General features: G+C 44.6%; 4 protein-coding genes and 1 long non-coding RNA gene across 15 annotated transcripts; 2 read left to right on the forward strand and 3 right to left on the reverse strand.

The window, feature by feature from the left end:
• Positions 1–5,248: 5,248 nt before the first annotated feature.
• Positions 5,249–12,600, reverse strand: CSTL1 (cystatin like 1). Of its 5 annotated transcripts, none has more exons than XM_033185323.1 (4): positions 12,442–12,600; positions 10,059–10,395; positions 6,137–6,247; positions 5,249–5,419 (listed from the first exon to the last, which is right to left on the reverse strand). In XM_033185323.1, the coding sequence occupies exons 2-4, from the start codon at positions 10,275–10,277 to the stop codon at positions 5,336–5,338; spliced, it is 414 nt and encodes a 137-aa protein (XP_033041214.1). In that variant the 5' UTR covers positions 10,278–10,395; positions 12,442–12,600; the 3' UTR covers positions 5,249–5,335. The 5 variants fall into 5 exon arrangements, with proteins under 5 accessions (XP_033041214.1, XP_033041213.1, XP_033041212.1 ...); XM_033185322.1 differs by lacking the exon at positions 12,442–12,600 and adding an exon at positions 10,806–10,956; XM_033185321.1 differs by lacking the exon at positions 12,442–12,600 and adding an exon at positions 10,752–10,956.
• Positions 12,601–23,769: 11,169 nt separating this feature from the next.
• Positions 23,770–76,283, forward strand: NAPB (NSF attachment protein beta). 5 transcript variants are annotated; one of them, XM_033185439.1, is made up of 11 exons: positions 23,770–23,984; positions 42,543–42,622; positions 48,358–48,474; positions 50,330–50,376; positions 50,515–50,592; positions 59,615–59,670; positions 59,852–59,936; positions 69,509–69,613; positions 70,905–70,973; positions 71,340–71,390; positions 73,338–76,283. In XM_033185439.1, the coding sequence occupies exons 1-11, from the start codon at positions 23,887–23,889 to the stop codon at positions 73,446–73,448; spliced, it is 897 nt and encodes a 298-aa protein (XP_033041330.1). In that variant the 5' UTR covers positions 23,770–23,886; the 3' UTR covers positions 73,449–76,283. The 5 variants fall into 5 exon arrangements, with proteins under 5 accessions (XP_033041330.1, XP_033041333.1, XP_033041329.1 ...); XM_033185438.1 differs by having other exon boundaries at positions 23,792–23,984; positions 50,252–50,376; XM_033185440.1 differs by lacking the exon at positions 23,770–23,984 and adding an exon at positions 24,101–24,689 and having other exon boundaries at positions 50,252–50,376.
• A 1,469-nt stretch (positions 76,284–77,752) lies between these two features.
• Positions 77,753–89,162, reverse strand: GZF1 (GDNF inducible zinc finger protein 1). Of its 3 annotated transcripts, none has more exons than XM_033185436.1 (6): positions 88,772–89,162; positions 85,046–86,436; positions 83,688–83,782; positions 81,857–82,024; positions 81,061–81,218; positions 77,753–80,718 (listed from the first exon to the last, which is right to left on the reverse strand). In XM_033185436.1, exons 2-6 carry the CDS (start codon positions 86,413–86,415, stop codon positions 80,368–80,370), a joined length of 2,142 nt encoding a protein of 713 aa, XP_033041327.1. In that variant the 5' UTR covers positions 86,416–86,436; positions 88,772–89,162; the 3' UTR covers positions 77,753–80,367. The 3 variants fall into 3 exon arrangements, with proteins under 3 accessions (XP_033041327.1, XP_033041328.1, XP_033041325.1); XM_033185437.1 differs by lacking the exon at positions 88,772–89,162 and adding an exon at positions 88,560–88,764 and having other exon boundaries at positions 77,753–80,672; XM_033185434.1 differs by lacking the exon at positions 88,772–89,162 and adding an exon at positions 88,560–88,764.
• A 3,868-nt stretch (positions 89,163–93,030) lies between these two features.
• Positions 93,031–94,551, forward strand: LOC117068370. The gene is made up of 3 exons (XR_004431090.1): positions 93,031–93,204; positions 94,019–94,108; positions 94,357–94,551. It is a non-coding gene; the product is annotated as an uncharacterized LOC117068370 (long non-coding RNA).
• A 1,830-nt stretch (positions 94,552–96,381) lies between these two features.
• On the reverse strand, positions 96,382–100,588 carry NXT1 (nuclear transport factor 2 like export factor 1). The gene is made up of 2 exons (XM_033185443.1): positions 100,249–100,588; positions 96,382–97,171 (listed from the first exon to the last, which is right to left on the reverse strand). The coding sequence occupies exon 2, from the start codon at positions 97,108–97,110 to the stop codon at positions 96,688–96,690; it is 423 nt and encodes a 140-aa protein (XP_033041334.1). The 5' UTR covers positions 97,111–97,171; positions 100,249–100,588; the 3' UTR covers positions 96,382–96,687.
• Between the last annotated feature and the right edge of the window lie 41,492 nt (positions 100,589–142,080).

The following is a 142,080-nucleotide window of genomic DNA, read 5'->3' on the forward strand; positions in this document are numbered from 1 at the left end:
AGTAAGAAAGAGAGGAAGATCTTGTTCCCAAAAGCTCAAGCAAAAGCCCTGGGTTTAATACCACAGGCGAGGTCTAGGGACACCATAGCGTGCACACGTGCACGCTCACACACGCACACACACACAAACACACACGGCATTCATCTCCTTGTGGGGAGAGGGAGTTGAGGTATTTATCCAACAGTTCAGTTCCCGTCAGTATTGGCTCCTAGGGGGACATGAATTCCCTAGTACCTGTGGCCTGCGGCAGCTCCAGGGCAGAGTAAGCAGCAGAGACAGTGCACAGATAAAGGGGCACAGGGTCTGGCATCCGGAAGTCGAGCTGATACACGCAGAAAGTGGGAGATTTGAGAGATTATAGACAGAGCACCGATAGGAGAGCTCTTGCATGTGTGAACTGTCAGCTGAGATGCACGTCAGCAACACCAAGTCTCACCACGATGGGGTTGGCTTTGAAAGAACGAATCATTTTTTTTGGCTTTTACTCTCACTATTGAAGTGCTGGAATGCCCAGGACCCTGTTTCAGTGGGGAGCCTAGGTGGGCTTTCCCTCCACTAGCTGCCTGGGATGATGCTAACCTACAACGTCTTCATCTTTAACTGGGAACAACAGCACCTACTCCTTGAGGCAGTTGCAAAGATCGATGATGATATTGCATATACATTGCTTAACACAGTGCCTACCACGAAGCAGACATTCAAATACATATTAACCATTAGTAGGAACGCTGGCAGTGGCAGGTGGCAGTGGTAGTAATTTAATACTAGTCAACATTCAACACTTTTCTGACATGTTTGGCTATGGTGTCCCCAAAGCAGGCATTATTATTCCTGGGGAGATTAAAAAGAGAAGGTGGAACATTTGTGCCCACTAATCTCTTGGATTTCTCAGCCAATGTTGTGGGGCTTTCTTTGAAGTTTTTCAAAAAATTAGTGTATATTTCCAGGAGGTTACAAAGGTAGTACAGAGAAGTCCCCTGTGTCCTTCTTGTAGTTTCCCCTAATGGTTATCTCTTATCACATCATAGAAAAATATCACAATTAAGAAGCCATCATTGGTACTGTGTGTGTGCCCTTGAGTCACATGTGTACATTTGTGTAACCAGCACCACGCTCAAGACACGGCACTGCTCCATCACCAGAGAGCTCTGCTGTGCCGCCTCCCTGTACTCAGCCAGGGCCTGGGTGCCCACTCCTGTCTCGATGCTGGCTCAGGCCCACCCTTCCTGTTTGCCAGTTATGAAAGCAAGGTGGGCAGGGGGTGGTGGTGGGAGAGTTCACTTTAGAAAATTCAAAATAATGCCACAAAGTTTGATAAAACATTATAAAAAGAATAGTGTCCATACGAAATTGTATTTAAAGAGTTAGAAATACACATTGGGTACAGTGTGCACGGCTCAGGTGAGAGGTATGCCAAAATCTCAGAAATCACCACGAAAGAAGTTATCCATGTAACCAAACAGCACCTGTTCCCCAAAAACCTATTGAAATAAAATAATAAATAATAACAATAACAATAATAAGAGATGACTAAAGTTGGAAAGCAAAAAAATAAAAAAAAGATAGAAATAGTACAATTAGACCATATAAATAAAAGGTGTTCAAAAAGTAAGAACTTAGAGATTGAACAAAATTTAAATTGATAAGTAAGCAACATTAGAAAAACAAATTAGGTAAAAAACAAAAACTGTTTAAAAGTCTTGAGCAAAAAATAGCTAAAGGCTAAACATAAGCACATCCTATTACCCACTAACTCTTAGGCATATATCCAATAGAAACACATGCATGTGACCAGGCACGGTAACTCACGTCTGTAATCCCAGCACTTTGGGAGGCCGAGGTGGGTGGCCTGAGGCCAGGTGTTCAAGACCAACCTGGCCAACATGGTGAAACCCCATCTCTACTAAAAATACAAAAAAAAAATTAGCTGGGCATGGCAGCGGGCACCTGTAATCCTAGCTACTTGGGAGGCTGAGGCAGGAGAATCACTTGAACCCAGGAGGCAGAGGTTGCAGTGAGCCAAGATCATGCCACTGCACTCCAGCCTGGGCAACAAGAGTGAAACTCTGTCTCACAAAAAAAGAAAAAAAAAAAAAAAAGAAAGAGAAAAGAAAAGAAGCACATGTAATGTGTCTAGCATTAGACAGGTACACGCATGCTTGTTAATAGCTATTGTTCTTAGAAGCTGAAAACGACCCAAAAGTACATTATCAGTACAATAAATTGTGGTATATTTACACAATGGAATTCTATACAATAATGAAAGTGAACTATAACTACACAAGACAACACAGATGTATTGAATTCAAGAAGCTAGAAATAAAAGAATATACATTGTGTGACTCCATTTCTAAAAATGCAACCAACAAGCTGTGTTAAGCTAGGATGTTAGAATCTGGACAGAGGCTGCCTTTGGAGGCTCTTCATCTATCAAGTGGAGGAAAAGTTGCCATTTCATAGGGTGGTCATGATGATCAAATGGGACAATGTGGGCAGCAGACCAGTGTTGGTCACCTCGTCAGCCCTCAATTAGCTTAGATTTGCAGGACTGGGTGCTTTCTGGCCTTTTTGTTTTTGTGATGTTTGTGGGGAGGTTGTTTTTGCACAGGAATTTCACCTCCTTTAATTCTCTTCCTCCGTCCTCTCTTCTCCCTCAGGTCTTGCTGTCAAGTTTGAGGTTCTTGCTCTGTGTTTATTCTTTCTCTTTAGCAATACTCCCTCAAGTTGCCATTATGACCAGCTGGTGGCACTGGTGCCTGGGAAGAGGCTGAATGGTCAAGTGGTACAATAGGCACACTGTCAGCCATTGTCTGTGGCTGTGAGACCATTTCTGGTCTAACATGCACCTTCTCTAATCAACTGTCAGCCAGAGAAGGGGAGAAAACATAGGTCTTGTTTTAGCAGCCACAAGAATATGGGAGGCTCAATGACTCAGTGTGCAGAAAAGAGTTTGCACAGCTCACCTGAACTGCTGTCTTTAGAAAGGCTGCTTGCAGGCTGGGCGCGGTGGCTCACACCTGTAATCCTAGCACATTGGGAGCCTGAGGCAGGCAGATCACAAGGTCAGGAGATCAAGACCATCCTGGCCAACATGGTGAAACCCCGTCTCTACTAAAAATACAAAAAAATTAGCTGGGCGTGGCAGCATGCACCTGTAGTCCCAGCTACTAGGGAGGCTGAGCCAGGAGAATTGCTGGAACCTGGGAGGCAGAAACTGCAATGAGCCAAGATCATGCCACTGCACTCCAGCCTGGCAGCAGAGAGACTCCATAAAAAAAAAAAAAAGGAAAGAAGGAAGGAAGGAAAGAAGGAAGGAAGGAAGGAAGGAAGGAAGGAAGGAAGGAAGGAAGGAAGGAAGGAAGGAAGGCAGGCTGCTTATAAGGCTGGCCTTGGCTGGAGTTTGAGAATTTGGAGGGTCAACAGTTCCATGGAAAACTTTTCCTACATGATAAGAGGGCCTCAGTGTGTCTACACTCTCTGTACAGCAGTGAGGTTGATGTTGAACCCCTGCTCTCCTCTAGGAGTCTGGAATTTCGGCATGTGCCAGGCAGAGGCTGCCTTCATGACCAGCCCCCAATAAAAACCCTGGCTGCTGTGTTTTAAGGAACTTCCTTGTGACACATACTGTCACAGCTCACTTCTGGGGGAATTGAGCGTGCTCTGTGTAATGGCACTGGGAGAGGACTCTAGAAGCTCCCACCTGGTTTTCTCCGGACCTTTTGCTTTTGCTGGTTTCGCCCTGTGTCCCATTGTTGTCATATCACAGCTGTGAGAATGACACTAGGCTGAGTCCTGTGAGTCTTCTCGTGAGTCACTTAATGTGATTTTGGTCTTGGGAATCTCAGACACACTCACAAAACTGTGTGTGAGTCACAGTGTCGTGTGTGTGCTGGGAAGAAATAGGGCTCCCCACACTAGGGTCAGAACTCAGGGACATGCTACATTCCGAAAAGCCATAGAGAGGTGGGGTGGTGTAGAAAGAATGGTGAGGTTTCAGGCCGGGCATGGTGGCTCACGCCTGTAATCCCAGCACTTTGGAAGGCAGAGGTGGGCGGATCACAAGGTCAGGAGATCGAGACCATCCTGGCTAACACGGTGAAACCCCATCTCTAATAAAAATACAAAAAATTAGCTGGGCGGGCTAATGGTGGTGAGTGCCTGTAGTCCCAGCTACTAGGAAGGCTGAGGCAGGAGAATGGCGTGAACCCAGGAGGCGCAGCTTGCAGTGAGCAGATATCACACCACTGCACTCCAGCCTGGGCAAAAGAGGGAGACTCCATCTCTTTGAAAAAGGAAGAATGATGAGGTTTCCCCAATAATTATGAACATTCTGTTCTAATTACACAAGCTGGGTGGGCACAGTGGCTCACGCCTGTAATCCCAACACTTTGGGAGACTGAGACAGGAGGATCACTTGAGCCCAGAAGTTCATGACCAGCCTAGGCAACAAAGGGAGATATTGTCTCTACAAAAAGAAGTGTTTTAAAAAGTTAGCTGGATGGCCAGGCGTGGTGGCTCATGCCTGTAATCCCAGCACTTTGGGAGGCTGAGGAGGGCAAATCACAAGGTCAGGAGATGGAGACCATGCTGGCTAACACAGTGAAACCCTGTCTCTACTAAAAATACAAAATATTAGCCAAGCATGGCGGTGGGCACCTGTAGTCCCAGCTACTTGGGAGACAGGCAGGAGAATGGCGTCAACCCAGGAGGCGGAGGTTGCGGTGAGCCGAGATCGCGCCACTGCACCCCAGCCTAGGCAACAGAGCGAGACTCCATCTCAAAAAAAAAAAAAAAAAAATTAGCTGGACATAGCGGTGTGCTACTGTAGTCTCAGCTACTTGGGAGGCTAAGGTGAAAGGATCACTTGAGCCTGGGGAAGTCGAGGCTTCAGTGAATTGTGATTGTGCCACTTCTCTCCAGCCTGGACAACAGAGCAAGACTGTGTCTCAAAAAGAAAAAAAAAAGAAAGAAAGAAAGAAAAGATTGTACCAACCCCTGAAGACCACTGAAAGTGTGTGTGAGTGAGTGTGCATGTGTTTGACATGTATGAGTGAGTGGGTGGGTGGGTGGGTGGATGAGTGTGTGAGGCTGTTAAAGTGGGTGTGCCTGTATGTGAGTGGTGAGAGTGTGAGGGTGTCGTGAGTGTGTGCATTGTGTATGGGGGTTGTGAAGGTGTGTGCATGTGTGTGTGCGTGTACAATCATGTGTGCGTGCATGTGTGTGTGTGCATGTGTAATGAGACCCCAATGAGGGAGACATGATCCTTTACAGTTTAATAACAGCCAGTGCACAACTCAATCGTCTGAGCCCTCATCCAAGGTTTCTGCTCACATGCTCAGGCCTCCAGACAGGAATTGTTCCAGAGGTGGAAATAGTTTATCCAGGGCACGGTGTATATCAAAGACTCACAAATTAAACTCTGTGGAAGAAGAAAGAAAACAGACTTTGGGGGAAGTATTTTTCAAAGGCGAGCAACAGGTCCCTGTTCCCCAGGTCTGTCCCTGTGGCTGCTCATGAACCCCATCGGCAGAGAGGGGAGCTGTCCACAGTCAAGGTTAGAAACAGAAATGAGGGCCAGTCTGCAACGGGAATGTCACCCTGTCTTCCCCCTACCCAGCCACTTGGGACCCACAGCAGGTGCAGCTGGAGCCTGCGGCCTGGCAGGACCCTATGATATGGACCAGGCAGGCCAGCAAGGAGCAATAGCATCGTCCCCTCCTCCTGCACCTCCTTAGGCATGGGGGAGCCACTTGTATCTGCCAGCTTTCAAGGGGTGCCACTGACAGACCAGGAAAAATAGGAGGGAACAAGGAGGAAATTGGGCAATGCTTAGAGACCTGGAGAGGGAGAGAGAAGACAGAAGAAGGACCCCAAGGAAAGGGAAACACTTTCACACAGAGGCTCTGAGAAGCGGGCCAGGTTGGAGAAGGGTCCAGGCGACTAGAGGCCTGGATGCAGGGCTGTACCAGCCCAAATACAAAACCTCCCTCCTTCCCCCTTAGGAGGTGCCAGGCAGCTCCAGGGCTGGGCCCCAGCTGGCCTCAATCCACATAAGTGGAAAAACTGCCAACTTCTTGCTGTTGCTTTTTAAAATGTTCACTTCACAAGTCCCTTTGGGATGACTCCTACTACACACCTTTCTCAGCTTCTTGCTTTGCAGGGGACAGGAAGAATTGCTCGTGTCATTCCTCTTGCATTTGGTCCGGCCAATCTTCACGGTGACTATATACTCCACTCCTGTTGTCAGCTGCACAGAATCAGTTGTGCTGTTAGTGTGGACTCCAAGCACCCAGTGGCTGAACCTCTCCTGGAGAAGCTAGGACTGAGAGTAAAGCCCCCAGAGCCATAGTCCTTGTTCCCGGAGCTTACCCACCAAAAGCAGGGCTCCCTTCTCCCTACTTCTGGCTGGAGGGAGGGCAATGGCAGCCAGAGCTCCTGGTCACAGGTTGGTTTGCTGCAGCAGCCACAGAAAGCTTCTCACCTGCCTCCTTTCCATCCTCAGGACAGAAGAGGTAACATCAAGCTGGGTTGCCTGGCCACCACAAGCCACTCCCAGGCTGGCTCATGTGGCCTTCATAATGTAACAGAGTCAGCATCTTGTCCCCACCCTCCCAGTCCCTTCTGCCACTTCCTGTCTCCCTACTATCCTTCCTGACCAACCTAGCGGAAGGCAGCTTAGCAATACAGTTAAAAACAGTTTTGAAATCAAATTGATTTGGGGCACGCTTTTCCATTTACTGACTGACCTTGAGCAAGCTACTTAGCATCCTCAGCTTTTCCACTTACAAAGTACAAATCACATTTGTGCCTGCTCATGGAGTTGTTATGTGGGCTAAATGGAAGCATGCATTTCCCTTAATGTATAAAATACATTTTAAATATTTTCATAATTATAAATTATAAAATGTTTTAGCAAAGTGTCTGCAGCGTTACTTTGAAGCAGATTCGGTGTTAGGAGAGTGACAGAACACAAAATCTGGCTTTATCCCCTGCAGACTCTGTCACCATAGGGGAGTCCCTCCATTTTCCTGAGCCTCAGTTTCCTCATCTAGGAAACAAGGAGAGTAATGCCAGTTTCCTATTAGCGTGTACAGAAATGAAGGAAGGAGGCGTGGTGGGTACACGAGCCACGGGACAACGCATGCCAGGGATTTCCCCATGGCTCTTTCACTTGTGATCAAGTGTGAGGCCGTGAACCCTACAGGGGTTGGAGCCTGGAAAAGCTCTTGTGGGCAGGGAGGTCCTACGCCCAGCATGGAGACTCTAACAGAGAGCTTGGGGGTTACAAGTCCGGTTCTGAGCTGGATTCCCTGAGTAGATGTGTGGATTAGTAGATCTTCACCAGTGCAGGAGAAGCTCTGGGAGGCTCCCTGCTGCCTTGCCTTATCACTGTTGGTCAAGCCCATCGAGAGGGCTTGGTCGTCTCTGGGGTGGTGACTGACGCAGAGAGTGCCCACACTGCTCCTGGGAGGAAGACACCCTTAGCAAATACTGGGACAGGGCAGCGGAGGGGGGTGGGGGGGTGGCTAGGCCTGAGGGCAGTACCTGGCTCCCAGCACCCAAGCATGCAGGGGCCAGCCACGCATGGGCATTTGCAGGGCTGTACCAGGCATGGTCACACTGACTTTCAGCACGCTCGGAATGTAAGAAAAAACTAAACCACCAGTCATCACTGTAACTGACGTTCCAGTGTGCAAAGAGTTATTCGTTATTAGACTTATTTGTTTGATAATGACAGGAGTAGTAGTAATAACGGCAAAGATTTTTACAAGTGCTATTAGATGTTGGCACTGTGATAAGTACTTCCCTCCTATTCTGAGCCACTTTGCAGGTGAAGAAACTGAGGCCTGGAGAGTCTGGATGTCACTTGACCAAGAGCCTCAATCAGAAGGAGCTGGGCGTGAAGCCCCAGAGGCACCTGACAGCCCTCCATGCCGGCCCTTGTCCCCTCTGTGAGGTGTAAGGACAGACACAATCGTCTGGGTGTGGGGGTGCCCAGAGGCCCATGCCAAGATCCACCCAGCTACCAGGAGGCACGCCTGCTCTGTCTCCTTATCAATATGAATGACATCAAATGCTTATCATTATTCTTTAACAGCTAACTTAATGGTAATTGATTGATTTCACAAGACAAGCCTCCTTGGGGTCTCAACCAATCGGGAAGAACCAAGAACCAAATGGACAACATCGCCATCTTGTGGTAGTAGTTCCTCACTGAGCTAGTCCGCGGGACAGTCTGCACTGGGATAAGGATTTGACCTACACTGAGTGGTCCTGCCCACCCTGCCCTCCCGCCTTGCGGGTTCTCTCAGTTTCAGCTGCCTTACTCTCTGGCCAAAGAGCTTTCCCATAGCCAATTGTGTTTTCCCAAATCCAGCTAATTGAAGTAGGACATAGCATTGTTGCTGCCCCAACTTCTACAGTCGGCCCTCTGTACTTATGAGCTCCACATCTATGGATGCAAATAACTGTGCATCAAAATATTCAGGAAAGGCCGGGCGCGGTGGCTCAAGCCTGTAATCCCAGTACTGTGGGGGGCCGAGACGGGCGGATCACGAGGTCAGGAGATCGAGACCATCCTGGTTAACACGGTGAAACCCCGTCTCTACTAAAAATACTAAAAATTAGCTGGGCGTGGTGGCGGACGCCTGTAGTCCCAGCTACTTGGGAGGCTGAGGCAGGAGAATGGCGTAAACCCGGGAGGCGGAGCTTGCAGTGAGCGGAGATCCGGCCACTGCACTCCAGCCTGGGCGACAGAGCGATACTCCATCTCAAAAAAAGAATTAAAAAAAAAAATTTTTCAGGAAAAAAAATGTATGGTTGCCTCTATACTGAACATTTTTGTCTTGTAATTATTTGCTAAACAGTACAGTATAATTATCTACACAGCATTTACACTGTACCAATTATTATAATTAATCTAGAAATGATTTACCGTATGTGGGAAGATGTGCATAGGTTATGTGGAAATGCTATTCCATTTTACACAAGAGACCTGAGAATCCGTGGATGTGGGCATCCTGAGGGGTCCTGGAACCAGTTCCTCATGGACACCAAGGGTGACTGTATAATTTATTATCTGACCTTGAGGAAATGTTGGACCAATAAAAATGGTTCCCAAACAACTTTTCTTTCTTCTATTATCCTTCAATTAATATATTTCAGAGAAATTTTATATGTAAAACAGAAGGTGAGGTGATCTGGCTGAACCCTACTTCTCACATCCCCTCCACTTCCAGAATAAACCCTCTGTGTAATTTGAAGTTTGTATAACACAGAAAACCCAGTTTTGAATTTTACAACCCTGGACATTGAAAAAATATTGGGGGCTACAGGCCTACAGAGAATATTTGTATTTTGCGAAATGAGAACTTTAAATGGAGCAAAATCATCCTTGCTGTCACTCTGGCAGGGTCAAATATCAGAATGGAAGGCAATTCTTCCCAAGGAAAAAGAGTTGGCCGGGCGTGGTGGCTCATGCCTGTAACCCCAGCACTTTGGGAGGCCAAAGTGGGCAGATCACCTGAGGTCAGGAGTTCGAGATCAGCCTGGCTGACATGGTGAAACACTGTTTCTACTAAAAATACAAAAAATTAGCTAAGTGTGGTGGCGCACACCTGTAATCCCAGCTACTCGGGAGGCTGAGGCAGGACAATCGCTTGAACTCGGGAGGTGGAGGTTGCCATGAGCCGAGATTATGCCATTGCACTCCAGCTTGGGCAACAAGAGTGAAACTCCATCTCAAAAAAAGAAAGAAAGAGAGAGAGAGAAAGAAAGAAAGGAAGGAAGAGTTTAATCCTCAGTGAACATTTTTGTTTCTAAGTGTAATGGAGTTAGAGTTCATGCCAGTCCTTAGAAAAGCATTTTAGAAGCATGGCTGAGGACATTCTGGGATCTGAACAACTCTACAATGGACCCACTACAAGTGAAAATGCTCCCCACTCGGGACCTCACGGAGAACCACTGCTTGGTTGTTTCGGGAGCCACCCCAGAATCCTCACATGTCTGAAAGGGCAAGAACGGGGCCTGCTGATGTCTGGGAAGAGCAAGGTACAAACCTGCATCTGACTTCGAATTAGCTTCTGAACTCGATATAAGTAGGTGTCGTTGCTGGCATTGTTGTAGGATTGAATGAAGAAGTTAAGCGTTGAATTCATGTTCTTCTTGCTCATGGGCTTCTCCTGGAAGCCCTCCCACCTTTGGAAGTGACCCAGCTTGGCCAACAGGACCAGGGCAATCAGCAGCAGCAGGGGGTTTCTCCAGCATCTGATCCCCATGTCTACAGCCTCGGAAACCTTCTTCCCAACTGCACCTTCCAGGGTGTGGTGGTGCCAGGCTCACTCGTTCTCCCACGGTGACCCTCACCAACATAGGCTTTCCTAGGGGATGGCCTGCCTGCATTTAAACAGAGATTCAAACTGAACCTTGTCACTCACTTTCCAGTCAGTTCATTTTCTACTTATTTACATCACCCATTCAGTTCTTTGGTGATCCAGGCAAGCAAAATTTTTAAACAGCTGCCAAGGTGTGCAAGCCCCTCTCCCTGCCTTCACAGGTCTCAGGGAAGAAAGCCCTCAGAACAGCCCCTCCAGTGCTCTGCAATAGGATCTGGGTCATAGAGAAGCATCACTTACGGGAAGGGAGGAGGCCTTATGGAGAAGGTAATATCTGAGCTGAGATATAAGGAAGCAGTCATATGGAGCAAGAGGTGGTACATTCTTCTTACCTACCTTGGGGTCCAACTGTCTTACCAAGCCACCACCTGTTCCCTGTGCTTCCTTTAGAGACACGTTCTCCTTGCTCACCTGCCACCCGCCCACCACAGATTTCTGCCTGTGGGATCCCCCTGTACCTGCAGGCCCTGCCCTGGCTTTTGCTACCTTGTTGTGACCCTAGTGGAGCTTTGTGAGGTAATTGCAGCCTCCCTATGAGGGAGGAATAAGCTGTGAGCCCCATTTAGAAATTATCCTGCAGACCCCTGAAGATTAGGTGTCACTTACCCCCAAAAGTCCATGAGTGCCCTATTTTAAAAACATTTACTGGCTGGGCACAGTGGCTCACGCCTGTAATCCCAGCACTTTGGGAGGCTGAGGTAGGTGAATCACCAGAGGTCACTAGTTCGAGACCAGCCTGGCCAACGTGGTAAAAATCCCGTCTCTACTAAAAATACAAAATTAGCTGAGTGTGGTGGCATGCTCCTATAGTCCCAGTTACTCGGGAGGCTGAGGCAGGAGAATCGCTTGAACCCAGGAGGTGGAGGCTGAAGTGAGCTGGGATGGCTCCGCTGCAGTCCAGCCTGGGTGACAGAGCGAGACTCTGTCTCAAAAAAAAAAAAAAGAAAAAGAAAAAAAGAAAAAGAAAAAAGGAAAAACAAAAAGCAGCAGAAAAAACACCCTAAATGGAATCCCACCAGAACAAAACATTAGTGGAATAGTTGATGAAATGTGAATAAAATCTGCAGATTGCTTAATAGTGTTGTGTGAATATTGATATTCTAGTTTTCACTGTTGTACTGTGATTGTATAATACGTTAAAATTTGGGGCAGCGAAATGAAGGGTATATGAGAATGCTTTGCGCTATTTTTGCAACCTTTGTTTAAGTCTGAAATTATTCCAAAATAAAGGTTAAAATGTTGAAAACGAAATAAAGCATTGTTCTGTGAAGAGTAGCGTGCTGAGGCGGGGGAAGCAGGAGCCTTGGGATCCAACTGTCCTGGCTCAAGTCTTTTGCTGGGGACTCTGGGAGAGTTACCTCATCTCCCTACACTGGGTTTCTTCATCTGTAATATGAGAATGGGGAGAAAGACTCCTCTTGCATTGTGGTAGAGACTAACTGGATATAGGCAAAGAACCTGCTCCCAAGTCAGGTGTCGGGTGCATAAGAACATCTTCTTCGTGATTCTTCTGTGACTCTGAACCCACACTTAACCTTTGGCCTGGTCAGGTCCCTCCTGTCCCGGAAGCCAGGCCACCTTCCATCATGACAATGTTGCTAGCACCTGTCACAACATCCTCCCTTGGCCCCAGAGCCTGTCTCGAGAGGACTTGTCCGGCCGGTGGAGGTGATACGTTTGAAATTCCCTGAGCCTGAGCTGCCGAGGGCCACTTGCTGTAGAATAGATAATGAAGGATTCTGAGTAATCGGGGAGGCCACTCAGACCTGGGTCATCTCAGCACCCCCTGGACACCTGGAATACTCCTGTCAGACTGAGGCCTGTAGAGAGGAAAAATAACATTGAGTGGGCTGTATTAGAAACCCCATGGACGTGGGGCTCAAAGCATAAACAATAAATCTGTTTAAGAAACATGGGAGTTGGTTGTGTCTGTAAAGAGAAAAATGAGTCACTGGCAATTTTATTTGAAGAAAAGGAAAACACAGACCCTGGCTATGCTGCAGAAGGAGATGCAAGGGGCCTAACAGGTCACACTGGCATTCCTTACCTTGTGGCAGTAGAACGCTGATCTCTGACTCTGTGGACATGGAATCAGGAAAAAATATGATTCTGGTAAGGTGCATGTGTAAAGGGAGACAGGGAGCTCAGTTACAGCATGGAATACTGGCAGAGCATAGTGGCTGATGCTTGGGGGCTGAGGCTGGAGGATTGCTTCAGCCCAGGAGTTCCAGACCAGCCTGGGCAACATGATGAAACCCTGTCTCTACAGAAAATACAAAAATTAGCTAGGCATGGTGGCATATACCTCTAGTCCCAGCTACTTGGGAAGCTGAGGTGGGAGGATCGCCTGAGCCCAAGAGAAGTCGAGGCTGCAATGTGCTGAGATCGCACCAAGCACTCCAGCCTGAGTGACAAAACAAAGGGAAATAGAGGACTTAGTTGTCTGGTTACTGCCATGAAATAATGGAAAAGTAGGGGCCTGAGTATTTCCATGGAACAAGAGTAAATTAGGAGTGCTGGCTATAACAAATAGGAGCCCTGTTCTTGCCAATAAAAGAAGGGAAAAATACGAGCTCTGGTTAGACAATGGAATAACAGGAAATGTGGGGTCTGCTCATGTCCGTGGAATGAGGGGCATAGGAAAGAAGGATTGCAAAAGGGCATGAGAAATCTTCAGGTGATAGACATGTCTGTTGTATGAATTGTAGTGATGATTCCACAGATGCATATGTATGACAAATCTCATCAAATTGTACACTTTAAATATGTGCAACTTGGCCTGGTGCAGTGGCTCACACCTGTAATCCCAACACTTTGGGGAGGCCAAGGTGGGCAGATCACATGAGGCCAGGAGTTCAAGATCTGCCTGGCCAACATGGTGAAACCCCATCTCTACTAAAAAACACAAAAATTAGCCGGGGAGCACACCTGTATAGTCTCAGCAACTCTGGAGGTGAGAAGAAAGGATCGCTTGAGCCTTGGAGGTCTAGAATGCAGTGAGCTGTGATTGTGCCACTGCACTCTAGCCTATCCTATAGAGTAAGACCCTGTCTGAAAAGAAAGAAAGAAAGAAAGAAGAAAGAAAGAAAAAGAAAGAAAGAAAGAAAGAAAGAAAGAAAGAAAGAAAGAAAGAAAGAAAGAAAGAAAGAAAGGAAGGAAGGAAGGAAGGAAGGAAGGAAGGGAAAGAAAGAAAGAAAGAAAGAGAGAGAGAGAGAAAGGAAGGAAGGAAGGAAGGAAGGAAGGAAGGAAGGAAGGAAAGAAGGAACGAAGGAAGGAATCTTTCCCAGGAGTCCAGCAAACCAGGCCTCCATCTCATGAGCTGAACCTGGTAACAGGCCACTGCTGGACCAGGCATGATGGCAAGTGTGGGATTCCTGTTGGATCAACCCGTGGCTTGGTGCTGTGTGGATGAGATGGTGCGTGTCCCACAGGGGCCCTCTATGAGTTGCAGAACTTCCTGGTTCTCTCTGTTGACGACCAAGCTCAGGATTTCTTTATCAGTCAAGCTCCTAGGAGAAGCAGGAAATAAACAAGAACATGGTGATGTGTTTTATCCCAGCAGGCTCTGCTTGCATAGGCTGAGGAACCTGCAGACAGGGAGTTTCCTGGCTGTAGCTTTTCATCACTCCTTCACCAGTAGATATGGCATTGGTGCTGGGAAAGGGTCACACTGTGACACTCTCTCCATCAGCTTACATCTGCTATCTGAAATTTTCCCATCACTCTAGGGAAACAAATAATCCTCTGTAAACAACATGGCTGATCTCAGTTGGTTTCTTCTCTCCACTCTCTCTTTTCTGTTTTTTTTTTTTTTGCATGTAGCACTGTTTGACAAGCTCTGCTTTTTCCCCTAAATAATCCTGTTCTAGGCTCACTGCTGACCTGGATATAACCCAGGCAGAAAGCAAATCTATTTGCGACCCATCTGCTGCCGGGCACCCTCCAAACATGGCCCAGGAAGGAATGGTTAGCAGTCTGTGCCTGCTTGAGGACTCTCCCAGCCATGGCTGCAGGGCGGGGGTAGGGGAGCAGAGTCCACACTGCCAGCAGCAGCTCCCGCTGCAGCCCTGAGCCCTCGCCTCCAGGGCAGTGGCAGAAGAACATGGCTGACCTTGGCTGGAAATGCCTTCTGATTCTGGGGAGCAGGCCAGCGGCAGGCGCACAGAATGTCAGCAAACAAGGTGGTGCTACAGATGGCTCCAAACTGGCATCGCTCCAAAGGTCCCAGGGTACATTTTCTCTTTCCAGACACAGAAACCTGAGAAATCACAAGGCTTAAAAAGTCAGAGCATGTCACAAGAGGCCAAGGATGCCCAGGGTGGAGGGGCTTATGGGGAGGTCATTGTCCTCACCCAGCCTTTGGTCTCCTTTCTGCAGACATTTTCCACAACACAATATCTGTTTACCAGCTCTTAAATAGTCATCAGGTTCCATTTTGAAAGCAAAGAAAAAGCAGGTGGATTCTGCAGGCTGCGACACTCCTGCTTCCACCTTCTCCTGAGATCTTTCTGGTTTTCTATAATCAGTTGCTCTTCCCACTGAAGTAATGAGCAGCAAAAGCAGAAGAGGGCCAAGAGTTTGTTGAAATCTGTAATTAAGACTTCAGGTTCAACTCTTTTTTTTGCCCATTTTTCTTTTTGGTTGTCTTCAATTGATTGGTAGGATTTCTTTATCCTTCTTGCAAATGTCATCCTCTGGGTTGTGGTTGTCTTTTCATTTTATTTATGGCATGTTGATGAAAAAATATTCTTGGCCGGGCGTGGTGGCTCAAGCCTGTAATCCCAGCACTTTGGGAGGCCGAGACGGGCAGATCACGAGGTCAGGAGATCGAGACCATCCTGGCTAACACGGTGAAACCCCGTCTCTACTAAAAAATACAAAAAACTAGCCGGGCGAGGTGGCGGGCGCCTATAGTCCCAGCTACTCGGGAGGTTGAGGCAGGAGAATGGCGTAAACCCGGGAGGCGGAGCTTGTAGTGAGCTGAGATCCGGCCACTGCACTCCAGCCTGGGCGTCAGAGCGAGACTCCGTCTCAAAAAAAAAAAAAAAAAAAAAAATTCTTAATCTTAATGGAAAGAATGTATTGATTTTTCTCTCATGGTTTGCATTTTTATGTCCTATTTAGGAAATCAAGGTCATAAAGCTACTTTTAAATAATTTTTTTCTGAAATTTTTAAAGTTTAGCATTTCCCATTTATGTCCATAATCCATCCAGATATTTGTGCATGGTATGTTTACTAATGTTTTCTTCAGAATTTTTGTATCTATCTTCATGAGTTAAACTGGCCGATGATTGTTTTTTCTCATATTGTGCTTTCCTGGTTTGGGTTTCAAGGTTATACTGGCCTCATCCAATGAGTTGGGGAGCATGTCAGTCTGGGTCTCCACAGTCAGCACAGGCACACTTGCAACAGGAGAGTTCAGAGAAGTTTCCATATAGGGCACTGTGCAATGGTGCAGGTGCACAGAAATCCCAGGGCACAGGGCAAGTGTCTGCAGCTAGCAGCAGCCATGCCAGCAACCCTAAGCCTGAAAGATGAGGTAAACAATCTAGAAAGAATTGGAGTGCCAGCTGGCCACCTTGTGGAGGGAGAAGGGGACAAACACCGTGATCTCAATCCCCTCTGTCCTCTACCTCATGCCTTGGCATCTTGTTGTCAAATACAAACAGAAGTTATAGGGCACAAGAGCCCTACTGATGGAGTCCACAGCAGCCTGTGTTGTGGAGCAGAGAGCAGCATGGAGAAAGTGCATTAGTCAGGGTTCTCCAGAGAAACACATAGATATGAAGATATTTATTATAAAGGATTGGCTTGTACAATTATGGAGGCCTTGAAGTCCACCATCTGCTATTTGCAAGCTGGAAACCAAAGACAACCAATGGTATAGTTTGAAGGCCTGAGAGTTGGAGAGCCACGGGTGTAGATTCCAACCCGAGTCTGAAGGCTTAATAACCAGGAGCGCTGAGGGCAGGAGAAGATTGATGTCACAGTCCAAACAGCCAGGCAGAGCTAATTCAACCATCTGCCACTCGGGCACTCAGTGGATTGGATTGGATGGTGTCACTCACATTGGAAACCATTTGCTTTTACTCAGTCCACTGATTCAAATGCTGACCTTTTCCAGAAACATCCTCACAGACCCATTCAGAAATAACATTTAACAGATATTGGGCATTCTGTGGCCCAGTCAAGCTGACACACAAAATTAACCATAACAGAGGGGTAGCAAGTGGGGCTAGGGGGCAAACAGAAATTAGCCAGCGCCGGACGATTTCCCTCTGTCTTAATTCTCTTGAAGAGCTGCTAGTTTTTACCTTTTTACCCATTCCTTTTAAGGATTGGGAAAGGGAGATTCTATGATCTGACTTCATTTCATTTCTTTGTCCAGATACTCTCCTAATGTGCAGCCGATTTTCATCATTTGCAGAAGTTATCTCTATAAAATCTCTGCAAACACAGAAGTAGTAAATGCTAAACCGTTGTGCCCAGGAAAAATACAAGGCTTGGTTTCCTTGAGTCTCTGGTTACAACACTTTCTTTCAATTGATCAATATATAACCTCGTTTTATGTGTGTCTCTAGTTAGAGGTGTCTTTTAAAATATATATTGTTGACTCGTTATCATCAAGCTCATCACCAACAGCTCTGTAAATGCCTGAATGAAGCTTATTTTTTTTTAAATTTTTATTTTTTATTTTTATTTTTTTGAGACGGAGTCTCGCTCTGTCACCCAAGCTGGAGTGCACTGGCCAGGTCTCATCTCACTGCAAGCTCCGCCTCCCGGGTTCATGCCATTCTCCTGCCTCAGCCTTCCGAGTAGCTGGGACTACAGGTGCCCGCCACCTCGCCCGGCTAGTTTTTTGTATTTTTTAGTAGAGACAGGGTTTCACCGTGTTAGCCAGGATGGTCTCGATCTCCTGACCTTGTGATCCGCCCGCCTCGGCCTCCCAAAGTACTGGGATTACAGGCTTGAGCCACCGCGCTCGGCCATGAAGCTTATTTAAGACACATTTTCTCCATAAGGCAGCTCACAGCCTTCCTGTGCTTAGGAACTAGATAGCACTGCAGCACTATGCCTGGGGCCATTTTAAACGGCAAAAGCGCCAACCAAAAAAGCACAAAACTGAAACCACATGTGGTGGCTCGTACGTGTAATCCCAGCACTTTGGAAGGCTAAGGCTGAAGGCACTTGAGCTCAGGAGTTCGAGATCAACCTGGGTAACACAGCAAGACCCCACCTCTTAAAAAAAAAAAAAAACAAACCACAAAATTGCAAAATGTGGCAGTAAACAGGCTGTGAAAAAGAACACTTGCTAACAACATAAGAGCTGGAACAAGGCTGGGAGTGGTGGCTCAAGGCCAAGGTGAATTACCTGAAGTCAGGAGTTCGAGACCAGCCTGATCAACATGGGGAAACCCCATCTCTACTGAAAATACAAAACTTAGCTGGGTATGGTGGCATGTGTCTGTATTCCCAGCTACTTGGGAGGCTGAGGCAGGAGAATTGCTTGAATCCAGGAGGTGTAGGTTACAGTGAGCTGAGATCGAGACACTGCACTCCAGCCTGGTAGACAGAGTGAGACTCCATCTCAAAAAACAAACAAACAAACAAAAAACAACAACAGCTGGAACAAGAAGGCAGAGTGTTGCTGTGTTTGACCTCAGCTTGGAACATATGTGTCAGGCCACCCACATTTTTTCCCACTCTGAGTGTCTGTGAATGACTGCAAGAGTGCCACAAGTGTTGATTTTAGGATTGTAACTTAATTTCAGCAAGTAGGTGAGTTTGCAAATATGAAATCCATGAAAAATAAGGGTTGACTGTGTTTTTAAAGCCAGTTACTACCATGCTAAGAGTAGATTTGTGAAGACCCGGTTCTTCCCACCTGATTATGAAGAAATGCTAGCACTGTACCCTAAAGAAGCCTGGGACAGTGTAATTTAGTGATGGGAAAATTATTTAACTTTCCAAGACAGTCTTAGATGTTTCTATAAGAGCCAGATGTGATGCAAACCAAATATACCACAGTGGAAAAAGGTTTTGTGAAATTTGATTCATTCAACTATTGGCCATTAACAATCAATTACAAACACTTACAGCAACAGAGAAAATATATGTTTCATAAACAAACAAAAAATACAAACTACAAGCATACTCCTAATAATACTTACATGTGTATAAGTTTCATGAATAAAAATGAGATAGCACTATATACGTATAAAAAATTAAAAATGTTTCATTGGGTAGGTAGAATTATGAGCATCTTTTTTCCTAAAATTTCTCCTAATGTAATATTAAATAATGATGTGAAAGGAATTCAAAGAGTATGTGGAAAATAAACCATTTTTCCCTTTAAGCAATTGTGTCTGTGGCTCATAACCATAACTTATATTAAGCATAGATAAGAAAGGTCTCAGAACATATAATATAAATAAAAATTGTCAAAATGATCGTATGCCCATTTGCCATAAATAAAGGCATCAAGTTAATTTCAAAACTTGTCTGTAGACTTTTATATCAGCTAATAAAAAGAAGAATATTTGGTTGGGCACAGTGGCTCATGCCTGTAATCCCAGCACTTTGGGAGGCAGAGATGGAAAGATTGCTTGAGCTCAGCAGTTTGAGACCAGCCTGGGCAAGACAGCAAGACCTCATCTCTACTAAAAATAAAAATTAAAAAAACAGCTGGGTTTGGTGGTACATGCCTGTAGTCCCAGCTACTCAGGAGGCTGAGGTAGGAGGATCACTTACTCCTGGGAGATATAGGCTGCAGTGAGCTGTGATTGTGCACTTCAGCCTGGGCAGCAGAGCAAGACCCTGTCTCAAAAAAAAAAAAAAAAAAAAAGAACACTTACTAATGACAATAATACGTATTTTCTCATAAGCATTTATTTTAACTTAATTTACCATTTTTTGTTTTCCCTAACAGATATTTGTGTATATTTAATTTTACCTTTTCTAACTTTTTGGTCTGAATTTTGTAAAGTAATTTTTTAAGGAAAGGTTAAGTAAGATTAACAAAGTTACACTTGGGGAAACTTATAACAATTTTGACAGGGTGTGAAATGTCACCCCACACACATAACACACAAACACATAAACTGATGTTGTTTCAAAAAGTTTGAGATTAACAAAAGCTGTTTAATTATTTCTCTGAAATGTGCCATTCAAATGTTCTTGGGTCTCTTGTTCTATGGGTCTATGTCTATGAGAAAAATGAAAAGAATCCCTGTAAATAGAACAATTAAATTCTATCCTTAGATTTGCACAACCTCATCCACATAGATGGAAGATTTATTTTCATTAATGCATTCCTTTAACGATTTTGGGTGAAGAGCCTCCTGAAATGGACTTCCTTCTTCCCTGCCTTCTGAAGCAGAACACTCTGCTTTAGATGGTTTGACCTTGTCTGATGACTCTGAGCCATGCTTAGCATTTCAGGCAGAAGCAAGGCTGAGATGTCATCAGAGGAGGCCACTGTAGACCTGGGCAGGGACCCTTGGGCCATGCCATGCAGGGCCATGTGAGCTGAGGGCTGTCCCCCAACCCCAGCGTAGGGGCTCCAGCTTCCCAACTTTGTCAATGCAACCAGAGTGGACCAGGGTGAGCAGTGACACCCTCTAACCTAGCTGTTGTGCTGTGAAAACGTCTGCAAATCCTCGGAGGCCCTCCCATCAGGAAATGGAGTCTCATTGCCCTCCCTTTAATGTGGGTGAGCCTTCTTGCTTTGCTTCAGTGAAGCAGCAGTGATGTCCTGTAACTTTCCATACTGGATCTTTGCCTGGTGCTTTCTCTCCTTCTGTGAACACATGCAGATGACTACACCCTTTTTCCATACCGATTCTGTTCTTTTCTGACTCTGGCTTTCTTAGTGTTGGGGTTCTCAAGTAGCTTCAGCCCTGTCTTGATAAATCATATTTCGGGGTGTGTGTTGATTCAGTCTGAGCGTCCAGGTGTCCACCTCCATCTGCTCACAGGGAAAAGCCAGCAGTACTGTTGGCTCTGCCTTGTTCAGGCTACAGGCTCCTTTCCTGCTCTGACTTCTCAGAAACTCCCTGAAGCCTTTTTATTTTCTTTTCTTACACGTGTCTAAAGTTTCTGAAAAGCAAGGCACATAGAGGCTAGTGCAATCCACTAGGACTTGTGCAACGATAAAATTGTTCTCTGTGCAGTCCAATATAGTAGTGTAGGGAGGCATCTCACGCTCCATCCACCTGGGCTCCTGGTGGAGTCTGAAAATTAAACTTATGTAAGACAAGTTAATAGCAGAAAAGCACACAGATGTATTTGATACACGTTTTACATGGCATGGGAGGCCTCATAAGGAAATAAAAACCCAAAGAAGCAGTTATAGTGTGTTACTTATTTACTGAATTGGACAAAGAATAGTAAACTGAAAACGTGATGAGGCAGAGGAGCTTGGGCTAGGGTAGTTAATTAGATAGAAAAGTGACTAGGAAGATAAGGGTTAGTTTAACAGGGTTTGTACAGAATTCTCTTGGACTCAACTTCCTGCCTTTGATGATAAAAATGTTGCTTTATTGCTAGTGTAAGAAGGACATCTTTCATATGGGAGTTTCATCTCTTGCTTTAAAGAAACAAGAGGTTGGGGCCAGGCGCAGTGGCTCACGCCGTAATCCCAGCACTTTGGGAGACCGAGGGGGGCGGATCACGAGGTCAGGTGATCGAGACCATCCTGGCTAACACGGTGAAACCCCGTCTCTACTAAAAATACAAAAAATTAGCCAGGTGTGGTGGCGGGCGTCTGTAGTCCCAGTCACTTGGGAGGCTGAGGCAGGGGAATGGCGTGAACCCAGGAGGCGGAGCTTGCAGTGAGCGGAGATTGCACCACTGTGCTCCAGCCTGGGCAACAGAGCGAAACTCTGTCTCAAAAAAAAAAAAAAAAGAAAAGAAAAAGAAACAAGAGGTCAAAGCATCCAGTGTGTATTCTGCATGCAAAAAGAAAAGAAAAAGGTCAAAGTAATCTTCTTGCACCTGTCATTTTTCAGGTGTCTTTTTTTTTTTTTTTTTTTGAGACAGAGTCTCACTCACTCTGTCGCCCAGGCTGGAGTATAATGGCACAATCTCAGCTCACTGCAACCTCTGTTCCACCTCTCAGGTTCAAGTGATTCTCCTGCCTTAGCCTCCTGAGTAACTGGGATTACAGGCATGCACCACCACACCCAGCTAATTTTTGTATTTTTTGTAAATTTTGTATTTTTAGTGGAGATGGGGTTTCATTGTGTTGGCTAGGCTGGTCTTGAACTAGTCACCTCAAGTGATCCGCTTGCCTCAGCCTCCCAAAGTTTTCGGATTACAGGTGTGAGCCACCGCCCTCAGGCGTCTAACTTAGTCAATCCACCAGGTGTCTAACTTAGTCAATCCACTAGGGTTATATATTTTTAACTTTTTCAGTAGCCACTGGCTATGTGTGGCTATTGAGCACTTGAAATGTGGCTAGTACAGCCCTGAAATGGAATTTTACATTTTATTTAATATTATTTAATGTGAATGTAAATGGCCACCAGTGGTGCGCAGTTCCATCCTGGGCAGCGCAGGTGTGGGCAGTGGGTCCTTTGGCTCTTCTCCAAGGTGACTTCTACTCTTCTCCTGATCCACACCAGGGGTGCTTCTCCTTTTCTTTTCCTTCTTGTTTCAAGGATTCCTCAACTGTCTCTCTAGTCAGGTCTTATTCTGTGATGTTCATCTCTCTGCCCTGCCTCCTTTCCTCCCCTAGCCTCTGGGAGAAGAAAGCACTTGCTCTACACAGTAATTAAGTTTTGAAGGTTTTCTCCCGCTTTGGTGTGGACTGGCGGAATGGTGGGAGTGCCCACAAATTTCCAGTGACAAAGAAGAGAATGAAGGAAATTACCAGAAACCACCAAAAATGTCTCTCTTAATTGCAAGTACTAGCTTCGAGGAGGCAGTCTGTTCCGGCTCCTTTTCAACTGACTACAGATTTGAGAATCTAGAACTGTGTGCTTTAGAATAGGGGTGGATTTCAAAATGTGCATTTTCTAGACCCCAGCTGCAAGGGACCTTGATACCAAAACCCAGTGGCCTAGCAATCAGTATTTCTTAAATATCCGTTAGAGCTTCTGCATCAGACCACGTTTGGGAACTAATTTAATCAACACACTGATTTACTTAGGAGTTTTTGATTTAGCCTCACTCCATTAAACGCCCATAGACTGCTCTGCTTTCCAAATGCTTATGTTCACTTTTTACGGTTTTTCTCTGATCTCCCCTGCATTTACGGTCACCTCCAACTTCCTGCCTCCTTCTCTCTCCAAAAGCACACAGATCAGCTTTTCAAAGTTAAAATAATGCATGTAGTAATCGTAAATAAACTGCATGAAGAGCTGAGATTTCTTTCTATCTCTACAGAGGCCTGAAATGTATGAACTCTGTGACATGTGCTTTAGTCAACTTTCTTTCTAGGAGTTTGGCCCCTCTTGCCTTGCTCTCTACAGACAGTCTTCATTTTTTAAAATTTTGCATGCCAGTGCCCAGAGTGTATTTATTAATAGTTTGAAACTGTCATAAATCTCACTTGGCGGTGATTTTCTTATTAGCTTCAGCATCTCTGCCTTAGCACTGCCAAGCTTGAATGGTCTAGACATTGTATTCAAAAATAACTCCCTCTGGGACAGGCCTGAAAGTCTCTGGCACAGGATTCCATCTATCTATGGATACTTCTCCTAGGAGATTAGAAGTCTTCCTGGCAGGCACAAATTTTGTCCCTGGAGATCCATCCACTATGGCCAGTATTATGTAAAGGATAAGAGTTCAGTGGCTGATATCTCCTGAATATAACTCAGTCAACAAAAGAGTGGATTGTGCATATATTGCATATATGCAACTCGTTTATAACCAAGGAAGAGAGGACCAACAGAAAGTTACAGTTTGGGGAGATTTAAAAATAACTGAACTTATATTGGGGAAGTCTTGCTCTTGGAGATAAAAATGGCTCTTATTGCCAGCTGTTGCTCGTTTTTTGGTAGGCGGTATCAAGCATGTGATGCTTTGGTGGCTACACCAGATTCTCTTTTGCAGAACTTGCAAGTAGGGTGTGGGTTCCATCCAATCTGTTATCCCCCTGTTCCTTCATCCATCCCATTGCCATGCGAGTTTTACTGAGTAGGTGATATTTACTAGAGGCCACGGATCATTTACCATGTCCTCATACCTAAAAGATTAAAGTTCACCTTGGCCCAGGACCCCTCTGGGTGGTCACGCCCCCTGCGCCGATGTCCCGAGAGTAAGCTGTGCGCAAGCTCGGCTCACACACACCCCGCCCCGGGGCCTCCTGGGAACTGTAGTAGGCGGCTCGAGCATCCCCGCCCCCATGACAGGACCTGGACTACAGCTCCCGAAAGGCCTCGCGCGTCGCGCCTGCGCCTGCGCCCCTGCGGCCGCCAGAGGGAAAGCTAAGGCGCCTGGGCGCGCAGCGAGCCGGCTGAGGGGGCTGTGGCGGCCGCGGCTGGCGACATGGACAACGCGGGGAAGGAGCGTGAGGCGGTACAGCTGATGGCGGAGGCCGAGAAGCGAGTCAAGGCCTCCCACTCCTTCCTCCGAGGGCTGTTTGGGTGAGCGCCAGACCGTGCGTGCCCTAGGGGGTCTCAGTACTTGGTCCCCTTCCTTTCACGCTGACCCCCCGAGTCCCCCCCGCAACCTCTGGGACCCTCAGACCACGCCTAGGGGCCCTCAGCCTGCAAGGCGTCCTCTAGAAATCCTGTAGGGCCCCCCAGCGCCCCCTGGAGCCCCCAGGACGCCCCGGGGCCCTCCATCCGCACGCGCCCTCCAGAGACCCCACAGGGCCCCCCAGGGTCCCTGGAAACCCCGCATCCTCCCAGGGGCTCTCAGCCCCCACGCGCACTTTCGACACCCCCTAGGGCCGGCAGAACCCCCCAGGGTTCCTCAGCCCCCACACGCCCTCCAGATCCCCTAACACGCCCCCTTGGAATCCCCAGAGTCTCACAGGGACCCTCAGCCCCCACGCGCCTTTCAGAGGACCCCTAGGACCCCCAGAGCCCCCCAAGCGCCCCACGAAGCCCCTAGAACACTCTGAGGGGGCTGTCAGCCCCACGCGCCCTCTGGACACCCCGGATCTCCCCCGTCGCCCTGGCCCGGGTTGGTGCGGGGGGTCCCACTATCTAGCAGGTCAGCAGCTCCCTGAGGGCCGCGGGCGGGGTAGCTCGGGGCGCGCATGGGGCCCCCTTCTCCGTGCGTGGCGAGTCGTATTGGTGCATTTCGCCACGTTGAAGCCCGTATCACTCCGGAGACCGGTCCGGGTGAGGCGCGCCCGGGAGGAGCCGGAGGGGTCAGTGCAGGGGCCGCCCCGGCGCCTGGCAAGCGCTTCTGGGGGCGTCCTGCCTGCTGGTGGGCCCCGCGGGGGAGGGGGTGGCCCGGCGCCGGATCCAGAGCTGGTGTGCTTGTTGGCCTCCCGCCAGGGGCCTTGCGCTGAGTACACGTTTAGTAAATACTTGAATAATGAACGAATATATTTTCTCAGCATAGTATTTTTCCTTCTCCAGAGATTGATTGATAGCCAGGGCCTCCTGTTTGATTAACGGTGACGCTGCTCCTGTTTAAGTCAGCGCCCTTTGGGAATCCCGTTAATTTCCTGTAATTCTTCCTTGCTCTCCTAAGGAGGATTTTGAATTCCAACTTCTCAAAAAGCAGAGCCCGCACTGACAGCCCAGAAGAATTCTGGGCTGTTGAATATGTGAATGATTCAGCTGTTTAGGATGAGAAAGGCAGAAATTTTGTGTGTGCCTGTTTTCGTTTTTTTCTTTTGAAAGTGAAAGATCCTTTGCTGTTACCAAGAGCAGATACTTAACCCATTGCATGACTAGACACGATTTTATTTCTGTACACATTCAGTTCAGACTCTTATTTCCGAAGACATACATAATGGACTCTTAGCTTGTTTTGCCAACTTCATTCTTTTAGCTATAAATTATAGTACTTTACGGCTGTTGATATATCTTTAGGAAATGCTTAAGGACAAGTTTCGTGCAGTACGCATAACTGCGGAAATGCATAAAGGGCTGCAAAAATGCATGAAGATCAGGGTCCCTGTCCTCAAGAACCTCTAAGAGGACATTTATCACAGCTGGTTTCTAAATTTCTCATGTGATGTGTGGGAGATACAGCTATGAATTATGTTTTGTTTTGTATTTAAAAGATATAACAGTACCATGAAGTGCTAGCGCCACACTAACTCCTTTTAAATGTTTTGATTCACAAAACATTTAAAATTCACTCTGATAAAATTTAATGTCATAGTACCTCACGCCAGGAGGTTATTTTAATGTTACAACGTATTTCAAGTCAGGAAGTGCTTCCCTGTGGGAGAGTCTGTAACTGGCAGAGGAAAAAGCATGACAGCACTTGGTGCTTGTCTCAGGAGAACACTCCTTTTGGGAAAGAGGTGTTCGATGTTTTTAGGAAATTAGGCCAAATCTTGAGCTTATAATCCTTAAAGGATTTTGAAAAGCCTTTGTTTTTAAAGAAACATCTCCCTTTTAACTGTTGCTACCTATGTTATTGACAGAACATATGTGAAGACCAGTCTTCACCATTCACACTCAGTTTACACAAAAGTTAGTGCATCTTAGTTCTTACCCAGGTACAACAGGTCAGTTTATTATCTAGCTTTGGGACCTAGGGCAAGTTACTTAGCCTCTCTGTGCTTCAGTTTCCAGTGTATAAAATGGAGACAATAATAGTATATCTCCAAATTTATGCGGGTTCAATGAGGTTATGTTTGTAAAACGTTTGGAACCATGGATGTTGGAGACAGTGACTATTAGATATTAATTAACATATTAATCAAAATTGTCAGCTCCAGTTATTTATCAAAGAAGCAGTAGACCAAACAGATGACTTTTCCAGAATTTCAGAGCCAAAGACCTTTTAGAGTACATCATTGATTTTTTTTTTTTTTTTTGAGACAGAGTCTCACACTGTCGCCCGGGCTGGAGTGCAGTGGCACGATCTCGGCTCACTGCACCCACTGCCTCCCAGGTTCAAGCGATTCTCCTGCCTCAGTCTCCTGAGTAGCTGGGATTACAGCTGCCCGTCACCACACCCAGCTAGTTTTGTGTGTGTGTGTGTGTGTTTTTAGTAGAGACAGGGTTTCACTATGTTGGCCAGGCTGGTCTCGAACGCCAGACCTCATGATCCACTTGCCTTGGCCTCCCAAAGGCTGGGATTGCAGGCATGAGTCACTGCGCCCAGCCTCATTGATCTTTTAATGAAATAAAATATCTGAAAGAGCTTTAACCATTAATGCAAGTGTGATTTATACTTTGAAGACTGTTATTTCCAGTAATACTTGCTCCAGGAAAGCTTGCAGGAAGAAGAGTACTTAAAATTTTAGGAGTTTAGTAATATTATATAATTACTGAAGCCAGAAAACAGACGTAGTGTCTCTGTGACAGTCGGACTGTATCAATGTTAGAGGTTTAGAATCCTACCTTATAGATGGCACGTATCATCACCTTTCTAGACTGGAATACATGTTACTCCACCCTGCCCCTGCCTTCTTAGCTATAGAATGTCCCCATATTCATTCCTAAAGGTCTACATGTAATCCTTTATTTAAAACGCAGGGTAGTCCATCTCTATGTCAGACTCCTGAATTAACGTAACACGAAATTAATAAAACACACAGACTGACTTGAATATCATCAGAGCTCATGAGCTGACTAGCTGGTGCTTTAAAGAGGACAGGCGATCTGTTTTGAGGTTGTGGCAGTCATTAAAAGGTGCTTGGCATATTGCAGATATTTCACATCACAGACATTCTGAACGTTCTGTCTGCAGATTAAAGCCTGTCATGAGTTTTCCTCTAGCGTTTACCACTCACTGGTTTTGTGGCAATACTGTATTCTTAGTAGTATTCTACAGTTTTTTTTTGTTGTTGTTGTTGCTTTCAGTAAAAGTAGATGAAAATATGCTTATGTATTTATGAGAATGTGTCAGTCAAATATTTCTTCTCTGTGTAAGGCACAAATCTTCTGCCTTATCTGCTTGATAGGTAAGGTATCAGTATTTCTTCCCCACCCCCACCTTCCTCCTCAGGAAAAGAGCTGACAAGGGATGCAAACATTGCAGGAAACCATTGTTGTGATGGTTTTTGTTTCTGCTGAATTACCAGTTAAACAGTGATGTGCTTTTGTAGTTCTGGAGTTAAAATTTTTTCTCAAGTTTGTAGTATAGTACATTTAGTAGAACTACTTCCAAAGGAGTTATATTGTCCTTTAGTTTGTTGCCAGGAATGAGCTATGGAATTTTGTAGTTAATTTCAAATTCCAACATATAATGTTAATGAGCTACTGGTATGATTTTAAATCGGCCTGAGGCTGACATTAAGATAGTTTTCAATTGGAAAAGCCTCTTTTAATACTATCCCCTCCATCTTGTTGCTGTAAGACCCGACTGGGAATAACCTGCACAATGCACATACAAGAAAGTGTTTAAGAATGACAATGGAGACCAGATGCAGTGGCTCACGCCTGTAATCCCAGCACTCTGGGAGGCCAAGGTGGGAGGATCACTTGAAGTCAGGAGTTTGAGACCAGCCTAGCCAACATGGTGAAACCCTGTCTCTACTAAAAATACAAAAATTAGCCTGGTGTGGTGGCAGGCACCTGTAATACCAGCTACTTGGTAGGCTGAGGCAGGAGAATCACTTGAACCTGACAGGTGGAGGTTGTAGTGAGCTGAGATTGTGCCACTGCACTCCAGCCTGGGCCCCCGAGAGAGACTCCGTCTCAAAAAAAAAAAAAAAATGCCAATGGAAAGATGTTCTTTATGGTTAACGCTGTCTTCTTTTGCCTTTCAGTGTTTAGTCTCAGAGTTTACACAAGAGCTATCAATCTGGCAATGTCAATGTAAATTTAATGAAAGGCCCCATTGGGTTATCTTGAAATAATTATGAATCTATACTTTATTAGCTGTTTGTGAAAATTGTGAATATTAAGCATTGCAGACTATAAATTATCAGTATTCTTCACTTGTGTTTATTTCAACAAAGATTGCTTTTAAGTTTTGCCAAAATATAGTGGGGCCATGTGATAACATAGGTGAAGCATTTAGGTTTTCCTCAGTTACAATTGTTGTTCAAATGCAGATTGAACTTTTAAAAAAATTATTAGGCTCAGGTTTACTTATAGAGACAGGTGATACAGTATAAGAAATAGATACGTATATTTGTGTATCTTTCTCAAAAGAAATAGATTATAAATTGAACAATTATTTTTATGAATTATATAATACACATAAGAAATATAATTATATTATTATTCATGGGGAGACCAGGTGGAGGCTCAAATTCTCTCATTTACTATTTTGGTGACCATAGTCAAGTAAATCATACTTAGAACTTGTTTTTTTAGTTTTCAAATGGGCAGAGGGACAGAATCTGTTTTTCGCGGTTGTTAAGGATTGAATGAGGTCAGAATGCTTATTCAGTTGCATAGAGCTATGTAACTTTATTATAATTGTTTGATTTTCTGATTTTTTTTTTTTTTTGAGACGGAGTCTCGCTCTGTTGCCCAGGCTGGAGTGCAGTGGCGCGATCTCAGCTCACTGCAAGCTCCGCCTCCCGGGTTCACTACATTCTCCTGCCTCAGGCTCCGGAGTAGCTGGGACTACAGGCGCCCGCCACCACGCCCGGCTAATTTTTTTGTATTTTTAGTAGAGCCGGGGTTTCACCGTGTTAGCCAGGATGGGCTCGATCTCCTGACCTCGTGATCCGCCCGCCTCGGCCTCCCAAAGTGCTGGGATTACAGGTGTGAGCCACCGCGCCTGGCCGGTTTTCTGATTTTAGGTTGTTACAGCTTGGTATCAAATGATAAGCTGTTACCAGACTGGCCTTTTTCTTGTTGGATTTTTGCAGTTTTCTCCACATATTCTTTCATTCTTGTGAGCTCTGTGAAGTGCAGTTACTCTAGAGAGAGAGGGAGGGCCAGTGGTCATGTGTGGCTCCTTGGAAGTCTGCCTGTTTTTTTGCTGTGGCTAACGCGTCACCCAGCCTGAGGCATGTGGTGGGCACGTGGTAAATATTGGTGGAGAGAATGAATGTATTAATGCTAATATAAATGCTGATATTTTTTCTTTTATTCTTACCTAGTTTTCAAGAGTAAAGCTATACCAAGTAAAGGAGACTTTAAGTCACTTTCTTCCGTTTTATGTATGTATTAATTTTTTTGAGACAAGCTCTCACTCTGTTGCCTAGGCTGGAAGGCAGTGAGGAGATATCTGCTCACTTCAACCTTGACCTCCTGAGCTCAAGAGATCCTCCCACCTCAGCCTCCCAAGTAGCTAGGACTGCAAGGATGCACTACCATGCCTAATTTTGTATTTTTTGTAGAGACAGGGTCTTGCTATGTTGCCCAGGCTTGTCTGCAACTCAGGGACTCAAATGCTCTGCTCTGCTGACCTCAACATCCCAAACTGCTGCTGTTACAGGGGTTAGCCCCCGTACCAGGCCTTTTATTTAAATATTGTTTATTATAAACATTGTAACTGTACACGGTAGAAAAGTACAAGGAATACAGAGAGTTTTCTTCTTCTTTTTTTTTTTTTTTTTTTGATGGAGTCTTGCTCTGTTGCCCAGGCTGGAGTGCAGTGGCGTGATCTTGGCTCACTGCAACCTCCGCCTGCTGGACTCAAGCAATTCTTCTGCCTTAGTCTCCTGAGTAGCTGGGATTACAGACATGTGCCACCACGCCCAGCTAATTTTTGTATGTTTAGTAGAGATAGGGTTTCACCATGTTGGCCAGGCTGGTCTTGAATTTCTGGCCTCGTGATCCGCCTGCCTTGGCCTCCCAAAGTGTTGGAATTACAGGCGTGAGCCACCGTGCCCAGCACAGAGAGTTTTCAGTTGAAAAGAAAAGTTCTCTGAGCCTTTTCCATAATCTCACTCCTAAGAAGCAACCATTTTTAACTTTCTCATTAGTTTTTCTGATGGTTACCACCACATTTCTAAATAATTTTAGAGCACTTCTACTTCCTGATTTCTTGATTTTAGACAGTATGATGAAGAATTTATTATAACTTTCATGGTCTTAGATTTTCCCCTTTGCCCCCTCATTTTACTTAGTTATATCTCAATCTCTATTACCTTGTGTATATAAACAGCAGATTTAAATCTTAATTAATCATATGGATTAATGCTGAATAAGTATTTAAGCTAATCAAAATATTTTACTTAAAAATTTTTAAATATATTTTTCTATTTTTGTGAGTTATGGAGTCAAAGAGAATATATTGTCCAAATTGCGATATTTTTGAGATAATAAGGAAATGGGTACAAGTCAAGCATGTCTATGCAGTGAGGACACACAATCACCCTAGTTACAGACTTCATATACTCTTCTTAGATTTTTACATTGTGTTTATTTGATTGGATGATAAAATCAGTAAAGCTTTTGTACCTTCAAAGAATTTTCAGTGACTAATAAAGTTCACAGTAAGGAAACTTAGAAGTAGAGTTTCAGAATGTTAACTATTTTTGTGTTTAAGTAGAACTTATAAGTAATAACAAAATTGAATAAGTCAGTACTTTCTTGAATTAAGGTATCTTTTTTCATGGTAAGGACATGTCTCTCAATTCCAGTTTTAGTCCGTGTTTTCATTAGGCATTAGTGTTGTATTTTGAAGGCCTTTTTGAATATCTGTGGAGATAAACATTTTTCTTCTTAGAGTCATTATATGTTAATTAGTAAATACGAGGCCTCGTATTGTACTGTCCTTGCACTCCTGGAGTAAATCTCTCAGGATTGTAATATATTTTTAAATTTAGATTCTATTTTTATTTTTATTTATTTATTTATTTATTTATTTTTTTGCGACAGGGTATCACTTTGTCGCCCAGGCTGGTGTGCTCATTACTCACTGCAACCTCTGCCTCCCAGGCTTAAGTGATCCTTCCACCTTAGCCTCCTGAGCAGCTGGGATTATAGGCACAGGCCACCATGCCCAGCTAATGTTTGTATTTTTATTAGATATGGGGTTTCACCATGTTGGCTAGGCTGGTTTCAAACTCCTGGGCTCGAATGGTCTGCCTGGTTCGTCTCCCACAGGGCTGGGATTATAGGCTTGAGCCACTGTGCCCGGCCTAGATTGTATTTTTACATATATGATTTAGGATTGTTTTATCTACAGTTCATTTGTATGTAGTCTTTATCAGCTTGAAGTATTGCTGTTGCAGGTGCCTCCCAAAAATAATTTGGATTTTTTCTTTTTTTTTTTTTTGGACTCTGGTCTTTGAAGGTTTAAGAATACACCACAGTGAAACCATTGGGGCTTTTGATGGGTATTTCTTTGATAACTTTCTTGTTTTTGTCTCTGGAGTTTGTAATTAAATTTTCTTTCTCTACTGATGTCAATTTTGGTAAATTGTGTTTTCCTAGGAAATAATTCATTTTATCTAAGTTTTAAAAAATATATTTGCATTGTGCATAGTAGTCTTTTCTGACTTTTAAAAATGTTCTGTTTTAGTAATTTTCTTCTGTCACTTTATTTTTGTATTTGTGTTTATTCCCTTTTTTCCTTGATTCTTTTGATTCTTTTTCCCTAAACAACGAATATTTTGATTGATTTGTTCTACTGGTTTTGTGTTTTCTGTCTTACTGACTTCTACTTTTATCTTTATTGCTTTCTTTGGCTTCTTTTGTTTTTTCCTCTGGTTCATTTTTCTAGGGAGGTGTTTTTTCACTGTTTTCATTATTTTTGTATGGATTCAAATATTCATGGCTATACTTTTGTTCTTAAAACTGCTTCAGTTGTATTTTATAGATCCTGTTATATAATATTTTTATCTTAGTTTGTTTCCCCTTTGTTCCAAGAGGTTTTTTTTTAAGGGTTTTATTCCAGGTAGAAAGAATGGCCTTTCTTTGTATATTATTACTTAAACTTTTTTTTTGTTGTTATGATCAGAGATTTTCTTTGCCACTTAATATATTGTTGGTGTTCATGAATGGTCCAGGTACACAAATTGTTTTTAGACACGGAGTCTTGCTGTGTTTCCCAAGATGGTCTTGAACTCGTGGCCTCAAACAATCCTCCTGCTTTGGCCTCGCAGAGAGTGCTGGGATCATGGGCATGAGCCACCTGCACCCAGCCCCAACGTACACTTTATTTTCTTGGAGACAGAGTCACGCTGTCGCCCAGGCTGGAGTACAGTGGTGCAACTCACTGCAATCTCCGCCACCCAGGTTCAAGCGATTCTCCTGCTTCAGCCTCCCCAGTAGCTAGGAATATAGGCATGTGCCACCCCACCTGGCTAAGTTTTGTATACTTAGTAGAAACAAGGTTTCACCGTGTTGGCCAGGCTGGTCTCAAACTCCTGACCTCAAATGATCCAATTGCCTCGGCCTCCCGAAGTGCTGGGATTGTAATCCCCTGTGTATACTTTAGAAGGTGGATATTTTGTTGTCAAATTTTGATAGAGATCCCTCATGTCTAGTTATTGATTATATTGTCTGTGTCTTTCATGTCTGTATTTTTTGTTCACTTGATCTGTTTTGGACTTAGAGGGGCATATTAATATCTGCTTTCTTATAAGTGTATTTCTGTCTTTTTTAACTTTTGCAATTTCTGCTTTATAAAGGGGGCTACTGCGTTTTTGGTGCATAGATTTTCCCAACTAATATTATTATGAATTATATGTTTAGCATTATGAAGTGAGCTTCCTGAAGGCCTTTGAGCCCAAATTTTGTCTCATTACAGGGTAGCAATCTCTTTTTTCTTATTACTTGTATTTGCATTCCTTAGGACTGTATTATGTAAGAGGATCATACATGCCGTCTGTTACCGTGTGCCCTCTGCTGCCAGTTGTGGCCATGTGACTGACTTCGACTGATAAAGTATGAGTGGAAGGCACTTCTGCCATGGCTTTTTCCCTTCTGTAAGAAATTAAGAAGAGTATATATACCGGATAAGTGGTACTTTCCACAGTAGAGAATGATGACACTTGGAGAAAGAGCCAGCAGTCACAGCCAATCTGCAGTAACAAGTCAAGTGACTGAGAGAAGCCTTTGGGAGACATCAGGGTTATTTGCTGTTACGACAGCTCTAACAAGAGCTGCTTGATTTGTTTGGTATACTTTTGACCATCTCTTTATTTTAAGCCTTTCGGAATTGGTATTTTAGTTGTGTTTCTTGTATTGAGCACAAAGTTGGGTTTTATTTTGTGAGCAGATCTGAAAATGACAAGTATATGATTGGTTCTTAACTGTCATACTACTATATGTACTGTATATTATATTTTCATTGTTAGTTGTCTTCATGTCGTCTCTTTTCTCTTTTTAGGAAGGTTTGTAATTTTGTTCTACTGGTTACCTTTATGCTATAAATATTTTTAAATATCCTTAGCTCCTTTTCCTTACTTAGGTGCCTATTATTTTGTTTACTCTGGAAAACTCCTATTACCTATGTGCCTCTCAGTAAGCATGTTCCACATCTCTTGTTCTCTAATGTGCTTTTTTTTTTTTTTAAGCTGTTTGTACTTTATCAGACATAGAAGTGTTTCCCTATTATTTTTCTACCCTTGTCCTCACATTTTGTCTTAGATATACAATACAACATATGCAGTGACACCACCAGTCATTTCAACTATGTTTCCTAGTCATCTCTTAGTTATCCCTTGGGTCCTGGCTTACACTGGGGGGTGCTTGATGGATGGCCTGGTTGTATAATCCTTGGCTCACACATTTTTCCCCCTTGAGTTTCCAGTAAAGGATTGTTCCACTGTTCTTTTGCTCTATATATTGCTGTTGAAGTCTTAGCCTGATTTTCTTAGTTTTAGAAGTAACTTTGCCGTTTTATGTGGAAGCCCAGAAATGTTCTTCATTTATAAAATCTAGTCATCTTACTAGGATATGTTTCATAGTAGACTATTCTGGGTCCGTTTTCCAAGTACGTGTCGGCCTGTTCAGTATTTAGATTCATGCCTTTTGTTTCCAGAAAATTTTCTCAGATTGTGAAAGTGGGTTTTTTTCCTCCCTTCTTCAGGGACTCTAATTACATGGATATTGGCTCTTTGCCCATCCTGTATCACTTTTACTTAGATCCTTTTTCTCTTCATTTTTGTTCTCTTGGCTGTTTGCATAGTTTTCCTTATTGTCAGTAGAATCTGCTCTCCCCTTAGGCATGTTATAACAGAGATTTTATTTCCGAGATCATTTTGTCTTTTTATTTCTGTCCTTCTAGAATTTGAAACAAGAGTTCATCATCTTACTTTTTTTGTGTGTATTTCCATGATGAGTTTTTAAATTTCTAACTTATGATATACTTTCATATCTGTTCAATAATATTTCAGTTATATGGAATTGTTTTCCTGTGCCTTGTGATTGTTTTAGGGAACATATTTTAATTCTTGTTTCTTTTTTGTTTTGGAGTTGTTTTGGTATGACTCAATTTTATTTTAATATTTATTACTTTTTTACAACTTTTATTTTAGATTCGGGGGAACATGTGCAGGTTTGTTAACTGGGTAGGTATATTGTGTGATACTGAGGTTTAGGGTACAAATGATCCTGTCACCCAGATACTGAGCATAGTACCCAATAGTTTTTCAACTGTTTCTCCCTCCATGCCCCTCTAGAGTCCCCAGTGTCTACTGTTGCCATTTGTATGCCCATGGGTATCCAGTGTTTAGCTGCCACTTATAAGTGAAAACATGCGGTATTTGGTTTTCTATTCCTGCATTAATTCACTTAGGATCTTCTTTCTTATATAGTAGCTTCATATGGATGCTGTTTCTCCTTTCTGTTTAGTGTAGAGAGTCACAGAGATTCTTGGGCACACAATAGCATGTGTTTCTGTGACAGGAGATGAGGGGTTTGTGTGACTTCATGGGTTTCTTAGTTTAAATGCTGCCTTGTGTAGGTACAGTTAAATGCGGTTTCTTTAATGAATGGTGCTGTAGAGGGGTAGATAGAGGGTTGGTGTGACTTCTAATTCTGTGATACTCTTTTGTTTCAAGAATGTATTTCCATCACTTGCCTTCTTTCCTTTCACTGCCAAGCCTCCATAGAGTTGCCCCCACCTTCTAAGTTGCCTTCTCCCAGAAGCAGTGTCTTCTGGAAACTGCTGCCTGTGGCAAAGCCCCTCTATTTGTTCCCAACTGCAGTGCTCTAACCTACCAGGTCTTCCACCTGGTCTGGGGTGTTTGCCTACCCTGGTAGGGCACTTCCTTGCTGAGAGTTCTTCCCTGGACAGCGATTGCCAGGTTAAACTCCCCTCTCCTGTCCACAGATTCCCCTCTGACTGGCAGCAGAGGCAATGTTGCTAGCTCTGGTAGTTTTGGATTTTTTTATTTCCTTAATTATATTTAATGGAGGCTTGCTGAATACTGCCTCCTTTTGCTGTGGGCACGGATTATGGGTGGTTGTGTTTGCTTTTTGTTGATCTGTAAGGTTTTTGGAGGATGTGTAGATATATTTATCTATAAGCAACCACCATGATTTTTTGGGAATCACATGTCTCATCAATATTTTCTGAAGACTGAAATTCAGCTTAAATTTTTATAAAGACTGAAATTCAATTTAAAAACTGCTCTTGGTAAATTAGGTTGTGTAACAGTCATTTCTGAATTAATCTAGCAGTTACCATTATCTTAAGTATTTAAATATCTCTGTTTTGTTTTATTAATAGGTCCAGTCTATGCCTATTTCTTCTCTATAAAGATGACTACTCCCCATATAAAGTTGAGGCTTTAGAAAACTATTGTCAAAATAAAGTCTAACTAGCTTTCTTTGTTATACTTGTTCTCATAAGCTTTATTTCAGGAAATTGTGCTTAAACAGAAATACTTTGGTCACAGTCCTTAAATGTCTCTGATTATTTTCTCTGTTTGAGAATCTATGATTTTAGTCCTTAATTAAGCAGAAGCAAAGTGAAAAGTTCTTAGAAAATTGATTCCAAAAGTCCAAGGCCACTGAGACAGCGCTCCCCTTAGTGGTACAGTGCTAGCTGGCTTGGTGGAATTTCTCTTTCTCTCCAAGGCCAAGACAGGCCTGGCTGCTCCAGGGAACTGAAGGCTCGTAAATAAATGACAGTGTTCATTTGTAGGTAGTCTGACTCAAGCCCATGCCCTGGACCTTTCCACCATACCTTGGGCTTCTGCATTACCGATTTATAAAAGAACAGTGAAACATTTAGATGCTGCCTTTTGATGTAAGAATTCAAATTAGCATTCTGGAGAGTATCTCCCTCCTACCTTTTTTTAAAAAATAGTTTTTAATTGACACATTGTATTGCACATGTTGATGGGGTACAATTTGTTTTTTTGATATACGTCTGTGTTGTATAATGATCAAATGAAGATAGTTAGCATACTCATCACCTCATGCATTTATCATTTCTTTTTGTTGAGAACATGTGAAAATATCTCTTCCAGTTGTTTTGTGTCCTCCTGGGGCCTCTGCATCTCCCCCACTGAAGAAATCTCTACTTTTGCATCACATAAAAGATTTGTACTCTTTTAAAATATATTAAGACCTGAAATAGAATAATCTTGGAAGGGTTAAGTTTATCTAAGAAAGCCCCAAGTTTTTAGAATCCATGGAGATTCCAGAAGTGAAGCATCAGGTAGAAATAAAGTGTTTATAGAGCCTATAATATCACAGAGTAGTTCTATATGGCAGAGGCACTTTTAGACAGATTTTGAATTTTCCTCTTTTCTGGATTCTTTCTACATTTGCTTATTATTTTGAGGCATACATGGGAAACCTTAAAACATTAATGTGGACAGTTTGTTCCATCCAGACACTAAGCAGTCAGCCTTGTTATTGTGGCAGGCCCTGTGCTGCTTCCTTTCCCCAGAGCATCAGTCTAGTGGCTAAGGAGATACTGCTGGTAAATAATGAGAAAAAAGCTACACTGCTTTGTGGGGATCCCCCCAGGATCCCCACACTGGGCAAGTCCCTTTTCAGTCTTTTGGGGTGGCTTGAAACACCCCTTCATGGCATCCTGATGTTAGAGCTGAATTTTGCCTCTGGTTCTACATGCTTATCTTCATAGTACTGTCACTGTCACTTTTTGTGGTATTTCTACTCTAATATCTTGTGATTTTAGAGGCAGCTTTATTTCTACCTCAGGAGTTGTCAGCCTTTTTCTTTGAGGTACATCTCATGATGTGTGTGTCATTAGTTCTCACAATTCTACGATGTCTCCTTCCTCCCACCCACAGTTTTAAAATAGTACGGACTATTGTTGTCATAGTTTTATAATGCTCTGAAATAGTTATTATTCAGGATGGGGGAAATCAAGATTTTAGATTATTTGAAGATGAATTGGTTTTTACAGCTCTAATGTTCACTGGCTTCTGGTGGGACATTTGTGGTTTTGACCATGTTTCCTCAAGGGAATATGGGAATTGATAGGCTTTTTCTCAGACCCTTCTAGCCGTGAAGCTTGATATTCTTTCCTCAATGTTGTGACCTCTTTATGGGCAAGAAGTTTATTTCCTTAGTGTTTTCTGGCACATGTAGATCTCAGTAAATGTTTCCTGAGTCAGTATGGTCAAGAAGAAGAGAGTCTGCCTTGCCTCTGGAATGCAGGGGTGGTTCAGCTGCATGAACCACCAGGCAGCCAGGTGGCAGTGGTTTTGTGCTAGCTGGGCAGTGTTTTCTTTCACGGTGGGGAATATGTCTTCTTCTTCCAAGTCAGATTCCTGTAATACAAAACAAGAGTTAATTTAGCTCAGTTTAGCTTCTTAATGTCAATTGAGTGTCGTGTATTTAACTTATGTCACTGTGTAATATGGATTCCTCACAGAATATTGTTTCCAAGGATCTTCTGCCTCACTGTGAGACCTCTGGATAACAGTTGTTACTTTGAATGCAAATTCTGAATACTTGTCCATAAAATTTACAAAAAATTAATTTTCATATAAAACAAAATATGCATCGGGGTAATTTCAAAAGTACATTTTTTCATGAAATTTTAAAGTTATGGTCGGTTTATGACAAATGGATTTTTAAGGTGAGGCTACCTCTGGTGATTCTGTTTCAGGAGACATGAGGATCTCATGGTTTTGCAAGGTTCAAAGATCACTGAACTTTAAGTCAAGTGTCAGGTACACTACTGACCTTGGCTTAAATTGAATCCCTTGGATAAGCCATTGACCTCTATATACCATTTTCTCTTTGGTAAAATGGAGATAGTGTCTTCCATGGTTGTAATAATGAAAATGACATGACATATATGGAAGTATCTAGCATAAAACCTAGAATAATGTAGGAACTCTGTTAATTCTAGCTGTATCTGTCTCTGAAAATAAGTGGATAAAATACATTTTAATTAAGCTAGTTTTATTTAGAAACCTTTAATAAGAGTGATTGAACTATAATTACAGTTCAAGATTCCCAGTACTCTTTAGAAAAACAAGACCCAGGAAAGTAGCAAGACTTTACGTCAAGGGAGGTATGGCTAAGGTTGAGAACGTTTTCATGTCAGGAATTTCCCATTTAGGAAACTTATTAGGTATTTTTCTTTTCTTTTCTTTTCTTTTTAATGTGTAGATTTGAAGTGGAGGGAAAGGGACATGAAGGTGTGAGAGAAAGCTGTAGCTTACTCTGATACTTCAGGTTTGGTATGGCTTGTTGCCATTCCATCTTTCACTGTGTAACATAGTCCCCAAAGGTTTTTGTTTGTTTTTTGATTTTTTTTGGTGTGTGTTAGGGAAGAGGCTTTATTGAGATTTAATACACATGCCATACAATTCACTGATTTGAAATGTACAATTCAGAGGTTTTTAGCATATTCACAGGGCTATGCAACCACCGCAGTTTTAGAACATCTTCATCACCCCAGAAAGAAACCCTGTACCATTTAGCTGTCATTTTCTCTCACCTCCCTGTTTTTCCCCAACACTCCCACCTCTAGATGTCTTTGCCTGTTTTGCCCTGCTGTAACACAATAACCTTGGCCTGGGTAATTTATAAAGAACAGAAATGTATTTCTCACAGTTTTGGAGGCTGGAAAGTCTAAGATCAAGGCACCAGTGTCTGGTATCTGGTGAGGGCCTTCTTATTTTGTCTTCACACGGTAGAAGAGAGAACCAGGGAAAATGGAACCTCCCTTTCACAAGCTCTTTTATTAGTGGCCTTAATAAATTCATGAGAGCAGAGCGCTCATGACCTGAACACCTCCCAGTAGGCCCTACCTCCCAACACTGTTGCATTGGGGATTAAATTTTAACTTAGTTTTGGAGGGGACAAAAACATTCAAAACATAGCACTACCAACCACTGACCTGTTTTCTGTCTCTAAAAATTTGCCTACTGTAGACCTGTCATATAAATGGAATCATTGTGACTGCTCATCCATGGTGTACTATGTATTGGTACTTCATTTCTTTTTCTTGCCCATTAATACTCCATTGTGTGTGTATACCACATTTTATTTATCTGTTAATCAGTTGATGGACTTTTGGGTTGTTTCCACTCTTTAGCTTTTTTCTTGTTTCGAGACGGAGTCGCTCTGTCACCCAGGCTGGAGTACAGTGACACTATCTCTGCCTCCCAGGTTCAAGTGATTCTCCTGCCTCAGCCTCCCGTGTAGCTGGGACTGCAGGTCTCCGCCACCATACCCAGCTAATTTTTGTATTTTTACTAGAGATGGGGGTTTCACCAAGTTGGCCAGCCTGGTCTCGAACTCCTGCCCTGAAGTGATCCGCCCACCTCGGCCTCCCAAAGCGCTGAGATTACAGACATGAGCCACTGCACCTGGCCACTTTTTAGCTATTATGATTAATGCTGCTGTGAACACTTGCATACAAGTTTTTGTGTGGATATGTGTCCGTCCTTCCTTCCATTCTCTCTTTTCTTTTCTTTCCTTTTCTTCCTTTCTCTCTTTTCTCTTCTTGACAAAGTCTCGCTCTGTTGCCTAGACTGGTGGGCTGGAGTGCAGTGGTGCGATCTTGGATTACTGCAACTTCAGTCCCTCAAGTAGCTGGGACTATAGGCATGCACCACCATGCTGGCTAATTGTTTTTGTATTTTTAGTGTAGATGGGGTTTCGCCATGTTGTCCAGGCTGGTCTCGAACTCCTGACCTCAGGTGATCCTCCCGCCTCGTGAGGTGGGAGGGATTATAGGCGTGAGTGCTGGGATTATAGGCGTGAGGCTCCTTGCCCTGCTGGGAAGTATTTTCATTTCTCTTGGGTGTGTACCTAGGAATGGAATTGCTCGGTTATGTGGTAACTTTAGGTTTAACCTTTTGGGCAACTGCCAACCCATTTTCCAAAGTGGCTGCACCCTTTTATATTCCTCCCAGTCGTATATAAGGTTTCTCCATGTCTTCCCTGACTCTTGTTATTTTGTGTTTTTTTACAGACAGTAGCCCATCCTAGCCATTCTAGCAGGAGCCACGTGATATCACATATGTGGTTCTGATTTGCATTTATTCTAGATATGTTCCTTATGAGACATACAATGTAGTATTCACAAAGGTTTTTATGCCTTCCATACATGGATCTAGATATGATAACCATTCTGATTGAGTACCTACTCTGGGTGAAGCTCTGCAGTGGCAGCTGTATATGGATTATTTCTTTTGATCTTCATAATAACTCCTAGGTATACATAATATTATCTTCAATTTACACATGTCAAAACTGAGGTGTGAAGGAGTTAAAGAACTAGTCCAGGGCCAAACTGTTGGTAGTTATTGCCTAAGGTCTGAGTCACACCTGAGCCTTGCCGTATGCCCAGCCTCTGCTCTGCACTAGGACTTGTGTTAACACGGAGCTGCAAGCTCCTCTGCTGGAGCTTGGAGTTTATTGGAGTTCCTGGCACATGTGTTTGCACTCTTTCATGTACATGTGTTCATACCAGGCCCAGGATCCAGTGTCAGCTTCGACCTCTCCTGTCTCTGAGTCCTTATGTCCATACCCCACTGAGTTCCTTGTTGTGTGTACTGTACAGAGTCTACTGTGTCTCAGTTTTCCACTGGTTATTTTATGATGTATATAGACAAGATAAACGTCTTTCATGGAGGGACCTTAGCATAGTTAAAGCAAAGTTAACTCTTGGAGGATTACGGTGGATAATTTTGGCTTTTATGTGAAAAGAAATTTCCAAGTAGCTTAGAGCTGTCCCTCGGTGGAGTCAGATGCTTGAAGAACTTTGCAGAACTGTATATGTTCAAGCAACAGTGGAGGTACCTTTCTCTCAGGGTGTTGTAAAATGCATTTCTCAAGGTGTTGCAAAATGCATTTCTATACTGGGCTGGACCCTGAGGCCTCCTCCAGGTTAGAGAAGGACTTGCCCTTACCAGAGTTGACATCATACAGCTGTAGAATGTAGAAAGCCACTTTCTCATCTGATATGGCTTCTGAATAAACATAATGCTGAACTCTTGGGAGATAACAGGGAAAAGATGTCTTTATCCTTCAAAATTTAATGTCCTTTGAAAAACCTACTTTTAACTACTCAGGCTGATATAAAACTTCCAACTTTTATAGATGGGAAGGACTCTGATTAAAGATGTAATCAGAGTAACATCTTTAGTCTGTAACCCCTCTGTTTCTGGGGTCAGCCAGATCTGTGTTTGAGTGTTTTTTTTTTTTCCTTTTTTTTTTTGTTGTTTCGAGACATAGTTTTGCTCTTGTTGCCCAGGCTGGAGTGCAGTGGCGCCATCTCAGCTCACTGCAACCTCTTCCTCCCAGGTTCAAGCAGTTCTCCTGCCTCAGCCTCCCAAGTAGCTGGGACTACAGGTGCCTGCCACCATACCCAGCTACTTTTTGTATTTTTAGTAGAGGTGCGGTTTTACCATGTTGGCCAGGCTGGTTTTGAACCCCTGACCTCAGGTGATCCGCCTGCCTTGGCCTCCCAAAGTTCTGGGATTACAGGCATGAGCCATCATACCTTGCCCTGTGTATGAGTCTTAATTCTGAGCTATCCTTTCCATGTCACCTCGGGCTAGTTACTTTACCACTTAACACCCCAGTTTCTCATCTGGAAAACAGGGATAGTAAGAGTATCTCCTTTAAACAGAGGTTAAGATTCTGTAATGCTTGTCTGGCACATAGCAAGTACATACTAAATGTTTATCATTTGAGGGAGGGAGAATTAGAGATGTGGATGGTTGTTAAAATGTAACCTATTTTTTAACTTTTTCTCAGAGGAAACACAAGAATAGAAGAGGCTTGTGAAATGTATACCAGAGCTGCAAATATGTTCAAGATGGCTAAAAATTGGAGTGGTACGTACAAAGTATTTGTTTGTTTTTTAGGCAAATGGTTTAAAATCACTTTGAAGGAAGAAATGACTGTTTTCCCCTTAATGAGCAAGACTATTGACCCCAGAGACAGGTGTCAGTGCTGAATAACTGGCTTGGCTGCTGCTGACATGGAGACTGAAGGGGTGTGCTCTAAGTGAATGAAGCTGGAAAGCCTGGCTTAAAGTCAAGTACAGGGACAGTATCTGTCTTAGTTTCCATAAACTTCTTAATACAGTAGGCATGTGGTAACTACAAATAGTTAAAATTACTTGGAATTAGAGTAATCTTTGTTTCTTACTAATATGCTTAAATAAATACAGTGCTATAAGGAATGAAAGTTGGAATAAAAGTCATTAAAACTAGTGGGATAAAGAGAAATGCCTGGTTTTCTTTACCTGAACATTGGTTGAGAATGACCATTCCCTGCTATGCAATAACTGATTGTGATTCCACTGAGAACTATGACAGTGTGGTTTGGGGGGAGGGGGATGAATTTACATTAACCTCAAGAGACTCATGGTTATTTTTTAAAGTAATGCTTTCTACCCAGTGAGACTGGGCATAACAAAATTCACAGGGTTATTATTTTCATTGGTCTGAGATGGGATGGCTCTTTCAGAGAAATTCATCCCTCTCCCTTCAGCGAAAGAGATCTTTCATGCCTTAGTGATGGGATATTTCTGTAGTGAAAATGGAGACCACCGTTGACCAGAGCAGGGGACGTGGGTGTTGAGCTCTGGCTCACAGCTGCTGTGGGATTGGAAGTGGGACTCTTGCCCTCTACAAGCTGTTTCAAGGCAGACGCTTTAAAATCATTTCAAAGGAGAAAAATGCTTTTGAGCTAGTTGAATCTAAAAGGTAAGATCTTTATAAGAAGTTTAGTTTTAGCTAAGGCTTTAGATATGCTAGTTTTCAAAACACACTTATGCCTGAATTGTCTTGTGTTTTTAAAATGGAGGAGAAAACAGTTTGTTTCACATTCCATCTTTTGTTTTGTTCAGGTCTTGTAAGTAAAAAGTGATCTTACCTGAAGAGACTACTTATTTATTTATTATTTATTTATTTATTTATTTATTTAAGACAAAGTCTCACTCTGTAGTCCAAGCTAGAGTGCAGTGGTGCAATCTTGACTCACTGCAATCTCTGTCTCCGGGGCTCAAGTGATTCTTGTGCCTAAGCCTCCCATGTAGCTGGGACTACAGGCACGTGCCACCACGCCCAGCTAATGTTTTGTATTTTAGTAGAGACGGGGTTTCACCATATTGCCCAGGGTGGTCTCGAACTCCTGAGCTCAGGCCATCCACCCACCTCGGCCTCCCAAAGTGCTGGGATTATAGGCATGAACCACTGCGCCTGGCTGAGACCACTTATTACTAATTGTATCTGGTGATCAGATATTCTAACCTTTGGAAATTCCATTTCAGGGAGGCCACTGATCATGTATATAACTAAGGCTTCGTATGTGCACCACCCATTATCTGTTGCCTGGGATGACGCTCCAGCCTCCTGACATCGCCATACTTCTGCACTTTTCCAGTCTGTTTCCACTTATGTCTGAGGTTGCAGTTTTTTGAATTTTGGAAATCAGACCTTGGCGATGACCTTAGCAGTAGGATAGGATATAAATACCTTCCACATGCTTAGCGTTCCAGTAAAGGAACACTAGGCATAAATGTGTTAATGAAGTAACATAACACAAGTTAAGTAAGGTCATATCATTCCAAATAAGAGCTGACCTCCCTGTAGTGGCCCTCAAAGACTATCACCTTCCTTGTGCACCCAGCTCCCACCTCAGAGCCTTCACATGTACTGTTCCCCCGTCTCCCTACTCTTCCCCCAAACAGAATGTTGCTGGGTCCCTGCTTCCTTCAGCTCCCTCTTCACCTGTCATCTTCTTGGTGAGGTCTTCTCTGGCCACCCCTTTTAAAAATAACAAACTTGTCCTTCCTGGAAACTGTTTTTTTTTTCGTCCAACATACTTATCACCATCTAGCAAAAATAAATTACATAATGTTTTATTGATTTATATTTACGTTTTTATTATATGGTGATTCTTATTAGAAAGTAAACCTTGGAAGGCCACATTTGTGTGTTTTATCTCTGCTGTATCTCCAGGCTTTGGATTATTACCTGCAAAGTCATAGGTGCTCAGTATATTTGTTGAGTGGATGAATATTAGATTCCTGAAATTCTATCCATGTTGCATTGGTGATGATCATAACAGCATTGCATCTCTTTATAGTTTTAAAATTTCTTTCATAATGATTAAGCTAATTTGTTTGCTTCTCAGTTTTTGAGAGATCATCCTGACGGGTATTATACCAGTTTTGCAGGTGAGGAAATTTAGCCCAAGTTGTGTGGCTTCTCAGAGGCCATTTAATTTAATATATGCTCCTTTAAAGACACTTTCAAGTTCCCTCCCTCACCTCCGAGAATGGAGTCTTGCTCTGTCATCCAGGCTAGAGTGTGGTGGCGCGATCTCGGCTTCTGCCTCCTGAGTTTAACCGATTATCCTGCCTCAGCCTCCGGAGTAGCTGGGATTACAGGCATGCGCCACCATGCCCAGCTAATTTTGTATTTTTAGTAGAGATGGGGTTTCTCCATGTTGGCCAGGCTGGTCTCGAACTCCTGACTTCGTGATCCACCCTAAGTGCTGGGATTACAGGCGTGAGCCACTGTGCCCGGCCCGATACTTCCAAGTTTAGATAGACCGAGCTCGCATTTGCTATTAGTGATTGGAATGAATAGTCAGAGTGAAAAAGTAAGCCAGCAACTCGTTTTGGAATGTGGGAATGTGAAAATGTAAAATTAAAGCACTTACTATTGTCTGGAGAAATGGAGGTAGCCTAGAAGAGCCTGGGTGTTGTGGTATGACTGAGCAAGAAAAGGATGGACCATGACTGATTCTGGGACAGGAAACATAGATAAGTTACTAAAAATGAAATGCCAGCAGGGGAGCAAGGATGTATGTTGTAAAAAAATGATGGCATTTTAACATGCCAGACCGCAGATGTGATCTAAGGCTAGATTTGCATATAATAATGAAAGTGGCCACTGTGTATAATGTGAGTCAGGCCCTTCTAAGCACTTTACTTGGGAAGTCCAAGCTATTACTACCTTCTTCTGAGGCAGAGCCCATCAAAGCTCCCACTTAGCCAGATATGTTACTGAGCTGCCACTTCATGGTTAAGTGCTGCCCCAAGTACCCCAGGTGCCTGGCCACTGCCCTGGTAGTGGCCTTTGCCCCTCCTGAATACCCACCAGCCTCTCATGATTCACCAGGGGCCAGCAGGGCTTCTTCAGTTCCAGCTCTAGCCCTGAGGCTGGCATCTACTCTGATTCTTCAGTGCCTTGCTTTCTTCTTGCTGCTATCACAGAATACCTTAGGGTAATTTATAAAGAAAATGAATATATTGTTCAGAGTTCTGGAGGCTGGATAGTTTAAGATCAGGGTGCCCAGCAGATCCTGTGTTTGGTGAGGACTGTTCTCAGCTTCCACGATGGCACCTTCTTGCTGTGTCCCCATGTGGTGGAAGGAGCAAGGCAGCTCTCTTCAACCTCTTTTATAAGGGCACTCATCCCCTTTATGAGGATGGCGCTCTCATGACTTTGTCACTCCCCCAAAGGCCCCACCTCGTAACACTGTCAAATTGGATATCAGGCTCCAGTAATACAAATTTTGGGGGGATACTACCATTCAGATCATAGCACTACCCATGTCATGCTGGTGGCTACATATTTTTCAAAGATGCCTGGGTACGCTTTTAATCAGAAACTGAGGTACAGAGCAAGAATTGAACCTGGGCAGGTGGGCTCCAGAGTTTGTACTCCAGAGTTTGTACTTTGCCTTCAGGTTCAGAAACCCATGTGAGAATTATGCATTTCCTCTGGGGAGAGGGAGTTGGAACAAGAGATACAACTGAAGCTTTAGCAGAATTGGATGTTTATGGCCAGGTATAATCACCTGTAATCCCAGCACTTTGGGAGGCCAAGGCTGGAGGATTGCTTGAGCCCAGAAGTTCAAGACCAGCGTGGGCAACATAGTAAGAACCTGTCTCTACAAAAATTTTTTTTTTTTTTTTTTTTTTTGAGACAGAGTCTTGCTCTGTCATCCAGGCTGGAGTGAAGTGGCACAATCTCAGCTCACTGCAACTTCCGCCTCCCGGATTCAAGCAGTTGTCCTGCCTCAGCCTCCAACGTAGCTGGGATTACAGGCATCTGCCACCGTGCACGGCTAATTTTTTTGTATTTTTTGTAGAGATGGGCTTTTGCCACATGACCTCAGGTGATCTACCTGCCTCAGCCTCCCAAAGTGCTGGGATTAAAGGCTTGAGCCACCAAACCCGGCCAAAAATTTATTTTAAAAAATTAAAAATAAAAAAAGCCAGGTGTGGTGGCACACGCTTGTGTCCCCAGCTACTCGGGAGGCTGAGGTAGGAGGATCTCTTGATCCTGGGAGGTAGAGGTTGCAGTGAGCTGTGATCACGCCACTGCACTGCAGCCTGGGTGACAGATTGAGACCCTGTCTCGAACAAAAGAAAAGAATTGTACTTTTTTTCTCACAAAAAAATGTATAGCAAATGTTTAATATCAGCAGTGAGTACTGGTTTATGATAATTTTTTTAGAGACCTAAAGGCTTTGTGATATTCTTAACCATGCTTTTCGTGGTAGATCAGATTCTTTCCTTTTCATTTCTACTGTACTGACTTCCCCAATGTGACTCATTTTTTGGAGGCACTCTGCCATGTTGCTTCTCTGAACTCAGGAAGTTTCCCTTGTTGATGTTTAAACCCTCTCAGAAGTGGCCTGATGCAGCTTCAGCCTTGATTTCCACTGCCCTCCTCCAGTCATGGCAGGCTTGTCACTGGCCTCCACTTCCAGCCCTTTCTTACCTTCAAGCATTTCTTCAGTGTTCATGTGACTCCTCTGCTAGCAATTCCTTCCCTCTTTCTTTTCCAGCACTCCAGAATCCATGGTCCCTGATCCAAAACCTTTTCTGAAAAAGATTAGGTCGTGTACCTTGTATGTTGTGCCATGTCCCAGTTGGAGACCTGGGCAGTACCCCACAACCAGATCCATCAGTGATTCTGCAGGGAAATGTGTAAATTTTCACACTAAATGGGGTAAAATAGATTAAACCTCGTATAAATTACAGTCAGATTTTGCTATAAACTAAAGAAAAAAATTTGGATTTTTAGACTTTTATGGATTTCAAAATTGTGGGCCTGATTTTCACTCTTTAGGAAACTTACTTTATCCACGAAGCTCTTCCTTAGCAGTTTCTTCCACTCTGACAGCTAAGTCTAGAAGACACTAAGAAAAGTGAGCAAATATCTTTGAGCTTAGTGTTTTACCTTTCTTTAATCATTCGTGGCTTGAAGCCCTTAGCTGGTGTTTATTATGTGTTAGTGGAATTGAATCCAGTAGCCGAAGACTTGGCTTTTGGTATTGAATGATCAGATCAGGGAATGGTGGCTTAGTGCCCAGGGACACTTGGAAAGTCTGCTGGGGCGGAGATGGAGAAGCTTTCATTGCTGTTTCACTTGATTCTGGTTATTTTTATATTTGCCCAAGGTGCACTGGACCACATGGATTTTTGCTTCTGACTAGAATGCTTCTTTTCAGTGGAATATAATAGGGAGGTCCACTACTTAGAGCATGGGTTGCTCTGGGGGGGGACTTATTCCTCTGTGTTTAATTGTATTGTCTTCTTCAGCTGCAGGAAACGCATTTTGTCAGGCAGCCAAGCTCCACATGCAGCTTCAGAGCAAACATGACTCCGCTACCAGCTTTGTGGATGCTGGAAATGCTTACAAAAAGGCAGATCCCCAAGGTAAGGCAGCCAGGCGCATAGCATGCCTATCTCTGTGTGTAACTAACCAGTCAGTACTACCTCAACGTTAAGGTCAGTGTTGGTGTCCTTTCAAGTCCTGGTAAAAAGGAATTTTTGTATTTTGAAATAATAGATACATTTTGATAACCTTAGGGATTTTTATTTTTTAATCATTTGGGGGCTTTTATGAGGAGAAAATATGTTAAATTTATACTGGCTGTTTAGTTTATAGCATCATTTAATTAAACTCCATTTATACTGCATTTTAGGGAATTTTTTGGAAATAACCTTTGATTTTACCTAAGACTTCTTATATCTTAATTTTGTGAAAATGTATATTGTTCATAAAAGGAAACTCTTATGTTCCCTTACTCCTAAATACCTAAGGAGTTTTCAGATCCAGTTAATGGGAAATTGTAATATTCAATCGTTAAAAAGTCTTATTCATACAGTATCCATTTGGTTTTTTAAAAAGTGTTTTTCAAAGTATTTGTTTTGAGGAAAGAATGCAATTGGATATTTAATGTGATAAAATTTTGCAAAGGTTATTTCTTTTTAGTTAGAAGAGTGTAGTTAAAAGTATTTCTTCCGTTCCACCCGTGTGCATGGCAGAAATTTTGTGTTTTTCCTTTTTCTTTTAGCAGTCCATTTTGTTTAACACCATATCCCAAATTTTGAGAATAAATATGTCATAAAGAAATAGGGTATCTTCACGACCTTCACAGTTTATTTCCCAAAGTGAAAAACTCATAGGTTAAATGAGCTGTTAGAGTGGTAAAATTGTAATGCATCAGTACTTTAGAATATGGTGCAGGCATTAAAATCCCTGGTTTCAGAGAATCTTCAGTGACCTGCTAAATGTTTACATGGCAATTAAAGAAGCACATGTTGTATAATCTCATTTTTAGAAAAAAGTTTGTGCATATAGAAATGTGTTTAATAAACAAAGGAAAAGTACATCTGAGTACTAACAGCGGATTTGAGTGGGATTATAGATAGATAATTCTTCTCTTTATATTCTGTATTTTTAAAGGTATAACAGGGATCCACATTTTTTATGTAGTTTAGAGGGAAATTGTTTCAATTTTTGTTTATCTGCTTACCTTTCTAATTTTGTAGTCAGGCCATTCTACTTTGCTGCCTCTTTAAACCAAAAGTAATAAACTTGGAGCTTATTATATGCCAGCATTATAAACACCATCATTTTATGATAGGGAAAATTTTTTGGCTCACTTTTTAAGAAAATTAATATAATTTATTAGCATTATTATTTATTAGATTTGTTTCTTCATTTTGTTAGTATGCTACAATTTAGCATCTTTGAACATTATACAGAATGTTGACTTTGCTTAAGGGTTGTTTGAATAGGCGTTTCAAAGTGCTTTTGCTTTTGGCTGCATGGAGAGTAGAATCTATTGAGGTGATCGTTCTTGTGATGTGGTGCCATAGTCCAAAATTAATATATATGCATAGTATTAATGAGGAATATGTTTGCATTCATATTTTAGCAGATATAATTTACCAGTGTTGGTGACAACCTCCATGATTTTATTTTTTTTATAATACAGTCTTTTGCCTGGATGGAGTCCTCACTTTAAGGTTAAGAGTAACTAAGACAATGTTACTCCAGCTACAGTTCCCTAAATTACACTGTAGCTGCTGGGAACAAAGCCATGCTGATGAATCTGGACTTGTGCATGATTTTTGTTTGCTTCTCACTAACTAACCTGCCCACCCTCCACTCCAAAATTATACCTCATTAACGTTCTAGTAACAGACAAGAAGACAGCCTCACCTGAACCCTCTTTGACTGAATGGATTTTTTCGTTGTTTTTCTTAAATGCCTGCGCTTCAGAGGCTATCAACTGCTTAAATGCAGCCATCGACATTTACACAGACATGGTAAGACATTGCATTGCTTGAGTAGCTGTGGGGTGGAGTCTTGAGATGGCTTAGAGTGCTCTCTCTCTTTTTTATGTTCCCAAACTGGCATTCAGATAGGAAAACAGATGTATGACTGTTTCTTATTTTTTCCCCTAGGGAAGGTTTACAATTGCAGCCAAGCACCACATTACTATTGCAGAGATCTATGAGACTGAACTTGTAGACATTGAGAAGGTAAGCAGTGGGCACACTTCCTCAGATGTGAAGCAGGCAGATAAGCTGACTCAAAGAACTCTCTTGTCCTCAGTTTGAGAGTGATCATAGGTGTAGAGTGATCATAGATGGCCTTGCCTGGAGACTTTTAGGGTCTAGCTGGCTAAAATAGTGGGCTGTTTTCCTGGAATTGGCATCTAAGACATGAGAGCTGGTTAAGATTTACAGAAATCACCTGTTTTTTCCACGCTCTGATTCACGTCAGAACGTTAGCATTGCCAAAAGAACCTTCGGCTGTATTGCTTAGTACTCTAAGGCCCAGTGAAGAAAGTGTAAGAGGTGACCTCTCTACACTCAGTCAGCATCACAGCTTTAAGTATCTGTATGCCAGTGACTCACAAATCTGACTGCAGCTCAGACCTCTCTCCAAATGCTAGATTCCTGTATCCACCTGCCTGCTGACCTCTCCACTTTGTCCAGCAGTCATCTCTAACCTGTCTGGGACTGGATTCCCATCTTAGACGCCCTGTCCCCAACCCAGTGTTCCCCCCTAAACTACAGGCTTCCTTGCCTTTTCTCTTTCTCTACAACCTGTGAGCAGTTTTTGTGAGCAGTGTCCTTCCTGCTCCCAAGTCTCAGCACAACTCACTACCTTGTCTCCCAGCTCGCACTTGATCGCTGCAGGATCCTTCAAACCGGTCTCCTTGTTTCTGCTCCCCCTGCCTTGCCAACCCCACATCCCCTTGCCACAGAGTAGCCAGAGTGAACCTTCTAAGCATTGCATCATATTCTGTTTCTCCACTGCTCACAGCCTTTCATTAGCCCCCTATCACTAAGAGGAATAACTGGAGCTGTGCAGAGCCTTCATGGCTCCACTGAATTGCTTCCTCCCAGCCCCATACTCCCCATGTACCTGTGTGGCCTGGCCTCTCCTCTTTTCTTTTACTCTCCTCCTCTTGCATACCCTGCACAGCCACCCTGGCCTCCTTGCTGTTCCACATACGTGCCAGATGAGCACTCCTGCCTCAGGACCTTTGTACCCGTGTTTTCCTCTGTCTGCAAAGCTCTTCCCCAGATGTCCATGTGTCTGACTCCTCACATCTTTCAAGTCCACGTGGCTAACTTCTCCATGCCCTTCCATTTTTGCTCATTTATTACCTTTTCCATGAGGCCTATTATGACCCCCTAGTTAATTTAGCCCCCCAGGAAGGCATAACAGATCCCCACACACCTCACTTAACTTCTTGTATTGCTGAGCAGATACCACCTTACAACATGCCCTGTCATATGCTTGCTCATCATTCTTATATTGGTTGTCTCCCTCCCTCTGCCAGAATAGGCACACATGTCAGCAGAGAGCTTTGTCTTCGCTTTACTGATGTGTCCCAAGAGCTCTGGGACCTAGTGGGGTCTAAATATTTACTAAATAAACAAATGCTACCCCTACCTCCACCATACCAAATGGAGTCTTCTTGGTCTGGGGAAAGATCTGCTAGGCAGTACTAAAATTGGACTGGCATTGTTAACATTCACTCTTTTGACTATGTGACCTTCACCTGTTATTCAGCACAAAATTTGATCATATTTATTACAATTTATTATTTGACGTCTTTTTTTTTTTTCATAATTGCCATACTTTTCTGAGGATACTCCCTGATCTTGATCAAGTCAGGGCCACCCTGTGCATTGACATGTGCATGTGAACCTTCTTTCTGGAAGGTTATCTGTGGATCCTGGAGGAAGGTGATGGAGCTGGACCTGAACCTCCTTTGTTCCGTGGTGTGGAATTGATGATGGAACGGGAGGGAGATGGGTCTGGTGTGGCTGGGGTATTTATTTGGTCAGGGTGTCTGCGATGGCCACAGTATCTTTATTTAGGTTTGAGTGAGTCTTGCGGGGATGAGCACTGTGCACAGAGCATCTTTGCCAGCAGAGGCTCCTGTTCCAGCTTCCTCTTTCACAGTGGTGAGAAGGGCACTCTGGGGCAGGAGCCTGCAGTGCTTTGTTATTTCTGCTGCCCAGGCATAGTCTCCAACACATGGGTCTCCATAAACTTGAGAGCAGATAAAATGAAATGTGACATACTCTTTTTTCCTCTTGAAAAAAATAAAAAAATAAAAAGGCCAGGTACAGTGTGATGCCTATAATCCTACCACTTTGAGAGGCCAAGGCAGGAGGACCTCTTGAGCCTAGGAGTTCAAGACCAGCCTCGGCAACATGAGAAATCCTCGTTTTTACTAAAAATACAAAAAAAAAACTAGCCAGGAATGGGGGTGCGTGCCTGTAGTCCCAGCTACTTGGGAGGCTGAGGTTGGAGGATCTCTTAAGCCCAGGAGGTAGAGGTTGCAGTGAGCCAAGATGGCACTGCTGCACTCCAGCCTGGGCAACAGAGTGAGACTCCATCTCAAAAAAAAAAAAAAAACCAACAAAAGCAATTTAAGAATATTACTGAACACACTTGCACACACATACACACACACACACACACATACATGCACGTGCAGGCACAGATTGTTAGGGTCCCTGATGTTTAAGCTCCTGAGTTGTTTAGAAACGTCATTACCTGGCCAGGCGTGGTAGTTCACACCTGTAATCCCAGTATTTTGGTAGGCCAAGGTGGGAGGATCGCTTGAGCCCAGGAGTTGAGCAACATAGTGAGACTTCCTCTTAAAAAATAATAAAAGGAAGTATTATTACCTTCTCTTCCCTGGTTGTACTCACCAGATTGTGGTTGGTGGACTGTGAAATTCATGTTTGAAAAATCAGTTACACCCAAGGTACCTTATATCTGCCTTGTTACAGATCACTTTCTTCTCATTTAGCGCTCCTACCCAATGTCCCTTCTCTGATTTTAGATCATTCACAGATTTTAGTTAGTGGACAGTGAAGTGTGTAGTTTCATAGCTTCATATTACCTCTTTTCTTGAGATAGAGTATATTAGTAGCTGATAAGTCAAGCAGATGTAACATACCTAATACAAATAAAAATCTTGTGAAACCTTAAAAATATGTAAAACATGTTTTGGGGTTTTCTAGAATTTTTTAACGTTTAAGTTCAGGGCTGCATGTGAAGATTTGTTATACAGGTAAACTTGTGTCATGGGGGTTTGTTGTACAGATTCTTTCATCATCCAGGTATTTTGCCCAGTGCCCAGTAGTTAACCTTTTCTGTTCCTTTCCCTCCTCCCACCCTCCACCCTCAAGTAGACCCCAGTCTGGCTGTTGTTTCCAGTGTCTGTGTTCATGTGTTCTCATCATTGAGCTCCCACTTATAAGTAAGAACATGCAGTGTTTGGTTTTCTGTTCTTACATTAACTTGCTGAAGATAATAACGTCCAGATCCATCTGTGTTTTTGCATAAGACATGATCTTGTTCTTTTTTATGGCTTCATAGTATTCTGTGGTGTATATATACCACATTTTCTTTATCCAGTCCACCATTGATGGGCTTTTTTTAGGTTGATTCCTTATCTTTGCTGTTTCGAATAGTGCTGCAGTGAACTTTTCATGTGCATGTGTCTTTATGGTGGAATTGTTTATATTACTGTGGCTGTATACCCAGTAATGGGGTTGCTGGGTTGAATGGTAGTTCTGCTTTCAACTCTCTTAGGAATCATCATATGCTTTCCACAATGGTTGAACTAATTTACACTCTCACCAACAGTGTATAAGTGTCTCCACAACCCCACCAGCATTCGTTGTTTTTTGACTTTTAATAACAGCCATTCTGACTGGTGTGAGATGGTATCTTATTGTACTTTTGATTTGAATTTCTCTAATGATGCGTGATATTGATGTTTAAAAAATGCTTGTTGGCTGCATATATGTCTTTTGAAAAGTATCTCTTCATGTCGTTTGCCCACTTTTTAATGGGGTTGTTTTTCTTTTTTTTTTTTTTTTTTTTTTTTTTTTTTTTGAGACGGAGTCTCGCTCTGTCGCCCAGGCTGGAGTGCAGTGGCTGGACCTCAGCTCACTGCAAGCTTCGCCTCCCAGGTTCACGCCATTCTCCTGCCTCAGCCTCCCGAGTAGCTGGGACTACAGGCGCCCACCACCACGCCCGGCTAGTTTTTTGTATTTTTTAGTAGAGACGGGGTTTCACCGTGTTAGCCAGGATGGTCTCGATCTCCTGACCTCGTGATCCGCCCGTCTCGGCCTCCCAAAGTGCTGGGATTACAGGCTTGAGCCACCGCGCCCGGCCATGGAGTTGTTTTTCTCTTGCAAATTTGTTTAAGTTCCTTATAGATGCTGGATATTAGATCTTTGTCAGATGCATAGTTTGCAAGTATTTCCTTCCATCCTGTAGGTTGTCTGTTTACTTTGTTGATAGTTTCTTTTTCTGTGCAGAAGCTCTTAAGTTTCATATGTCAATTTTTGCTTTTGTTCCAATTGCTTTTGGTGTCTTTGTCATGAAATGTTTGCCTGTTCCAATATCCACGATGGTATTGCCTAGGTTGTCTTCCAGGATTTTTATGGTTTTGGGTTTTACATTTAAGTCTTTAATCCATCTTGAGTTTATTTTTATATATGGTATAAGGGAGGGGCCCAGCTTCAATCTTCTGCATGTGGCTAGCCAGTTACCCCAGCGGCATTTATTGAATAAGGAGTCTTTTCTCCATTGCTTGTTTTTGTTAGCTTTGTTGAAGATGAGATAGCTGTAGGTGTGTGGCCTTATTTCTGGGCTTTTTATGCTGTTCCATTGGTCTGTGTGTCTGTTTGTGTACCAGTACCATGTTGCTTTGGTTACTGTAGCCCTGTAGTGTAATTTGAAGTGGGGTAACATGATGTCTCTAGCTTTGTTCTTTTTGCTTAGGATTGCCTTGACTATTCAGGCTATTTTTTGATTCCATATGCTATTTTGATTCCACCTTTAAAATAGGGTTGTCTAGTTCTGTGAAGAATGTCGTTGGTAGTTTGACAGGAATAGCACTGAATCTAAATTGCTTTGGGTGGTATGGCCATTTTAGTGATACTGATTCTTCCTATCCATGAACATGGGATGTTTTTCCGTTTGCTTGTGTCTCCTTTGATTTCTTTGAGCAGTGTTTTGTAATTCTCATTGTAGAGATCTTTCATCCTCCTGCATTGCTTCTTTTACTTCATGAAGTAAAACACTGAACCACGTAATAAATGGGTCCTTTTTAGATGGTTTTTAAAAATGATCTACAGGAAATATAATTCAATTCTATTTTCATCCTCTGGAGAGCCTTATTTAATACTGTTTGTTACAGCATAGAATAGGTGTATATGGCAGATTTATGTTAGGTCTCCTCTAGGGGCATTTGTTCTAAAAGAATTGATCCCATTTCAAAGCTACTTAAGGGTATTTCACCTACACAGTGGACTCTTAAGCCTGGAAATTGCATTTGCTTTATGGCGTCATTGATGCAGTCATAAGGACCTTGTTTCTCATTCCAGAATTGAATGTATTGTGACACTCATCTAGGTGCCCCAAGCAGAAATGTTGTGACCTCCTTGGTCCTCTACTTAAATAACAGGATAACCAGCTGGTCTTAAATTTCTGGATTTATTGTTACGTGTGCTGTTGTTATTGGTGGCTGTGTTCTGCTTTTGACATTTATTATAGTCCTTGGGATTGTCAGATATCTAGGTAGGCTGATTTCTGGTGTGTAAGGATCTGATTTTATCTGATAAATTTCACTACATGCTAAAATTCCAAACTAGATGTGAACATTTAGAGATAGCCTGTGGCCAGTCTCTTCTCTGAAACCAGTGAATTGTGCTTTTTTTTCAAGTACAATCTGTCACAACTAGGGAAAACCATGGAATTTAACGATTGGTTTAATTAGCATTATTGAAAACCAACTTGAAATTTTTTCTTTCGCTGTGATAAACGTAACTGTAGTTTACATCTCTAAAATTCTAATGAGCCAGTGCCATTATTGGTAAAGTGTTAAGTTACACCAAATTGTCAACATCTAGCCTTTTCTTTTTTAACCTCCAAAGCAGCAGTTACATATGGTTTAACCCAACCCTATTTATTCATTGAGTTCTGGTGCTGTAAGAATTAGGAAGATATGTAGTTATACTCTTATCTGTCCTGAAAAAGAGGTTATATAATCCAGTATTCTTCACAGACAAATTTGGTCAGGTTTATCATGATTTGCCCAGTTTATTTTGATGGGAAATGGTGCTAAACACTTTAGAGAATGAGGCCAGTTGAAAGGAGGTTATTGATTAATCATAAGTTCGCTGAAAACCTTTTATTTCCTGAGTATTTCACATAATCATGATACTGGCAATAGTTTAATAGGCAGCTTTCATTTGTGATGCACTTTGCCTTCATTCACTTAGCATCTGTTACTGAGCACCCACTTTGTAAACAGGCATCATGCTAGGCTCAGGGCTGTGATGGTGAGCCAAACGGTCATGGCCCTGCCCTCACAGAGCCCACATTTTAGTAGGAGGAGATGTACCTTCATCAGGTAGTCCCATTTGTGTGTACATAACAGCTTTGACAGGTGTTCCAAAGAAGTATTTTCTTCCCAGACTATTTCTGTATGTTACTAAGTATTTGCAAAAAGAGGACCATAGTATACCTATTCTTTTATAGCTGCATTTTTAAATTCAGTATTCTGTGAAGGCCAGGCATGATGGTCCATGCCTGTAATCTCAGCATTTGGGAGGCCAAGATGGGAGGATAGCTTGAGTCCCGGAGTTTGAGACCAGCCTGGGCAACATGAAAAAACCTCATTTGTATGAAAAATTTAAAAATTAGCTAGGCATTGTGGCACATGCCTGTAGTCTCAGCTACTCGGAAGGCTGAGGTGGGAGGATCGCTTGAGCCCAGGAGGTTGAGGCTACAGTGAGCTGTATTCATGCCACTCCAGCCTGTCCAACCTGGACAACAGAATGAGACCCTGTCTCAAAAAAAAAAAAAACTTTTCAAGTATCCCATTATATGTAACCACTTAATTTTTTTTCAGCTTTTCTTCTACTGTAAATAATGTTCAAAATATGTGTTTTGGGGGAGCATATTAGGTTATGCTAAATGACTGAAATCATGGACCCAAAATGTAATCATATAAACACAGTATAAGTGTCTGTTTTTCACAAAACTGTTCAATGTGAAAGTTTGAGGCAGGGTTCCTCTGTAGTCCTGAGAGGCTGATACTGGCTCTGCCACTTCTAGCTTATGGCCTTCTGGTAGCTCAGTTTCTGCTCTTGGTCATCACCACCACCATCTGCAGGGAGTTGGGGGCCTGGGGCTTGATGGGCCAGGTCTAAGTACTTTTCTAACTTTAACATAGTTCCATGGCCTGTTTTGTTTTATTTGTTTTTCTTGTCCCTGAGGCTCTCTTCTAACTCACTAGGAGCTGCCTTGAAGCCACTGAACTAATGGGCTTGGGCAGAAAGGCAGCACCTTTACTCTGATTTTCAAAGACTGCTAGCTCCCTCATTTGCATTTACTGGGAAACCTTTGTAATTCAAGCAGCCTGCAAGCCCACCACCTGCTTCTGTATGTTTGCATACTAAAAATGATTTTTATAGTTTTTAATTCTTGAGAGAAAAAAGCATTTGCTACGTGTAAAAATTATATGAAATTAGACATTTCATTGTTCATAAATACAGTTTTATTGGAACACAACCACACTTATTCATTTATATCTTGTCTATGACTGCTTTTATGCTACCACAAGAGAGCTGAGTAGTTGCGGCAAAGATGCACAAAACCTAAAATATTTCTTGTCTGATCCTGTTAGAGAAAAACTTGGCTAGAGCCCAGGTTTAAAGAACTGCTTATACTTACCTCTCGTTATCTGGGGTGTAGAAGGTTTTTTCAATCTTATGAGGGCCTTATTTCTAAGATTGTCTATAACTGTCTACAAACCAGCTGATTCTTTGCAGAGTTCAGCTCTCATAAAACTGTGCTAACAGCAGCACACACTATCTCCTGGCTTTTCTCAGCCATTTTGCTTAGTTTTGGACTCTGGTAGACACCTATTTTTTTGTTTGTTTTGAGACAGAATTTCACTCTTGTTGCCCAGGCTGGAGTGCAATGTTGTGATCTCAGCTCACTGCAACCTCTGCCTCCCAGGTTCAAGCAGTTCTCCTGTCTCAGCCTCCCAAGTAGCTGGGATTACAGGTGCTTGCACCATGCCCGGCTAATTTTTGTATTTTTTTAGTAGAGATAGGGTTTCATCATGTTGGCCAGGCTGGTCCTGAACTCCTGACCTCAGGTATTCCACCTGCCTTGGCCTCCAAAAGTGCTGGGATTATAGGCATGAGCCACCGTACCCGGCTGACACCAATTCTTTTTCCTGAGTTGTCACGTGCTTGATTCCACTAACTTTCATCACAGCATGACAGGAACTTCTAGCTTTCTGGCTTGTGATCTCTGTTTCCTCTCCACTTGATGCCATATATTTTTAGATTGACAGCAACATCCTTATTCTAGGTGACACTTAAGGTATTAGTGGGTGTAGTCTGTGCTGCAAGTCATAGACCTAAAGTGTAATTAGGGCTTCATACCTCTCTAACAATCCAGTGTGGCTGCTAAGGGTTTGATAGTGGTAGAGACACTGGGGTTGGAGGTACATTGTGTCCTTTGTAGTTATTTAGGAATCTGCCTGACAGTTACTGCCATTTTGGGTGTCTAGCTTACGGTGTCACTCTGGACTTGGTCATAGCCATCCTAGCTCATGGGAAGTGGAAGGCCTGGAGAAGGATGCAAAGTGAGATATATGGCCCAAGCCTGGGAGTGGCCCCCAGCATGTCTGTTTACATTCCACTGGAAAGAACTAGTCACAGGCTAGTTCTCTACAGAGGAAGCTATAGAGGAAGCTGAGGAAGTGGTGTAGCTGGGCATATGCCATGTGGGGAGGGAGAAACAGATTTTGATGGTCAGCAAGCATTCTGCTTCCAGAGGTGCATGCTTTCTTGTATTTCGTAAAGAAATAGGCCGAGTTGTGAAAAGTTTGCTGGTAGAGTAGGTTTGTTTATAAAAAAAATACCTATGCAAATGTGGCTTTAAAATGCAACTCTCCAAATAAATTGTGTGTGAATAAAATCTGTATGTTTTCAGGCTATTGCACATTATGAACAATCTGCTGATTATTACAAAGGAGAAGAATCCAATAGGCAAGTATTACTTTTCTTAATATAATTTAATGGGTTTTATTATGTGTGATAAAAAAAATACTTCTTTTTATACTCTGTGAGTGTATTTAACTATACCAAATGAAGATGTACTAAGGCCCAGTGCACATCTTTTATTTTTCCATTGGCTTGTTATTCATTCTGCTTTGGTTCTTGATTTCAGCTCAGCAAACAAGTGTCTGCTGAAGGTGGCAGCATATGCTGCCCAGCTTGAGCAGTACCAGAAAGCCATTGAGATCTATGAGCAGGTAAGGATACTGTTGTTTTCTTGGAGAGAAGTTTTCTGAATCATTTTTTAAAATTAAACTTTTTATTTTTCTTTTTATGGAGATATAATCCATATATCATGTGATGAGTACAGTTCATTGGTTTTTAGTCTATTCACAGAGTTGTATAACTATCACCACTACTTAATTCCAGAACATTTTCATCATCCCCAAAAGAAGCCCAGCAGTCCATTCTCTCCTCCCAGTCCCTGGAAGACACAATCTACTCTCTGTCTATATGGATTTGTCTATTCTGAACCTTGAAAATAAATGAAATCCCATACTATGTGGCCTCTTGTGACTGCCCTCTTTCACTTAGCATATTGTTTTCAGGCTTCAACCATGTCATAGCAAATGTCAGTATGTCATTGTTTTTCGTGGCTAATACCTCTTGGTTCATTTATCAATTTATGGATGTTAGGGGTTTTTCCACTTTGGGTCTATTATCAATAATGCTGCTGTGAACATTTGTGTTAAAGTTTTTGTGGTGGTGTTTTTAGTTCTCTTAGTTATATACCTGGGAATAGAATTGCAGTTGCTGGGCCATGTGGTAAGTACATGTATAACTTTTTGAGGAACTGCCAGGCTTTTTCACAGTGGCTACACCATTATACCTTCCCACTAGCAATGCACAGGGTTCCAGTTTCTCCACATCATCACCAATACTTGTTTTTTTTTTTTTAAAATAGTCACCTTAATGAGTGTGAAATGTCTCATTCTGTTTTTGATTGTTATTTCTCTAATGACTAGTGATGTTGAGTATCTTTTTATTTGCTTATTGACCATTTGTATATCTTTGGAGGAATGTCTATTCCAGTACTTTCTCTGGATTTAAATTTGGTTGTTTGTTTTTTGGTGGTGAGTTTTAGGTGTTCTTTATATATTCTGGATATTAATCCCCCATCAGATATGTGATTTGCAAGTATTTACTCTCATTCTGTGGGTTGTCTCTGGACTCTGTTATTAATGTCCTTTGATTCACTGATGTCTTTAATATTTTGGAAGTCTAGTTTGTCAGTTTTTTCTTTGTCTGGCTTTTGTTGTTACATAGAAGAAATCGTCACTGAATCTGTTATCATGAGGCTTTTCCCTTCTGTTTTTTTCTAAGAATTGTGTAGTTTTGGCTGTTAGGTTTAGATTTTTTATCCATTTTGAGTTAATTTTTGTATGTAGTATGAGGTAAGGGTCCAGCTTTATTCTTTTATATGTGGATGTCCAGTTTTTCTAGCACCATTTGTTGAATAGAACTATCTTTTAACTATTGAATGGTATTATGACCCTTATTGAAAATTACTTCACCATATGAAATATGAGGGCTTACTTCTGGGCTCTCTATTCCATTGATCTATTTATCCATCTTTATGCCAGTATTACACTCTTTTTATTTCTGTAACTTTGCAGTAAGTTTTGAAGTCAATAAGTATGAGTCCTCCAACTTTTTGTTCTTTTTCAGAATTGTTTTGGCTATTCCAGATCCCTTGCATTTTCATCCGAATATTAGGATCAGCTTGTCAATCTCTGCAAAGTAGCCAGCTTAGATTTTGATAGAGATTGTATGGAATGTGCATACCAATTTGAAGAGTGGTTTTAGGGTTTTCCAGAGAAACAGAACCAATAAGAGGTATAGAGGTGTATGTGTGTGTGTTTGTGTGTGAGTGTGTATGTGTGTTTAGAGAGAGAAATTATTGTAGGGAATTGATTTGCTTGATTATATAGGCTGAAATCTGCAGTCTGAAGACCCAGGAGAGCCAGTGGTATAGCTCCAGTCCAAATCCAAAGACCGCAGAACCAGGAGAGTTGATGGTGTAATTTCTAGTCTGAGTCCAAGTCTGAAGCAGGAGAATACCAGTGTCCTGGCTCTAAGACAGGCGTTGAGAATAAATTCTTCCTTTTAACCTTTTATTTTATTCAGATTTTCAGTAGATTAGATGAGGCCCACCCACAATGGGGAGGGCAATCTGCTTACTCATCCTACTGATTCAAATGTTAATCTCATTCAGAAACACCCCACAGACACACTCAGAATAACACCAAATATCTGGGCACCCTGTAGCCCACTCAAGTTGACACATAAAATCAGTCATCACAGAGAGTATTGCCATCTTAAAATCAGTCATCACAGAGAGTATTGCCATCTTAACAATACTAAGTCTGAGTCTATGAATACAGAGTTCCTTTTATATTTATTTGGATCTTCTTTCATTTTGCTCAACAGTGTTTTGTAGTTTTTGGTATGCAAGTTTTGTACTTCTTGGGTGAAACATACTCCAAAGTATTTTATTTTTTCTGATGCTACTATAAATTGAATTATTTTCTTAATTTTCTTTTAAGATTGTGAATTGCTAGTGTGTAGAAATACTGTTGAATTTTGTATATCAATTTTTTGTCCTGTAACCATGCCAAACTTGTTTATTAGCTCTAATAGGTTTTTTTTTGTGGATTCCTTAGGTTTTCTATATCCAAAATCATGATATCTGCAAATAACAATAGTTTTACTTCTTCCTCTGCAATCTGAATGTGTTTTACTTCATTTTGTCGGTTGCCCTGGCTAGAATCTCCAGTGCAGTGTTGAATAGAAGTGACGAGAGCAGACATCCTTGTCTTGTTCCTGATCTTGTAAGGAAAACTTCCAGTCTTTCATATTAAGTATGATATTGGTAGTGGGGTTTTGGTAAATGCCTTTATCAGTTTGAGGCAGTTCCCCTCTCTTCCTAGTTTGTTGAGTGTTTTTATAATCAAAGAGTATTAGATTTTGTCAGACGTTTTTCTGTGTCTGTTGAGATAAACATATGGTTTGTGTCCTTTATTTGTCAGACTTTTTTTCTGCATCTGTTGAGATAAGCGTATGGTTTTTGTCCTAATCAGCTTAATATTGTATATTACATTGATTGATTTTCATATGTTGAACCAACCTTACATTCCTGGAGTAAATTCTGCTTGGTCATTGCAAACTTTGAGGGGTTTCCCAAGAACACCCTCAAGTTTATTAATAATTTGTTAGATGAACTTACAGAACCCACCGAAAGCTGTTATACTCACGGTTATGGTTTATTACAGCAAACGGGTACAGATTAAACTCAGTCAAAGGAGAGACTCATGGGGCAGGGTCCAGGAGACTTCCAGGAAGAACTTTCAGTTGTCCTCTCTCAGTGGAGTTATGTAAACAGCACTTCCCCCAACAGTAATGAGTGAAAATAAGCGTAGACTACTGCCAATCAAGGAAGCTCCCCTGAACCCTGTGTTTTGAGTTTTTACTGGGGCCCAGTGATAGATGTTGACCACCCTTATGGCTGACTTTACTTTTTGTAAAGTAAAGTCACCCAGAGCTATACCACTGGCTCTCCTGGGTCTTCAGACTGCAGTGCCAGAATTGGTTTGCTAACATTTTGTTGAGGATTTTATGTCTATATTCATAAAGGATATTGATCGTTAGTTTTCTTGTGGTGTCTGTGTCTGGTTTTGGAATCAAGGTAGTTCTGGCCTCAGAATGCATTAGGATGTCTTCTTCCTCTTCTGTTTTATGGAAGAGTTTGTAAAGGATTGGTGTCAATTCCTCTTTAAATGTTTGGTAGAATTCAATTATTTATCTTTTTTGTTTTTATTTTCACTGATTTCTGTTTTTATTGTTATTTCCTCCATTTTGTTTTCTTTGGATTTGTTTTGCTCTTTTTCTGGGTACTTCACATGGAAGTTTAGCTTGCTGATTTTTATCTTTGTTGTATATGCATTTTTAGTGTTATCAATTAGCTTTTCACAGGTTTGGCTACTTCCCAATTTTATTATATCATTGTACTTTTATTTTTATTCAATTAGTTGGATTTATTGATTTCCCTTGAGACTTCAGTGACCCATGGATTATTTAGTAGTGTTTTATTTAATTTCCAAGTGTTTGGCAGAGATTTTTCTGTAATCTTTCTGTTGCTGACTTCTTGTTTTTAATTCCATTGTAGTTAGATAACATATTTTTGCATGATTTCAATTCTTAACAAATTTGTTTTGTTTTATGGCCTAGAATATGGTCTGTCTTGGCATATGTTTTATGATTATGCTGTTATTGGGTGATGTTTATAAATGTTGATTAGCTCCTGTTGGATGATGGCATTATTAAGTTCTTTAATATACTTGCTAATCTATCTATCTGTCTTTGTCTGTCTCTCTCTCTTTCTTTCTCTTTCTCTCTCTCTGTGTCCTCTCTCTCTCTCTCTCTTTTTTTTTTTTTTTTTTTTTTTTTTGAGACAGAGTCTTGCTCTGTCACCCAGACTGGAGTGCAGTGACTTGATCTCAGCTCACTGCAACTCTCCACCTCCCAGGTTCAAACGATTTTTGTGCCTCAGCCTCCCAGGTAGCTGGGATTACAGGTGTGTGCCTTCACATCCAGCTAATTTTTCTATTTTTTAGTAGAGACAGGGTTTTGCCATGTTGGCTAGGCTAGTCTCAAATTCCTGGCCTCAAATGATCTGCCTGCCTTGTCCTCCCAAAGTGCCAGGATTGTAGGTGTGAGCCACCATGCTTGGCCTTTGATTTTCTTTCTAATTCTGTCCATTGTTGAGAGTTGGGTGTTAAAATCTCCAACTGTAGTTGTGGAGTTGTCTGACTCTTCTTTCATTGTGTCAGTCTTTGCTTCACATACTTTGCACCTCTGGATTGCTATTCTTGCTGGAGTGACCCTTTTATCATTACATAATGTCCTTCTCTGTCTCTGGTAATTTTCTTGGCTCAAGTCTACTTTATCCACTTTATAGCCCTGCCTATTTTCTTTTGATTAATGTTTATATGATATGTTTGTCCATTCTTTTTCTTTCAGCCTGTCTATATCACTTAACTGAAGTGAGTTTCTTGTAGTTGGATCCTGGTTTTTTTTGAGACAGAGTCTTGCTCTGTCTCCTACGCTGGAGTGCAGTGGCGTGATTTCCACTCACTGAAACCTCTGCCTCCTGAGTTCAAGTAATTCTCCTGCCTCAGCGTCCCAAGTAGCTGAGATTATAGGTGCATGCCAGCATGCCCGGCTAATGTTTGTGTTTTTGGTAGAGATGGGATTTCATCATGTTGGGCAGGCTGGTTTCATACTCCTGACCTCCGGTGATCCACCTGCCTTGGCCTCCCAAAGTGCTGGGATTACAGGCATGATTCACCACAGCCAGTCTGGATCCTGTTTTTTAATCCACTGTGCCAATCTTTGTTTTTCAAGTGGTGTATTTAGATCATTCACATTTAATGCAGTTATTTATATGTTAGGGCTTAATTCTGCTTTCTGCCATTTAAGTTTTTGCTTTCTATCCTTTGCTTTTTGTTTCTCTTTTTCCAACATTTTTGTGGGTTGCATTGCTTTTTTCTTTTCTTTTCTTCTTTCTTTTTTTCTTTTCTTTCTTTCTTTCGAGACTGGGTTTCACTCTATCACCCAGGCTGGAGGGAAATGGTGCAACCTTGACTCACTGCAGCCTCCACCTCCCAACCTCAAGCAGTCCTTCCGCCTTAGCCTCCAGAATAGCTGGGACTACAGGCATGCACCACCATACCTAGCTATTTTTTATAGCAATGGGGTTTTGCCATGTTGCCCAGGCTGGTCTTGAACTCCTGAGCTCAAGTCATCTGCCCACCTTGGCCTCCCAAAGTGCTAGGATTATAGCCATGAGCCACGACACCCAGCGTACTTGATTTTCTAGTGTTTCTAAGTACAGTTATTCCTCAGTGTCTGCAGAGGATTAGTTCCAAGACCTCTCTCATATATCAAAATCTGTGCATAGTCAAGTTCCACAGTTGGCCCTGTGGAACTCACATATAAAAACATCAGCCTTCCATTTACGTGGGTGTTGAATTCCTAAGACTACTGTATGTTCAATCCACATTTGGTTGAAAAAATCCGTGTATAAGTGGATTCACACAGTTTAAACCCGTATTGTTGAAGAATCAATGGTATATATCTTTGTGTAGCTTTTGTGGTTAAATGCTCTAGGTTGGTGTCATCATTTTATCAGTTCTGGTGAAATACAGAAATCTTTCCTCCCTTTCTGTTCTTTTACTCCCCCTATTCAATATACAGTTGTCTTTTTTTTTTTTTTTGAGACAGGGTCTTGCTCTGTCGCCCAGGCTGGAGTGCAGTGGCCGGATCTCAGCTCACTGCAAGCTCTGCCTCCCGGGTTTATGCCATTCTCCTGCCTCAGCCTCCCGAGTAGCTGGGACTACAGGCGCCCGCCACCTCGCCGGCTAGTTTTTTTTTTTTTTTTTTGTATTTTTTAGTAGAGATGGGTTTCACAGTGTTAGCCAGGATGGTCTCGATCTCCTGACCTCGTGATCCGCCCGTCTCGGCCTCCCAAAGTGCTGGGATTACAGGCTTGAGCCACTGCGCCCGGCGTATACAGTTGTCTTAATGTTTCCTCTGCATACATTTAGAACCACATGAGTCAGTGTTAGAATTTTTGTTTCAGCCACCAAACATAATTTAGAAAACTCAAGAAAGAAAGCCTGTTATATTTACCCATATTTTTGCTTACCATGTTTTTTCTTCCTTCTGGATGTTCCAAGATTATTGTTTCCTTTCTATTTAGAGAACCTCCTTTTGTCATTTTTTTAGGGTAGGTCTGCTGACAACCAGATTTTCTTAGTTTTCCTCTATCTGGAAACATTTTAATTTCACCTTCATTTCTGAAACATAGTTTCCCCGGGAGTACAATTCTAAGTTGATTGTTCTTTTCCTTTAGTTTGAAAAATGTGCACTTCATGGCTTCCAAGGTTTTACAAACTTCTGACATCAAGTGATCCACTTACCTCAGCCTCCCAAAGTGCTGGGATTACAGGCATGAGCCACCGCGCCCAGTCAGTTTCCATTGTTTTTTTTTTTTTTTTTTTTTTTTTGAGACAGAGTCTCGCTCTGTCGCCCAGGCTGGAGTGCAGTGGCCGGATCTCAGCTCACTGCAAGCTCCGCCTCCCGGGTTTACGCCATTCTCCTGCCTCAGCCTCCCGAGTAGCTGGGATTACAGGCGCCCGCCACCTCGCCCGGCTAGTTTTTTGTATTTTTTTAGTAGAGACGGGGTTTCACCATGTTCGCCAGGATGGTCTCGATCTCCTGACCTCGTGATCCGCCCGTCTCGGCCTCCCAAAGTGCTGGGATTACAGGCTTGAGCCACCGCGCCCGGCCCAGTTTCCATTGTTTTTGATGAGAAGTCTGCTGTCATTCAGCGTGTTTTCCCCTATAAAAAAAGGTGGTGTTCTCTGGGCACTTTCATAATTTTTTTTCTTTTAGTTTTCAGAAGTTTAATTATAATGTGGCTTGGACAGATATATGTAGTTTTAAGCTATCTGAGTTTCACTAAACTTACAGAATCTGTAGGTTTATGTTTCTTGTCAAATTTGAGAATCGTTAGCAGTTATTTCTTCAAGTACTTTTTCAGCCTCCCTTTTTTTTTTTTTTTTTTTTTTTTAAAAGACCGAGTCTTGCTCTGTCTCCCAGACGTGCCAGTGTAGTGGCACAATCTTGGCTCACTGCAACCTTTGCCTCCCATGTTCAATCATTTCTCTTGTCTCAGCCTCCCAAGTAGCTGGGACTACAGGTGCTCACCACCACACCTGGCTAATTTTTGTATTTTTAGTAGAGACAAGGTTTCGCCATGTTGACCAGGCTGCTCTTAAACTCCTGACCTCAAGTGGTTTACCTGCCTTGGCCTCCCAAAGTGCTGGGATTACAGGTATGAGCCACTGTGCCCAACCAGCCCTTTTCTCTTTCTCCTCCCCTTCTAGAACACAGATGCCACCAAAGTGAGACTGTTTTGTTATTCCATGGGTCCTTGATGTTCCATTCTTTTTTGTCAGTTTGTCTTCTCTCTGTTTTTCCTGTTGTCTTCCATTCACTGCTTCTTTCCTCTGTCCCTTTCATCCTGCTGTTGAGCCCACCCACTTTTTATGTGTTTTTTTTTTTTTTTTCAGTTTTGAAATTTTTATTTGTTTTTACTTTATATCTTTTTTCCTGTGGCTTCCTTTTTCTTTGTGGATGCTTTCCATTTTTCCATTAGCTTCAGCTGTTGTTGTAATTGCTTGTTGAAGCATTTTTATGAGGGCTCCTTTAAAATCTTTGTTGGATATTTTGGACATTTCCATCATCTGGAACCATCATCCATTAATGGTCTTTTTTCATTTAGCTTGAGATCTTCCTGTGTTTTTGGTATTACGAGTCATTTCTGATTGAAAACACGGCATTTGCACATTAGGTTATGAGACTGGGTCTTGTTTAAACCATCTCTTTCAGTTGGCCTTCTTTGACATTCCTCTGGCTGGGGAAGTTGGGGATGTTACCTCATTACTGCCAGGTGGAGGTAGAAGTGTCAGCTCCCCACCAGGTCTCTGTTGACACCTGAGGGGCCTAGTCAGCCCTGGGCAGAAGTGGCATCCCCTCTCCTTATCTGTTTCTGCCAGCACAGTGCTGGTTTGTTCTCGGTATGGTGAGAGTCTTCACCTTCCACTAGACCTCTTCTGACAGCACATCAGCTGGAGAAAGAAGGGGAACCTCTTTCTTGCTGGGTAGTGGCAGGATGCAGGCTCCCAGTGTGGTCTGCACTGCCTTAGTGGCAGCGGGTTGGGTGAGGATGAAGCCTCAGCTCCCTATTTGGCCTTCTCTGAAGCTCCTAAGCAGAGGTGTTGGGGTCCTTCTTACAGTCTTTCAAGAATGGACTTTAGGACAATGTAAATGGGGTTAGGGCATCAGTTTTTCTGTGGTATTTGGCTAGAGTAGAGCAGTTATTGTCTAAGTGTTTTCTCTCTTACTTCGCTGCCCCTTTTCTAGTCCTTTGGCCAGAGAAAGCAGTCTTTTGTCTCTTCTCTTTTGATCTGCGCATACGGGCATTTCTGGGTTGCTGGTTCCTCATTTTCATGCCATGGATATAGGAAGGGAAAAGAAAACCCAGGGAACCCACCACCACGTTTTCCCTTGGGAAACATTTGTTTTTTAGAAAATGACCTGGGCTTTCAGTAGTGCTTTGTGGGAGGATTAGGGTAAAGGATGTTTACTCCATCTTATTGGAAGCAGAATTCTTCTAAGCTATTTTTAACTGGTCAAGACTTCATGTATTTAACGGTCTTGTCTAGTAAAATTTCTACTATATGGTATTGGGTTAAAATAATGTATTTCATAGCTAAACTAACATAAGATCAATAATTATTTTCTTTTTTTTTTTTTTTTTTTTTTTGAGACGGAGTCTTGCTCTGTCGCCCGGTCTGGAGTGCAGTGGCCGGATCTCAGCTCACTGCAAGCTCCGCCTCCCGGGTTCACGCCATTCTCCTGCCTCAGCCTCCCGAGTAGCTGGGACCACAGGCGCCCGCCACCTCGCCCGGCTAGTTTTTTGTATTTTTAGTAGAGACGGGGTTTCACCGTGTTAGCCAGGATGGTCTCGATCTCCTGACCTCGTGATCCGCCCGTCTCGGCCTCCCAAAGTGCTGGGATTACAGGCTTGAGCCACCGCGCCCGGCCGATCAATAATTATTTTCTAAAGGACAACAGATGAGGATGACTTTGCCTGATATAAGAGGGTAAACCTTTTAAATTTAGTTCTGCGTTCTGTGCCTAGGTTGGGGCAAACACCATGGATAATCCTTTGTTGAAGTACAGTGCAAAGGATTACTTCTTCAAAGCTGCCCTCTGCCACTTCATAGTAGACGAGTTGAATGCCAAGGTAAGGAGTCCTTCAGCACTGATTGACTGATTTCATCCTTAAGAACACGTACACATTCTCTCTTGTTCTTGGAGTCGTTTCATTGCGATGTTAGTACCAAGAATAAACTGGGTGCATTAAAAATAGTAGGTATTTTTCTGTGGTATGTGTCCCAGTTGTCAAAGCTGTTCTCAAAAGTTACCTGATAGTTTATGGCCATACCATTCTGGACACACCCAGTCTCATCTGATCTCAGAAGCTAAGCAGTGTAGAGCCTGGTACTTGAATGGGGGGCACTGCCTGGGAATACTTACTGCTATAGGCTTAAATATATGTATATATTCACTGGTAGCCAGTTTTTTGTTGTTGTTTTTTTTAGTAGTTTTGCTTTAAAGAAATCACGGGGCCGGGCGTGGTGACTCACGTCTGTAAACCCTGCATTTTGGGAGGCCAAGTGGGGTGGATTACCTGAGGTCAGGAGTTCGAGACCAGTCTGGCCAACATGGTGAAACCCTGTTTCTACTAAAAATACAAAAAACATTAGCCAGGTGTGGTGACAGGTGTCTCTAAGAGCTACTTGAGAGGCTGAGGCAGGAGATTCACTTGAACCTGGGAGGCAGAGATTGCAGTGAGCTGAGATTGTGCCTCTGCACTCCAGCCTGGGTGACAGAGTAAGACTCTGTCTCAAAAAAAAAAAAAAAAAAAAAGAAAAGAAAAGAAAAGAAATAAGGAACTAAGGGGGAGGAGGAGACGATAAGAGTAGGATAATATCCATTTAAAAAACAACCAGAAAAACAGGCAAGCTCACAAACGGTGTTGGAGTGAGGACTGAGAAGCAGTTGGAAAGCACAGTGAGCACTGGGAGCCAAGAGGCAAAAAGGCAGGCAGCCTTGGTGTGGCTGGTGTCTGGAGTTGGAAGAGCAGAATTAAAGCCACTAAGAGAATGTTCTTTCTGTCAGCTTTGAGCAGGAAGCTAAATGTAATTTATTTGGAATCTGTACTGTATTAAGAGCTTCTCCATTTAATGGATGGCACAGATACCTGGTCTGTGAGTGTTTACGAATTCATTTTCATTTACACTGTCTTCTCGGCAGCAGCATAACTCAGAAGAAAATGGTTTAGAAATTATTCTTAATTGAAATGGAAAGTTCAGAATAGACAGATTTTCTATGTTGATTCTGCTGTTGAGTTTAACTGCATACTTCTTCAACACTTAATAGGATATAGGTAGATCTTATTTGAAGCTGGTAAAATGTCGAAAGCTTTGTTTGTTTAGTAAGTCTGAAATTGATGAGTGGTTTTTCTCTCTCAGCTTGCTCTTGAGAAATATGAGGAAATGTTTCCAGCGTTTACTGATTCAAGAGAATGTAAATTATTGAAAGTAAGTAATACTAGAACTTTGGAGAAAAATGCTTTTGTTCTATCAGGTGACAACACGTAAGTGGGATTGGGTATGAAGTGAAGTTTTAATCTATAAAGTCTACTAACTGAGGGGCCCTGGTACTTTCCTGCTTTAGCATTATGGGTGTTCAAATGCAATTAAGGTCAGAAACATGTAGTTGTATTCTGAAATAGGCACCTCAGAAATGTTAGTACAAAAACTAGATCCCTAACTTGAATCTTGTATTTGAGTATTTCCTTAATTGTGTGCAATATTTGGCAACATTGGTATTATACTTAAAGTATATATTTAGAAATGGGACTTCATCTTACGAAACTATTTTTTAAAATATTTTTGTGCTACCAGAAACTCCTAGAAGCTCATGAAGAACAGAACAGTGAAGCTTACACTGAAGCAGTAAGTTATGCTTTTGGGACATGTTGCATTATTTGAAGATTTAAGTTAAACCTCTGTTCCTTTTCATTATGTAAAATCTAAACATTTATTTGAACATGACTCCAGCATACCTTGAGTTGTATTTTCCAAAGGTCATCTTTTATATATCACACAAATTAAACAGTTCTATTAGCCATGCTGAGATTCAACTTATATTCAAAAGTAATTTAGCTGTAAGACTAGTTCAGGAGCAAATATTCCATTTATATTCTTATAATTTGCTCTTTTAATTTTTTCTTTTGAAAATAATCTGGCCCATAAATAAGTGTGAAGTAAAATTAGTTAAGGCCAGGCACAGCGTCTCAGACCTGTAATCCTAGCACTTTGGGATGCCAAGACAGGCAGATGATGAGTCAAGAAATCGAGACCATCCTGGCCAACATGGTGAAACCCCATCTCTACCAAAAGTACAAAAATTAGCCAGGTGTGCTGGCACGTGCTTGTAGTCCCAGCTACTCAGGAGGCTGAGGCAGGAGCGTCACTTGAACCTGGGAGGCGGAGGTTGCAGTGAGCTGAGATTGCGCCACTGCACTCCAGCCTGGTGACAGAGTGAGACTCTGTCTCAAAAAAAAAAAATACATTAAATATAATTTAAAATATAAAACTAAGTAGTGAGAATTTGCTATATTCGTGGCATGAAATAAATGGAAGGTGGCCAGGCATGGTAGCTCACATCTATAATCCTAGCACTTTGGGAGGCCGAGGCGAGCGGATCACCTGAGATCAGGAGTTTGAGACCAGCCTGGCCAACATGGTGAAACCCCATCTCTATTAAAAATACAAAAATTAGCTAGGCATGGTGGAGTGTGCCTGTAATCCTAGCTACTTAGGAGGCTGAGGCAGGAGCCTCAGAACCTAGTGGGTGGAGGTTGCGGTGAGTCAAGATCACGCCATTGCATTCCAACCTGGGCAACAAGAGTGAAACTCCGTCTCAAAAATAAATAGATAAGTAAAAAATAAAAATATATATATTTTTAAATGGGCATTTTTTCCTTTATACTTTTTGTTTTCCATTTTTTGCCATGTCATGTTTAGAATCAAGCAAAAATAATTTTTTTAATATATTTTGAAACAGAGCCTCACTCTGTCACTCAGGCTGGAGTGCAGTGATGTGATCATGGCTCACTGCAGCCTCAGCCTCCTGGATTCAGGTGATCCTCCCACCTCAGACTCCTGAGTAGCTGGGACTATAGGTACACACCACCACACCCAGCTAATTTGTGTGTGTGTGTGTGTGTGTGTGTGTGTGTGTGTATTTTGTTGAGACAAGTTTTCGCCATGTTGCCTAGGCTGGTCTCTTAGCTCCTAGGCGTAAGCTGTCCACATGCCTTGGCCTCCCAAAGTTGAAGGATCACACCCAACCTCAAGCAAATTTCTCAGTAGCCTCCTGTAACATGTTCATCACAACTCAGGAGTGATAGTGGAAAGGAATGTTTTCCTATCGAACTTTTGCCTGCCACATCATTTTCATCCTATTGTCATTTTTTTCTTTGATAATGCATTGAAATGTGTTAAAGGAATTCCGCTTCCATACATATTCTAACTCTGCAATTAATGTTTTCCCATGTTCAGTGAGTAATTTTCCATATTACTTTCACATTTTTATGCAATGTCCAGTTTCTTTTGCCACAATAATTATGTCTGTTAATTTTCTTTTTACACATGTTTGAAAACAGAGAAATGTCAAGCCCAGGAACTAGTCACTAGTATCATCAAAATAGTAACAGGATAATGAAAAAATAAACAATTTTTTAATGAAGAAAGTTATAAACTGGAATGATTAATTTCAAATAATGAAGAAAGTTAGTAGATTATAGCTGTAAATGTATAAACAGCTTGGGGTACTATTATTTTGTGTTTTTAATGTATTTACATGGGGTAATTCCTGCTCCTCTTTCCTTATACTAGGTGAAGGAATTTGACTCAATATCTCGTTTGGATCAGTGGCTGACCACCATGTTACTTCGCATCAAAAAGTCCATCCAAGGGGATGGAGAAGGAGATGGAGACCTAAAATGAAATGTTTTTGTCTTTGTGGCATGCAGCTAACTCCTCTGTAGTTTTGTCTTAGGGTCAAGTGATCTTTATGGGATGCCCATTTAATGGCTTAATTTTGTTGCATATGAGCCCGACAGCCTGGGTATTGTTTAAGCTCCCCGAGTCTGTGTTGCTGTGAAATGGATGAAGGGGAGGCTCCTGTTCATCTTGTGGTAATGATGGGTTGTTTCATGCTTATCAGAACCCCCAGCGTTTTCTGAGAAGTACTTCAGAATCTCATTCCTCATATTTCATTGGTATTTGTGGAGCCTATTTTTAATGTTGCCACGTGTTTTTATGTCCTTTTTGTTAGACTTGAGTACTCAGCCCAGTTGTTCTCATAGATGCTTTGCATTTTCTCTGTGCTTTGGCATCTGGATATGTTCTTTAAATGTGTGTTTAGTTTAGGACAGTTACTAGGAATGAGTTTATAACTTTATTAGAAATCACTTCTATTTTTGTTATCCTGTGATTATTTTGATGGTGCTAGTGACTAATTTATTTGCTTTTTGTGTTGTTCCGTATGCTAACATGTGCATGGCAAAAATTTAGAATAGCCAGGGTCTGTAGGCATCACATTGCGAGCAAAGGAGCTTTCTGGAAGTACTTGCTTCATGTATGGATGAGTGTCAAAGTGAATTTGATTTGTACTTACACACACACACACACACACACACACACACACCACAAGATCTATTAGAAATGGAATTTTTCTCTTTTTCTGGAGATAGTTTTCACTTCTAGTTGGAGTGGAAATCCCTTTATATTTGCATTAAAGTATTTTAATTGGCACAACCTGCTCATTATTTTCATGTTTATACACTTTCCCACATTGAGGTGGTGTGTTCTGTGCTATGGCTATAGAAATCTTGGTCAGGGCTGGATAGATGATCTAAGTCAAACTTGAGAATGAATGTATGTAATTTTCCTGTTTATTGCACGATGGGTTAGGTGGGGTAAATGTGGTACAGGAATGTACTGTATGCCCAAGTGGGCAAGAACCCCAACTTGTTTCTCAGGGGACTTGATTGTTCTCTTAGCTGGTGGAATATTTTGGCTTATGTGTTTGAACTCTGTCATGTTTAATTGGTTTATATATGTATGCTATCTTGATTCATGAACTTGATTCTATTATTTTATATGCTGATATTTAGACATACTCTTGTCTCGTGAATGTCCTCTGCATATTTTATAGTTAAATGATTTATATTTGAAATGTGTTTGTTGCCATACTTAACCCAGCAGACACTCTGATATCATAGAGCTTCACTGATGACAGATAACGAAACTTCCTATGTTATGTCAGGTAGTAGTAAGTAGTATTGGAATGATGTTTTCATTTTTGATGGCTCTCAACTGGAATTGGTAGGATTTTATTGGGCTGAAGTACAGTGAGTGTTTCCAGGCCAAGGGTCAAGTGCAGGTTGTTTGAGAAATGATGAGTAGGTCAGTCTAGGAAGAAAGAGAAAGCAGCAGGAAAGGAAGTGGGAAGGGCCAGCCGAGGACAGATTGTAGAGGATCCACATCAGATGGCCACGAGGACTTGTAGGCTATAGTTATGGTGGTGACATGCATGAGGTGGGCTGGTAGAGCAGGAAGCTCTGTGATGTCAGAGCATCCACTGGGGGTGGCGATGAAGATGCTCTGTCTGTGGGCCCTAGAATTTAATGTGGATTTCCTCCTTCCTTCCAAGTTCTGAGATTCTTAAATGAGAGCTGGCTGTCTCTAGAGGTAAGACCTGGAATGGCGTCCCAGTTGGTACTTTTTCACTCCCTCTTAGAATCTCTTATGAGAAAATGATCAGAAGGGAAAGTGGGGTTTCCCTAGCTAATAATATATCCTACAACCAGCCAAATGCACTTTTGTGAAAATAGGGTTTGAGGAGTGGTTCTGCAGCTTGAGTCCTCTGGTTTTAAGTAGTTTGTTTCTACTTGTTTAAAGAATCTTCTGGTCTAACCACTTAAAGTAAAAACCAAATGATTTATTTTAGGGCAATTATGTTTAGCTTTCATCATGATACTCCAACAGACCCCTGTCGGAAGGGGTATGTTTTTTTAACAGTAGTGTTTGTAACATTTTGTTGTGTCAATTAGAGGGTCACTTGTTTGTATTGCAGTAAACACTGGGACCAGTTCTGGGGTTAAGAATTAATTTTTGTTTTTAATATTTCACATAAAAAGAATCAGAGTAACTAATGGCTAGAAGAGACCTGCCAGAAGATAAAAAAAAGAATGAGAAAAAGCCCAGTCAGTGGTGTGCAAACTTACTTCCTTTAAATGTCCCATGGATGTAGGACAGTGACTTGTTTCAAGATGCCTGTGAGCTAGGTCTTCAAGATGTATAGAATGTTACTTATGAACAAAATATAATTATTTATGGTAAATTCTTGTACTTTAGCAAATCTGGAGTTAGTTCATAGTCAAAGTCAATTAATATTTCTTACAGGAAAGTTTTGCTTTTTGTGGCAACATTTTTATAGCTTGTGTGAGTTCCTTTTTTATTTAATGATTTGAAAGCAGTATTTTTGCACAGTCGTGACCGTGTGTGGTGGCGTCACTGTAACCAAAGTGTATGCACCAGCCCTTGTGCATTTATTGTTTCTCCTGATTTTGTGCATTTAAATGTCCAAATGCAAACCTTTGTGACTTCCTTTGGAGGACTTGGCAGCACAGCATGCCCCCGTGACCTGCCTGCTGTGGTATGAGCTGTGACCAAGAGCAGGCTTCCTGCTCCATGGAGTCCTGAGTTGCTCTGGGACAGGGGATTACATTATGAAAACTAACCATGTGTAACAATAAATCTACCTTAGCAGAAAAAGTATGTTTGTTTTATTTTAACCTGTATAGTAAAGTAGAAATTATCAGTACTATTTTGACGAGTCTTCTTGCTAAATTGGCGTAGGTCAAAAGTAGCTTCCATTGTTTCAAGTTGTTCCCGTTAAGATTAAGGCAACAGACGTTAATACTCTCTAGGCTCTGGTCATTTGGTGGGAATTCCAGGGCACCGCAGTGGTTTTGCAGACTGAGGGTTTAGAAGGAAACCCTGGTTACTTCTGTTGATGCAGTCCACTGAAGTACATGATAACCCAGCAGACCCCACATTCTCATCCCTTTTTTGAATCCTTTAGGATCTACACTTACTTGCAAAGTTGAGGAAGGCATGGTTGCTGCAAGACTGGTGGGGAGACCTAAGCCTGACACTCTCCTACCCCAAGAAAGTACCACTCAACTATCTGGTCAGTGTGGGCATTTATCTTAATTTTGCAAGTATCTGCAGGGGAGAGGAGATGCCCCTGGGGAAGGGTCAGTCCCACTGACCACTGGGGCTTGAAGTTCTGGTGAGGAAGAGGACCCATGGTGGGTAGTGCAGGCTGGCTTATGCTACCATCCTATCATAGAGCCTTGACTTCAGGTCCTAAAGTATATTCACAACACTTCAAGTAAGTCAAAGCAAATGTTTTAAATGGTAGAACAAGCTGTCCCCATCTAGGTATTCCGAGTTGTTGATCATTTGAAGCCTAAATCAAGTGGCTCTTCTCAGAATCAGTTTCCTAATGAAGATGCCACCATGGTAGTTTAAAAGCTTAGTTTTGTCAGCCTTAGTTAAGAGTCCACATACAGATTGCCAAAGGTACGCAGATGATTTTCCAAGTCTCATTTAGGATGATGTGATAGATAGGGATCCCCAACCCGTTAGAAACTGGGCCCCACGGCAAGAGGTGAGCTGCGGCCAGTGAAGCTTCATCTGTATTTGCAGCCATTCCCTGTGGCTTACATTACCACCTGAGCTCTGCATCCTGTCAGATCAGCAGCGGCATTGGAGTCTCATAGGAGTGCGAACCCTATTGAACTGCGCATGCACGGGATCTAGGTTGTACGCTTTTTGTGAGAATCTAATGCTTAATGATCTGTCAGTGTCTCCCATCATCCCCAGATGGGACTGTCAAGTTGCAGGAAAACAAGCTCAGGGCTCCCACTGATTGTACATTATGGTGCATTGTATAATTATTTCATTGTATATTACAAAGCAATAATAGTAAAGTGCACAATAAATGTAATGTGCTTGAATCATCCTGAAACCATTCTGTCCCCCCACCTGTGGAAAAATTGTCTTCCACAAAACTGGTCCCTGGTGCCAGAAAGGCTGGGGAATGCTGTGCTAGATGGTCCTCTGATCTGTGTGGCTTTCTCAGTGACATCAGATGAAGTATTGTTACTCCCGAGTAGATGAATATCATGACACTTGGTTAAATTAACAAGTACCCATCTTGTTTCCCAAAAATGAACTCCTTGGAGTGACAAGGTTTATTTAACAGGTTAAAAATTAAATTATACACTCAAATTTACTTGTTTGGATAATCAATCACCTACAGCAAAATCACTTATCTGTAAAAATCACCTTAAATGTCTCCACCACACGACCCATTTTTTCCAAATGACAACAAAGAATTTGGTAAAACCAAAGGCTGCACATCCCTTTGGAGTTTGGGCTACAGTATTTCACAGAAAATGGTTGGAAAATGGTTGAAATAAGCTCCTGAATGGCCCTTCTTGAGGCTCTGGGAGAGGCAGTGTGCCAGCACCTCGGCACTTTCCTCATTACACATTTGGGACCAATCCACTCAGAGGGTGGTCTCGCTTCCACTCAGCATGGCTGTGCTTGGACTTGGAGGAATGGGGCAGATGCTCTAGGAGGTCCTCTGTAACCAGTTTCCTACAGGGTTAGGTTTCTCTGTTCTCAGAGACAGAGAAATGTATATAGAAGTCATATCTTTGATGCTTACTTTTTACATTGAAAAAAGTGGCAGAGAACTCAACCACACTTACACATACCCCAGCCTGGTTGCGGCCTGTGCATGAGCAGAGGTCAGGGTTTCTCCTCTCCAGAATCCCACTGCCAGAGACCAACTGGGATCCAAGCAGTTAAACAGCTTAATCCTAGGACTGTAAGAAATAAAGGCTTATGGACCCTGATTTTACATTTCATTATTCATGTAATTAAGCAAATGATATTGGTTTCAATTAAGAATCCTATTTCTGCAGAACCTAAATTATAACAGAAATAGATCTTTAAAAAATTGCAAAACTACTTTTATAAAGCAGACATTTATTAACACCTTTTTTTTTTGTAGAATTTCTAAAGAAACAAATTCAAGACAAAAATCCCTCCAGTAGGTAACAAAATAATCTATTGTTTCAGTTCCTTCTGATCAAGTGACTTTATTCCATAAAACAGTACATCAGCTGGGTAGGTTCGGTCTCCTCTGGATGTGTGACAGTCATTATTTATTTGTTCTGTAAACATAAGTAGGATACAGTGACATTGTCATAACTAAATTTGAAGTAAATTAGTATTGTGACCTGCAAGGGCAGGTGTGAAACATGTTATCAGCGCCTGAAACACCTTGTAGTGGTTTCACTAACATAAGTTAAAACATAAGCACTTAGGAAGAAAGTCTTCCCTCATTAATTTCTGGCATAGTGCAGCTACATCTTCATCCTGGAACTTACGGACAAAGTACCTTCCTCTTAGAAAATCATATTTTCACAGCAAGTTTAATAAATTAAAAATGTAGAGAAAAAAGGAACTAGTGAACAAAAGAATTCTCCAAGGTTCCCTTTTTAAATTAGTATGTTTAAATGTTACATGTGAATCAAAGCATTCCACAAGCACGTGGCACATACTCAAGGCCCTAGAACCAAATGTCACCGTTTAGCAAATACAGCAGAATTTGTCTTTTCATTGTGAATTTCTTAAAGCAATAATTCAGTCCTGTGTGAAACAGCTAAAGGAGCATTTGAGACAAAGTTACTGGGTCTTCACAATCAAATCTTTAAGGCATAATCAGAGGTAAGTGTGCTGAGACTTTTGGTCCCTTCTGCTATGTTCTCACATGCTCCCAAGGAAACAGACATGTCAGTTACTTGCCTGTTTCCATCTCTAGGTGTGGAAATGAGAAGTCTGGGTTTCTGGAAATTACAGAAATCAAGTCAGAAAAACCTGGAAAAAATATTAATACTCTGTTCTACAATTTGCCACAGTCACCTCATTTTGCAAATAAAATGACTACACAACTTTCAAGTACTCTAAAGCATCTTAATTTTTCACGCCTCTGCAAAATAATACTATATTGTTTTGCTGGACTCTTTGGTAGGACAGCTTTTAGCTAATCTGATTTTTTTTTAAGACTGAAACTGAACAGCCTCATCTCATTTCTAAGTTGATTTTATGACAAACTTCCTAGCTGCATATGTGCTGAGATTACGCTAGCAGTTTTGCAGGTGTTCAATCTGTCATACCTTGTTTACTGCCTACAAATGGGGGGTGGGGAGAAATGAATGCAACCATCCATTTCTTCAGTTGCATTTGAGGGTCCCCACAGAAAATCAGATTTGCTTCAATTCAACAGGGAAGAAATGGCTGAAAATATGTGGCCCCAGTTTTATTTCAGCTTGGAAGAAAAATACCTTAAAAGTAGTTATGAGAGAAGTAAACCCACATGGAAATATAAGGCAGGGTGAGAAGCCAGGAAGACTGCTAACGACTATATCAGGAGCTGGTTCAGTGCTCTGTACTCTGCAATTAAGACCAGCAGTTGTCTAAATCAGATAATCAAGAATTAGAACGATTAACATACACCCTACACCAGAATTAAGTGCGGTCATGTTCACTGCCTTGTTTGTCAATAAAGTAGCTGAGATCATGCAGATCAGGATTTTTGAGGGAAAGCTTTTAAAATGCTGTGATAAAGCCGTGCAAGTTAGCAGAAGTTCAGGAAAATCTGCAGAGGCCGTTCTTGCCCACATCTTTGCACGTGAACAATTGTTTATCTTAGCCCCACATCATCTTGAGTTCAGCTACCACACACGCAGACTAACAGGATGAGAACTGCTTGAAGCTCTTATTCCATGTTGCTCAAAGAGTGAAGCTGTGTGGGCATCGAGTCTGTCTGTGGGGTCAACTCACTAAGCTCACTGATGGTGGTGCCCAGCAGGGTGTCCTGGGACACCACGGAGTCATCCGACTTGCAGGCTGTGTCTGCAGAACTGTTCTCCTGCATGGTAGGTACAGTGCTTTGGACTGCAGCCAGGTTGTGGAAATGGCCATTTTCTGCAAAAGACAGCAATTTATCCGAAAGTTTGGACGACACATACTCTTCGTCAGGCTGTTCAGTCTTGTGTCCGTCATCGTTCTTGGGTGAGCCATCTACAATGACAAGGAAAGACTTCCATGGAGTATTCTTATCGTGTATCTATAAGTTAAACACAAAACAAAAGTCACTGAATGTATCTCTGAACAAGTGCATCTTTTAAAACAACAGTCCCTCTACAACCTCAATTTTCAACTTTCACTAATAAGTACCCGCCTGCCGCCACCCTCACTGTTACAGAGTAGTCATCGTGGATTGTGCTTTCCCTGGGCCTTGGGGCTTCATTCACTCCGTGAGTGTTCCACTGCAGAGACAACCCAAGGAGAAAGTACCTGTTGTCTCGACCTCTAACCACCTTGGAGAATGGTGGTAGGTATTTCTCTTAAGGGTTCTGTGTATCTAAGGGCAGCAGCTTGTTCTCAAACAAGCCAACCCATTGCTTACTGAGGTGTGCCGCCGAAGAGTGGACTTGTCGGTAAATGTCCGTCCGCACGCATTGCACATGTACGGCCTCTCCCCTGTGTGGATGCGGCGGTGGCGCTGGAGGGCGTTGAGTTGGGTGAACTGCTTGCCGCACTGGTCACAGCAGTAGGGACGCTCCCCTGAGGCAGGGAGAAAGGAGACTGCTAGTGGGTCTCTTTGGCCTACTGTGCTTAATTCTGAATACACACTTGAATGAATGCTGCTGCCGCAAACCACTGGGACGCCTCAGCATCCAGCATAAGGAAGGTTATGTTGGGAACACCTTAAGGGCTATAAATCTATCTCTATAATACCAAGAATTTATGACCTACACCAAAAGGGCCAAGACATGTGCCTGCAGCAGGTATTATAACTACAGGAATGACACCTGTTTTCCACAGTAATTGAGTTAAAATTACAAGTCCCCTAACAACTGAATATGCATGTGTGTGCATATACTAACATGCACAGATTATCCCTATGTCCACACATCCACATCCACTTCCTACATTCACACCATGACTAAGCTGTCTGTCCTTTTCAATAAAAACTCCATGTAGCAAAGGGACTTGGTCTTCTCCCATTGTAAGTGCTCCCACTTTTCAGTTTCTCCGAGTTAGAAACAATCTCTAAAAAAATGCTATTATGACATACAAAGTTTGGCCAGTTTTCTTCAAAAGCTTAGTTCCAAGTAATTTGCTGGTAAATCTACAAGTTTTGGAATTTTTTTTTTTTTTGGCCAAACTAAACTCCCTTCCCTAGGACATTCCAACCATACCTGTGTGGACTTTAATATGCTGGTAGAGTGAATTCCGCTGGGCAAAAGTCCTGAAACATATTTCACATTTAAAGGGTTTGGATCCAGTATGGATTCTATTGTGGTGTTTTAAGTACTCCTTAGAAGCAAAACTTTTGCCACATGTTTCACACATAAAAGGTCTTTCACCTACATGAAAAAATGAAAGTCATAAACAATACAAGCATTAAAAACACATGGAACAGTAGGCCTACACTGTTAAAACCCAAGTAAACTCCTCAAAAGTGCCTGTAGGCAGCATGTTACATTTTCTAGTAAAAACTATCATAAACTATACATGTAAGATGCTTGCTACTTACTGAAAGTTGGTGTAAAATATCCTTGGAAATTGCAAGAAAAATTCCATTTGACTAGAATCAAAGAGGTATTGTTTGTTCAGCTGGCTCACATTTTAGAAATTATTCCAAACAAGAAAATAATTTCACAACTTCTGTTTGGAGGAACTGCTGGATTATTTTCAAAGGAACACTTTTATGGATCTTTATCAGAATAAAGGGGAAGTTGACAATGGATATATATCACTATTCTAGAGTAGCGACTCCAATCAACTTGATTGAATTGTAGGACAAAAGTTTTAAATACCATCTCACTTTTTGTAGTTTAATCCCACAAATCAGCCTTACTAAATTATTAGGTGTGCTCCTGATTTCACAGACATCAAAATAAAAATAGTGACTTTAATAAAATCTTACCATGTTAATATTCTTACCAAAGGACCAATTCTAACTTAATCCTTCATTATAACCTGACCTTGTCCCCAATCCCAAGCTTTCTTTAGACACCAATTCTACTCATTCTGTAGTCGTAACTCATGTCATTAAATGCTAATTTCATGACATTAAATGAGATTTGCATTTAATGACATGAATTATGACTTCAGAATGAGCAGAACTGGTGTCTAATCACACAGACGTGGTGTCTAATGAGTCAGAGACATGTCATCTCTGTCTCACCTGCATTTGAACTTCAGACTTATAAGCCAGTGTTTACAAGTAAGAGTAAAAAATGCAAGCAAAGAAGAAACTTAGAAGAACTGGAACACTTCAGTGCTGTATGCTTCTGTATCTTCCATAAGATTCTGAACCTCAGGGTTACTGTGCTGAAGCAGAATAAAGCCAACTTAAATTTTCTCTGTCACATAATAAATCATAAAGACTTTGGAAAACAGAAATGAGATAATCCTACTACCTTAATATATCATAACAACTTATTTTCTTCTGGTCTTTTATGTGCAGGTTTTCAATACAGTTGAGGTGAACTGTACGCTTAATTGTGCATTTTAAAGTTGAACATCCAAGCACAGACTTTTTCATGTCATTCAGAGCCCTTACTCCAAATAGCCGGGTCATAAGCCAGGGTATAGATTTACCAGAGTTTACTGGAGCACTTCCTTGTGGTTGGACAATCAGGCTGTTTCCCATTCTTAGTTAATAAAAATAGCAAGAAGGGGGGATAACAGCATATAGCTCTTCCCATATGTTGGACAATTTCTTTAGGACAGAGTCTTAGAAAAACATTTTCAGTTAACAACAGTAAGAACTATTTTATATCTCTTGATACCTAAGACTTGCATGCCATATCCTATGGCCTGGTGGTATGAAAGCCAAGGCCACATGCACACTAGCAATGAAGGCAGTGGGTGTATGTTTATTCATTTTGCTCACTTACTAGGAAAAGCTATATCATGGCTTTAACTTGCACCACCTTGACAGATGTCAACTTCAAAGTTAATCAATTGCATTTCCTTCTACATCTAGGAAAGACATTCAATCACAACAGCATGGGTATTTACCTGTGTGACACCTTTTATGATAAATCAGCATGTGGTTCTGAGTGAATCTTGCACCACATTCATCACAGACAAAAGGTTTTTCCCCTGTATGAATTCTGAAAGTACAACATTCAGATGATAACTTAGGATGTATTTCAAAGCTCACTTTGCAGTACAATTTCCACTCTATCCTGCAAAAATCATTTATTCCAAGAGACCTAATGAGAATGACTGTAGTGACAGGTCAAGAGCCCATAATCTCCATCCCAAAATAAACTGAGTTTCTGCACAAGGTCAATGGATCCACACATTTTCCCTAAGTCACTGACCGGAATGTTCATCTACACCTGCTCATAAGCCCTGCTGCTGGTGCTATAAGGCATGTGCAGGTAGAGACCAGGCCTTTGCAGAGTTTTTAAAACACTAAAGACCACCATCTAATATTTGTAAAGCTGTCTCATACAGAATAATCAGCCACAAACACCTTAGGAACTACTGCTGATTAAGTGTCACATGATCAAAAATGTTACTCTCATTTCCTAATATGACATAACCGGTAGAGAAAGGAGAACTGTTCTCAGAATGCTGAAGGTGGCATTTTAAAAATGCATCAGCATTTTAATGTCACAACTAGTATGAAGTAGCAATCAACCATAATTTACTGAGCACTTCCTAAACCAAGTATTTTTAACTTATTAGATAAAGTAAAAGATGAACACCATGCTACTAACCCAAGAGTGACTTAGGTTTGAGGGCAGAACTAGAATAGAACAGAAAACAATGGCCTGTTGGGATTCCAAGAATAAATATACTAAGAACTATAAGGAAACTTATTTAAAAACATCACCACACACCTACAGTTCAGAAACATATTAAGAAAAAGAAAGCATTGTCTGTCCAGATTCTGGAGTGTAGACTGCCCAGATAGCACTCCTTCCAAGCCTGAGAACCGAAAAACCAGAGACGAGTCCTAAAGCCCTAAATGGCATCTCACTGAGGTCTCTACTGAGACTGTGGGACCCGGGGGGTCACAGAACCCAAGATCTAAATGAAGAGTCAGGAAAGGAGAAATAAAGGCAACGAGGCCCAACTCTTCCTCCAGCACAGCGGGGCAAGCCCATGGCCGCTGTCGCAGTCCCACCAGGGGGACGTCCATGCCAGCAGGCGCGCCCTGGGGGTCTCAGAACAAGGGAGCAGAGCCATCATTCGCAGCCCCTCTACCTTGACAGAGAATTCAACGCTGTCTCGAAATAAGCCCCCAGGTTTGGAGCGGAGAAATTAAGCAGTGAGACATCACTGGGTCCAAATCCCAGGACGACCTCAGTGCTTGACACGCCCTTCCAGTGCGCAGGGACCCCTCTGGACGGCTCTACGCGTACCTCATGTGCGTCTTGAGCGCGGACGGCTGCGAGAACCTGGCGCCGCACTCAGTGCAGCCGTAGGGCTTGTCTCCCGTGTGTGTGCGCTCGTGCAGCCGCAGCGCAGTCTTGGAGCTCAGGCCCTTTCCGCACTGGCCGCAGCGGTGCCGCTCGCCTCCACCCTCGTGCACCTGCAGCACGTGCCGCTTCACGTCCTTCTTGCGCTTGAACTTCTTGCCACACAGCTCGCATGGGAAGTGGCGCTCGCTGCTGTGCACGTGGCGCTGGTGGCTCTTCAGGTTGCAGCGGTTGGCGAAGGTCTGGCCGCAGGTGTCGCAGCGGTACACCAGCTCGGTGGCCACGCCGTGGCGGTGCTTGCTGTGCTTCAGGAAGCTCTTCTCGTACAGAAACGCCTTCTCGCAAATGCTGCACTTAAAGTTGCTCTTCTTCTTCTCCCCTTCTTCGTCCTCCTCCTCCTCCTCCTCCTCCTCTTCCTCCTCCGGCCCTGCTTTCTTCGACACTTCCTCCAACTCAGCACCCACCTGGCAACCCTCATTTTTGGAAATTGGCTCCATCTCTGTGCCCACCCTGTCCGGGCTTTGGTCCTGGGGACACCTGTAGTCCCCCATGTCACCCTCAGCACTTTTCTGCTGCTCTCGGAGTCTTCTCGTATATTTCTTTTTAGGGATCTCCACAAAGACCTTCCTCCCAGCCAACCTTCCACTAGCTCTCCTGATTTTAGGGTAGGGAGGCTTAACTACCTCTTTCTTCTTGTCTAGTTTGTCCTTGGACTTCTTTGGTGGCAAATCTGAAGACATGCCATTGCTGGCTCTCTCTCCTGGGTAGCCCAAGGAATCCGTGAGACCATTGGGGTGAGGGCCATCCGTGGCCACGCTTGCCCTGGGGGCAGGAGCAGCACTAACTTGGGAGCCACTGCTCACCTCCACCTCCTGGGACTCTGAGAAATTTTGCAACTCCAAAAGTACCGACTCTAACATCTGTTTCTTTAACTGAAAACAAGTTTCTGATAAGTCCAAACATTTCAGCTTTTCAGCCATTTCCAGCATTCGCTGCACCCGATCTTCTTCCACCTGCACCTTTGCAGTGTAGACAAACTCAAGAAATGAAGCAAAGTCAGCAACCTGCACTTCATTTAAGTAGACATTAGTCCTAGTACCATTCCCACTCTTCTCGTTAAGGAATACTTCCTTAAAAAACTTGCTGGTGGCAGCCAGCACTGCCTTATGGGCCATGAAGTCCTTGCGGACGCCCTGATACTCCACGCTGACTGTCACGTCACACAGGTGACCCAGGAGGCGAAGCTCATGCATCTCATGCAGTAGGTTAAATGGGGAGGATTTGGATTCCAGCAGAACCGCACCGCTTTCCATCTTTCTTCCTTCCAAAAACAGCTTTGAAAAAGAAACAAGAATTATGCATGAGCAACCACTGAAGCAAAAGGACTAAAATTTATGAGGATTCCTTCAGTACTTGAGAAGATATAGACTCATTAACAACCTAGCTTTACTCAGGTAAAGATTCGAATGACATTTTACTTCTTAGCACAGTTTTCTAAAGTGAAGTTCCCCATGCATTTTCCTAAGGTACTAAATTGTGTATTCTAAGATTTCCTCCAGTGATCAACAAATGATGGAAGCTGTGATTCGTGAAATACATTAACACAGTAATTTGCTCACCAAGGTCACTGTCTAATTTGCTTACAAATATAGACCCCAAAAGTGTAAAAGAATTCATGGCAACAATAACGTCTAGTTCTTTGATCAGGACACCAGATAATTAAAACGCATAGCCACCACCATCTGGGAGCAAATCCAAAACATTAGGGAATCATTTCTGCCTTTGAAAAGAACCAACTAAATAACTACTTTCCATGAGGAAAACTTCTTGGAAAAGTAGTTCCCAACATCCTAAACTCATCATAATTTGAATTATTGTTACTCTACGGAAATAATGCAAGTTCCACAGCTTTTACAAGCTGTGTTACTTTGAGCAAGCAAATTCTCTGAACCCATTTCCTCCTCTGAAGAAGGCTGACCGGCTGTTACCAGGGTTCCATGAGCCTGAAACTTGCTGGCTAATTGTTAATTGGTTTCCCACACATAGGCCAAGGTGCTACAGTGATCCCCATTTCATAGATGAAGACCTAACAGGGTAAAGTCAATGGCTGGTTGGGACCTGAGCCAGGCCCTGGTAGGACTCTGGATTCAACTCAAACTACTCAACACACTCTTCCCCTCAGCCTCGCCAAAGAGGCAAAGGGCTATCTTTAGCCCCTAAATCTTTCCACTGCAGTGGGTATGCAAATTTCACCAACCCCACCTAAGGCCTCCAGATACCTTCACCCCCCATCATCATTTCTGCTGCTTTGCCCCCAACTCCCTGATACGTTTTCTCCACGAAGTTCGTCCCTGCCCTTCAGTTCCTGAATCTACCTTCCTCTTTAATTCCTGTTACCATCCATCCAAAGCACGTGCCTTCCTTCTAGCCTCCTTCGTCCAGACCACAGATGTCACCTCAGATTCAACATGTCTAGAAAAAATCTTGTCATCATCCTCCCTGAAAAACCAGTCCCACCCCTCTCCCCTTCTCTGGTCTCATCAAAGATACCGCTCCCTACAACCACCAGTCCCCCAAACATGCAAGACTGCCCTCTGGGAGTTCCGCTGTAAACAAGTACCTATGAGGTTTGATCAATGTCGCCTGAAGGAGACGCCACAGTAAACTGTGAGAACACTGACAAAGCCTAAGCAAAGGATCTATAAGAGTGGGGCGGGGTTGCAGTGGTCCCAGCCCCAGCCTGGGGAAACAAGGCTGCAGAGGGCTGTCTTAGTCTGATGCCCATATACACTGCCAGCCCTGACTTCCCCAGACCTCTGCCAACAGGGCCCTCGAGGGGATCTGATTTCTCAATCAACAAAGTGGGTCTGAGCGCGATTTCCTATGTTGCTTGGCCACTGGAGTGCAGACACTGGAGGTGGCGACAGGGCCGTCTGCGGCCGGTGACAGCTGCGTGTCCACCGAAGCTCATTGGCATTCTGGCCGCCTCCCAGTGCGCCCGGCATCTGCACCAACGTCGGCGGCCCCTGAATCCCCGAGGCTCACGGGGCCAGAGCCCTTCCCAGGAGACGCTGCTACCGGCAGCCCCGTCCACGGCCACAGGGGCCGGGCTTCCAGGGGGGCTTAAAGTCGCCGCTGTCCTCGCCATCCTCACGGCACCTCCCACCCTGTCCGCGCCACTTGGCCTCCCCAGAGCCCGGACGCCGCTCGGCCACTCCAAAGACCACCCGGAGAACAAACTACTGCAGCCACAGAGAAGCCCCTCCTCTGCCTGACGCGCCGCCTCCCAACGCGGGCATCCGGGGCCGCGTGGATCAGGCCCTCGGGCCGCCCCCTGCCCCCGCTCCCGCATCCCCGAGACCCCGCAGTTCCTCAGAGCAGCCGGAGAGCGCGGACGACTGGAAGGCGGCGGCGGGCGGCGAGGGGCCGGGGCCAGGCCTGCGGGCCGCGCACTCACCTCCCAGCCGGCGCCCCCGCTGCAGCCGCTGTCCGCTGGACCAGGCCGGTAGGAACGGCCGGCCCGGCTGGGCGGGGCGTGGCACGCTGCGCGGGCACCGCCGATTGGTCACTGAAGGCCCCTCCCCTCCCGCGGTCGGCCCCGCCCCTGGCGGGGCTGAGGAAGCGGCTGAGCGCACAAGTCGGGCAGCGGAGTCGTTCAGGCAGAGTTACCTGATCTGACGTACACGGGGCCGCGCGACTGACTGACGAGCCCGGATTGCGTCACCCGCCGCATTGCGTCACCCGCCGCGAGCCAAGGCCTGCGCCTGCGCAGGAGACACAGACGTCTGCCCTGCGGCACGCCACAGCGGGGCGGAGCCAGTTGCGAAGGGTCACGTGAGCGTCCGAGGCGCGTAGTCACTTTCGCGTCCGTTCCTGGCTTCTGGCTGCGATTCGCCAGAGCTTCCTTGTGCCAGCAGCCTGCGGTCAGGGTGTGCCCTGCAGTTCGCTTCCTACTAAGAGCTGCTCAGGTCCCCGAGGCCGAGCGCACCCGCAGGGCACCGTGACCACGCGAGGGACCTCGCGTAAAGCCGGGCTTGGAGCTGGCACTCGCCGTGGCTACTGGGGGCGCAGCCGCGGGCAGATGTCTCTACGGTCGCTGGAGAACAGGCGCCAGGCGGGGCTGAGCGCGGCGCTCTCCTCTGGGGTGCTTTTTCCGCGGTGCCCCCGCCTCTGCTGGGGGACCCGGCGCGCCAGGAGCCAGGACTGCACCCTGCCGTCTTTATTGCAGGGGTTTATTTTTCCAGGAGTTCCCATCCCTGCGAAGGCTTTGTTCACTACAGAACTTCCTCACCCATCCACTCTTCCGGGGAAAGCATAATTAATGCCCTAAGATTCGCTGACTCCTGGAAATCTTGCTGTTTCCACCAATTCTTGCTCAATACTAACTAAAGCCCGCTTTGAAACACCTGCCTTAAGTCAGACTTCCAGTTCTCCATAAAGTGACCTTGCCTTTTGATCCCAACCATTGCTAAAGCTTTGCCAGGTCATGCTGTCCCTTACTGTGGCCAGCAGTTAGCCTTGTCTTATCGATAGGTTGAGTTTGTAATGTTTGGGGACTGTCAGGACAAGTACAAATTTAAAATAAAAGGTTTACTACTTCCTGTTGAAAATAGATTTCCCTCCCTTTTTCTTTGAACATTTACTTTTAGAAAACTGGTAATTAGTGTACGTACTTTTTCCTCTCTTTGAAATATATAAATCCTTTTGAAGACTAGGCCTTTTTGTCCGCTTTTTAACTTAGATATATGTTTCTCTAGGACCTAGGAGCCATCTCTTTAAGTATCAAGGGAACTAATGCCCCTATCTCCCAGTTTTAATGGGAGAGTAGGAGCCTAACTTCAATGGGCCCTTTGCTCCAACTTACAAAATTATCTCATAAAGATACAAGTTTCTTTTTCCTCTAGATAAAGCCAATTGGCTAACACAGAGGATCACCCCAAATACCAGGTTAGATGAACTATGTGTGATGAAAAGTGCTGCCAAGTTCCCTTGAGTACTAGTTATTGTTTATCTTGAAAACGTGTGTAATAGATTGCTTGGCTGCACAAAAGTGAGATTTCTTTCTGTCTTTGCAATCTCTTAGTGGATTGCCTGTGATGGGTATCACATTCTAGTTTAATGCTTATTCAATTAAAAAGTGTTTTCTTTCTCCACTGCCTTTCCGAAGAGGGTTTTGTACTTTTAATTATATTTCCTGAACAGGAGCCAACTTCCCACACATAGTAGGTGCTCAATAAATATCTGAAGAATGAATGAGTGACAGAAATCTTTCTTAGGCCGATTCTCTTTATATTTGCATTCCATGATTTGAAGAAATTGGAATGGATGCAGTTTTCACTCATGGCTCCAGCAGGCCCAGAATCATGTTTTATGATTTTGTTTTGCATTACAAAAAGGTGGCCAGGCACGGTGGCTCACGCCTGTAATCCCAGCACTTTGGGAGGCTGAGGTGGGCTGATCACTTGAGGTCAGGAGTTAAAGACCAGCCTGGCCAACATGGTGAAACCCGGTCTCTGCTAAAATACAAAAATTAGGCCGAGTACGGTGGTGCACACCTGTAATTCTAGCACTTTGGGAGGGTGAAGCGGGCAGATCACCTGAGGTCAGAAGTTCAAGACCAGCCTGGCCAACATGGTGAAACCCCTTCTCTACTGAAAATACAAAAATTAGCCAGGTGAGGTGGCACATGCCTGTAATCCCAGCTATTCAGGAGGCTGAGGCAGAAGAATCGCTTCAACACGGGAGGTAGAGGTTGCAGTGAGAGGAGATTGTGCCACTGCACTCTAGCCTGGGCAACAGAGTGAAACTCTGTCCCAAAAAAACAAAACAAAATTAGCCAGGAGTGGTGGCAGGCACTTGTAATCCGAGAGGCTTAGGAGGCTGAGGCAGTAGAGTCACTTGAACCCAGGAGATAGAGGTTGCAGTGAGCTTAGATCATGCCATTCCACTGCAGCCTGGGCAATAGAACGAGACTCCATCTCTGATTATGTTAGCTAGCATTCAATGCTGAAAAGATTGCTTTAGTTGAGTGTCTTAATAGCTTTAATGCCTAACCAAAGAAAGAAACAGCATATGATAATAATATGTTTTATATTAAAATTATCTTTAGAAATGCTACAGGAATTTATAAACTAGATCAGTTTCCAAGGTAGAAATTACAACAAGCTTATTCAAAGGAACTTCTGGAAATGAATAAGGTAAAAAACACCAGCCTAACACAAAAGTAGCAAAGTATATTGTAAACTAAAAATAAAATTCTAAGCCTCCCAGCCAACTGAACAGACTCCTTCTTGGCCAAGAGGGAGACAATAAACCTTAAAAACAGTTTTTTTACCCCAGAGAAACCTTAAAAACTGAGTTCCTGGCCATGATGGAACAAGAGGTTGGACAGGCCTCATTTCTGTGCATCACCCATCCTAGCATTAAGGTTACTATAGAGGTCATAAGACTCACAGACTCTGTGGCAATACTAAATGATAAACAATGAAGGGCCATGCCCGGCAAGGGCTGTCACGCACCTCTACACTTCAGGAAGAAACTATGCCCTAACTGCCACAAGGTTTTTATTCTCTAGCAGCCAAACAAGCACTGGCCTCTAGATAAGCAATATTCAAACACTGTGCATCTCATCCACCTCCACATGCTGACGCTCCCCATCCCCCGCCAGGCCACTTCCACAAATAATTACTGCTTTGATTGGACCAGAGGCTGACTGCAGTAACTTTTTCCTGATAGGAAACAACCGAACAGGGGCTGATTCTGGCGGTTTACAGAGGCTGCACACAAGTGCATTAGTGTTCTGAAAAGACCTTTCAACATATAGGATTAAGTGTAATACATGAATACATGTAAATGCTAAGAGTCCACCCCAAAGTAAACATAGGTCACCTGTAACATGCATGTTTGTCCAGTAAGCATGGGTCAGGATCCGTTTCATGAATATTCATAGCTCTTCCTGGGGCCTGTTCATACCTGTACTTGGCTAAGCCCTTCAGCTTGATTGCCTGTCTTAGGCCTCCTTCCCTCCAGGTGCCTGCCTTTTGAGCTTCTGTCAGAGGCTATGCTTCCCAGCCTGTCAGAAGGGCCACCTTGCAGGTTATCACCCTTTAAAGAAATAAAGCTCTCCTTTCTAAGTTTATGTTTGTTATTTTTTAAAAAATAATACGAATAGACAATTCACTTGAGAGTGTGAATGGCATACTTCACTGAGAATGGAATACTCTAAAAACAATAATAAACCACTGATAAAACATCAAACTGATAAATAGAGTGTTTCATGCTGCAGAACTCTGCACGAGGAAAGTACACGGGAGTGAACAACTTTTATGTAAGGGCGTTCACTGCAGTGCACTTATATTAGTGAAACTTTGGAAACAATCTCACCTATAAGGAGATGGTCAATAATTTGATATATCCAAGCACTGAATTATTATGCCGGTCATTAAAACAACGTTTAAAAATATGTGTAATAGCTTGGGGAAATGCTCACCATGTTATAATGAGTAAAGACGGCTACACTATTTTACACAGGGCCTGATCTGGTTTGAAAACAAATCTACAGAAATAGACTGGAAAGAAATGTATCAAATTCCAAACCGCGCTAGTAAGAATGCGGAAGCACGCGCAACCCCGGCGCCCTACCCACTAGACGTCCTCGCAGTCCCTCACCTGCACCGCTGGCGCACGCCCAAAGGCTCGTGAGGGCGCGGCCGGTGGGTCAGGCTGGGCAACACTCCCCGCCCATTGGCTGTCCCGTAGTCCGGCCCCGCCTTCCCCGCTTTCTGGAGCTGCTGATATCGCTCCTTCCAGGGCTCCTTGGAGACCGAGGGCGGGGCTAGGGCGCCGGAGTCACGTGGTGCGCGCCACCACGGGATTACTTCCTGATAAGAGTCCTCCGAAGGGTCCTGAGCGGTCGCAGGGTAGTGACGTCGGCCGTATCCAGGAGACTGGAACCTGCTGTTGAGTGCCAAACCAGCGCGACCCCCTGCGTCTTGGTTTCGGACTGGTGGCCAGCGGGGTCTGGGCTGTGGTTTTACCCAGCTCCTTTGCAGAGCTGCTGTCCTTTCCTCAACATCCCTACTCTGCTGGGCAGCCTACCCTCGGTCAGCACGTCCTGGCGAGAGCTGCCCATGGGCGCTCTGGGTTCCGAGAGCTGCTTAGGGCGTGGCGTTCTTGTCATGGGGGAAGAGCAGCCCTCAGAAGAGGGGCGGCCGCGCTCATAGGGAGCCCGGCTTGGGAGAGGGCGCCGCAGGAGGCGTGTGGGCTCCGATCGAGAAAGAACGCCACCGCCTCGTGGGGGCTCTTCCTAATGTGCAGATTCCAAGGCTCTACAATGCTGCAAAATAGATTACAGTCCACATCAAATTAAGCATGCCCTAAAGGGCAGCTGGGGTTCAATTCAAGAGTTGAGTTTTAACACATGCCTTTAGCTGCTTTAAAGTTGGGCAAGGTGTCACAACGTTAAGCCATTTCTCACAAGGCTCGTTGGTGATGTTTAAGACTTTTTGTTTTTTGATACGGAGTCTCACTCTGTCGCCCAGACTGGAATGCAGTGGCGATCTTGTTTGACTGCAACCTCCGCCTCCTGGGTTCAAGTGATTCTCCTGCCTCAGTTTCCTGAGTAGCTGGGATTACAGGCGCCCGCCACCACGCCCAGCTAATTTTTCTATTTTTAGTGGAGATGGGGTTTCGCCTTTTTGACCAGGCTGGTCTTAAGTTTTGCATCCTGGGTCCCGCCTCTTACGTAGTCCCAGCCTTTTGTCTACAGGACAAAGTAACTTTCTCCAGTTTTCTGTTTGCTCTTTAAAGGAGAGACGGGGCCCTAATTTGGCAAGGTGGTAGGGGAGGCAGGGCTGGTGTTTAAGGTCGACCAAAGCAGCATTTAAATCTGCTCTTCCCCCAAATTGTCCAAATCAGCAGCAACAGGTGTGCACCTTCCAAACTTGCAGCAGACCACATTCAGAAGTTTCTTGATTTCCTGGTGTTCTGGGAATAGCTGGATCAGAGGTAACAGGTTCACTAGGACTCCTCAGCTTCACTTAATGTCCATTTCAGCTCCCCCGGCCTTCCAATGTCTCTTCTTCCAGATTTCTCCAAGCTACTCTCCCCTTCATCTCCTCCGCCCCCAGGCCCCAACTCCTGCCCCTGCCACCCCAGCCCCTGTTCTCCCTGCCCACCCCCTGCCCCACTGGAATGGGCTTTCATCAAACCCAAACCAAAGAAACCAACAGACCTTGCTGTCACCACTACTCCAGGACCTGGAAGTTGAAGCGAGGGAGAGCAGTGAAACACAGAAAGCAGAACGCCTTCTGTTCTTCACACCACAGGGTTTGTGGACGTGGCCACTATAAGAAAGAACTCGCATTGCGTGCTGATTACACTCCTCAGCATAATTAATTTCTTAAAATAATTTAAAATTTACAAAAAGTTGTAAAAATAAAAACCAGTAAACTCTTCACCTTCATCTGCCTTATAACGAAGGCAGAGGCAGCGCGCTGGACAGAACGGGAGGGGCTTGCGCTTTCCGCCCTTGGGAAACCCCACCCACAGGGACGAGCGGGGCCATCTGCCTGTAATTGCTGCACGGCCGGTTGGTGATGTGTCCCAGAAACGAAGGAGAAGGGTGCCATGCACATCTGTCTTGCCTTCCCGGATGGCGGGGGCATGGCAAGGGCGGAGCTTCCCGCTGTGCACTTAGAGACCGCCGGCAACCAGGTTAGTGTGGGTGGGGACGCAGCGCCCTGTACCCTATCCGCCCTGCCCACTGGGGGTCTGGCCCGGACCTGAGGGGCAGTAGTTGGGGCCGACCCGCGTCCTCTGGGCCTAATAGTGAACACGGTCTGCCCCATTCAAATCCTTTTCCTCTCTTAGGATTACTGCTGTGTGTCAGTGTCACACACCCCAAACTGGTAATAGCTTAAGATGGGATTTACTTCTCATTTAAAAATAAGTCTTAGGTTGAGTGAGCTGGGGCTATTTTGGTGTTTCCACATGGGACCTAGGCTCCTTTTAGCTTAGCACTATCCTACCTCTAGGGTATAGCTGCGCTGTTCTCTTGGCCAAGACTGAGCCAGAGCCTGTGGTCAGGCCAGCATAACCTTTCCAGGTAGCAGGAGAGAGGGGGGAAGAAAGAAGGGTCTGTTGAAGGAAAATTCCCACAAGTTCAGTCCTTCTATTTCATTGGCCAGAACTTAATCACGTCAGGCCTAGCTACAAAGTGAACGAGAAAGTCAAGTATTTAAGATGGGTCCCTTGTCTCTCAAAACACTGGCCTTCAGATCATAGAGAAGGGAAGGGGTGTCAAGAGGAAACAGCTACCCATGTCACTGTGCTCATCAGAATTCTTACCCTTCTCAAAATTTCCCATTCCAATATCTTGACTACCCTATCCCAAACCTAGCACACTCTTACCAAAGACAACTGGGGAAGCTGCAGCATGGCAGGCACATCATCTATTGGTCCAACTTCTACAGGGTTTTCTATTCTTTACATTGGAGAAATGCAATTGGGTTTAGCCTTTAGGATCAGTAAAAGCAGCTTCTAGTTCTGATGTCCTCGATCAGTTTCAGTGCTTCTTCCTCTCAGAATCAGTACTGATTCACCTTCTCTTTATGAATGAGTTTAATATAGTGGCTTCATTTAAAAGCAATTATTAGCTAACTCTAGTATTTCATCTATTCTCATCAATTCTCAGCTAAGGTGCTAAGATAGGGCCCAGTCATCTGTTAGGTGATTCTGCTACATCCTAAGGTGATGTATCCTAAAAGACAATTAGGGTGCTTTTAAAAACTGCCCATGCCCAGCCCTACCCTCAAAGGTTCAGGCAAACAATGAACCAGCGTGGATTGCATGTGCCTGCAATCCCAGCTACGCAGGAGGCTGAGGCACAAGAATTATTTGAACCCGGGAGATGGAGGTTGCAGTGAGCCAGGATTATGCCACTGCACTCCAGTCTGGGTGACTGAGCAAGACCCTGTCTCAAAAACAAAAAAACAAAAACAAACAAACAAAAAACCCCTATCCACCACCACACACACAGACTCAAGCATGGTTGGGTCTGCAGTATGGCCTTGGCATAGGTAATTTTCAGTGTCCCAAGGGATTCTAGTGTGCATGGGGTTGTGAATCACAGTTCCAGGTGGGTCAACTGTGTGCCTACCGGTGCCTGGCGTAGGTACTAAGCCCTGATCCTCACCCCTGTGCGGGTGCTTCCTATTATGCTTTCTGCCTTTGGCCCTCCTCCTCCCTCAAAACCTGGTCAAACATATCAGACGGGGGGAAAGAAGCAACATGTGTATTATTAAATTATTTGTCAGAATTTCCAGAATCAGAGTCTCTACTGGGCAAGTAGAAAAATAGAAAAGTTTACTACTTTGAAAAGGAAACTATCACAAACAAGTATATATTCAGGAAAGGGACTCCTAGAACTTGAGCAACAAAAAAAGAGTTCAACCTCAGCACAGTGGAGTCTGCAGTGTCTCCGTAACAACAGAAATGAACTTGTGTTCCTTACATCCTTGAGAGTTGAGGTTTGCATTTCTCTACAGAGCTAGGGCTGAATGAAGCAGAGACCTCTGCCACCCTCACTAGCTGGCCCAATCCTGGAAGCGGAAGCAGTCACTTGCAATCTTCCACACTGTGTTGCTGGGTGAGGCCTGGGCGGTCAGGATGAAGTTCTGGTTGAAGTCCCGTTGTTTGTTCCCCTCAAACTTCACTGATCCACAGATCACAACAAGGACTGTGGTCTGGCTCGGTGTGGCTTCATCATGTACAGGCTGGCAGTCTACCACACTGATTTGGAACTCGCTGGAAGGCAGCATTTCAAAAAACTCACTCAAGGATTCTTGTCCTGAAACAGCATTGCCATTCCAGACCAGGGTGGCTGTGCCCATGTACAGGCGGGAGAGCAAACGCCGCCGCTTATCCATGGTGGTGTAGTAGACGTTGACAAACTCCTCAGCAGCTCTGCAGGCCTGATCCACGTAGGTCTTGAAATCCACAGATGCCATTTCTGGTTCTATGGAAGAAGGGCTCCACCAGGGTATTTCCTCTGCCTTGGGGAATCAGGGGCTGCAGGGAAGTAAGGTTGAAGAGAACCCATGTGAATGTCAAAGTTCATTCTGCCCTGACAATGGAACATTCCTCCTTTTCTATTACTGGCAAAATAGTTACAGACTGCAGAACAATGACTGTAGGCTCAAATAGTACCCAACGCCTAAATGCCTAATTTTACTAAGCCTCAGTTTGCTCATTGTTAAGATGGGATTACCACTGTGGCAAACTGAGACAGTATACATTGTGTTTAGTTAAAAACATTTAGTTATAGTCAGCACTCCATATCTGAGGGTTTTGCATCCACAGATTCAAGCAACCTCAGGGCGCAACCTGCAAATACATTGAGCTGACTATTGTTAAGATGGGATTACCACTGTGGCAAACTGAGACAGTATACATTGTGTTTAGTTAAAAACATTTAGTTATAGTCAGCACTCCATATCTGAGGGTTTTGCATCCACAGATTCAAGCAACCTCAGGGCGCAACCTGCAAATACATTGAGCTGACTGTGCTATGCCATTTTGTTTTTGTTTTTGAGACTGAGTCTCACTCTGTCACCCAGGCTGGAGTGCAGTGACGCGATCTCGGCTCACTGCAATCCCCCACCTCCCAGGTTCAAGCGATTCTCTTGCCTCAGCCTCCCAAGTAGCTGGGACTACAGGTGCCCGCCACCACACCTGGCTAATTTTTGTATTTTTAGTAAAGACAGGGTTTTGCCATGTTGGCCAGTCTGGTCTCAAATTCCTGACCTCAGGTGATCTGCCTGCCTCAGCCTCCCAAAGTGCTGGGATTACAGTCATGAGCCACCGTGCCCGGCCTTAACACCATTTTATATCAAGGACTTGGAGCATCAGCAGATTTGGTCTGTTGCAGGGGTAGGGGGGCTGCTGGAATCAACTCCCAGAAGATGAGGAGGGCTGACTGGACCATTAATTTTTTAAATCACACTTTATAAAATAGAGTACATTTGACTATGGAAGGCCACTCTTTCCTGAATGCTTGCAACAGACATGACTGCCCCTTGGTAAAGACAGTGAACCATGTTGAAGGGAAGAGTGGTCACTGGCTCAATAAAGGCCAACCAAACCAATGAAATGCTCGTCAGCTGCTGAGTCTGGGAAAGTCTATCATGAGCTCACTCAAGAGGAACTAGGAGGGCAGAGAAGGCAGGTTTCTTAAGAGGGTAGAAACACAAATGACATGAGGATAGAACCAAAATGGCAGCCATAATCCCCATGGTAAGCTGGAAGCAGCAAACCTCTTGGGTGAGTGGGGATTAGAAGGGAGTTCACCCAGCTTACACAGGTACTAATATCCACCAGATAAGTCCTGTGGAGCCACAGTACCTCCACAGAAAGACATGTTAAATTTCAAAGTTCTTGGGTGTGTGGGCACAGAATGTGTACTATAGCTGAAATGTCACATTGTCCTCCCAATAAAAAAGTACAAAAGCATAAAAAAAATTGACATTTACTTTTTTCAGGGTACAGGTACAACTGTTATGTTCTTTTCTCCATAATTAAAATATTTCACTTAAAATAGAGGACATTACTAAAATACTGGATTACTAAAATAGAGGACATTACTAAAATAGTTTATACTTGCAAACTTAAATAGTGAATTCTTTTTTCATTTCAAAAAAAGACCTTCTTTTTAAAAATGATTAGCTTATGAATTCGATAAAATATTCCATATAGGGCTGGAAAGAGCCAGGTTCTTATAACGGCTGCAAAGGTGGTGCATTGCCTCTGGTAAAGGGCTGGCTGGGAGGGAAGCTGTCCTAAAAATGAGCAGTTAAGAGCCAATTTCAGACGTGGGTCTTTCCACGCCCTCCACAGACCTCAAAGTGAAGCCTCAACTGTACTCTGAACTAAGTACAGCGGTCCCTCGGTATTTGTGAGGAACTGGATTCAGGACCCCAAGGATACCAACACCTGCAGATGCTTAAGTCCCTGATAAAACGGTTTACTGTTTGACACAACCTATGCGCAGCATCCTCCTATATACCTTAATCACCTGTAGGTAACTTATAACACCTAATACAATGTAGATGGGATGTAAATAGTTGTTATACTGTATAGTTTAGGAAATAATGACAAGAAAAAAAAAGCCTCTACATGTTCAGTACAAACGCATTTTTCTTTTTTGAAGAGTATTTTTGATTTGAGGTTGGTTGAATCCACCCCAGGCGGAACCCACGAAGAAGAAGCGCTGTGTTTGTTAAGAGTTTCACATATATTACCTCATTTAAATGTCACCACAAATGGATGAAAAAGGTATTACTATAACAATTTTACAAATGAGAAAAGGGAAACCTAGGGCTGGATCAAGGTAATGACGGTTAAGAACATTCCTGATCTATCATTTACAAGACTAGACTGAGGGCTGAAATTTTGTCAAGACGATGCTGTCCTTTTACTCGCGTAAGCAAGTCTCCATGAGGACAACTCCAGGACTGCCGGAGTGGGAATTTTCCCTCAGGGACCCCATTTCTCTTTGGCTGGAATTCCCGATCTCCACCTCACTCCTCTTCCCTCCATGGCACCAGTCTCCCCATCATCTCAGAAATGCTCCTCTTCTCCGCCCCTGGCTGTCCTTCCAAACACAATCTAACAATTGGCCACGCCCCCACACTCCATAGAAGGACCATCTCCACTTTTGGTTCTCAGTTACCTATGGGGCCGTCAGCCCCGCTGCGTCAAATCAGAAAAAGAACCAGACCTTGAGGACTGGAGTAAGAGGCTGTGAAGACGGCCGCCTCCTCCCACGGCCCGCACCGTCGAGTGTCCGGAGCTGGACGGGAGAAGCTGCCACAGAGGCATGGCCTTATTTCCTGCGAGTCGCCTTTAATTCAAACCTAGACAGACGCACGCCCTGCCCGGCCCTCCTCAGACCCGAGAGCTGCTCTGTGAGGGGACGCGCCTCTCCTCATTGAAGATAATTCGCTGCCACGCGTTTTGCACAGTAGAGAGGCAACTCTACCACGTGGACAAAGGTACAGCCGTGTCTTATGCCCGACAATGGAGGAGGGCGTGGGGTATGCACGAGGGGCTGTTTCCGGGGTCAGACCGCCGGAGGGACTGCAACCTACCTGCGCGGCGACGTCCAGGGTCAGCGCGGGCCGCGGCGCCCACGGTCGGGATGCCCCCCGCGCGGGCCGCAGCTCCACCGAGGGGCCGGCCGCGGAGGTCACAGGGTGGGCCCACCGAAGCCTCGGGTAGGGGCACGGGAAGAGCCGCCTTTCTTCCCTCCTCTTCCTTCTTGGAGGCTTACTCTGGGTCACCGGGGCCCCACAGCCTGGGGACTTTCCGGTGCAGTTCCGCGGCTTCCCGCGCGCGGCCAGCCGGGCTCCGCGCAGACGGGAGCGCTCCGGCCCCGCCCTCTCCCGCATTCCCGTGACGGGCAGCGAGGTTAGCCAGTGGGACTGCGAGCCGGAAGGCTAACTCCACCCATGTGTGGCCTATAAGATATGGTAGCTTCCGGGAGTGTCACCTTCCCAGAAACCCCGGCAAATCCGTCCTCGAGTTTTCATTGGTCTAACCGGGTCAGACCCCGGCCCGTCTGGTTAGGTGGGATCCCTGATTGGGCCAAACCTCTCAGGTCCCGCCCCTAGAGCCTCGCTTTTCTTTCCGCTGCGCGGAGGACCCTTGGCTGGAGAGGGAGGGGAAGTTGTGTAGGGTCGGGTGAAGTGCATTCCCCTAGTCCCGCATGCCCTTGTATTGGAGTGATTTCAGTTAAAAGGCTCGTGAAACGTCACTACTTGATGCAGTCACGGCCAGCAGCAGCTGCCTGACCCCGCCGAGGCCTTCCGTCCGGCAACATGTGAGGCGCCGCGATGCTTGCGGCCACAGCGAGGGCAACGCCGGCCGCGCCCTGTGGCATGCGCGTGGTGGAGCGCCTGAGCCGATCGCACTCCTTAGGAGCTTAAGCCACTTAGAGGCGGTGTGCTGGTGGACACGGAGGAAGCCAGTTTTAGTCAGATGGGAAATGTAGCTAAAAGTGGGAGGAGACTGGGGCGAGGGTGGGACGTGGGTGAGGCGGGGGCTTGACGGCGGCTCCCCACTGCCCTGAGGCCTGAGGTGTCCCGGGAAACCCGGGCCGGTCTGGAGTTGGGATTCTGTTCTTCCGCGTCCCTAGCTAAGTTTCAGCTGTTCTGGAATGAAGACTGGATTTTTACTGAACTTTACCAACAGGCTCAACAGGATGTAACCATTCAGAGTGGAGGCTTGAGAAACTGTAGCTTGTAAAGTAAAAGAAAAACCTCATTTCTTTAGACAACATTTTCAGCTCCATCTGCTGGTCTGAGGCTGAATAATTAATTGCAAAGCCAGGAGAGAACTGGGGCTAGATGAAGTGAAGTAGTTTAACCTGTGCTTTCTTGGCGTGCCATCGGCTCCCTTTGCTTGCATTCCTAAGAGAAACTTGGTCTTAGATTTCAGGACAAGTTGAAAACAGTTGGGCTGTTTAGTATAGGCCACCGCTTCCCCCCCCCGCACCCCCACCCCGACCCCACGCACACACTTCAGTTAAGTAGGTGGAGAGTTTGGATTATTAAAAGGACACGTTGGAGGCTGAGCAGAGAGGGTGAAGGAGCATTTTCGGTGCTTTATGAACTGAAATGACTTCATGAACCCCAAGGCAGTGATACTTGGATTGATCTAAATCAGCATGGATGGAATGGAAGTGGGAATGAGAGTTGATTTACTGCACGCTCAGTAGTTTGGATGTTGTGCTGTTTTTTTGTTTCATATGTAATAAGCCCCTTTCATTTCTTTCACATAACTTATTGGGGGAGGTACCATTATTTCTGATTTTATAGACAAGGAGGCTGACAAAAAACCATCCTGGTGTCACAGGGTCAATTCATACCTAGAAAAGATGGTTAGAAAGACATTAGAACGTTAGAAGAACGTTAATGAAGCTCCAAGGCCTTTTAAAAATGTGAGACTTTAGCCTTGAGAGGCAACTGTTCTGCCTTGTAGATTTGTGGGGTCTGCCTTTTAGGTTAGGGTCCTTTTAGGTTTGTGTATCCAGCATATAAAGTTGTGCCTGACCCATAGCAAGGGCTCAATAAATACTGTCTGAATGAACAGACAAGCCTGGGTTCAAATCATTGCTCCTCAACTGCATAGTTGTGATGATCTGTCCTCAACACACTCCCTGCTCTCTTTGGAAGCAACCCTGGCTTTTATTCCCCCTATGATCCTGGAGTTTGGGGAGGTTAGAGACATCCCTGGTTCCAAAGGGCACACAACTGGCACTGTATGCGTTGAGCACAGCTGAGGGTGGTGGGAGGCCCAGTTAGGGCCACTGAGCCTGGAGTTTGCTGAGGGATTCTGGGAAAGGAGATTTTTCTCCCTTCCTTTCTGTACCCATGGTGTATGGATAGCACTGCTGCAGCCATCTTGCTGCCCTAAGTGGCAGACCCTTGATGATGAGGCAGACAGGAAAGCTGGGAAGAAATCAGGCTCTTGATAACTATGTTCGGAGTCAAATCATCCCTCAAGTTTGGACTTTTCAGTTTCAAGAGCCAGGAAATCCCTTTTATCTTTTATACTATTTAAAATTGGGCATAAACATAAAGCTATTTGCAACTTGACTAGTGTGGCTTAAGCATTAGCAGGGTGGCTGTGGCAAGTGAGTTACCTCTTTGGAACTCAGCTGCCTCCTCTGTAGAATAGGGGCAATGGTCAAATCCATCTCCTTGGGCTGACGTGAGGAGCGAAGGAAACAATGCACGCTAAGTGCTTCATATGGGGCCAAGCACAAAGTAGCATCCAGAAAGCATTAGGAAAGCAGAATCATGCTTTGACATTTTACATCTACAGCAGCTTCCTTATTTGCCAACAATTCCTCCAATGACTGGCTTTTAAACTTGGAAGAAGTGTATTGACAAATTGGTGGGATTTGTCACCAAATTGCATGGGCATCTTCTGAAGATGAACCCAGTGGTTTAAGCAGCCAAGGAGCCAGTGGTCCCATGTGCAGCGTGAAGTCCATCCGGGGAGGACGGGCACATCTGGTCACACAGACAGAGTCCTTGGCAGCTCTGACGACAGGCTTGACTTAAGGATCTTTAAGTCTGTAAACACAGGATTGATCTTTTCCCTCATTGTCAATGTTGTTCTCTGGCGCAGGATCTTAACAGCATTTGTTTGCCATGAGAGGCTGTGTGACTTGGAGCCAGTCGATCTACAGTGACAGCAAAGCAGTTGTGACTGTAATGCACTGACACCAAAAACACTTTTTTTCCCATCTCTCAGCCTTAGCAGGATCATCTGAGCCACTACCAGTTCAGAGTGAGCTGGGCTGCTTTTCCGGGAGGACAGTTGGGGACCTGACTTTTGAGGAGATTCTGAGGTTTACCGAAGGAGCAAACCTTATGGGGTCAGACAGTGTCTTGTGAAATCTGAGCTCTGCCTTCTCTGTCCCTCAGTTATTGCCTCTGTAAAATGGGGGTGTGGACACTGTGGACATTAAATGGTAGTGTATCAAGGAGGCACCATCTGGAGCATTTGCCCAGCCTGCAATGATGCCATTTGTCTGAGAAGGTTGTAGGGATCATTTCTCGTTTGGATCTCAGCCCTCTTCCCAGCTCAGCCATCAGCCATCTGGAATTGTGGGAGAGGTCAGACGGGTGCAAAGCCTCTATGTGGAATTGGAACTAAATATGCATATTAGTGTTTAATGGAAGACTGCAGGATGCTTGCAGAGTCTACAGAAGGCACGGGTAAGGTAGCTCTTGGAGTCTGGAAACAAGAACTGGGCAGTGGATGCTTCAAGGGTTGAGTTGGACGGACAGAACTGTGACCAGTGTCTAGCACCTGGGATTCTCCACTAAAGTCACATTCTCAGGAAAGAGTTGGATTGGCCCAACTCCAGTCATGTGCCACCCCTCTGCTGCCCGGGAGGGATGGGTGGCCTGAGGGATGGGTGGCCTGAGGGATAGTCCCGCCAAAAACACCTGGGGAGGAAGTTTCTCTAAAGAAGTAATGTGGAGGAGCTCTTCCCAAAGGAAGGAGGGGGGATTCTGAGAAGGCAGGAAGAACTGAGGCCATGAGCACAAACAGAGGATGAAGCAGAGGTCAAGGCCATGTGACCAGAGAGAGGAGAGAGCTGGAGCAAGACATGTATGCACACACACGTGCACACGTGGACACTCACAAATGCACACTTACATGTACGCACACGCACACACGAGCTATGGAGAGTGGTTGCATGGATTCCTTACTATGATGGATTACATTTTCTGAAAATGGCCACAAAAAAAATTTCTGGTCCCATGTCCTCATCTGGAACCTTACCTTGCCATCCCCCATCAGGAGATGGTGTTGAGTCCTTCCCTTGATCAGGCAGGCCTTTGTGACTGTGTGAGCTCAGGCTAAATGGAGTTACATGGCTGCCAAGGTTGACCTATAAAAGGAGATACAGCCGGTGCTGCTCTCTAGCTGTACATGTCCCTGGAGCCCAGTCTGTGCTGCAAGCAAAGCCCAGCTCCAGCTGAGCCACCCCACAGCAACACGTGCCCAGTAGCCAGTTGTGTGAGTGGCTTGTGTGAACCACCGTGGTCCCAGGTTGGCATGGCTTGGAGAGAAATGAGCCTACCCTGCCATGCCCCATCCAAACTGCAGATGTGTGGGCAAAATAAATGATTGTTGTCATGCTAACTTACTAAGTTTGTAGTGGTTTGCAATGCAGCAAGACAGAGTTCTTACTCATTACTTTCCAAGTCCTTGCTGTGGTTCTGCCCCAAGGCTCTAGGGAATAGCCTAGTGCTGGCAATAACTCCTTTTTAATTTATGTCTGAACTGGGTTTGCCACTTACTGCTAATGGAACCTTGAAAATAGGGCCCCTCGGCTGGGCACGATGGCTCATGCCTGTAATCCCAGCACTTTGGGAGGCTGAGGTGGGCACATCATGAGGTCAGGAGTTTGAGAGCAGCCTGGCCAACGTGGTGAAACCTTGTCTCTACTAAACATACAAAAATTACCCGTGAGTGGTGGCAGGTACCTGAAATCCCAGCTACTCAGGAGGCTGAGGCAGGAGAATTGCTTGAACTCGGGAGGCAGAGGTTGCAGTGAGCTGAGACCATGCCATCATGCCATTGCACTCTAGCCTGGGCAATGAGACTCCATCTCAAAAAAAAAAAAAAAAAGGAAGAAAAGGCCCCTCAAGGCCTTACATAGTGATGCTACCTCAACGAACTCACCACAGTCCTGAGGCTGACTTTGTCCTGATTTCTGAGAAGGGGTCCATTGGCCAGGGAGAGTCACAGGAACAAGCTCACAAGGCTGCACTCCAGAATGGGTGTTGGTTGGTTCATCTACAGCCAGAACCAACTTCCTAGGGACTAAGCAGTGTGGGTTCATGTGTTCTCTATGTGAGCAGTGCAGGTGGCTATAAGAGCATGGGCCGGAACAAGGAAGCACAGTAGATGGCATGATCCCAGTGTCCAGGGGCACAAGTTGACAGGGCCTGAAGGATCTGTGTTCTCAGGAAGGAACATGGTCACCAGGGAGACCAGATACCCCACAGTGAGTCTGGTGACCACAGTCCCTTCCCACCAGCCCTGCCCACATTTGCCCCTGTGAATTATCCCACCCCTATTTTTGGGCGTTTCCATATTCTGCTGGTGGATATTTTAATTTGTTCCCCTCGTGGGCTGGGAGCCTCTTTTCTTTTAGAGGTGACATTGTATAGGTATGTTCCGAGTCTTACTGACTTTTAACTCTCAGGGACACTGTTATTTCTCTGCTTCTAAGCTGGTTTTATAAATTACTGTGTAGGAAGTGCCTAGCACATGGTACATGTCTTAGTTTGGATTCCCCAAGAAGTCGATCTGAAGCAGATATTTGGTGCAAGTCATTGATTTGCTAGGCATAGGGGTGTGGGGAATTGGGATGGGTGAGGAGTAGATTACCCAGGCTGCTACCACTGTAGGTGACTGGATCCTCATTACGCTGTGCAGCTCCTCATTGAACAGCATAGAACACATGCTTCAGAATTATTCCCCCTGGTGCTGGGAGCTTGTGGGAACTGTGGAATTTACACACAACTCCTGAGAGTTGAGGGCTGCTGGGGAGGATGTCATTGTCTGGCAAGAGGGGCAGAGAAGATGTTCTTCCACTGGCCTGGAAAAAAGCCCTCAGGCATTTGGAAATCAGCTGGAGCCCCCTGAAAAGAGAAGTACCAGGCCTCAGACAGGCACTGAAGGTGTCAATCATAGCAGGCATTGTAAGTGGCTGCACAAGCAGTTTCTGGAGGATCGGGCACATTCAGTGTCCTTCACAAGCAACCCCGTGGTGACCTTGGGCATAGCCTTGGAGGTGGGTATTCCTATGGACCCAACCGTGCAGGCCAATTGTAGATCTGAGTAGACAGGGTCTATGAACCTCATTAAGCCATGGGTACTCGGAGCTGATGACACAAAGGAAAGGTAAGATGTATGATCCCTGCTCTCGATGAGCTGAACTTCGAGCTGAGGGCATGACAGTTATAAACACGAGGCTCTTAGGGAATGATGGCCTTGTAAAATGGCCTGTGCTGCTTTGTTTACTAGGAATGTCATTCTCTGGACATGCAAATCAAAACCCCAATGAGGTGCCACTCTGCAATCTTAGGGTGCCTAGAAGCAAAAAATGGAAAATAACAAATGTTGGTGAGAATGTGGGGAAATTGGAACCCTTGTGCATTGCTGATGGGAATGTAAAATGCTTGAGTCACTGTAAAAAACTGTATGATGGCCGGGCGCGGTGGCTCAAGCCTGTAATCCCAGCACTTTGGGAGGCCGAGATGGGCGGATCACGAGGTCAGGAGATCGAGACCATCCTGGCTAACACGGTGAAACCCTGTCTCTACTAAAAATACAAAAAACTAGCCGGGCGAGGTGGTGGGTGCCTGTAGTCCCAGCTACTCGGGAGGCTGAGGCAGGAGAATGGCATGAACCCGGGAGGCGGAGCTTGCAGTGAGCTGCAATCCGGCCACCGCACTCCAGCCTGGGCGACAGAGTGAGACTCCGTCTCAAAAAAAAAAAAAAAAAAAAAACTGTATTATGAGTCCAAAAAAAATTAAGCATAGAACTGCCATACTTCTAGTTAAATACCCAAAGGAATTGAAAATAGGTACTCAAGTGAGTATTTGTTCATGATTGTTCATAATAGCCAAAAATTGAAAACAATCCAAATATCCAATGGATGAATGAATAAAATATAGTATACCCATATGATGGAATATTATTCAGCCATGAAAAATAAAGTACTAGCCAGGTGTGGTGGCTCATGCCTGTAGTCCCAGTGCTTTGAGAGGCTGAGGCAGGAGGAGTTCTTGAGGCTAGGAGTTCCACACCAGCCTGGGCAACATCATGAGACCTGGCCTCTCCAAAAAAAAAAAAAAAAAAAAAAACACATGGCAGGCATGGTGGGCCACACCTGTAGTACTAGGTATTTGGGAAGATAATGTAGGAGGATCTCTAGAGCTCAGGAGTTAAACGCTGCAGTGAGTGATGATTATGCCACTCTACTGCAGCCTGGACAGCAGAAACCCCATTTCTAAAATAAATAAATAAAAATAAATGAAGTACTGATACATGCTGCAATGTAGATGAACCTTGAAAACAGTGAAAGAAGCCATACACAAGAGTCACCTGTTGTAGGATTCCATTTCTGTGGACTATCCAGAATAGGTGACTCTGCAGAGAGAATGCCGACTGGTGTTTGCCAGAGGCTGTGGGCAGGGAGGAATGGGGAGAAGCAGCTTCATGGGTACCAGGCTTTTGAATCATGGAAATGTTCTGGAACTGATAGAGGTTGGATGATATTGTGAAACTACTGAAAGCCACTGAATTGTTTACGTTAAAATAGTCCATTTTATGTTATATAAACTTCACCTCAAGAAATTATTAAACAGAAAAAAAGATCTCTTTCCTCGAGGCTCAGTTGACATGCCAGCTGCCCAAAGGCATGTCCTCTGGTCCAAGTGACTGGAGGTGACTTTTGTGACCTCATGGCCACTGGGTTCCTCTGCTTCTAGATGCTTTGTCTCCCAGCTGCCATATATCCCTTCCTCCTGACTCTGAGGGCTGGGGCCAGTGTGTGTGTCCCTTCCTCCTGACTCAGGACTGGGGCCTGGAGCCAGCCATTCCTCTCACGCTCTGAGGCTCACACTTACTTCAGCCTTGCTAGTTGCTCGTGGCCCTGCAGCTCCTACTGTGGGTCTGGAGTTTGGGCTCAGCTGTCTTTCTCTGGGGCCGTTTGAACAATCCTGCTGGATAGAGCAGAAAGAGCATGCGAGCTTGGAGCCAGATAGACCTGCATGACCTCCTGTGAATGATCTAACTCTCTGAGCCTGTACAATCAGGGTACCCGCTCCCTAATGCTGGCATGTGGATAGCTGAACAATGCCTGAGTAGTGGGTGCAGCTCTTGTGGCACAATTACCCCAACCCCACTCCCATCTTCTCTTCCTCTCTTAAAGGGTCACTGACTTTTCTGGTCCTGAATCCACACGTGCTCCTCAAAGGGACTTGCCTGGCACACAACTGTCACTCTGCAGTATCCCTACTTGTGAGCTCCCCATATCCTAGACTAGGGTCCCAGGCCCAAGGTCCTCCATAATGAGACGTGAGCTGGGTTCCCACCATTCTCCACCTGTCCCATGTTTCATCCACGTGGAATCCATGCTGCTTGCCCCAGTCCTTAGGCTGCCCTCTCTGCCTTGCATACCTTGACCCCATTTCTGTACACATTTCCACTATCCTTCAGAGACTGGCTCAGATGCCACCTTTTCTTTACAGCCATCCCACTTTCTGGAAAGGTCTGTGGTGTTTCCCCCTCAGAACATTCCTGTGCCCCTTTTGTGGCATTCATTTCTTGCTCTCTCCCCAGTGCTAGGCCAGGCCGTGTGGGCTCAGGGCCAGGCCCTGGTTTGCCCAGCATCAGCAGAGACGTTTGAGTGATGCATGGATCTGAGGGCTGCTCTGTGTGCAAAGAGAGGCTGCTCCCAAGTGGGAGACGCTGAGGTGCTTGGCAAAGATGGGACTTGAGAGAGGCCTTGATTGATGAGTGGACTTTGAATAAGGAATCAAAGAGTCTTGAGAGCTCAGAAGTGAGCAGCAAGCACTTTTTGTCTCTGCCCCTGCAGCCTGGGAAAGCTGAGTGGAGCAGACAGTGAGGTGCCCTCTTCACTGCTTTCCAGACCAGGGATTTCTGGCCTCAGTCTTGGACCTTACTCAAGGCAGGTCAGGAATGCCCAGCATTAACACCCAAGAGCATCCTTCAATAAGGACAGATGGGAATTGGAGGGTAAATACCCCAGCTTCCAACCCCTCAGGCGGGACATCTCTGAGGCACCACCTGTACCATCGCGGAGCTCCCCGGGGACTAAGCCAGACATCTGCAGTGCTGCCCCTGTACTGGTTTCCCCGTGCTCCGCCTCACATCCTCACACCCCAACAGGTGCCCCTGAGATCACCTCTCAAATAAGTGACTTGCAGTGTAGTTGTTGTCCCAGGGGCTGCTGCTGGGGACTCTGTCTAAGCTAGGGAGCAAAGAAAGGACTTTCACTATTGAAAGTCTTGAAGAATGTCTAGATGGGTTTTCCTGGTCCCTTGAAGGGTCAGTGCCTTGGCTATCAGCTCTCTTTTGGTGCCAGATAGTAACAAATCTAATGCTAACTACAGTTCTCAAAGTGAGGGAGTGTCAGAATCCTTGCTAACACAAGGGTGCCAGAGCCTTAGGTTCAAAGTTTCAGATGTAGCAGGGCCCAGGCTAGGCCAGAATTTGCATTTCTAACCAATTTCCAGGCATGCTGGATGCCCAGGACCACATTTTGAAAACAACTGTGCTTGACTAGAGAATGAAAGTAGCCTAGGTTGAAAAGTGCTCTGCAGCTTATTTAATGAAGTAAATTATTATTTTATACTCTTCTGCAATTAGTTCAGGCTTGACTGTTGAGCTTAGTTTTCCTTTTTTTTTTTTTTTTTTTTTTTTTTTTGAGACAGAGTCTTACTCTCTCGCCAGGCTGGAGTGCAGTGAGTATTCTCGGCTCACTGCAACCTCCGCCTCTCGGGTTCAAGCAATTCTCATGCCTGAGCCTCCTGAGTAGCTGGGACTACAGGCATGTGCCACCTTACCTGGCTAATTGTTTTATTTTTAGTGGAGATAGGGTTTTGCCGTGTTGGCTAGGCTGGTTTCAAACTCCTGACCTCAGGTGATCTGCCCGCTTCAGCCTCCCAAAATGTTGGGATTACAGGCCCGAGCTACTCACTGCGCCCAGCCACTTTTCCCGTTTTTAAAGCTGTCTGATGTCTTGCTCTTTGAATCTGAATTGCCATTCACAGAAGCAGCCACACGAGGGTGGTCTAGCCTTTGACAAGAGCCGGTCTGCTTGCATTGTAGACAGGATCTGAGTGACATCTTTTCTGATCAAGGAACCAAAGTGTTCCTTCCCTATATCAAATATATGGCATGTTAAAGAGTCCAAGGAAATCTCCTTTCGTCTTGACAGGTGGCTGCTCAGAGAGGCGTTTTTGTTTTTCCCTAGGAGAGTTTAGAAACGGCTTGGGAAAGCAGATGTCCCTGCCTCTCCAAAGCAGCACCGCTTTTAGTGTGGTGGTATTTCAGATTTCTGAGGTGCTGTCTCTACAGTGCTTCCTGTTGAGCATTTTGGTCTAATGGCTGGCTTTGGCACTTTGTCCTGGGATGCACAGTGTATGATGGGATGAGCGCGATGGCGGGTGGGAGTGATCAGCTCAGGGTGCTGGCGCAGGGCCCCAGGCAGCCCATTCTTGCTAGGCAGTGCCTATGACCAGCGATGGGTGGGGGGCATCGAGAAGATCCTGCCCCTTGCCATGACCCCCCACTTCTCCCGTGATGTCAGAGGGTCATCACAGGTGGAACATTCCCAGTCTCCCTTCCTGCTCCCAGCTGTGGGCCCCTGGAGGGCACTCCGGGTGGTGAGGATTCTCATCCCTGCTGGGTTTGAAAGGGGAGCCCTGACAGGAGAGCCGGCCATGCCCCAAGCCTCCCCAGCCTTGCCCTCTGCATTCCTTGGGGGCCCTGGCTTCATGGGGATGAGGGAGGGCAGCTGTCAGCAACTGGCCAAGTGGTTCTCTCTTCTTTCTGATAACTCTTCTGTCCCCAACCTTGAGTGGAAGCAGAGGCTGCATTAATTTAATTTAAAATTTTAAGCCAAAGTTCCAACTCGTAGTACAGTGATCCAAGAGTGTAGAAGGTTTCTAAGGAGAACAGGTACCTCTTGTCCTGCCCCTTGCTTTCCCTCGCATTCAGGCTCATGGGGTAAAACACTTGCAACTGTTCCTGTGTTTTTGTTCTTTTGGCAGTTACCTCTGTAATTCTAAATAATGAGCTTGTAATTCAATTGCTTGACTTATCAATTTTGGACAATCTTCAATGACTATTACAATGGAATCTTACAAAATAGTCCCTTAGCTAATTTCATTAGATTTAGTTCTAGTGATGATCTTTATAGCTTTAAATACATAATTCCTCTCTGCTTCTTATTCCATCAATGATAGAGAACTGTTGTCTAACTCTCTGCTCTCTGGGATGGGGATAGCAGTTCTCTCAGCCATCTCTTCCTAAGTCACATCTCTGTGACTAACCCATGAACTGCTGTCACCTCTATGCTCTCCTCCACCTGTGGAAATAGAACCGTGACTTGCATGAGGCCACTCTGCCTGAAGACCATGCTTCCTAGTTTCTCTCCCACTAGCTATGGCGTATACCTCATCTGGCTGATGAGATGTAGTTTGAAGTGTTGTGTGGGACTTCCCAAAACTAGGGAGGCTGGGCCATCTCCTATGTTTTCATTCGACTGTCTGAAATGCAGATGTGATGGCTGGCACTTTGGCTGCTATTTTGGACCATGCAGATGTGGGCCAGATCCTAGGGATGGTGGAGAGGAGGGTGGAAGGACTTGGCTCGCTTTATTTCATAGAGCTATGATAAGTTCTCTTTTAGGCAAGTGAGAACTACTACAAGTCTATTTTGTTTCCATCATTTTGAGCTCATCACTTAGATGCCATCAAAACTAATTCTAGATAATATGGTAAGAACTGTCTTCACATTTACAGCATCAAGGATGACTACATTTACCTTCTCTTCTAACAGCAATGATTAGGTTTATTCTTCATCTAGATTGAGTCTAAGCATTGAAAAGAAATAGACAGCATTTTCATTATTAGGCCTAACTGTTGATTACTATAGAACTACACACATGTAGGACTCACTCTGTTCTCTCCCACAATGCCTATACCCCCTAAAGGGTGACGTTCCCAAATTCAAAGTCTAGTGTACAGCCTTCTCTTTTCCAACCCTCCTTACACCATGCTTATTTTAGTTTACTTTCTATTCGGCTATATCTTTATGGAACAGGATCTTGTTTTTCTTAGAGTTCCTAATTGTTTTTATCTTTGTTGCTTTTGCTGTTGACAAAATAATGTGCCTTCATCCCTTCATCTGGTGGGCCAGTCTTTCCAGAGCACCCCTCATTGCTTGAAAGGCCCTTTACCCTGGAGCCACTCCCTAATGATCGTTGGACCTTTCCAGTCTGTATGGGTTTCCTTCACCCTCTGGAAAAGTTATTCTGTTTTTTTTTTATGGCTTTCCCCCATTTACTTTCTCTCCTTTTTCGTTTTTGCAATTTTGGCCTCTCTCTTGCTTTTTTTTTTTTTGCCTGTGCCTTGGGAATTAAAAACAAACAAACAACTTTCTTGTGTATCCTTTTTATTGATTTATTATTTCCCTTATCTTACCAATTATATTTTTATTTTCTAAGATTACTTTCATGATCTCATGTTCCTGACTGGTCTTTTTTTCTAGTATTCTGTTCTTCTATTGTACTTTTTGCCTTGTTCCTTTTTATTTGTAAGGAATACAATTACCTCTCAAAATTTATGAGAACAGGCTCAAGTCCATAGAAACCTCTGGAGCTGAGCATCCTCATTTCAAATCCTGGCTCTGCCGTTTACCAGCTGCATGATCTTGGGCAAGTTAAAAGAGATTGAGAACAAGAGCGTTCTTTCAGCATGCCCACACCCCTGCCTGCCTTAACGGGTCTGAAATGTGAGGGGAAGCCAAGTAGCCGGCTTGCCTCTGTTACTCATGGCCCAGTGGGTCAGCTCATGACCCTCAGGCCAGCCTGTGCCACTTTGGTGGCTGGTGGCTACTTTGTGGTCTACTCCTGAACAAACCAGAAGTGAAATTCAGAAATGGCTGCAGAAGCCAAACTGTTCCCTGGCCCCTCTGAAATCCCCCAACACTGGGGGAGCCACAACAAGTTTGGGGGCCGTTAGGAACATTTTAATCTATAAAGCTATGTGCTATGGAGGGGTAGGGGAGAGATGGTTGCAGGAGGCCATGGGAGGGCTGAGACCCACAGTTGGGAATGTTGAATGTTGACAATAACAAAATACTACTACTACTACTACTACTACTACTACTACTACTACTACTACTACTATTATTACTACTACTACTTATGTTTTAACATTTTTCAGAGCTTTGCTATTTATATTATTCTGTCCTAGATTATCGCAGCAACATTATGAAGTATGTCTCAGGTTGGGTCCCCTAGAAACAGACCCTGAGATGGAGATTTGCATGTCGGGGTTTGTTGGGGAGGGGATCTTGGGAGTCCCACCTGGGAAGGGTAAGAGGGCAGTGGGGCTTTGATGCTGCTGCAAGAGAGGCCTCCACTGGCCCCTGGGGAGCTTGGAGCTTTGGAAACCTGCAGAGTTGAGGCAAGGGTTCCGCATGTCCCTGCCCTAGACTGCTCATTAGACCAGCGGGGGCTTGGTGAGGATGCAGAGGGGGCTCAGCCATTAGCGGGGAAGGGGTACCCTGGCCCTGGAGCAGGCTCTGAAGAGGACACTGAGCATCCATCACACATGGGCACTCTCAGGATCTTGGCTGCAGAGCAGGCGCTGAGTAGTGAGGGATTTGCCCAGGGGATGAGCCTACCTGGTGGGGTCATCATGTGGACCTGGAGGTCCTGACTTACTCAAGATCTCTCAGCTACTGAGTGGCCACACTGGGATTCCAGCTAAAGACTGTTTTAGGTTAGGGCTTCCTGATCTCAGAATGGACTCCCTAACCTAAGAATAGGATCCCCTACCTCAGGATGGACTCCCCAACCTTAGAATAAACTCTCTGAACTCAGAATTAATTCCTGGGCCTAAAAGTGAACTTTATGACCTCAGAATGGATTCCCTGACCTCAGAGTAGACTCTCTGACCTCAGAATGGACCCCCTGACTTAAGAATAAACCCCCAACCTAAGAATGAACTTCCAACCTAAGAATGAACTCCTGAACCAATAATGGATTCCCTAACCCAAGAATAGACTCTTCAACCTAAGAATAAACTTCCTGACCCAAGAATGAATCCCCTGACCTAAGAATAGACTCCCCAACCTAAGAATGAACTTCCTGACCTCAGAATGAACTGCCTGACCTCAGAATGAACTTCTTGAATTAAGAATGAACTTTCTGATATCAGAATGGACCCTTGACCTCAGAATGAACTCCCCGACCTCAGAATGAACTCCCCGACCTCAGAATGGATTCCCTGACCTAAGAATGAACTCCTTGGTCATTTTGCAGGTGATACTCAGGAGCACCAGTAGGGAGTGGGAAAGCAGACAGGGAAGGGAAAGAAGGCTGGCTGGGCACAGTGGCTCACGCCCGTAATTCCAGCACTTTGGGAGACCAAGGTGGGTGGATCACCTGAGGTCAGGAGTTTGAGACCAGCCTGGCCAACGTGGTGAAACCCCATTGCTACTAAAAATACAAATATTAGCCAGACGTGGTGGTGCACACCTGTAATTCCATCTACTTGGGAGGCTGAGGCAGGAAAATTGCTGGAACCCAGGAGGCGGAGGTTGCAGTGAACCATGATCATGCTACTGCACTCCAGCCTGGGCAACAGTGAGACCCCATCTCAAAAAAAAAAAAAAAGAGTCACTGGGAATGTCTAATGAGCTGGCAACCTGTGTGGTCTGCTAAGGCTCACCCCACTGAGGGGCTCTGGCAAAGGGTGTAGCACACCCCTCAGATACTTGTGGGATGGAGATGCTGGGCACTGACCAGCCAACTCCTTGTCTGTCATGGACTGAGGACCACTCCTGGGGTTTTGGCCCCTCTCCCAGTACCTCTTGCTGTGTGCCTGGCTGACGTGCTGAGAGCCAGAATCACCCTCATACAGAGTTCCAGGAGCTGATATTGGCAGTTTTGGGGTTATAGAGGTGAGCCAGAGGGAGGGTATGGTAGGTCTGACTCCAGGGTCCATGAGATGAACCCTCCTACACCCTCTACATGTAGAGGATGTCAAGAAGAAGTGACTGGCTTTATAAGTCAAGAGGCAATCACAGAGTGAGACATAGAAGTTAATGTGTATTCATCCTTTCCTGAAACCCTGCAGGATGTACCCCATGCTATGTGCACCCTGTTCAGTACAGACATACCAGCCACCACTCCCACCCTCCAAGAACCATATGGTGCAGATACAGAAGCATGGGCCTGTGGGCATGTGTGTGAATGTGTGTGAGTGTGCGTGAAAGTGTGTGTCTGTGTGTGTATGCACATGGATATATGGGCATGTATGAGTGAGAGTGTGTGTATGCACATGGGCATATCAGCGTGTGTGAGTGTGCATGGGTATATGGACATGCGTGTGTGTCCACCTGGGCACATGGGTGTGTGTGTGTGTGTGTGTGCATGGCATATAGGCTTGTGAGTGCACATGTTTATGTGTACACTTGGGCATATGGGCATGTGTTTGTGTGCACGTGAGCAAATGATCATGTGTGTGCATGGACATATGGGTATGTTATGTGTGTGTGCACATGAGCAAATGGTCATGTGTGTGTGCATGGGCATATGGGCATGTGTGTGCATGTGTGCATGCACATGAGCAAATGGTCATATGTGTGTGCATGAACATATGGGCATGTGTGTGTGCAGGTGTGTGTGTGCACATGAGCAAATGGTCGTGTGTGTGCGTGGACATATAGGCATGTGTGTGTGCATGTGTGTGTGCACACATGAGCAAATGGTCATGTGTGTGCATGGACAGATGGGCGTGTGTGTGTATGTGTGCACATGAGCAAATGGTCGTGTGTGTGCATGGGCATGTGGGCATGTGTGTGTGTATGTGTGCACACATGAGCAAATGATCATATGTGTGTGCATGGGCATATGGGCATGTATGTGCATGTGTGTGTGCACATGAGCAAATGGTCATAAGTGTGTGTGATTGGGCATATGGGCATGTGTGTGCACGTGGGGTATATGGGCATGTGTGTGTATGTGCATGTGTGCATGGGCATATGGGCACATGTATGGGGACGTTGAGAGGACATAATCATGGAGGAGGTGACTCCTGGGCGGCATTTCCTCCCCCGGTAGCAGGGTGGAGGGAAGGGGAAGGAGTCGGGAACAGAGGCTCAGAAGGCTTGTGGTGTGGAGATGCACAGCTGGTTTGTTGGGGGAACAGGCCAGGGGCAGAGGTGAGTTATCACGAGAGCTAGGGCAGGGCGGGTGGGCAGTGGTCACTCTGAAGAGGGCCTGGGAAGCCCAGCTGAAGCATCATCCTGGGAAAACGGGTTAGGGAAGGGTTTTATGCAGCTGAATTAGGCTCCGGGTACTATGGGCTGTGAACAAATTGCCCCTAAACAAGAGCAAAACTTAACCTTTCATTATGCTCACAAGTTATGTGGCTCAGAGATTTGGACAGGAAAGGGCAAAGATGGCTTGTCTCAGTTCCATGACACGTGGCCTCAGCTAGCAGGCGGGAGTGACTCAGCAGCCGGAGGCTTCTCTCACCTGCTGGTATTTGATACTGGCTTCTGGCAGGATCTCCAGGGTTCTTTCCTGGGATCCTTCAGAATGTGAAGTTGGGTTCTAGAGCTGTAGAGGCGATGCGGGGGGGTCACACAGAGAGAGACGGAGGGAGAGGGAAAGAGCCTGCAAGTGAGCCCAGTGGATGCTGTGTACCCCTTAGCATGACCTGGCCTCAGTCATCACATAGCATCGCTTCTGTTGCATTCTGCTGGTCTGGATGGTAATCAGGTTCTGCTCTACATAGACCCTCATCTTTGTGGGAGGAATGTTGACGTCATACCCTATGAAAAGCATGTGGGATGGGATACAGATTGAGGGGCTGTCCTTGGAAGTTAATCTACCACCAGTTACATGGGCCCACTAGCCCTAGCACTGTGGAGGGGGCTTTCCGGGTGCTGGATGGAGACAGGAGGACAAATTGAAGACAAGCACAAGGCTCTCTTGAATGCAGTAGCACTAAAGGTGCGGATTAAATATTATTAGAAAGAGAGTCCCGGAGACTTGGACACTAAATTGCTGGTGGTGGGGAGAGGGAAGAATGAGAAGGAATCCAGAGTTTTTCCTTGGGTAATTCCATCCATAATGATGGACTGGGGAATACGGAAGGGGATGACTGGGGGAGAGGTGGATGTGAATCTGGAATACTGTGCTGGGGGTGGGTTATGGGATGTGAAGCGGAGAAGGCTGTTTGGGGCTGGGGCCGGAGCATGGGTGAGATTGGGGCTGAAGGTATAGATCTGGGGATCTGATTGCAGATGGAAGACAAAGCCTCAGGAATGACAGGCACAGCTGACCTTGTAGGGGTGTATGAGTACAAGGAGAAGCAAAGGAGCCCAAGGTGTTATGCACCTGGCTTAGAGAAAGTTCTTTGTAGGTGGCAGCTGTCATGATCACATCACACCTCATTTTTCTCTGAGGGTTCCTTGTGTTGTTTGTATCAGCCAATATGCTGGCTCCATATTGCTCTTTTATAAGTTCTTATGTATCTGTTGAATATTAGAATTTATTATACTTCTAGTAGGAGGGGAAAATGAAAGTGGCAAATTGGATGGAATATAGAGCAATTTGTAGGGCTCACTGGAGCTCAGGAGGATTGCAGGGGTGCCATGGATCAGAGTTTACACTGGGGATACCAAATGATTTAAGTACCTGGGAGTAGCGCAAAACACTTTGATGATTCATGGAGGAAAATGACAAAGAAGAATTAGGGGAACATTTTGAAGAATAAGGTGGAGGGGAGGGCTTTAGTTGCAGTTTCAGGAAACGGCAGTGGTCGGGACCTTTTCCTCTTCCCAGACTCCCCACACTCCAAGAACTGAGGTCTTGAGCCAGGCAAGGTAATGCACTCCTATAGTTCCAGCTACTAGGGAAGCTGAGGCTGAGGTGGGAGGATTGCTTGAGCCCAGGAGTTGGAGGCCAGCCTGGACAACACAGTGAGACCTAATCTCAATTAAAGAAAAAAATGAACTGAGGTCTGATGCCACTGGAGAGATGGGATGCAGTGCTGACCTGCTTGCTACAGCAACTGAGTGGTTAGTCTCAGGCCTGGGTGAAAAGACTAAGGAAAAACAGGGTAGGAAGGGCCACCTGGGTTCCCTGACTGGACGAGGCTCCTTAGCCCCAGCCCCAGAGAGTCCTGTAGTAGCACTTGGTGATTATCTGTCCAGAGCCCTTTCTGAAGCATTGCTCTGCAGACCCTCCAGCCAGGGTTTTCATTAAGTAGCATTAAGTCGTAACATTAAGTAATAAAGCAAGCATGCATAGAAGGGCAAAGCCAGTCACTTCTTGGACCCTGAACCCCTCAGCGAAGGTTGGTGCGTGCAGTGGGCTGGCCTTTGGGTGGAGACTGAAGAAAGAGTTTGGTGCAGGTGGGAATATTACTTAACCAGGGATTGATGGAGGACAAAAGGGATTTCTGGTTCCATGAGGCAGGAGATAAATGAGATGGGAATCCTGAATCATACATTTTATTCACTTCTCTGGAAAGGGTTTTGGGGGCTTGTTTAGGGGAAAAATTAGGACAAGAAAAATGGACTCAGCTGGCATTGGACAGAGACAAAGCCAACTGACGTCTGGGTTCTAAATTTTTTTTTTGTCTTTATTCATACGTGTTGGTTGTTTGGGTTGGTTTTCCTTGACCATTGTAAGTTAAATCCATATCAGGAGGATCTGAAAAGCTTATAATAAAAATATAAAGTAGAGACCAAGCGTTGTAAAAGTGGCATTTTACTCAAGATATAGTCAGGCTGTTTTACAGTAGTGGGTAGTAATGAATAATTTAAATGAAAACCCTCAGGGGTTAGATGATGATAGAGCTGATGCTCTTATTTACCAAGAAGCACCAACCAATCTTGAAGAGGATCTGCTTTTGTAAATGAGCAATGCAGAAGAAGAATTCCCAGAGGGAGCCTAATGTCTGCAAAACGTCATGTATTGCTTACACAGAAACCAGTTACTCAAAGAGCTATGCTGTTCTTGTGCCCTGTGATGGATCCACTGGGCAGAAAGATCAGAGCCTGCCTGCCTACCTCAGCCTGTGCACCTGATCTTCCTTTTCCTGAAGCAGCTTGTCATGCTTCACACTGCACACCTGAACAGTTCCAAACCAAAAAGAGATGTGCCTGGACATGTGTGGATAGATGGTTGAGGGAGACATTATTGTTGGTGAGTGAAATGGTTCTTTCTTCCTGGGTCTGGCATTTTATTTGAATGATTCTTTAGAAATTACTTAAAAATTTTCTGCCAGGCAAAGGTTTGTACAAGTGTTAACAAATAGCTCACCCGTACCCAAAAAAGTTGGGATTTGAGTTCTGGAAGTTTATGTAGAAAGGAAGACGTCGATTCTTATGGTTTTAAGATTTATAATGGGAAGTGATGGGGATTTGTCAGCATTGAATTGTGATTTTTAATGAAGCTATTGTGAGAGAAAGGTGAATTGACGATCTCAGGATTGAGTCCCTCGCGAAGGACCTTGGTTGGTCAGATATGGCTCTAGTGAACATCTGAGAAACAGAAAAGAAGACTTGAATGTGGTCCTTTCTGTTACTGATACCGTTATCGTCCCAGTCAGTCATGTGTAAAACATCAGCATTAGTCACTTCTTCCTCTTTCCTTTCCAGTCCCTGCCATGGGTCTCTTGTAGTATTTTCCAGTTAAACTTTGCTTAGAAAAAACACCAATAAAAATCCTTGCAACCAAAATCACCAGACCCTGAAGAAGTAGCATCTTCTCTAGGGATTGATTCCTTTTCTCCTTCTAACGCCAATAATACCTCCCTTGGCCAGCCACTGACACCCTTTTGGGGACTGTATTTTTGGCTTGAAACTTGGCCTGTCAGTAAACTTGAAGGGGTGTGTGTTGTTCCAGGGTTGATGTATTATAACTCTGCAGGTGCCCTGCCCAATTCATTTTACTGAGTGGTCACACCCCCAGCTGTTGTGTGTGCTGGCTGGAAATAGCCACATTACCACCATGGTCCTTGTGAGTCAAGGTGGATCAATGCCACAGCGCAGTCCCTACTCCAGAGCCCCCAGTGGGGCCAGGCTGAGGTGTGACTGCAGCGAATATGAGGCCATCTCACTCCTTCCCTGACCTGTTATGCTTCCCTCCCTCTCTTCCTCCTGAGTCCTCCCTCCAGTCATGGGGATCCACACCCCTGTCTCTGGCTCTGCTTCTATAAGACCTGACTCCAGGCTTTACCTTCACACTTGGAGTATTACAAGTGCCTCCATCCTTCTTTGATCTTCTCCAGGTGTCCAGCACCCCCTCCACTTAGTGCCTGTTATATAAACTGCTGGACTGAGCTTCCTAAAATGAAGCTCCTGCATATGTCCTTATTCCTGAATATCTATGGCATTGGTTCTCAAACTTGTGTGCAACCACAAGCAAACAAATTATGCATGTTTCCTTAAAATGTTGAAGTTAAGACCCATCTCTAATGTTTTGATTCAGTCCATCTGGGCAGGACCTGGGGATGTGCGCTTCCACAAGCCCCCACTCCCACCCTAGGTGATTTGTATTTTGAGAAATCTACTTTAACACTGATTCTTCCCTGGTTCCTATTCAAGTTCTGAACCTGTTTTGGTTTCCTTTCTGGAGCATCTTTGAGGCAAGTATGTGCAACTCTTTCATCTTTGTGGGAGTCAAGCTTGGCCCTATCTCTGAGTATAAGTAATCCCGTGTCATAAATATTCAATAAGGAAGAAAGGAAGAAAAGAGAGAAATAAAGTAAGGCCAAGAAGGGGGCAGTTGTAGCATGTATGTGGGTGATCATCCTGGGATACTGTGGGTTACACAGAATGCTGCTACACTTGGTACGGTAGTCAGGGTTCTCCAAAGAAACAGAACCAATAGGATAGTGGAGATATAAATCTATATATCTTCAATGGGTGCTATTATATATAATATATAATATATAATAATAATATGATAGATTATATGAATATAAATTATAAATATAAGAATAATATGAATAAATATATTTCCAGATATATATCTAGAAAAAGAAGATTTGTTATAAACCATTGGCTCACATGATTATGGGGGCTGAGAAGTCCTACAATTTGCCATCTGCAAGCTGGGGATTCAGGAAGGCTGGTACTGTGGTTCAAAGGCCTGAGAGCTGGAGAGCCGATAGTGTGGATTCCAGTCCAGTCTGAAAGCCTGAGGATCAGAGGCAGAGGGCAGAAGATCCATGTCCCCGCTCAAGCGGTCAGGCAGTTCTTCCATCTAAGAACTCAGGAGCCAGTGTTCTAAGACCTGGCTGAGCCTGAAGACCCGAGAACTAAGAGCTTCAGTGTCTGAGGATGGGAGAAGATGGATGACCTGGTTTCAGAAGAGAAAGCATTTGCCCTTCCTCTGCCTTTTTGTTTTATTCAGGCTCTCAACAGATTGAATGATGCCCATCCACACTGGTTAGAGTCATCTCTTTACTCAGTCTACCAATTCAAATGCTGTTCTCTTCTGGAAACAGCTTCACAGATACACCAGAAACCATGTTTAACCAGCTATCTGGGCACCCCGTGACCCAGTCAAGTTGATACACAAAACGACCATCACACTTGGTGAAGTTTTATTATATCCTTGACTTGTGTGTGCTGGACTTTTGAGAATAGGGTGCAGCCATGCAAAAGCAGACTGAGTTTCACAAATTGCCTTTGATGGAGAAATTCTCCCAATCTTAATCATTGCGTGGTGGCAACAAGGAATGACTCCAGTATGCACTATGGAGCCAAGAACAGCATCTCACTTTATCAGATACAATTCTTCAGCTAGGGTAGTTGTTTCAGCTCTCAAGGACCTAATCTTTTTAGCAGGTGGCAAATAAAGGCATTCGTGTAGGTAGCAGGTCAGCAAAAGAGATGGTATCCATCCAAACCAGAGACACTGGGCCTTCCTCATTTTACCTAATTTTAAAAAACTGGTAGAGCCCACTGTTAACCATAGCAACAGCCCCAGTGGGGTCTAGTTGGCTCTGTGTGTTATGGGCTGCACCATGAAGGAAGAAGACTGAAGAGATGCGTCTGGGCCCACCAAGAAGGGGTGGACAAGGACTGAATGGGAGCCTGCTGGGCAACTACAGGCATGAGGAAGAGGGGGTGTTCTAAAGCATTGGGCTAAGAAGGGGAAATGCCTTGGTGGTACCACGGCCCATGAAAGCCAAGAGGTCTCAGGAGGGCAGTTCTGCCCACAGGTGTGTATGCGGAGCAGGGGCCCCAACAAGCCAGAAGCCAGCCACCTGCACTTTGTAGGTACGGGGGCCTGCAGTGATGCACTCCCAGCCCTGAATAAGAATGTGGTACATGAACTTTGGGGGTTTTGAGCAGGACCAATGACTGGGAGCAGCAGGGCAGCCAGGGTAGAAGACAATGGCCCACCAGGCCAATACGTCAGGAGTCAACTGCCTCCCCAAAGAAAATGAGAAGGCCACTTTCTTCTTGAGATCCCTAAGGCAGAGGGCAATGGTGAGAGAAAGGCAGACACCCTTGGCCAAGGCTTACCCTCACCCAGCACAGCTGCTGCTAAAACACAGCCCTGGATTCTCTCTGTTCTTGTGCGTCTTTCTTAAAGCCTGTGCTGTTGCTTAGGAACAAGCCCTGTAATTTGGAAATCAGATCAGATATTTTATTTTAAATAACTTGTGTAAAACAATTGCAAAATTATCATTATTCACTGTCAGGATTCATGATTGGCAGCAGCTCCTAAATTGTGGAGTTTAGGGGGAGGGAAAAGCAAGCTGATGATGTTCCAAACTGAACATTGTTCTTCAAGATTCTGAGTTCATTGCCGCTTTTCTCATCTTAAATAGTGATGACTGCTTTCATCTGGGTATGGCTTTGTAGTTTTGGAAGATTTTTGCAATGGTCCTGTCAGGTGGGTTTTATGACTGCCTCCATTGTACAGATGAGGAAACCGAGGCTGAGAGGTGAGGTTGGGGCACTGTGAGGAGCAGCATCATGCCCTTTGTCCGGGCAGGACTCCATAGAGGGGCTGCACACACCTGAAGAACCAGCCAGCTACACCTCAGGGCTCTGGCTGGATGGTGCCTGTCGACCTGGCCAAGCTCTGTGACCTGAACCCCTTCCCTGCATGGCTCCAGGTTACAGTTGGCCAAAGAAAAACTTGCCTGAGATCCAGGAGGCTGCAGTGAGGTGGCGGTCATTGCTCTCAAGCATTGTCGAGGTCGGATATGGCGATGGACAGATGCAAGATGATCAGCAGGTCCTGGCATGGCATGGCCCTCCTTTGCTCAGGTCCAGCCTGTCCTCCTGACCACCAACCCTGCTGATCAGCAGTGGCTCAGGCTTGGGAAATGTAAACATCAAGCAGCCTGAGGTCTGACTGCCAATTAGTGTGGAATTTGTTTTTACCTTGAGTTCTTAAATATAAGAAGTGGACAATTACATAGGAGAACTCTTTGACCTGCAGCTTGAGGTGGCCACTTTGCTCTTTTGCCAAAAGGGAGAAATCTAATCTCTAGGAGCCCACTGAGGCCCAGTGGTTGGTGCCAGTGTGGTGTCCCTCTGCTCCTGCCTTGTGTTGTGCAGACACTGAGCCTCCTGAGAGCCCTGTGCAGGGTGCTGGTTGCTGGGGAGACCTTCGGAAGGTGGCCAGCGGCCAGAGCGGTATAGAGCTTTCAGGTCCTCGCCCTTCCAGATGCAGGTGATGCTGAAATCACCAGGCTTCTGTTGGGATCCTGTGGCCTCCTGTGGTTCCCTCTTCCCTTTCCCTACACTGCTTAATTCCCAGGAAAAAATCCTTGCTACAGCACTATCGAGAAATGGTATCTTCCTGAGGCCATCTGGAGAGAAAAGGGTGTTTCTGTCATTCAGCCGGCTGTAGCCGTTTAAGCCATCCCCACCAGAGGTGGCTCCTCTCCCAGATCCTGCCCCGTGGCGCTGGTTGAGGGTCTCTCCTCAAGCCTTCCCAGCCTGCAGCCCCCTTCGTGTGTCTGGGGCTCTCCCCGGTTCTATTTACAGCCCTCTGGTGACTTAGATTGTGGGTAAGTTTGTGACATGCCCCCTTGTGCTTCATCTGGAATGTGATGACATCAACCCAGGACACTGGCTCTTCCTCATTTCATCTAATTTTTATTTATTATTATTATTATTATTATTATTTTTTTTTTTTTTTTTGAGACGGAGTCTCGCTCTGTGGCCCAGGCTGGAGTGCAGTGGCGCGATCTCGGCTCACTGCAAGCTCCGCCTCCCGGGTTTACGCCATTCTCCTGCCTCAGCCTCCCGAGTAGCTGGGACTACAGGCGCCCGCCATCTCGCCCGGCTAGTTTTTTGTATTTTTTAGTAGAGACGGGGTTTCACCGTGTAGACCAGGATGGTCTCGATCTCCTGACCTCGTGATCCACCCGTCTCGGCCTCCCAAAGTGCTGGGATTACAGGCTTGAGCCACCGTGCCCGGCCTATTTATTATTTTTATTTTTTTTTTGAGACAGAGTCTTGCTCTGTCACCCAGGCTGGAGTGCAGTGGCATAATCTCGGCTCACTGCAAGCTCCACCTCCTAGGTTCAAGTGATTCTCCTCCCTCTACGTCCCAAGTAGCTGGGATTACAGGCGCCCACCACCACGCCCAACTAATTTTTGTATTTTTAGTAGAGACAGGGTTTCACCGTGTTGGCCAGGCTGATTTCGAACTCCTGACCTCAGGCAATCTGCCCACCCTGGCCTCCCAAAGTGTTGGGATTGCAGGCGTGAGCCACGTGCCTGGCCTCATCTAATTTTTAAAAAACTGGTAGAACCCACTGTTGACCTAAGCAGCAGTGGCCTGTGGGGTCTAGTGGGCATGTGTGGAGAGAATGTTTGCAAGCGCTTCTTGTGTTGTACACATAGCTGTCTGCCTGTCACTGGCTGGTTCCACAGGGGAGCAGTTCTGCATTGAGACTGGAGAGCAGGAGGTTCACTGGGGAGAAACAAGGTTGCAGGTGTCTCTACAGAGGCCTCAGCCACCCACTGGAGACCCATCAGACTATAATGGCTCTTCAGAGCTGGTCAGCTCAAGGGAGGGCCTCCACCCTCCAAGCAGATCAGTATTGGGTGCAGCTGCTCCCAGGAGAGACAAGACTTCATGTGGACTCAGCTGGGCTGAGGTGGCTCCTGGGGAGAGCTGACAGCTGAGGGTATCGGCCGACACACCTCCCAGCAGCTATGGGACAGATTCCTCGGTCCTGAAAGCAACATGGCTGCTGCCATCATCAGCGAGGGGAAGAGGCCTGGCTCAGGAGGGAGGACACTGTGTGTTTCTCTTACCTGTGGGATATGCCAAGCCCTGGGTTTCCAGTGGTTGCCCTGGTGGATGGGGAGGTTGGAGACAGGGAGGCTCCGTTCCTTCCCCACAACTTCTTTGCTAATTCCTCATGTCATCTGAATGAGGAATTGCATTGTGATAACCTACTGAGAATCTGTGATTTCAGCCCCCTTCATCCCCTGAACTGGAATTAGTTAGGACCTAGATTTGTCTGCTCTGATAGCCACCCCATAAAGAGAGGTTCCGCGAAGAAATAACTGGCATAACTTGCATTCTTTTCACATAATAGGGCAGGTGTAGGAAGTCCAGGCAAATGTGATGGTCCACGGTATCTGGTACTTTTTTGTCCTATTCCTTATCTTCTTGACCTAAGCAAGATGGTATATTTTGACCAAGGTAGGAAGGAAAGGGGAGACAACTCTTCTTTTCCGGCATCAGCAATCTTGGTGGCTGGAAACGTCCTCATCATCACTCAGATGGCAAAATCGTTAACTCTTCTTTTTAAGGACAAGACCAAGAAGTTGTACACTTCTTCCTGCTTACTTCCTGCTGGCTGGAAATTAGGCACATGGCCCATGCACAGCTGCAAAGGATGCTGAGGAATGTGGCTTTTATGCTGAGTAGCCATGTGCTCAGAGGAATATCGGGGAAGGAGAAAATGGATATTGAGGGACCATTTTCTTCCTTGATAGACAGCCTGCATTTGTCACTGTGGATTGGGTGTGCCTCGTCTAGAGCTTCCCATGAATGGAATTGCACTTAAATGTGGTCCTTTGCACTTGGGTTCTTTTGTTCAGCATAATATCTTTGAGACTCATCCATGTTCGGTGCATTGATGGTCTGTCTTTTTTCATCACCGAGTAGCATTCCATGTATGGCTGTTCCACAATCTCTTTATTTACCTGTGGGCTGTTTCCAGTTTTGGGCTGGAATAGGGCTTCTAGGGGATATTGTCTAGAAGCCTTTTTGTGGTGTTATGTTTTTATTTCCCCTGCCCCCCATTCCACCTACTTTTTTTTTTTTTTTTTTTTTGAGACAGTCTTGCTCTGTGCAGCGACTGGAGTGCAGTGGCATGATCTCAGCTCACTGCAACCTCTGCCTCCTGGGTAGAGCAATTCTCCTGTCCTCAGCCTCCCCAGTAGCTGGGACTGCAGGCGCCCACCACCATGCCTGGCTAATTTTTTATTTTTAGTAGAGATGGGGTTTCACCATATTGGTCAAGCTGGTCTCAAACTCAGTCAAGCTGATCTCAAACTCCTGACCTCAAATGATCCACCTGCCTCTGCCTCCCAAAGTGCTGGGATTACAGGCGTGAGCCACCGTGCCCAGACTTTATTTCCCTTAAGTAAGTATCTAGGAGTAGAATTGCGATCTTGTGGCTAAGTGAACATTTCACTCCTTAAGGAACGGCCAGTTTTCCAAAGCACTTGCACCATCTTACATCCCACTACCACAACTAGCACAGCATGAGAGTTCTTGTTCTTCCACATCCTCACCAGGACTTCATAGGAACAATTAAAACACAAAGGACTTTATATGAGGTATCAGCTAGCAAAACAGCCTCCTGCAAGGATTGCAGTGAATGGAGGGTTTGCTGTAGCTGAAGAGCAGGCTGCATGCTAGAATCAGCAGGAGAGCCATTTAAGCTTGCTCTGTCTGGGCCTCATCCTAGATCAATTAAATCCAAAATTCTGGGGTGGTTCCCAAGCATAAGCAGTTTTCAAAGCTGCACAGCTGAGGCTGAGATCCACTGTTGCAGGAAAGGTAGCATCCTATAGAAAGAGCTATTTTGCAGAGAAGGTTGGGACCTGGTGCTAGGGAAGGTGCTGCTGCCACCCAAAAGGCAGGAGCTGTCAGTCCCAAAGGACCTTGTTACCTCTTGTTACTCCTAAGGTGGATTCAACCTCCCAGCTGCCCTCTGTCCTGTTTCTGCTGCCTCAACCTATTGCATTTCTTCCTGAGCATGGGATGCAGTGGCAGGATGTTGGGCAAAAGCCAGAGAGGGAGCCCTTTTTCTTTCTTTCTTTTTTTTTTTTTGAGACAGAGTCTCACTGTGTCGCCCAGGCTGGAGTGCAGTGGCCGATCTCAGCTCACTGCAAGAGGGAGCCCTTTTTCTTACTGTTCCCAATCAAACTCATAAAAGGAACAAGAAACACTCTCTGTGTATCCCTCTCCCCACCAGAAGTCTCTTCTCAGTCTCCTGTGCTGGTTTTTCCTCGTGGCCCAGTCTTCTAAGCACTGACATTGAGAGTTGAATTCCCACACCTCTTTCTTTCCATTCCCAATATAAACAGAGCCCATCCTGGGGTCTCACATCCTATCCAATTGTTGCTGATCCCACAACTTACATTTCCTGCTCAGATCCCTGAATTTCAGATTCAACCTCCCACCAGTCAGCTCCACTTCTCTTCATTGGGTGCCCAGTAGGATGTCCCAAATCAACACCGCCAAAACCAGGGCTTGACTCTTGCCCCCTCCCCACAAACCTTCTTCTTCTCCATCTCACTAAATGACAAGTCCAGTCTCCTGGTTATTCAGCTAAAACTTCTGCAGAGGCAGAATAATGCCCCCTAATGATGACCATGTCCTAATCCAAGGGAACTGTGACTACGTGACCTTACATGGCAAACGAGACCTGTCATGTGTGGTTCAGTTGAGGATCTTGTGATGGGGCAGTGATCTTGGCTTCCCCATCTGGGTGGGCCTGATGTTCTTCTGATAGGAGGGAGGCAGGAGGATCAGAGTCAGAGAAGGGAAGGTGACTACAGAAGGAGAGGCTGGAGTTAGGTGGCCATGAGCCAAGGAATGCAAGCAGCCTCTAGAACTGGAGAAGGCAAGGCAAGGATCTCCCCTAGAGCCCAAAGAAGAAGCTCAGCCCCACGCACACCTTGAGTTCAGCCCGGTGAGACCTGCACCAGACTTCTAGAGGGCTGTTTACTTTATCTGTGTTGTTTCAAGAGACTGGTTTCTGGTAATTTGTTGTGCAGTCATGGAAACTGAAAACCATTTTGGTTCCTGGCTCCGCTCCGTCACTCACATCCACACCTACGTCATCAGCAAAACAGGTCAGCTCTGCCTCCGGAATATTTCCAGAATTTCACCACTTCTAAATATTCACTGTCAATCTACAAAGAAGAAGCTGGGGCACAATTTATATAAGTAGAATTGATCTGGGCCAGCCTTGAGGATTGCAACCTGGGAGCATTGATTCAAGTTGCCCTGAATACATATACTCCAGTTAGCAGCACTCAAAAGGGGATTTTCAAAGGCAGGAAAGGGGGACAGGGAGGGAGCCAGTACAAAGTTGTTCGTTAGGAATTCTCATTGGTTTAACTATAATAATATTGGTTAGTGATTGATTGGCTACATATTGTCAAGCTATAGTGTGTGGGTTATAGTGTCTGCTGAAGCATTATTATGTTAATTAGCTACATAAGACATTATAGCTATTTGTGGCAATAGCAAGCAGTTTCAGGAGATAAATTCATAGCTCAAGGCAGAAGTAGTATGTGATTGCTGTCTCATTTTAATATCTCTCTGGGCCTGATGTTTATTTCTATTTTTATTACTTTTATTTTAAATTTTTAAATTCTTTTATATAGATTTTCTTCTTTTACGTAGAGCAGTTTTAGGTTCACAGCAAAACTGAGCAGAAAGTACAGTGAGATCCATGTACTCCCTTACCCTCAACTTATTATTATTTTTAAAAATTAGTTCTGAAATTTCAATAGCTTTTGGGTACAAGTGATTTTTGGTTACATGTATGAATTGTACAGTGGTGAAGTCAGAGGTTACAGTGCACCTGTCACCTGAGTAGTGTAGTGTACATTGTACCCGATACGTAGTTTTTCATCCCTCATCCCTCTCCAGCCTCCCCCTTCTGAGTCTCCAGTGTTCATTTCGCCACTCTGTGCCTCCACGTATCCACAACTTAGCTCCCACTTATAAGTGATAACATGCGGTATTTGGTTTTCCATTCCTGAGTTACTTGACTTAGAATTGCCTCCGGCTCCATCCAAGTTGCTGCAAAAGACACATTATTTTGTTGGTTTTAATGCCTGAGAAGTACATTCCATGGTACATACATCCCACATTTTCTTTATCCACCTGTTGGTCAATGGGCACTTAGGTTTGTTCCATATCTTTGCAATTGTGAATTGTGCTGCAATAAACATACATGTGCTGGTGTCCTTTTGATATAATAATTTATTTTGCTTTGGTTAGATAACCCAGGAGTGAGATTGCTGGATCGAGTGGCAGATCTACTTTTAGTTCTTTAAGAAATCTCGACACTGTTTTCCATAGAGGTCCTACCAATTTACATCCCACCAGTAGTGTATAAGCATTCCCTCTTCACCCACACCCACACAAACATCTATTGTTTTTGACTTTTTAATGCTATTCTTGCAGAGTAAAGTGGTACCTTATTGCAGTTTTAATTTGAATTTCCCTGATGATTAGTGATGTTAACCATTTTCTTTTAACATGCTTGTGGGTTTGACATTTAAAAAGACTCGTATTCTCAGATAAGTTTTTTCTTTTTTCACCCCCACCCCCACTATCCCCATCCCAGTTGAGCCTCCATCATCTCTCACTTGGACTCATGCAGTCTCCTCCAAGGTAAACATGGCTAATGGTCTCTCCAGCATTCATCCCCCATTTTTCCTTAGGAACAGAACTCCTGATTATTTTGAAGTGGGAGGGCACATGGTAGCTCAGAATTTGCCAGCCTCCCCTGGAGCTCTGGTCAATAGGAAATAAACAGAAGTGTCCTATACAACTTCCAGGAAATACACTTAAAAGGACAGAATGGGTTCTTTTTTGACCTTTCCTTACAGCAGCTGGCTGGAATGCAGGCGTGCTGGCTGGGGCTGAACCACTCTCTGGGACTGTGAGGCAGCAACATTGGATGGCGGGGAAGCAGGCTAGAAGAAAATTTAAGGTCTTCATTACCAGCCTCGATCGGCCTATCTCTATACTTGGTTTACATTAGAGAGAGAAGCATCTGTGTTACTGAAGTCATTGTTATTTGGAAATTTTGGCCCCATGCAGCCGATCCTAATTAGCCACATCTTTGATATAGCTTCCTGTCCCTGCCCTTACCTAACTCCCTCACTGTTCATTTCCAACATAGCAACCACAGTGGTTCTTTAGAAACGTGTCAGTCCCCCTCTGCCAAACCCTCCTATGGCTTCCCTCTCACCCCGACTCCTGACTATAAGCCAAAATCGAATCAAAGCCAAGTCCCTGCATGGCATGCACCCCCCATTTCCCCAACTCATCTTCTCCCCCTTGTACCCTTGTTCACACCAATTTAGCTCCCGTGCCCTGTTTGCTGTTCTCAGAGCAAGCTGTGTTTGCTCCTTTCCCAGGGCTGAGGGTTAGGGGTTAGCTGTTATTGCAGTGGACACTTGACGGGGCTGGCTTTCTCTTTTCGTCCTAGTCTCTGCTCAAATGTCCTCAAAGGTCCTCATCTGAGAGACCTTTCCTGACCCTCCTACCTAAAACAATTCACACCTTCCCTATCCCTCTCTAGCCGGGTGCCTTTTTTCTCTACCTGTGATAAGGACAGGAGACAGGGGAATACTGGGTAGAAGTGGGCAGTTCCCCAGCAAAGATCCCACTCTCAAGCCTGGAAACCCATGGCCCTAAATGGGAACACGCATTCCTGTTTTCAAGCCCAAAAGTTGCCTTTTGGCCTGCCATGCCCTCCATCCTGTACCTGTATAAACTCAGACCCTATAAACAGAGGAAACGAGCAGAAGAACAGAAGAACAGTAGAACAGCATGGCAGAGAGAAGAGAGGGACCCTCTGAATGCTAAGAGAAATTCAGCTGGGGGTGGTCAGAGAGGAGATTGACCGCAGGATGGCCAAGCTCCAGGGGAAGATCATCTTCCTACTCCATTCCCTTTCCAGCTCTCCATCCATCCTGCTGAGAGCTACCTCCACCACTCAATAAAATCCCGCATTCACCATCCTCAAGTCTGTGTGTGACCTGATTCTTCCTGGATGCCGGACAAGGACCTGGGTACCAAGAAGACACTAAGCTGGTTAACATTTAAACTATCTGTGGACAGTAAAGCTAAAAGAATGCACTGTAACGCATGCCTACCTGGGCTTTGGGAGTTGCAGGCACCCACCCCTAGAAGCTACCATGGGGCTGGAGCCCCAAGGTGCTTGCCCTGGCTCCTGCACCTGCTCGTCTGCATGCTCCCCTTCCTGTAAGGGGTTTGAGCAGGTGAGGTGGCCAAACAGGTGAGCCACACCCCTATTGCATATCATGCGATGGGGGTCGGGAACTCTTCCATTTCACATGAACTTTCCACTGACGTTGTGTATTCACTTCCTTGTGTGCTGTCCCCTTCCTCTCCACTAGAGGGAAAGTTCTTTGAGGCTGGGCTAGCCTCCATCTTGTGTGCAGCTTTATCCTCACTATTCAGAGCAGTGCCTGGTGTGCAACAGGTGCTTAGCTAAATGAATGCATTAACAAATAAGTGGCGTGAGAGGGGCTCCTGGCTTTTTTGGGGAGGACACAACAACAGTGGAGAACCAGGATGCTTGGAACAGATGACTATGGAGTCTGGGATCTTGTTTCCAGCTGGCAAATTTTTGTTGAAAAAGGGTCTTGCAGGCCGGGCATAGTGGCTCAGGCCTGTAATCTCACCACTTTGGGAGGCTGAGGCAGGTGGATTATTTGAGGTCAGGAGTTCAAGACCAGCCTGGCCAATATGGTGAAACCCTGTCTTTACTAAAAATACAAAAATTAGCCAGGTAGTAGTGGCATGCAACTCTAATCCCAGCTACTCAGGAGGCTTAGGCAGGAGAATTGCTTCAGTCTGGGAGAGGGGAGGTTGTGGTGAGCGGAGATCATGCCACTGCACTCCAGTCTGTGTGACAGAGTGAGACCCTGTTTAAAAAAAAAAAAAAAAAAGATAAAAAAGGTTCTTGCAGAGCTGAGTCAAAATAATTGAGAGTTCTTTTCCTGAATAAATATTTAGTTCTTTGGGGTCATTGCTCTAAATCAGTGGTTCTCAAGGCAGGACATTTTGCTCCCAGAGGACATTTGACAGTGCTGGAGACAGCTGGTCACACTGGAACTGGGGGTGCTACTGGCATTGAGTGGGTAGAGGTCAGGGGCATTACTTAGGAAATACTTCCATGCACAGGACAGTACCCCCAAACAAAGAATATCCAGCCCCGAATGTCAATCATGCTGAGATTGAGAAAGTCTTGTTTAAACATCTCATTAAATAACAGCATTCAAATCATATTATATGCTGCTGGTATGAATACAGAATTCTGTGCGATTCTTCAAGTTCAGGAGAAGTGGGAGGAAGACTATATTTTGCTTTCAGGATCATCAGTCCTTAGTTATTTACAAGTGTTTCCATAAATAGATCAATAACCCAACAAACATTTACTGAATATCCCAAGCGTGTGGTGTACTGGTCTATTGCATTTTTATTTCCTTCTCTCTCCACCTCTGCTCTCCTCCACACCCCACCTCTGGGCCTTGTCACTGGACTTTTGTAGTCTTATTGTACCATGGAACCTCTTTTAAGAATGAACGAATAAAGGAAATTCACATCGGAAGGTAGGCAACATGGAACTCAGGTGGAGGGGTGGGCGTTGGGCCATGTGGCTGTCTTTGGGCCAAGGGAATTTCCCAGACGGGCTTAGCAGGAAGCCTTTGGCAGCCACCATCGTGGTCTGTTAGAGGATGAGGGGTGTCTGGGAAACCACAACACAGCATCCACCATGGCCTTTCCCGTCCCATGATGGTTTACTTAACTGAAATTCTATTCTTCCATTTTATGGGGAAAACCCAAACATGAATTGCTCCCAGATATTGCCAGATATCAACTTCTCTTCTTTCTGATAGATGAATAATCAAAAGACATATTGTTTGAAAATTGTTGCTGTTTCCATTCTAATTAACAAGGTCTTACTTCACACGAAAATCAAGATTTACAAAAACACACCTGGCAGGGCTGGGGCAGGGAAAGAAGGCAAGTGAGGATTGACATTGGCACAGCAAGATTCATGGGGCTGCTTTAAAGAGCTACATCCTCCAGCAGACATGCTTTGCCATAACTGCATTGCCATGTGCCTTTTGAGGAAGTCCACTACTGGATTTCCACGACAGACTATTTCATCCCTTCTGCCTTCTTCCAGTGTCTTCTAGATATGTAATGCATTTAATTTTCACTTTAAAACTCAGAATGTCTGAAATTAGCAGAAAAGAATACGTCCATGTGGTTAACTTTGCCTAAACTTAATGAAAACCAGAATTCTTCCAGCACTGGCCCCCGCCCTCCGCACAGCTCCCTGCGTGGGCTTCTCCTGCAGAGCTCAGCTGCTCGTCACTCTAGGACCCATTTCCAACATTGCGTCTCACCTTGGGGAATAATGTGTTCAGTTGGTAAGGGTGAGGGGTGGATGAAGAAGCATAATTCAGGGTGCACGGTGCCTGCAAGGTCTGGATGCAACAAGAACACAGAAAAGATTATGTTGGTTTTATCCTCTCGCTGCTGTTAGCTTAACTGTTGTTTATTTAGAGGAACAGGGCAGACAAAAAAAAAAAAAAAAAGGGACTGAGCACAGTGGCTCATGCCTGTAATCCCAGCACTTTGGGAGGCCAAGGCAGGAGAATCACCTGAGGTCAAGAGTTTGAGACCAGTCTGGACAATGTGGTGAAACCCTGTCTCTACTAAAAATACAAAAATTAGCCGAGTGTGGTGGGGGACACCTGTAATCCCAGCAACTTGGGAGGCTGAGGATGGAGAATTGCTTGAACCCAGGAGGCTGAGGCTGCAGTGACCAGAGATCGCACCATTGCACTCCAGCCTAGGTGACAAGAGTGAAACTCCATCTGGAAAAAAAGAAATAAATAAAAAATAAAACAAATACAAGTAGTTTGCAAAACAAGACTGTCAGCAAGTGGTTCCCTCTATACCAGTATAGTTTTGCTCTTGCAGCTTCTCACGAGGGCTTCTGCTTGGGCTTAGGACAGAGTCCTGTAGTGACACAGGCCAAAATATTGTAGGGAAGTCATTGAAGCCCTTCCAAAAATATCTTCCCTCATGGAGATGGAAGGACAGCCAGGCAAATTTGCTTTATGACCCTTTTGAAGGTGCTTGAGCTCTTACTTTCAAGCAGGGACCTCAAATCTGAGCGTCTGAGTTCGGGTCCTATACTTTCTGGGTAATTTACCAATCTTGAGTTGACACAGGCAAATCTGGAAACTGGAGAGGATATGTGCAAAATATTTTGAGAAGGTCACGCAAGAGGGTGGGGCACGAGCTCCCTAGCAAGAGTAGAAAAAATTTCTGGGTTACTCTGACCTAGTTATAAATTTAAAATGATACCTTTCCCTTAAGGCAAACAACTCCTACAGCACAGGGTTGGCAGTTGGGAAGAGTGGAAACAATGAAGAAGGAGCCAGAAAACCCAAGCACCAGTCTTGATTCCTGCCAACTCATAGGTTTGTTCCTCCCTGCCTTCATTTAGTTGTTAAATTCATTTGCTGAGCACTTTGGAGGGGTGGAGTGGAAGAAAGCCATGGGAAAGTTGCACAAACATAGAGCATTTTGGCTTTCCTGCATGGGACTTCTGGCCTCTGACATGCACATTAGATCCTCCTCACCACCCATGCATGGCCACCCTGGTGCCTGGCACCAGGGCTGACTTCCCAGCACATGGTATGTGCAGTCGCACAGGGCTCAGAAGGGCCCCATGCTAGGTTAATGCTTTGTGGTCATCGTCTTGAGAGTCTTAGTCAGTTTTGAACAAGGGAAGCTGCATTTTCATTTTGCACTGGGCCCTGCAGATTATGTGACTTGTTCTGCCTGGAACTTTGGTTTTTTACTCAAAGGAGGAAAGAGCAATGTGACTGCACATGGTAGCCCTTAGAGAAGATGGCCTGACATTTGAACTCAGTGCTGTGGACAGGGTCTGGGCAAGGCAGAGTTGGAAGAATGGGCCTTGAGAAAAGAACCCCACAAGGCGTCTGGATGAAGACTAAGTTGCCTTGGGCCCAAGGGACCACATACATGATAGAAGAACCCCTCACCCTGCACAGAACCTAGCCCTGCCTCAACATCCAAATAGCTGGGAGAGCTCAGGATGTGGAGTGTGGTGTGCCTGTGATAGGCGCAAGTGGCAGGTGGTTTGGGTACAGCAGAAGTTAACAAGGAACAGCCATTGAGGGGACAGGGAGCATGGTGGACACTCTGTGCTGGCTGCTGAATGGCCTGTGGACTCAGGTATGGTTGCCGTCTGGGAGAGGAGTGGGGATTGGAGCCATTTTATTTGCACGTTGGGATAATTTGTATTGTGAGAGTTTAGCAGCCCAGAGACATTTGGGGGACAGGTAAACAGGAGTCTGGGGACCTCTGGCTCAGGGTTGCTGTGAAACTTAGGAACCTCAGTGTTACATTCATTAGGGCACAGCCTGTGGTTGACTAGGTGCTCAGTAAGCAGTAGTAGTCACAGTGACTACTCTGCAAAGCATACCATGATTCTATAAAGCTGGAGGTAGAACACAGAGAAGCTGGGATTCTCTGCTCCTAAATAGAACATAAGAATGGGTGGGCCTTCAAAGTCACGAAGTCCACATACTTCCGTATCTGGAAGACACTAAGCCCATAGCTGAGTAGTGTCATTCCCTGGATCCTGGGGCAGGAAAAAATATTTCCATCTCCGGACTCTCAAAGGAGCGCTCTTTCCCTGAGACCAGACTAGGACATCCCTAGGTGGTGTCAGGTCTGGAAGTCTAGTGAAGTCTGGTGCAAGAGAGCTGATGGAAACTGAGGGAGGCTGGCAGGGAGTGGCTCTGCTGGATCCTCCTGATATCTTGCACTGGTGAGTCTTGCATATCTCTCAGGTCTCAGTGTAGATGTTATTAAATAGCAGAGGCTTCTTGGAATCTCTCAGCCACATTAGGGGTGCATGATCTACCCAGAGGAACATGTAAGACCGGTTGCCAAACTGTGCATTGATTCTGTGAGCTCTTAGACAGCTTTCTATTGAAATTTCCCCTTTGGCTGGCATTAGCCAGCTTCAGACTCTGTTGCTTGCAAATAAGGTCCCTGACTGTTCCAGGTACCCAGGTTGGTTTGTGAGGACAGGGGAAATGAATGAGGGTGGATGTGTGGGGGATACACAGGAATGATCTCAGCAGGGGGAGCCTGCAGCCAGAGCACATTGAAATCTTGCCAGGTGATGGTGGACCAAAATGAACGAGACTCCGGCTCTTCGTGACTTGCCAGAATATTGTTGAATTCAGTGTGCTTGTTTTAGAAAGTGGGGCCAGTGTCCCTGCTTGGGCAGGGCTGGCTGATGGGAAAAGACACGGAGGTGGGACTGAAGCTGGTTCTCACCTGGTGTACATGGCTCTCCAGGTGTGCTCACGTTCTTAGGAGGGGCATACGTTGTGCCATTCAGAACTCTGTGTCTTGAGCAATTTCCCTTGTGGCCCCAGTCTGGAGATGGAGCATGAAAATGCTGGACTCCAGAGAGCAATCCTGCAGAGACAGGAGTTTTTGGTCTGCCAAGAACAGCATGTTTGTTTGGGTCAGCCAGGGTGTGGAGGAGCCTTGGGTGACCCGATGCTCTCTTTGAATAGGAATGAAACTAACCTTCAACCCAAAGTGAGACCAGAAAAACACGTTTTCTCATAGTTCTATTCACTGAACTGGTGGCTGATGCATTTACACATGTCAGCTGGGGTTGTACTCCCTGGATGCCTGCTTGTTTGTAATTGTATTTCTGAGTGAAAAAGCGTTTCTAGTGAAGGCCATAGGGAGACATGCCAATGGTCATTTCCCTGGGAATTTGAAGGAAATACCTTAATGAGACATAGCAAATGTGCAGCTTTGACATGGGAGCCAGGCATCTCTCCCACGTGTAGCAGCCTGTCCCCTTGAGCATCAGAGGATCTCTTGGGGAATATCTGCCTTCCTTTCAACCTTTAGCAACGGTCAAAATGTTGCATATCCTGAGGTTCCTTTGTGCTTTGCCTGGCACTGTGACACATGCTTATAGTGAAATGGTCCCCAGCGAGGCTCTTACGGCTACACCCCTCCGCAACGTGATGTTACTGCTCTTCCCAGGAAGAAGTGAAGCCTCCAATTTGAATTAGCCCTGGGAATTGCTTTGACCAGCAGACTGGAGGAATGATGTTCTAGTTCTGGTCTCAAGAACTCCCATTCTCACTCTCTTGGAGCCTGAGACCTCCATGATAGGTGGAAGTCTGGTGCAGCCTGCTGGAAGAAGACTGAGACATTCCAGCCAGCAGCCACCACCAGTGCCAGCCAGATGTGGGAGCAAGATCATCCTGGGCTGTCCAGCCCAGCCCAGCCCAGCCATCAGCTGAAGATAGTCACAGCAGCAAGACCTGATGAGTATAGGAGAATTGCCCAGGCAACCCACAGAACTGTGTACATTGTTATTTTAAGACACAAGCGTTGGGTTGGTTTGTTAGACAGCAATAGACAACTGAAACAGACAGACACTAGACCAACTAGAGAGTGGCTGAAAGGTTCTCCAGGGCCATTTCTTCTATTTTGACAGCAGCACCAACTACTCTGTATTGAGAGTAAGTAAATAAATGACAATCTAAATGTAACTGCTGTTGCCCAGACACAGTGGCTCACATCTGTAATTCCAGCACTTTGGGAGGCTGAGGCAGGAGGATCTTTTGAGGTCTCATACCAGCTTCGGCAACATAACAAGGCCCTGACTCTAAAAAAAAAAATCAGCTGGCAGCAATGATGTGCACCTATAGTTCTAGCTCCTTGGGAGGCTGAGACAGGAAAATCACTTGAACCCAGGAGTTCAAGGCTGCAATGAGTTCTGATCACATCACTGTGCTCCAGCCTGGGTGACAAAATGAGAACTTGTCTCAGAAAATAAAATAAAACAAATAAATAAAAAAATGAAGCTTCAATCACCTACTCCATGAAATTCATTCTGTATATAAAAACTTGAGGGATATATACATACATATTTGATATATATATAGATATATAAATATATAAATCTGTATCTATATCTATATTTGAACTCCTTAGCTCTACGCCAAAAATCTAATTTCTTCTACATGTTCTTTCTGTGTCAAAGATTATTATTGTTATTATTTTTTCTGGAGACATGGCCCTGAATTTTTAAAATGTCCTCATGCCAAGTATTTAGGGGAGACACATCCTGATAGCTGGGGTGTGCTTCTCATATTTAACAATTATAAAAATTCTTTATTCCATATTCTAATGTTGTCACAATCAGTATAATCATTTTTTAAGTGTTTATGACATCTGCCAAATATGGTGAAAGTTTCAACATTGCTATTTTTTGTCCACTGCCTTGCTCTGTGCTCTCTGCTTTCTGGAAGTGTGTTCCCTGTGAATCTGCCCTTGGCTGGAATTCAGCAGGAAGGGAAAGACAGAGTTGGGGAAGGAACTCAGTCAACAATGATTTGTAAGGTTCCCGTTTTACTATACGCATGGAGTGGGGGCTTAAGGAGATAAAGGAAATCCTGGTCTTCAAGGTCTGCTTGATTGTTGTACCTGAGGGGTGATGATGGCATCTTCCTCATCCTTGTGCCCTCAACACCTGGCCCTGTGGGCTAGGAGTGTCGCCAAAAGATGTTTGGTGGTTGGGGTGGGTGGTGAAATAAAGAGTTTTCCAGGTCTTTGGGAAGATGGGACATAACCAAATAAAAGAATGTCTTCATTGAGTGCTCTACAAAGAGAAGGTGCCATATGCTATGGCCACCGAGTTCCTATAAAAGGTATGTTTCCGGCACTAACAATTCCCTTGCCCGGCCTCCTGTGGGCAGATCTCTGCATTTAAACATGTTAGATGCCAAGCCTTGGACAAAGAGCATAGGCCAGTCTACTGAATCCCATCACCCTCCATCACTGACATTCTTGACCTCCGCCCAGAATGAAGCTCCTCCAGTCATCTGCCCTCCCCAGAGTTCTCTCTGCCTCTTCTGCTGCTGCCCTCACTTACTCCTCCACTTAACCATCTGGTGAAGCCCTGGGGACACCTCCATCTGCCATTTTGGAATCGTTTGCTTATTTCTCTGCCTTCTTCACTTACCAGCAATCCTGATCGTGGAGATCAGGATTGTGTCTTGGCCATTTCTATTTCTTGGGATCTGGGTTAGTGTTTGGCTCAAGATGGGTGCTCAAGATGTTTTTAAAATAAATGAACAGGGCAATCTTTGAAAGAACCATCTGATTCCCTGTCTTTGATAGACAGGATGTGGGAACACTAAAATAGTCTGTGTCTATCATTAATTCTATTTCTAAAAATTAAAGACAGATAAGCCTATATCCTTTTTTCCAAGGATCATTTTGGGAACCTGACGATGTTTTACCAAGAACTTTCTGATTTGTCTTTCTCTGCTTGCCTCACCATCCGGGACAAACACAAAGAAAATCACTTAGGTTTCCTGAGCGTCGTCAGTCAAAGCAATGAACCAGAATGTTGTTAGCTGAGAACCCTGGTGACAATTTTACCAGGTAGCTGTTAGTGCAGTAACATCTATGGCAGTCCTAACACCAGGAATGCTTTTATTTGAGGCAGCCTCCAGTGTGGGAAATACTGACAGCTCCTTCTTGCCTTACCCCTCCTAAGAATAAAGACAGCTGTCACCTCAGACACATCCTAACACACAAAATGACAGCTGTCTGAGTTGACTTGATTTGTCAGCTCTTTGTCAGAAGGTCGCAGACAGAGTGCACAAGTCAGAGTGACGCCTCCTCCCCTGAGTCCCTGGAGAAAGGGCAGCTCTTTTCCTGTGGTTAACAAGTCTGTACATTTTTGTCCTGTTCATCAGTGTCCCTGAGAGTCACACACAATAGAAAACATTATTGATGACAGCATTTTCCATCCTTTTTCCATCTTCTGGGATTCAAGATTACAAAGGAAAACCCTGCAGTGTCCTTGGTGTTGCTCATGACATACACATATTCACTCTTTCAGTCGCTTGTTCAACAAGTAGTAACTGGGCATTGACTTACTGCCAGGTGTGTACTTTTGGATGTGAAATACAGCAATAAACAAGAGTCATAGCCCTGTCCCTGGGTGGCAAAACAAAGAACACACACACACACACACACACACACAGAAGATGATAAAGAAATTTGGGGCACATTGTATGTTATGAAGGGAACAGAACCTAGAACCCCTCATGACCCATTTATAAATAAAGGAATTGTAAAGAAGGAGTGACTAGTAAGTAAGAAATGGAAGACTGGCTGTAGACAGGATTGTCAAGAGAAAGCCTTTAAGAGTGGGCTTTTAGCCAAGTCCATGAAGATCAGAGGAGAAAGATCATCATAGGCAAAGAGAACAGCTAATGCAAAGGCCCTGTGGTGGACTAGATTTGGGAGTGTTCGAAGAGCAGAAGGAGGACCCCGTGGCTTGTGCACAAAGTTGGTGGGAAGGCAATCCTGCCACAGAGTGGCATAGGATGAGGCTGGAGGAGCCTCTGGAGACAGGTCACGCCTGGCCTGGTGTGGCAAGGAAGAGGGAGGAATCCTGTTCATACCTAATAGGAGCCACCAGGAAAGTTGCAGGTGCAGCAGTGATGTAATGCATGCACAGCACACTAAAGGGCACCCCCCAGGCTCTGTGGGAAATGGGTTAGAGAGCTGGGGCAGGAGGGGTGGTGGTGTATAGGAATGAATGGGCGCAATCTGAAGCACTCAAAGAGAGGTCACGGTGGCCAGGGAAGGTGACAGGAGTGAAAAATGGAGCAAAGGGGCCTTGGGTGAGAGGCATTTTGGGGATTGCATAATCTGGCATTGTTTCCTCACTGTTGGGGTGAGGAAAGGGAGGAACCTTATACCTACCGTGTGTGGAGCAAGCCAGAGCACATGTGAGCCCTTCTGTGTATAAAGTTCATGAGGCATCCACATGGGGTAACCCCTGGAAAATCGAAACTGGAGCTGAGGGGAGAAATGGGTCTGGATTTATAACAGGGAGTCATCAGGCTTATAGGGTTATTTGAGTTTATGGGAATGGGTGAACATGTCTATAGTGAGAACCTCTAGGGGTAAGAAAAGAGCATTTAGGGCGAGAAAGAAGTGGAGAGCAGGCCAGGCTCTGATGGGATAGCCAGGGCCAGGGAAGGGGCACAGCCCCAGAGTGGATGTGGGTGGGTGTGAGTCCCTGAGGCCAGCAGAACCCTCAGTTCACCAGCAACTGGGGGCAACAGGGGCAGCAGGGGCAGCCAGGCCTAAGGGTAGAGCTGCCCCCTGTTTCTACTTTTTTGGGGTGAAGTAGGAGAAAAGATCG

This window comes from Trachypithecus francoisi, unplaced genomic scaffold (genome assembly GCF_009764315.1).
Source record: "Trachypithecus francoisi isolate TF-2019V2 unplaced genomic scaffold, Tfra_2.0 Lachesis_group21, whole genome shotgun sequence".
NCBI lineage: Eukaryota > Metazoa > Chordata > Mammalia > Primates > Cercopithecidae > Trachypithecus > Trachypithecus francoisi.

Bases quoted from the DNA above. Each gene is read 5' to 3' on its own strand.
- CSTL1 (XM_033185323.1), bottom strand. From the start codon at position 10,277: ATGGGGATCAGATGCTGGAGAAACCCCCTGCTGCTGCTGATTGCCCTG. The intron at 6,248-10,058 runs GTTTGTACCTTG...GATTCTGTGCAG, and splicing joins TAATTCGAAGTCAGATGCAG to CTGACAACAGGAGTGGAGTA. The intron at 5,420-6,136 runs GTGTGTAGTAGG...CTTCTTCCACAG, and splicing joins AAAGCAAGAAGCTGAGAAAG to AGTTTAATTTGTGAGTCTTT.
- NAPB (XM_033185438.1), top strand. From the start codon at position 23,887: ATGGACAACGCGGGGAAGGAGCGTGAGGCGGTACAGCTGATGGCGGAG. The intron at 48,475-50,251 runs GTAAGGCAGCCA...TTCTAGTAACAG, and splicing joins CAAAAAGGCAGATCCCCAAG to ACAAGAAGACAGCCTCACCT. The intron at 70,974-71,339 runs GTAAGTAATACT...TTGTGCTACCAG, and splicing joins GAGAATGTAAATTATTGAAA to AAACTCCTAGAAGCTCATGA.
- GZF1 (XM_033185436.1), bottom strand. From the start codon at position 86,415: ATGGAAAGCGGTGCGGTTCTGCTGGAATCCAAATCCTCCCCATTTAAC. The intron at 83,783-85,045 runs GTACGCGTAGAG...TTGTACTTTCAG, and splicing joins GCGCTCAAGACGCACATGAG to AATTCATACAGGGGAAAAAC. The intron at 80,719-81,060 runs GTAAGCAATGGG...TTTAACTTATAG, and splicing joins CTCTTCGGCGGCACACCTCA to ATACACGATAAGAATACTCC.
- NXT1 (XM_033185443.1), bottom strand. From the start codon at position 97,110: ATGGCATCTGTGGATTTCAAGACCTACGTGGATCAGGCCTGCAGAGCT.